Raw genomic sequence first — 126,480 nt, 5'->3', positions numbered from 1 at the left:
ACAGCCCCATTCCAGTAAATTCAACTTGCTTTTTCACACTGGCTTGAAGTTTTTCCATCATCTTAGTAACAACTCTAATCTCCTCACTTGTCCCCTTTTCTTTCTTTTTGGCCTTGTCATGGAGATAATCCTCTTCATCCCAAAGGTCATCAAAGGCCTTCTTTTTACCAGTATCTTCTTCGGGCCTTTTCACTTGAATGTTACTAGGCCCACCCATCTCTAGCTTCTTCTCAAAGTTGGCCGTGATTTTTCCTTCAAGCTCAGCCATCTTGGTATTCAAAGCTTCCTCAAGCATCTGTCTAAACAAGACCTTAGTGTCTTCCATTTTAGCTTGTGCAGGTGTGACTCTTACTAATCTCTTTCCCTCCCTAACCCAAGTGACTTGGTTAGAAGTCTTTCCGATGTGTTCTAAAGCTATGTTTACTACCAGAGAAAAAAAAATACAAGGTTTTAACATCTTATGCTATGTACAAATGCAATGCATGAATGCATGAATATGCACTTTCATTTTTACCTTTTCCTTTACAAAACCAAAATCGAACCGTACTAATAGGACCAAAACTGAACCAAAACCAAACTGTATAAACTGAACTAAGATCGGACCAAAGACTGAATAAAAAACTGAAAAGAATGTCTCCAAAATTGAATCTTTACCCCCTTATACCTTCAACTCTCACGTGTAGGGTAGGAAAATAATCTATCCTAGGCTATGGTACACTAGACACACCAACAAGGGGTGGTCCAGGACGCCCTTTCCTTTATAAACAAATGATTTGTATCCTTAAAGTTTAACCATAAGTAAGCATCCTCTTGCTTAACATGGGTTTTAAAATAGACTTGGGCCTATACACACATTGGGTTTATGCATAGGCCTAGGTTCATCTCAACTACCACTAGAACTTATGCTTTGATCAGTAAGGATACGAATCCAGCACAATAAAAATCTACGGGATACCTAGGGTTGAAATCTATGGCTCATGGGCTTCATTAGGTAGGAAAAGGGTAACCCATGCGAGAGCTTGTCCATTAAGCACAACGGCCGGAGTTGTGGCTCTTTTATATACTCAAAGGTACGGGCATGGGGTGCTAGCATTCACCAATTCGTCATAGCTCGAGTAGAACCATGGTCTCCTTGGCTAGTACTAACGGGGCTAAAAGGGTAAGGGTGATCCGCGTGATGGTGTAGTGCAATGCAAAAAGTTTAACAGAGGAATAATATTAGACTAATAGAAACATGTTGGAGTAACTATCCATTTAGTCCCCAGTGGAGTCGCCAAACTGTAGGAGGGGGGCGGGAGGCGAAATATCATCCATTGGAATTATATAAAATGCACCAGGTAATGCCCAGGAAAGATGGTGGAGTCACATTGGTCTCATTTAAGTACCACCTCCTTAGACAGCATTTCCTAGACATGCACTTCATATAATCCTAATAGAATCAAACCACTGGTAAGTACCGTCTTCCCATAACACTACCACGGTACTAAGGATTTATGCCACGAAGGCATAGATAGACAGGAGTTGCCACCCTGGTAATAACTGGGACATATTCAGTGTTTCTTCCGAGGGTCATGGATGGCAACTTACTCCTTACAGAGTTTTCACAACCGTCATTACCATAGCCCAATGTCTAGGTTCGGGATAGTGGGTACGTAAGGGGAAGGTGTTAGGCACCCCTTACGCCTAGTCTAACCTCATTGATTCGAGTGCCAGTCCTCTACTAATGTTTCTAGAAGTCTTGTTTATTATTCCTTTATAAAACTTTATCCTAAAAAATGCAATTCTAATCCTACACACGCAAGTAATTCACAAAAAGGTTATTGTTTACACACAATTTTCATGCACAAGTAATTCCTATCTGTGGGGTTGGTAATTATTTAAATGATATTTACCAGATGACTAAAATTAATTTATTATTGAGAATTTAATTTACAAACAAATTCAATTTCAAATAATCCTACGTTTCTATTTAACCTAATTAATTAATTTTCACCAAGTTACCCTAAGGATAATTGAACTAAGTTAATTATGTACATGTGCAATTTATTCTGATATCACATAAGGCCCAAACAATCACAACCTAATAAAGATTTCTAACATGCAAATTTATTTTACAATTACCAAGTATTAAATTAAATTTATTTACATGCCAATATTAGTTTAATTTACAAATAAGATTAATTTTAATTTACAAAGTATTTATTTAAATTAATTACATACAAAAGTCAGTTAAATTAAAAACAAAGTTAATTTTAATTTATCAAATAAAAGTTCTATTATTACTACAATTTCATGCCAATGGTTATTCGAGAAGTTAAGAGCTACTTACCTGTTGGTAAATGCAGTTGCCATTGGGGCAAGCTACACTTAAAAAAGGGTCTTCTCTTCTAATATGGCAATGATATCCCTGGCTTACTCCTATTTAGCTGCATATAATCTCCACGCAAATGCCATCTTTGTTACTTACCTTAGAGCTACTTACCAATTTTGTTTGTAATAAAAAATAAAGAAACTAAAGAAAATAAAAGAAATAAAGAAAATATTAATAACAATTTATATTGGATTCTAACTCTAGTCTCATAAAGGGTTAAGATTCCTAATTAGTTACAACTACCTAATGGTCTAAGTCTTCTAACATGATCCAAACACTTCATAACACTTCTTGAATTAAAAGAACATAGAAAAATAGATCAAATATGAATTAAAACTCAAGAAAATACAAGAACATGCATAAATATACAATTTCTAAATTCTGGCAGATTAACGGTAGTAAGAAATCTGATTTTTTAAAAATAGTTATACATGCCTAAAAATCATAAAAAAAATTACAGAAGACAGCCCACATATCATACAAGATCATAAAATTTATAAATCAAACAAAACCCTAGCTGAATAGTCTACATAAATCGTAACTTTTCTAAGTGACAGAATCATACTACTTTTTTGTAAAATTCATAACTCATTAACCACAATAGATATGAATACAAAACCAATTGTAAAAGATTCATAAGATTCTGAAGTTAATTTTACACACTAGATTTACACAAAAATATTAAGGAACAAGGGAGTTATGGGCTCCATAAGTCGGATATCCTGCAAATCAAATTTTACAGGAACCCTAACTTCAAACAGCCATAACTTACAAAATATTAGAGCTTTTTTTGTGATTCTTTAGCCTTAAATTAATGGAATTTTGTGTAGAACATGAATATAATTTTTACAAAATTTTTACAGATTCATAAAATAAAGAAAAATAATAAAAATACGAGAGACAGAAACTAAATATGTGCAGAGTTGTGTATCCCCTCAAATAAAACATGATTACATGATCTATATGAACATATAAAATAAATTAAAGACAAAAAGCATAGAATTAAAATATTGTGTGGCATAGATCTTGAAAAGAAAACAATAAAAACTGACCTTCCAGAAATCTTATATGAAAATCTTCTTGAAGAAAAGAAAAAATAAGGAAGAACTCAAAGAGTCATGAATATCTCTAAATTTCTTATAGCTCTGAATTTTCTCTTTCTCTTTCATCCCATCTCCCTTTCTTCCCTTCTCTAGTAGGGTATTTATAGGGTTTTGGGAGAGAGATGTGATAGGGTTTTGAGTCTTAGGATGATAAAGTTTAGATGACTTAAACAACTACGATTGCAGAATTCGAATAAGACTGGGATATGAGTGAGGTGTTTCAACCAATAGGAAGACAGGAAAAATGGAAGGCACCAATAGGGAGTGAGGAAGAGGTGTGGTAGGGTTTGGAGTTCTAGTGTGATAAAGTTCAAATAACTTAAATGACTAGGATTGATGAATTTGGATGAGACTGGAATATAGGTGAGATGTTCCAATCAATAGAAAGAGAGGGAAAGGGGGTGACACCAATAGGGAGTGAAGAAGAGAGTGGGGCCAAGGAGGAGAGAGATATTTTGTTATTTTAATTTTCAGAAAATAATTAAATGGGTCTCATTTAAAATTCCTAACTAGGCTTTCTTAGGCCCATGGAGCCCAATTAAACTTAATTAGATCCATTTAAAAACTGCCCATATTAAATTTAAACAAAATAAAATTTTGTTTAAATTTAATTAAATTAATTTCCCCAAAACTTTATTATTATTATTATTATTTTTTCAAGATCATACCATGGAATTAATAATTCAGCTCCATGCCTCCAATTATATTTTACAGTCATATAATTTTTCATCATCGGGTTTCCCACGGTCTCAATGCACATACTCATCACAAAATAAGGGTCTATTTCATCCTTGAAGGAAAAGGTGTAAGGGTGAAATAGAACTAAGATTAAAGAAAAAGTACAGCAGGTTGAAAAGATATCAATAATAGCAGAAATAGGAAAATGAAGTGGATAAGATCCAAAGGACAGGAAGAAAGCTCGGTAAAGCTAGTTATAATGATGAGGATAAGAAGGAATAGGCATGCTAAGAGCACACTAAGAGATATTTAAAATAAGTTATTATGAGATGATAGATTAAAGGAGTAGTGGAGCCTTGATCTAAGTGCCAGTGTATCAGAAGTAGGCCACATAATAAGAAGTTTTATGAAGAAGTCAGGATATTCTCATTCCAGAGGAGGAGTGAGAAACGATAAAGTCGCATGGACTGAGTTGTCAGGGAATATAAACACTTTTATCATATAAGAGAAGAGACCCAGTTTGCTTTCCAATGTTGATAAATGGTACACTTGGCCCTCGGATGGAATTCTACTTGACTAGTTACCTAAGATAGACAGAGGTTGGTTTAAGTACCTTAGTGATGACACAAATATATTGGAAATTTTAAGTATCATGAAAATAAGAAGATGCATAGGTGTTGACTATTAAGGTCATAGGACAAGTAAAGATTTTGAACGGAATGCCTATGATGGGTGCTGCAGGAAAACGTCTCATAGGATACCATGGAATAAGGAACATAAGTTATGTAATTGCAGAACAGAGGTTGTTATAATAGAAAAATGGGGACCAAAATCACTAAGAGACATGTTAGGATGCAGTGAAAGAGAGGTAACCACCAAGTTGATTGAAGTTATGAGACATCAAGTCAAGAGCAGTGAGGTATAATGAATACTTGAAATGTCATAAAAATGGTCAATGAATAGTTACAAGATAAGAGCCCTCTAGAAAGAGATGATGACAAATAGGACACTATTGTAGAATCAGAGAGCAGTAGAATGTCATATATAATATACGAGGAGTTTGAAGAATAAATGTTTTACCAATCTCTGCATAGCTGGAGGAGTAATGATTGCACTTGTTCTAATAATCTTCTTTTCCTTGTCTCTTGTTTATTCGAAAATTTGAGGACGAATTTTTCTTAAGGGGGAAGAAAGTAACAACAAAAAAAAATAAAAAATAAAAAATAAATTAAAAATTAAATTAAACATTTAAAATTTAAAAATTTTTCCAGGAATGAATTTGGACAATATGGCTGTCCAGGTTCATTCCCAGAAATTCACAAAAAAAAACAACGCCCCCCCCCCCCCTTCTCTTAAAAAACTCTCTCCCATCACTCTCCCTCCCCCTCCCCTTTTCTTCCGGCCGGCGAGCCTCCAGCGGGCAGCGTCGGCAGTGGCGCAAACGGAGGAGCTTTCCTCATCAACGCGCGCACAGTGGGCAGCAACTTTCCGACGTGATTCTGGCTTCATCCGACGTCCGATCGAGGCGATTCAGGTGGCGTTGGAAAGCTTGTTCCGAGATTTTTCTTTTGATACCAATTTTACAGCAAATGGAGGTCGGATGAGTGAGATATGGAGTAGAGAAGTTTCGGGTTTTTTAAGCTTTTGGGTCAGATATAGGACGATCCGACCGTTGGATTGACGATCCGAGACCACCTATGAACTGAGGGAGAGGAGAGGAACATGATGGTATGATTAGATCCGGCAAATGTCGCCGGCGGCCGGCCACTGTGCGTAGTGGTTCTGGCAGTGGCTCCGGTGAGCTTTGCAAATGATTCAACTTCCAGAAGCTTCCTCATAAATTTTTGAAATTTTTAAGACACAGATAAGCTTCGGGTAAGATTATTTTCATTATTTCTCTGTCTGTGGAGCATAAATGCAGTGTTTCTTAAACAGGAAAAATTAGAGAAAAATTCTAAAAAAAATATATGATAAAAGTAAAATTATTTGGAGATATTCTATGGTGTTTGTTGAATTTTTTAGTGATTGTAGAATATTTTTGAAAAATATAGATGGATTTTAATTAGATTTTTAGCATATAGGCATATAAGATTATTTGAAATTATGCTATTTAAATTTTATATGATTGGTTGAAGCTAGAGGATGGAGGTTTAAATATGTGAATATTGAATTGGGTTGAATTAAGAATATATTAGCTATTGGAAACTTATGGAATTGAGAAATATTCTTGAATAAAATATTCATGGGTAATTAGAAAATTACAATTACTTTTACGATAGCTTTATAACTTTATTAAGGACCGCGGGGCGAAATTTTAAAATTTTTAGAGCTTATTTGAGTGGATTTTTACAAAATGTCAATTATAAGGACTAAAACGTAATTTTTAAGATTTTGAATATTGCTTTGTTTGGAGGGCCCAGGAGGAGCCATATAATGATGATAAGATATGGGTTGAGTTTAGAAGTGCTATTTGAACCATTTTTGGCAGGTTGGGTAGGTTCCAGGTGTAGGGGAAACTCTATCGGATTTCCTACATGAATTAGGCTGTCTGTTGTCTCTTTAGAGTTTTATTTTGACTTAGTACTAATAAATTTATAATATAATTATTTAGGTGATCGATGTCAGCTATCTCCATCCAGCAGCCACAATAGTCCTCGGTGTACTGTGAGTAAAATATTAATTTTTAATTGTAATTTCAATATTATTATATGTTTAAGCATGCCCATGCATCACCTATAAATATATATCTATGTAGCTAAATACTAAACATGATTTATGTTGCATTTTAAACTGATGAAGTATTATGGATATTGTTTGTAGTAATTTGAAGCAGTGTGTGTGCGTGGCGTGTGTGTGGTATGGTATTGGATATGGACAGGACAGGTAGATACGGCATGAGAGACACTCGCTGGGACTTGGTCCTTCGGGGTAGACATGGCTTGAGAGACACTTGCTAGAACCCCGCATTTAGTTTATTAAGAGAAAGTCCAGCTTGAGAGACACTCGCTGGCAAAGGTTGGATTAAGAGAGCTGTATAGGGGATCAGCTCCCATATATGTATTGTTTGATCGTGTTGGGTGTGTGAGTGCTCCAAATTGCCTTTTTGCTGTTATGATATGAATTGTATGAAAATTATGAGAATGTTGCATATCACTCTACATGGTGCATTAGTTTTAGATAGCTATAGAGATTATGATTAAAATTGATATTTTACTCTCTGAGTCCAACGCTCACTCCTGTTCACCTTATTTTTCCAGGATACAGGAGGAGACCTTTTTCAGAATAACCTGTTCCTTTCCTCGCAGGTTATGAAAAAAAAAATAAAATTACTTAACTGTATTATTATTATCTAAATTTGTAATTTAGAACTCCGCATGTATAAGTAGTAGCATTAATCATGTCAGGGAGTGCATGAATTTAAGTTTTTGTATTAACAAATGAAAAATTTTTATGAGTTTTAATAATATTATAAATGATGTAATAGCGTTGAGCTAGACTCCCCTAATTTTAGTTTCTGATAATTACTGGGTTAAACTGGCCCGAAATAAAATTATAACAATTTAATTTAAATTATTTTATATGCATATTAGGCCTAAATTGTGGGCCAGATCATGGGTTTGAGAACAGTAAGGTTTACTAGGGGCCTTGGGAGCTTTATGCCGGCCCAAGACCTAGCGTCGGTCCGGCCCAGGTCCTAGTGTCGGTCCTGCCCATAGGTTGGGTCGTGACAATATATAATTAAAATAAATTTGTGCATTGATTAGAACTCTATTTGAATTAAAATATATTGAAAAGTTATGAAAATCAAAAAAAGAAAAACTTACATATCCAAAAGGAAGTCTTTGTAATTTTTGTAATTTGATGAGTTTCTTAAAGAATTAGATCTTACGATTAATAGGTTTTAGCACAGTGATAATAAAATGATTTTTAAGATTGTGAGATTTTAAATTCAACTTACAGTCAAAGTCATATATATATATATATATATATATATATATATATATATATATATATATTAGAAATGTTTATATTGATTCCTATATTCCCTAGGAAACAATATGATAATTAATATTGATTTACTTATTATTGTATATAAAAATAAATTAACTAATCTAATTCAGAAGTAATTAATAAAGGTGTTTGTCTCAAATTATAAATTGATCAAATTAATTTATAAACTCTAAAAATAGGTTGACTTGTTGTTTATAATAATTTTTTAGCTTATAAGTTGATTTATAAGCTAAAAATAAATAAATTAGAGGAACTCAACTTTTTTATTTTGATATTTATAAACTTATTTAACTAAGTATTTTACTATATTATCTTCAATTAATTTTCAAAATTTCATCGTTAAATTTTATTTAATATTTTTTTTAGTCATTTTAATAATAAATATGCTTATAAGTTATTTTTTACTAAAAACAGTAACTATTTATTAACTACTTATAAATACTTTAACCAAGCGTATAACTGCTTAGAATTTTAAATGATTATAAGTTTATATTAGCTTATAAGTACTTAGTGCATATAAATTAGTTTTTAAAAGTTAAGCCAAATACCCTTCAAATTAAGGTGTACATAAAATTGGCAAAACTGATGAAATCGTACTAATTCAACCTAATTTTTATGGTTTTCTTATGAGTTATATTAGTCATATAGTCTTAAAAATTATCAAATTGATGCAATCCGAACCGATGCTTATTTAAAGTTAATGAAGAAGGGGGAACATAAACACCCTTATTGTAAGTAAATATAATATAGTGTATGAAGGAATTTTGAAAGACTTTTTATCAAGAAATCTAGTTTGAATTGAATGCTTAAATTGTATTTTTTTTTATATTAATAAATGGTAATAATTTTAATTATTCAATTTAAAGTATGCATGAGTAAAAGTTGAGTTAAAAAAACTTTAAAAAGTGTTGCATAAATTCAAAAAATTAAAAAAAAAAACACATAACTCAATTTCTCAAACTGAATACAACCCATTTTATTGTAAAAACAAAAATATTAATTTCTAATTTATTTTGTTGATTTCGATTTTAATACTTTTCAAATCGACTTAATTGGTTTGATTTAGGTAAATTGACTGAACCTGACCCAACTGAATATGCACACCCCTGCCGCTGACTCTGATAATTTATTTTATTGGTAAGTTTAAATTGTAAATCAGTTGGCTTCAAATTTCTCCAGGGCCAGGAAATTTGTAAGGTGGGAGACAAAAGGCAATTCCTTAATGACTGTGTGGTCCAGTTAAGAAAAACCTAATGCATTAATTTCATTGACCTTTTTTTTTTTTTATTTTAAATCCCATTCAATTTTCCTTTTTTAAATCATATGATTCATTAAAAAGATTAAGTCCAGAAAGTTATAAAGCATGGCCAGCCCAGAAGACTAGAATCAGCTAGGCTCCATATTGGTCCAAGACCCAGCCACCTATACTACCCAAATCAAAGCCTCGCCTAGCCAGAGGCAACCATTCAGAGAGAGAGAGAGAGAGAGAGAGAGAGAGAGAGAGAGACTCATATGCACAATCACAAGTTTGATGCGAAGAAGGCTCTATCCCAAGTATCAAAAACCACAAAAATCCATGAAAGCAAAAAACTTGGCATTGAAGAATTTAATCGAAGCAATCCAGTTGAGTTGAAATTAAAATATATATCATCAAATAGCTTAATTATGGTTTTCAATAACAGTAGCAATGTTATATGAACACATCTAATTTCAAGTTGCATTCCTATAAATGTATGATCTAGCAAAATTCAAGTACAAAATGAATCCTGCTGCACTAACCGCTGCAAGTAGCCAATAGAAATAATCAAGATGTGCTCTGTTAAGATTGTTACAGAACCAGCTCTCTTTGCCATCTCTATCTGTTGCTTTGTCAACAACAGACACAATAAAGCTGCTTAGAAAGCTCCCAACACCTATCACACTAAGGTAGAGTGAGAGACCCACACTTCTTAAATCTTTTGGAACTTGATCATAGAAAAATTCTTGAAGCCCAATTAGGATGAACACTTCAGCAACACCAAAGAGCAAGTACTGAGGAACTAGCCACCAAAATGACATTGGAATTGTTGCATTTGGCAGATCAAGCAAATCATATTCTTTAGCAGTTTCAAGTCTTTTCTTCTCAACTAAAGCTGCAATTACCATAGAAAGAACAGACACAAACATTCCGATTCCAATTCTTTGAAGCTTTGAAATGCCGGAGGGATTCCCGGTTAAAGATCTTGCCAGAGGAACAAAAATACGGTCATATATTGGAACAAAGAGAACAATGGTTAAGGCGATAAAAGTTTGAAGTGAAGCAGCTGGAATTTGAAACCCTGGGAAGATTGTTCTATCCATTGTAAATCCTTGCTTTGTGAATAAAGTTGAGGCTTGTGCATACACAATTGCATAAGTCAAGTTTGTAACCCATATTGGAATAAGCCTCAACAATGCCTTGGCTTCTTCCATATCCCTCACATTGCACACCTCTTGATCTTCCATTAAACCATTAGGCTCTAGCAGCTTTTTGTTGAGGAACCTTCCATGACACAAGAATTTCAAAGTTAGAAGACACTAGAGAGAATTCCTCCAACCAATAAGCTTTCACTCAATTGTATTGGAGCCATCTCTACGAATATAAGATTTCGAGTTTGAGTCTCAATTAGAGCTAAAATTGACAAAAAATTAAATCCCTCTACAGTATCTTACTTGATTTGCTCAGAACTTTGATCACACAAGTAAGCTTCCTCCTCTGCAGCAATGCCTGAAGGATTACTTCTCCAATTCCTAGCTGCTCTAAAAATTACACTACCAATTCTTACAAATGGGTTTCTCTCATTTCCCTTGATGCTGTATCTGTAAGTTGTACTTCCAAGCAAGAAAACAACTAGTGCAGCTAACATCACAATGCAGGGGATTCCGAATCCAAGAACCCAATTAAGGTTATCTTGGATGTAAACTACAACTACAAGTGATACCACAATGCCTACAGATAAGCTAAAAGTCCACCAATTGAAAAATGAGCTCTTTGCTATACTTTCCTTTGGATCTTGTCCATCAAATTGATCAGCTCCAAAGGCCTGAACACAAGGTTTGTGGCCACCTTGCCCAACAGCTACTAGATATAGAGAAAAGAAGAACAAGATTACTTGAAACCAAGGAGGAGAAGATGATGTGCCATTTTTGGTGTCCTCAAAATCAGAAGCGTCAACAGAAATTAGGGCGGCTGATAGAGTCAATAAGCCTAGTCCCTGCCATGCAATTTCAATCCAAGATGAAGATTATATCAGCATTGAAACATTGGCAGTTCATGTTACAATCAATGCTTAAATGAACATTTCCATGCAATTTGCTTGATAGATATCTTGAATTAGTTCTTGTAATTTCCTAATTTCATTCAATTAGATCAAAATATTATTTATATCGGTCACTAAAATTTAGAACTCTTTCATCTCCTTAATTTGAGGGAAAATTAATTTACAAAATATTTGAAACTCACTTAAATTTATCAATAAAAGAGATCTGCACCTGTATCCCCCAGATGAAAGATGGGGAACTTGAGCATCCACTTCACAGAGACTAAAACTTGATCAATATGTTCCTGTGTATTCGTAGTCTTGAAAAGCTAAATCAATAATCTGGGTTTTGTTGATGAACTCTATGAATCTGAACATTTTCAGGATTGCATTAAAGCCAGTATAGTAAACCACATCCTTGCCCATATGCTCTCAAGCCCTATAAATAAGCTACTGAACTGACTATAAAAAAGCTCCTCCCATTTTCATTAGTATTCATTGTTTAAGGATCAATCTTTAAAATATTTGTTATAAATATTATTAAAAATTATATTATATAAAATAAAAAAATAAATCCATGTGATAGTTACATGGATTCCATCATTCTCTACCTTTCCTTACAAATTCATAACAGATGATCTGATGAGAATTGCCATGAGAAATTTTTACTTTCTTTGGATTAATTTGTAAGGAAAGGTAAAAATTTCTCATGGCAATTCTCATCAGATCATCTGTTATGAATTTGGAAGCCATGAATCCAAGAATCAAAAGCTTTTCTTTTTTTAATCAAGAAGAAAATGATACTAACCAAGATGTAGACGACAGACGCAGCAATAATTGTACGGTAGCGGCCAAGAAAAGAATCCGCCACAACGGCTCCTAAAAGCGGCAGAAGAGTAGCGGTGCCTGACCAAGTGTTCACATTCTCAGCCGCAGTTGCAGTGGACTGGCCAAGAGAATCCGTTAGGTACGTTATAAGGTTGGAAGATATCCCATAATATGCAAACCTCTCCGCCACTTCCACAGCTACAAAGATTAATAGTTTGAGGTCATATATATATATATATATATGTTTCTTGATTCTTAATATTATGAGTCGAAAGAAAACTTTTGGCCTACCTATGATGAAAGAAGCTGATCTCCATCGGCCAGAGCTTGATCGAAGGACTGGCCGGCCTTTGTAGTCAACGGATCCATCGACTGTGTCTTCCATTAATTGAGTAGTAGTATTAGAGATGGCCATTTTGGCTTTCAGAAATTGAAGTCCACACCCTCTTTGAATATTGTGCAATTTCTATGGTTATGTTGTGGGTCAAATTTTGTCATTTTCCTTAAGATATTAGTAAAGTTTCTGCGATTTTTTGTCCCTTCTAAATCTTGCTGTACTCTGATCAACTGGTTAACTATTTTCATATCCGAGTGAGGTAGGATGGCAACCCTTTTAATATTCTCAACCTCCGAATTCTTAGAAATTCAATTAAAATTTATTTTTAATTATTTAAATTAATTTAATTTCATATTTTTATTAATAATTTATTTAAAAAATATTTTTTATTAATAATTTATATTTTAAAAATATAATAATTTTATATCATATTTAATTTATATTTATATTTATATTAAATAATTTTTATAATAAATACTCAATATATAAAATTTAAATTTAATATAAATATTATTTTTTTAAATCTGAATTCATCTTAAATTTAATTATACATTAAATCAAATATTCATATAAAATTTATAACTCAATAAAAATTTTAATTATATTATATTATATCACGTTGAAAACAACATAAATTTAATTATATATTATGAGATAAATTTAATTAAATTTAAATTTATATTTTAATTTATTAATAAATTTTTATTTAATATAATTATTATATAAATAATAATTTAATTATGATAAAATTTATTATAATTAATAGCTACTATTCATTATATAATTTTTTTTTTCTTATTAAATCTAATAATTTAATTAAGATCAATCTACTAGTTATCATGCGGGTCCAGCCCATGTTCACAGCAGCTGCGAATGCCACCAACTCAGCTTTCTAATAAGGCTGCACATGATTATTGTATAGTGTATATATACCCGAATCTCCAAGATAATCAGCATCTATATTGCTCTTAAATGCAGATAATTTTCTTAATAACTTAAATGTGTATCTAATATAAAATAGACTTCATGTAAGAATAAATTTAATAAATATTAAATTATATTTATATTAAATATGTATAAAATTAATTAAAAAATATATAAATTTAAATATAAATATTTAATTTAATATTTATTAAATTTATTTTCATATAAACTGACGTTCACATCTACATTCAATTATCTTGAATGCTTTTTAATGTAAAGGTCAATTTTTCAATAATTTTTTCTTATTATCTTTTTAATAATATCTATTTATTAAAAAATACAAGACAGATTTTGAAAAATAAATGATATGAACTAATGATATAATAGGCATTGAAAGTGAATGTTAATGGAGCTAATAGCCAGCATTCCTCTTTATTAAATCAACAACATAATAAATGCTACGTAACAAAAATAATTTTAAAATATATTACAAGTAATTTTATATTATTTAAATTAAATTAAAAATTAAAAATTTTATATTATAAATTTAAATTTAAATATTTTAATATTACATTTACCGCTACCTAATTTATAATTTTAATTTATTTAGGTAATGTTAAAATCTGTTTCTCATGGGCTGGGTGTCAATTGTCAATTTTCTTTCAGGAATTTGACTTATTTGTCTTTGTGCCACTATTTATGGGAAAGTATACAAATAATTAAGATAAAATATTTAATTAAAAATAATTGATGTATAATCTCAATTCAATTATTCAATATTTTACTATTTGTTTCTATCATTTACCAATTATAATTCAATTATTGAAAATTTTATTAATTCAAATAAAACCTAAAAAGAAAAATAAATTTTATAGACATAATGTAAGCTTAGATAGGTTTTTTAAGATTAAAATATATGAAATAAAATTTATTTTTTTAAAGGTGTTACATTTTTTTTTATTTAGCTTTCATTTGAGTTTAAATTTAAAATTGAAAATAATTTTAATATTATTAATTTAAAAATTTATTACTAAAGTGGTTTTATTCTATTATTATTTGATGGAATTCTCTCCCTTCTTAGCTATTTTCTTCTTTTTTTTTCCTTTTTTTCTTAATAAATATTTTATCCATTTCAAGAGATTTCCACCTGCATCCTTACCAAGTTTTCCTTCACGGTGGACCATATTTAATTATGTGGCCCCACCAAAAATATCCCCATGGGTGCATAGGGGCTTCGTGCTTGAAAATTTATATCAAAATATTATATATTCAATAAACTTTATATTAAAACTTCATTTGTTTTACATATTAATGAAAACTATTTTTTTTAAAATTATTTTTTATATGATATTAAAAATTATTTAAAAAATAATTAAATTTACCTTTATAATGATTATTGTTCTATGTTTCCTGAATCTTACCCCCTTAAAAATAAAAAAAAAAAGGAAAATGTTAAATATTTATGTTTAAAAAAACATCATTTTTAATGTTTAAAAATAAAAATTTTAGTTAATTAAAATTTTCAAAATTGGAAAGTCTCAATCTCAAATGGAAGTCGATCGTTTAAAAAAAGGAAAAATATGAGGAGATGGTCGTAGAATCAGAACAAAATTTTTAGCCTTTCTTTGCCATCATCCGTCTTCTCGAATTTCCAAAGTAAGTCCACCACAGCTTCTCAAAGTTTCCCCATGTAAACAGAATCAGAACAAGAACAAATCACATTTCCAGATCAAACATCGTCAGATTGAGACTATCAAACTCCAAAAATTCAATCAGATTCTAATTACACTGAGAAAAAACAAAAACCCAGAAATTCAAATTCCAATACAAATTCTAGATGAACAAAAACCCTCAATCATTTACATTTACACAGAATCAAAAACCCAAAAAAATTAAGTCAAAGAAATTAAAAATCAGTAGCAATTAACCCAAAAGAGGAGTTTCTTCCTCTTCTTGACTATCAAATTCATCACCACACTCATACACAGATCCAACAAGCCTTAACTGATCTTCCAAATACCTCTGCAAAAGTCCAATTTCCTTTTCTTCATCCACCATCCGATCGCAATCGCAGAATCCCTCTTCACATCGCCGCAGACGTTCCTCATCGTCCACCTCCTTTTTCCCCCGGCAGAGGCGGCAAGTGTGGATGCAGAGCTCAACAGCACATAGAAGAGGAAAGCAAGCGCAGATAAAAGGGAGAAGAATAGGAGAACAGAGGAGGAGAAAGAGAAAGCGGCTCCAGCGCGTGCGGAGCCACGAAGTGGCGGCTAGCACGACCCGGTGGACCGGCGAGAACATGGAGGAAGGAGGGGTCGTGGGGGAGGAATTGAATTGGGATTCATGGCCGATGGGGTGAGAATTTGGGGGAAGTAGTAGTGAAGGTGGAGTGGGTTTGGGGTTTGAAAGAGAAGGGGCAGCATGTGAGCGGGGATTTTTATACATGAAGGGCATGTGATTGCTTGGTGAAGCTGATGCTGATTTTGATTTTGGGTAACTGATTTTCTGTTGTTTAAATGCTTAGAGTATCTTAATTTTAAAATTTAAAACTCATTTAATGATAATTAAATTTGGGTTTATTTAATAATTAACAGTAATACGCATTATAATAATGCCACTTGTTGCTTTACTCATTATAATAATGAAGTCATTTGCTCTCTATTCCATCTTGGAAAATTATTTCCTAAAATAAAGTATATAAATTAATTTATATATTTAATTAATCAAAAATTTAAAATCTTAATGATGAAAAAATTTAAATTTTTGTAAGTTTTGATGTTTTAATTTATTTTTTTATTTATTAATTTTTTTAAAAAATTAAAATTGAAATTAGAGAATTGTGTTTCTGGTGATGATGTGGTATTATATGTGGCATTTTTATTTTAAATATGTAAATTTTATATGATATATCATAAATAATTAAAAGAAATTTGAATAATTAATTTAAAATTAAAATAATTTAAAATTAAAAAATAAATTTTGGATAAGATTTACCATATTATTATTATTATTTAAAAAAAGATCAAGCCATTTGGAGGAATGGCAAAGTGCCTCTAAATTTAATTTCATTTTTAAATAAAATTTTTCTCAATTTTAAAATTTTAGCCTTATTTTTTTAAGTTATTAGCCATTTAAAATATACTAATTTTATATTAAAATTATAATTGTATATATTTATTTAAAATATCATAATTTTTACATAAAATTAATATTTTTTGGTGAAATAACTGTTTATGAAAAATAAAATATTTTTTAAAGTCTCAACAAACACTGGAAGACAGCACTTCTCAAATTCAGATTCTCAATTATAATCAACAATCAAAGAGGCCCAGCAGCAATCAACAACCCACTAAACACATCCTCTAGGCATAAATAAGCCCTTAAATTTCAGCCTGATAGCTAATTGGGCTCTTGATTTTTTAAAATGATCAATTAGCCCTTAATATTTTTAAAATGAAATTGTGGAGACTTAAAATTGTTGAAAATCAAACATTGACAATTGGGCAATTGGGCTTCTCCAAAGATGAGTTCAACTGGAAAGATGGGGAGAACCACTGGGAGAATTTCCTGAAGTACAAAGATGTTTTTGGGGATGTGGAGCTTGAAGTGAAGAGCAAAATCACTAATGATTTGTTTAAAGATTGTGGGGAAAAAACTCATTCTTGAATTAATGGTATTTTTGTCTGTGTACAAGCATCTTGGTATCACTATTGTTCTTAATCTACATGCAAAGCAATCTTAATTGGGCTCTTGGATTTGGAATCCCATATGCGATGTTTGTTGCACTATTCATCTTCTTACTTAAGAAGTTGGAACTAAGACACATGGAAAGATAAAATTTCCCAGTGCACTGGAAGCACATAAATTTAATGTTTCCTTGCTCACATAAAAATGGGCTTATCGGACTGTATAGGACTTAGGTTTCTCAACAAAGCCCATCTGACACCAAATGGTTTAGTAGAAGATGGAAAGGCATGGAGCCTTAGTGAGGTTGAAAATGCAAGGAAAGTGCTTAGGCTAGTTCTTTCCTTGTGGCATTATAATTCTTCAGAGGTTTGGAACTGGGATGTTTTCATCTGCCCTGTCTATGGCAATTGCTTTTCTAGTAGAGATGAAGGGATTTGAAGTTGCTTAAGAATATGGGCTAATTGAAATTTATGTTTTTCCCCATTTTTAAACTTGTTTTTTACTCTATTGATGCTATAGATTCTGCTCTATTTTGAGAAATTAAAATCAAGCTCTCTTCTTCTCCATAATGCAATAGTGGTGTCAGAGTTTATTGATCATAAATGACATGATTAGACTTTGTTCTTGTTACTAAAGCATGGTAATAGCTACATAACAAACAGCTTATTTTGAATGAAGTTTTTAGAGGTAAGAGATAAGTTTTTAAAGTATCATACTTATTTGGGAGGAAAATTTTTTTAAAGGAGGTAAGATTTTCGGAAGTTTCCAAAACCCTCACTTTTTCAACCCATTAAATTAGTGAATTGGGAAAGTTTTACTATATTACTTTATTTTACTTTATAAATCCTTCCCTCGCTCTATTCAAACACACTGTAAGCAGGCCTATAATAGCTTATAGTAGGAGGTTTACTTTAAGAAGAAAAATTCAGTCAATAATGGTTGGAGATTGAGATAGTACACCAGGAAAAAGGAAAATAATAGTGAGAAGTGCATCAAAAATTAATCATGAAGAGTTGAAAAGAGGTGCTCCATGAAAGAGTTGGAGAGATGTGCTTCACCAAGAACAGAACAAATCAACTAACATGGAGAGAAAGTACTCCACCAAAGCAAAACAAACTTGGCAAATTTGGAGAGATGTGCTGCAAGACAACCAATCAAATCAGAAAATTACATATGCTTGAAGACTTGTTTCAAGTCACAACTTTAGCAAAAATCTAATCAAGCAAGAATTGTGAGAGATTTTCTAAGAAAATGAAGAAGAAAAAGAGAGAAATTAAAATGTATTGATTTTATGCTTTAATTATGTAATGAAATTTATTTTGTCCTCTCCATTTTTAAACTTGTTTTTTTTTGCTATGCTAATGTTTATAGCTTCTGCTTTGTTTTAAGAAAGTAAAATCAAGCTTCCTCCTTATCCATAATCCAACAGGTTCGCTGATAATCTGAATTGGGGTCATCTTGATTACTTCTATCAGCTACTTGCTGCGCTAAGCATAGGATCCATGATACAGATTCCAACACCAGAAGGCCTCGTGGATGTTGAACCTGCGGAATCCATGATACTCCATAATGGCCAGTGCCCTGCAGAATGCAAGCAGGGACTTGATACGTCCCCTTTCCACGTTGGGCAAGTCTTAAACCAATGAACCTGGGTGTACAAACGCACATGCATTTCATTGACCCGTGCTTTACAGACATATTTGACATGAATTAGGCCTTTTGCAGCTAAAGCTGGCCTACATGGGCAACATAAAATTCAAATTGAAATCATTGCCAACATGTAATTAAATACTTCAGTTTGCTTTCATAAAATTGGTTGCACGCCTGAAATTTGAAATGAAAGTTCATCACCCAGTATTCGGTGAAGATTGAGAAGCAAATCACCACTTCTTTTAGTTTACAAGATTTGTTGGCATGTAGCTCTAAACATTCTAGTTTACAAGTTTCTGGCTATGTAGATGCTTTCTAGATTAATCAAGGGACTTGTGTAATAATTAGAGTTTTTTTATGACATTTCTGTTGAATTTTTCTAGTATAAACTCAATTCATCATGAACTCGATGTATAAAATATATGGAATTCATTTATTAAATATATGGGTCTCATATTTTTATATCTTAGATCTATAAGAATTTGATTTAGGTAAGAATTTTTTATATTTCTCAATTCGATTATGATTTAAACTCAAAATTACAACTCTAAATACGTCAATAGCATTGAGCTAAAGCTCAAATTGGGGTTTTCGAACTCAATTAGGGCTTTTTTTTTAATTGCATAATCTTGGAATGAAATAGCCAAAATGTTCACATATAGTTGAAATCCAATTTGGATAATAGGCCCCTAAATGTATTTGCTTTGACAAAAAGTCATGCAAATCAAACAACCAAAATTAAACTGTTGGAAGTTGACAATTGATTGAGAAAAAAGATTACAACTATGTGAGTATGTTAATAGGTCTGAATCCCAGCTGGACCACTCAGAACAAAGAGATTTATGCTTGAGCTTTATATTATTCCAAGAAAAAAATTAAAAAAAAAGGAATAGCATTGTTGGAATTTTTGGGAACTTAGGGTTCCAATAATTTGCCTATCACAAGCATTAGTTGGATCTTAACTGTCAACCAATGCCACCTTGGGCCATTCCTTAATCATTGTCATTTCCAATCTAAATACTTTGGAAATCTACATATCATGCACAATATTTTTCAAAATTTTTTTTTATTCAACTGCAGAAATTAAATAATTTCTAAATATTATTTATTAGACAATAAGAAATTATTTTTACTTTTTTTTAATATTTTAATTGTTTATAATAGCTAATAACTTATAAAAAAATTAAAAAGAGTTACAAAGTTTTTTTTTTTAAATTTAAGTATCATATTTTTTAAAATTTTTCTTCTTTTAGAGTGGACAAATAAGTAATAGAAAAATATGGGATAAATATGACAATAATTTTAAATGGGATTGTTATATTTTTCTTAATAGAGTATATAGTTAAGGGGGTCCATTAATTCTAAGGTGGAAGGGTCATAGTGGGCTTCACATATTAAAGCAAACCTGTATTCTGAAGTAGGTAAAAGAATTGAAAAAAATAGGGATAATTGCAAAAAAAAATTATGTAGTTTTCAAATTTTTGTAATTAATTTTATTTTATATTATGAAAATTATCATCTAAATCTTAAATTTTTAATTCATATCAATTCTATTCTATAATTGAGAAAATTATTATCTCACTAACAAAAACGCTTTATAGAACGCCACGTAAGTATAACCTAATTACCACCAACACAAAAGAGGAAGACATATTTTTAAATGAAAAAAAAAATTATATATATATATTTAATTTAATGCAAGTACTTTATTTTAATATATTTGATAAGTTGTATTTAAACAGTTTTTTTAATATTGAAAAATGAAACAAAGATGCAATATTAAAATATTTGAAAAAAATGAGAATATATAATTTTGAATAAGAACATATTATTTTAATATGTTAATATAAAAAGCATTATATATTATTAAAATTACATTTTTATATGATGCTTACATGATTTTTTTTATTAGTGAAATAACGGTTTGCTTATTTGAAATTGGTAATTGGAATTATACATTTATAGAAATTTAAACTAGGTTATAACATTTCAATAAAATAGACACATTTGAGTAAAGTAGTTTAAAAAAATTATTTTGTTATTTTAATATTTTTATAATTAAAATTTATTAAATTTAATTTTAAATTATTTTTTAATCTATCTAACTAGTACATTTAAAAAAATAAATAATTTTTTCAACAATAATTTTAATAGTAATGCCAAATAGGTCATTAGTCTCTTAAATCGACAAAACTCAAAACAAGAAGTAAAATTGTCACATCCTACCATTTTTTAAATTTTCTCATTTTTTAAAATGTAAAAATGAAATTTCAATTTTAGTTCTCATTTATTATAATTAAAACATAAATTTACTATTGAGTCTATGAAATTTATTATTATTCATTAAGGAGTCTCTTTATTTTAAAAATTACACTAATTAATCTTAATATTCAACAAAAATTATTAATTTTTATTTTTATTTAATTATTATATATAAATACATAATCGATGAAATAATTCACACCTCATATCATGTTTATCCCTTTCTTGGAAATTTCATTAAATAACTTATTTTCTATCTACCTAATCTAAAAATTGATTTTTCCACATAGGACATTAAATAATATTACTTAAAATCAATTAGTTAATAGGTAACGTAACTTGTTAGATAAAAATTCCTTTAAATTATGAATAAATAAAAAATTTCACAAATTTATTAATTTTAAAAGCTCATATAATTAATATATTTAATTTCACCATAGATTATTCTCTTCTCTAAGAATTTTAACCCACCATGATTGAGAAGTATGATGAATAGGATGTTTGGATACTTTATTCTAAGGAATTTAATCTTTGGATTCCAATTTTTTAAGAAAAAAAAATATTATATTTGCTTTAATAATATATTTTTTAACATTTCATAAAAAAATATATATTGATAGGTTCTACTTAAATTTATAATTTATTAATTTTTTATTAATTGAGTGCATATACACTCAAATGCCTACAAGAATTTTTTTAATAATAATAATTTTATGCCTTTTATTTTTATTAATTTGTCTAAAAAATTAAAGTCCTTTCCATACAATAATTCTTAGCCGTTGAATTGGTAACCTTTTTCTATTTCATGATTTAGAAATCACTTATTAATGGGGCCATGGATGAGTTTCTTTCCTCTTTCTTCATTCAATTTCTTCCTATAGTGTTAAATGTTTCCCAAATTTCTTTGCCTAGAAAGAAATCTCATCAACTAATACAACAAATTTTCCAACCCAATATTGAAATTTTGAATGCTATATTTTTCTTTCTTTTATTTTAAAAAAAAATTCATGTGTGTTCATAAACTTTTTTTAATTAATAAATTATTCTCTCTTTTCATTTTTATCTCGCTGTTTAAAGTTTTTAAACAATAATTAAAAATGCAATTAAATCAGTTAAATTACAATAAATATTTTTTAATTTAATTAAATTATCATTTGTCTCACCTAATTAAAATAGAAAAGAAGGTGATAAGATAAGTTTTAGAAAATTGTAGAAATAGTTATTATATTTAGTAGATGTAAGAGTAAAATAAGAAAAAAAATACTCCTTAATTTTCTCAAAACTATAAATAATTTTAAACAAACTAATTTTATAAAAAATGACAGATAAAGTTAACGGAGAGAGTAATAATCAATTATACGTGTATAACTTAAATGATTTTTTCGATCAAATTTAAAAGTACAAGGATGACAATAAAAAAGATATCCACAAAAATTACCTTAATTAAATTTAAATTTAATTAATATTTTAATACTCAAATCCAGCTTAAATTCAATTAAAATTTATTCTAAATCATCAAATTTGTCTCAAATTATTATTATTATTATTACCTAAATAATATTCAAATTCATTTAATTTTATATATTTAATTAATAATCTATATAAAAAGTATTTTTGTTAATATTTTGTATTTTAAATATTCAATAATCTTGTAAAATATTTAAATTTTATTTATTTTAAAATATAATATATTAAAAATCATAAAAATTATTATAAAAATATATTTTTATATTTAATTGATTATTTATATAAACAAATCCAATAATAAATATTCAACATATAAAACTCAAATACAATACAAATTTAACACAGATATTATTTTTAAATGCAAACTCGTTAAAAACTTAATTATACAATATCCCATTTCTTCAAAATAGAGTTCAATCAGATTGATTATCTAAAAGTAACTAACCAATTGCCATCTCTAACTCCATATAATAAGAATTTTGAGCATAATTTGAAATATAATAAATAATATAAAGTCAATATATTTATTACCTGAATTAATTCTAAAATTTATATATTTTATTTTAACTCAGTTTGCAATTTTCAACTTCAGTTGCCATGTAAAGAAAACTAAGCAGCTTGCACATGTCCTAAACACTATTTGCAATCATTTTATCAAAGTTCATATCCAATTTGAACTTGAAAATGATTGTATAAAATTAATTTTTTGAATTTTCTTGGTACCAAATAATTTTCTAGCTAGCCTAGAAATTCACATATTTCTATTGCTCCGTACTGAATACAACTCTTGACAATGAATAGGCTCAAATCATTATGTGGGAAGCGTACAAAAAATAGAGATAATTAATAATTAATTTGGATCATTAATTCTAAAGATGGCTTAATCTAATTTGAGGGCACACGTGTATATATATAAATCCCTTTATCTTATTGGTGTCAAGTCCCTTTTGAAGTGTCCTTGTTGAATGGTCCACATTAATTTCTAAGAGATAATTAGGGTTTATGAATGTAATCCAACCTAATCACCTTTTGATTTTCAAGGACAATGACCCAAATATTAAGTCATCATGTTCTAATCCATGCTTTTTCTTCTATGAGTTTTTATCTCAAGTCTCTTATTAAAGAGAGGCTCAGCTTTCATAACTTTTAGATTTCAATATGCTTTTTAATATTTCTAATTATTCAACATAATTAATTTAGAGAGTTCTTAGTTTAACTTATAAAAATTAGTTTATACGTGTTTATAAACTGATTTTAACTTATAAATATTTAAAATTTTAAATAATTATATATTTAGTTAAAATGATTATAAGTGACTGATAAATAATTAATATATTTTATAAAAATTAACTTATAAGTATATTTATTATTAAAATAACAAAAAAAGAAATTAAATAAGATTTATGATAAAATTTTAAAAATTAAATGAGGATAATATAATAAAATATTTTATCAAACTAGTTTATAAGCATATAACTTATAAGTATTAAAATGAAAAAATGGATCCCTTAACTTTTTTTTTTCAACTTATAAGCTCAACTTATAAAATAAAAAATTATTGTAAACAAAAGGATCAATTTATTTTTAAAATTTATATGATAGTTTGACTAGTTTTAAACCGATACAAACACTCTCTTAATAAATAAAAATTATTTTTCTTTATCAAGTAGAATTTAACTATATTTAAAAGCAATTCATAAATAATAATTTGAAATGCATCAAATCAATATGAAAAATAGGTATTTAAAATTATTGAGGGAGAAGATAGTCTCCAATGTGTATACAACGATTTAAAAATATTCTAATTGTAAATAATAAAAAAAATTAAAATTAAAAATATAGAGTCTAACTTTGATCTTCCTACACTATTAAATATAAATAAACACTTAATCATTATGTTAATAACACAATTAATTTATGAAATTGTTCTCTATCAAGCGATGATCTCTCTAGTTCTTTTTCTTTTGTTTTTAATTTCAATTAATTATCATATCATTTGCCTCTGAATTCAAAGATCTCAAGTTGATATGCATATACTTGATGTGAGAATTCTTTTGGATTTGTCAAACTATATTATTTAGAGAGCCTTGATGACATCTTTTTTATTTTAATTTGAATAGTATAAAAGATAGTTTTCCCTAAAATTGAGTGTGATCTGAATCCAATGTTATTCCAATTGCCAATTGCCATAGAAATTGAATACTCATTCTGTTTATTTTTATTTATTGTTTAAGATTTTTTTTATGGTGATTAAAAAAATAATTAAATCATTTAAATTATAATTAAATATTTTTTAATTTAATTAAATTATCCTTTACTTCGTTTAATTAAAAGAGAGAGGGAGGAAGTTGATAATATGAGTTTTAAAAATTTCTAAAAATAATTATTTTATTTAATAAAAATAAGAGTAAAATAAAAAAAAATTAACATTTTCAATACGATAAGTAATTATGAACAAAATAATTTCCAAAAAAGATAAATAAAAATAGGTGGAGGAGTAAAAAATCTAATGAATCTATAGTTGGTAAGGATAAAGGTTTTATTTTTTATTAATTAGGATTTAACTTTATTAAAGAGCATTTCATAATTATTTTTTTTAAATATATTAGATAAATGTGAGAGAATACATGTTTAAAATCATTAAAAAAACTTAATTTTAATATATATAAATAAATTTAAAATACTTTCAACCGTAAATATAAAAAATAGGCAAAAATTATACTTTAGTATCATGTGACTTACCTGTTTTATTAATAGGAATTTGAAGTTTTTATTTTTCACACTTAAGAGTCTGTGTTATTACACTACTAGGGGCTTGAGGGTTTTTTTTTTTTTTTTTTTTTTGTATTTAAGAACTTTGTTATTACACTGTTAGTATTTAAAGATAAAATTATTAAATGATATCAATATATTGACTTGACAAGTGTTTATGTGCTCTTAAACTGACGTGGTAGGTAAGTCTTGGCTATTTGATTATATATACCAGTTTGCTTATTAATTTCCTCAAAATAAGAGGGTAAATGTCAACATATTATATTTTTTCTCATTCTTTGGATGACATAATTATATTTAATCAAATATGTAAAATTCACTTACAACGCTAATACAAGAATACAGGGAAGTCTTGCCACGTCAATATACATTAATATCATTTAGTAATCTTATCTTTAATACTAATTATATAATAATACAGACCATTAAATAAAAGAAAAAAAAAATTATATCCTTATTAATAAAACACACAAATCACAAAATACTAAAATATACTTTTTTTTTCCCCAATCAATATATAATAAAAGAGCATATAGATGGTAACACAAGTATGCGCAAGCAAGCAGGCCACTATTCATGCTTGCCTCAGCCTCTTATCCTAGGTCATATATTTTATTTAAAATAATTTTATTTGATACACTACAATTTAATTTATACCATCACACATATTGACCTAAACTTGTGTAGAAGTTTATGAATGTGGATATGAAAATAAATTGTCCATATAAGGACAAAACAGACATTGTAGCTTTCTTAAAATTAAAATTCACATAGCACCTAAAGAAAAGTCTAAAAATATCAATTTTCTTCTGCCTATGTGCGTAATATGAAAAAATAAAATATCCATTTTCTAGATTTTCTTTTTTGAAGAATAGAAAGAATTATACTTCTTTTAAATTTTGGAATTGAATTGAAACATAATTTATAAAAATATTATTTAAATGTTTAAAAATGATTTAAAATTTTTATTTTAAAGTTCTTATTATGATTAAAAATATTAAATTTACTATAAAATTAAATTTTAATGATATTTAATTATAAATAATATTTTTTAATAACAAGTCAAACAATAATATTAAAAATATTTTAAATTATTTATTTATAATCAAAATATACATATTTAGTTTAGTAATTAAATATTAGTGATCACCCATTAAAGAATTAAAAATATTTTAGGTTAAATTTAAGAAGTTAAGAAATGCAATTTCACTTCTTTCCATTTTCTTTCTCCTCTTTTCTCTTCTTTATTTGATGTCTAAATAAAAAAAAAATTTAAAAATTATTTTTATTCTTTTCTGTCAATTTCCTGGGACCCAAACAATGGTAAATGAACAAGAATTTTGCTAGAAAACTAACCCTTGGTTGCCAGATATTTCACAATCTGTCTGAGAGAACATTCTTCAAGCACGCTCCCATGCTATGTCTATGAAACAGACAAGAAACTTGTGCCATGTTTGCAAGCAACTGCCTTTGCTCACTTCTATCCCTCATTTCTCTCGATTTGGTCCCTACATTATTTTACCCCACACGAAACCTCTATGCTTTTCTACCTTCTTTTTGAATTTTCTACGAAAGTAATGTGAAAATTATTATTATTTATTTAAAAAATCATTTCATTTTAACAAGACACATTTTAATTTTATTTGATTAATTTATTTTCCTAAACTTTTATTTTTACATTGAGTATGTAATTTTTTTTACATTATATTATTTTTCTAATAAAAAATAATTTCTAATTTTTTTCTATATTATGTAATAAAATTATAAAGATTTAATAGAAATCAAATTATAATAATTATTTTTATACTTAGTTATAAATTTAATTAATTAAATTAACAAGAATCGAATGCAGTGATATTGTAACACTCACTGTATTGTTAAAGTGAGAATTTAATTTTAATTTTTTGAAAAAAATATGATTTAAAAAATAATACAGACTTTAAAGAGATTAATTTTTTATAAATTATATAACTGAGTATAAAAAAATATATTAGTAAATAATAATAAAAAAATTTATTAAATTAAATTAAATTCAAAGGACTCAATAAAATAAAAAATAAAAATTTAAGAATCAAATAATTTATTTTTGTTTCATTTTAAAAAACTCGTGTGAAGAAAACGACAGAAAAGAAAAAACCAGCCAACAGCAAAGAAAAACCAGCCAACGGCTTTTGCCTTTTATCGCTGACGTGGCCTTGTGGGCCCTACCGTCACTCCTTGCGATATCTGTTTCGAGCCGGCTTTTCACAATGACAATAATGTCAAGGGATTATTGATAAATTTCTCTAGTAATATTAAATAAAATTTAACAATTTTTTTTATTTTAATAGTTTTTTTATTTAATTAACGTTTATTTAATTGAACTATTAAAATTATATTTTTTTTAGCTTTTAGATTTCAAAATATTAATTTAAAATATTTAATAATTATAATTTTCAATATTTAAAAGTAAAAATTCATTGTTTTTATATTAATAAAAAAATTTTAATATTTAATTTAAGATAAAGAGAGTGGAATTGTGATCCCATGACAGCTTGTTTACGAGAGAAAGCACGTGTCGCATGAAAAAAAGGAGTGGCATAATTTGGTCCATTTTGAAGGTCAAAGGAATTAGGGGAAGTGGGGGGGGTTCTGTGATATTAAAAAGACTGACAGCTCGGTGATGGTGTACATTTGTTGTATTTTAGATAATAGATTTGGATTTGAAGAATAAAATCTTGGTGTATTATCTGGCTTTTATTTGTTGTATTTTAATTAAGAATAAAATCTTAATTAACACGTAATAAGATATGATGAGATAAATAATTTATATTTATTTTATTATAATTTTAAAAATATTTTTTATTTTAATACAATTCAACTCAACTCAACTAAATTTTTATCTCAAAAATTATGACAGCATTAAATAAATTATCTTTTCTGATTATTTAAAGCAGAGGGTTGTAATTTATTTATATTATAATTATTCATAAAGGTTAATTAAGTACGAGAAGTAGTGTTATTAGCGAGTGGAGAATTAATTTTCTCGAGAAAAAATAATAGCAAGCATAAGACCCTTCAAATTTGATTTAAGTTGTTTCCCGGAAATAAAATAATTTCTCTAATTAATTGTATATTTTCTTAATAATATTCCAATTTTTTCATAAAAAATTTGTAGCATATGAAAATTTCATATCTTTTAAGAGACTCTAATTTATAAATAGTTTTATATTTTACTGGATTGTTGTTTGCAGCTGATTGCAGGCTGAAGAAGATCATTATGATCTGATTGTTTGTTTTATTTGTCTTTTTATTTTGACAAATTTGGAAGGCTAGGAATTTTTATTCTTTTGAACAGAAGTTTATGGCTTTTCAAGATGTTATTTCAACGGCAATTAGGCATAAAGAGAAGTTTGATAGAGCCCATCATCCAAGCATTCAAGTTCAAGCTGTTCTCCATCATCTCCAGGGATCTTTTCTCTCCGCTCAAGGGGTTGCGTCAAACTCAACTTTGATGCTACCGTTAATGTCAAAGAGGCAGAAGGTAGCATAGCAGCCATCGCTAAGGATTGTAATGGCAGTTTTTGTGAATGGACTTTCAGGAAGGTTAAAGGCATAGTGGATCCGTCGATTTTGAAATCTTTGGCTTGCCGAGAAGTAGCTTTTTTGACCATAGTAGAAGGTTTTTAAAATATTATTGTTGAAGGAGATTCTCAAATTGTTGTTAACAGCTTTCATGGTGATGGTGGTACTCAGCCTAATTGATTCAGCGCATCGGTGTGTAAACGGTTAGTTCGGTTCCGATTTGAACCGAATTAATAAAATCAAAAATCGAAAATTAAAAATTAAAAATTATGAAAATTGAATCGAATCAAATTAATAAAAATCGGTTCGATTTGATTTTAAAAAACCGATTAAATCGAATTTTGTAATATTTCATATTTTCAACATTACAATTCAATAACAAAAACATAAAATAAACTTAGAAATCAGAATTAAAAAATCTTAGGGTTTCCTTGATATATATATATATATATATATATTAGTAATTTCGGTTCAATCCATTTTTTTTTTATGAAAATAACCAAACCGAATCGATTAACTGAAATTATCAAAATTTATAAATCGAATTAAACCGATTGAATTTTAAAATTGAATCGATTGAACTGAATTAACTCAGTTTAGTTCGATTTTTCAATTCAGACCGAAATCTACTCACTCCAATCCTTCAGGGCATCAAGACAGTTACTAGTTTACTTTTTTTTTTTGTATCTTTTATTTTGATTAAATGTTATTTCAAACAAGTTGCTCATCAACTAGCTTCTTTAATGCTTAAGGATGGTTGATTTCTATATAATCCGATGAACAACTCCATATATATATATATATATTCGATTTTGGCCCTTTAGTGCCTTTGATGCATTTTTCTTAAAAAAAAAGGTCCTTTTTATCTTGATTTCGAAGCACTTATTCTTATGGTCTCAATCGACTATACCATGTAGGAATCCTCCAACTCCAATCAGTACAATGATACTCTAGAATTCTCTAGCGGCCTCATATACGTATCATTCTATCAATTTATTGTATGGATTATCTAAGTCAGTCTAACCATTATTAATTAGGATTCATCACTTATTATCATATAATTCATGTAATCGGAATGAAATCTTCTTAAGATCCTTGTGAATTTATCTTTCACTAGTCTTCTCTTTTCTATTTTACCATTAAAGTAGGTTCCTAAAAAGCTAGACATTCTCTTCTAAAATCTTTTTTTATAATTGCAAGTAACTATCGATCTCACAACACTAAAAATAAAAAATACTCTTAAATATAAATTTTTCAATTTTCATTTTTAAGATAACATATTTGTTTGGCAACTTAAAAAGGTTCAATTGGAACTTGATATGGGGTTGTTGTCTAACATTAGTTTATGATAAGTTGTTTAAGCTATATATAAAATTTGAAGAAGTTTCTTCCTTTTAAGAAAATTTTTGGGTGTAGTTGAGCCTACTTCATATTTTTCACATAATATTAGAATTTACTTTAATTTAATATTTAGTCACCTATAGATATATTTTTCTGTAAATTTTACGTTTTAAATATTCATGTTTGGACGTCAGAAGAGTGTATTGTCACACATTAATTTATAATAAAGTATTTAAACTATATATATAAGATTTAAGTAAACCTCCTCCATTTATTCTACCCCTTTTCTCTATATGGCTTACTTGAATTTTTTGAATTTTTATTTAAATGTTATAGGGGAGTATTTTCAATGAATTTGATTCAAACATGGTAGGTGGTAATACATAATGTTAGGAGCAAGAAAATTGTATTGAATTAAATTATTGTACTTAAACATCATTAATCATTGTCCCTTTAGCTCTTACATGAAGAGCACGAACCTCTATTTTAGTTTCAAAATCCAATTTTATATTAAATGAATCCGAGTGGGATGTCATCATTATTGAGTACTTTCACTTGTAGTATTAAGAGAATTCAGTCTTGCTTGAATTATACAAATTTATAATTATATATAAAAATTAAAATAATATAAATTTACATGTAATATTCGTATCGTGTCAATGTAGAAATATTTCAAAATTACATGATAACATGTGTTATAATATCATCCATTTAATTTTATATTAAATTTTAAATATATGCTGATACAATTTATTTAAAATAATATAACATTAATAATTAAATCAATATAATTATAAAAATTAAAATTAAATATATCGACATGGCACGATAAAAATGTGAGGTAGAAAAGAAATGAGTGATGAGCTGAAAAAAAAAAGTATATTGTAAAAATGAAGCAGCAAAAAATGCATAGCGGTTAAGAAGGGGTCCACTAAACAAAGTGGCGAAGTAGCTGGCAAACCGGTCTCGACAGACTGGTTTCTACCCTCATGTACATCAAGCCTTGCCTCCGTCAAATTCTTTTTTAAGCCCTACCCTTCCCTCTCAACTCTTCTGTTCTCTCTCTCTCTCTCTCAAATCACCCTTCTCTGTAAACACTGGTTCCTTTTTTCTTGATCTATCCAAAGCAAATCGTCATCATCATCATCATCGGCCATGGCTGAGGTGACCCAGAAGCCGGCAGCACCTGCAGCGGAGGCTCCTTCTAGTGAGGAAGTGGTAGTGGAGAAGCCCGTTACTGAGAAGGATCCTCCAGCTACTCTTGAATCAGAACCTCAGGCACCGGGAAAGCCTGCACCTGTGGTTGAAGAGGAGGTCGTCGCTGTTGAAGCTGAGAAACCTAAGGAAACTGGGGAAGTGAAAATTGCCCAATCCGTTTCTTTTAAGGAAGAGACTAATGTTGTTGGGGAACTCCCTGAGTCTCAAAAGAAAGCCCTTGATGAGTTAAAACAGCTCATCCAAGAAGCACTTAATAAACATGAGTTCACTACCCCGCCCCCGCCACCTGTGAAAGAGGAGGAGAAGCCGGCTGAGCCCGAGAAAACTGAGGAGAAGGTGGAGGAGAAAGTTGAAGTGAAGGAGGAGGAAAAGGTTGAAGTCAAGGAGAAACAGAAAACTCCAGATGCTCCTTCTACTAGTGAAGAGCCCAAAACTGAAGAACCTAAAACCACCGAGGCTGAGACTGTAACTCCACCACCCCCACCGCCAGTGGAAGTGAAAGAGGAAGAGAAGGTTGAAGTGAAAGAAGAGGAGAAGGTGGAAGTGAAGGAAGAAAAGAAGGGTGAACCACCGGCAGAAGCTGTTGTGGTCGCTGAAGTAGTGGTGGCGAAGGTGACTACTGTAGATGAGGATGGAGCCAAGACAGTAGAGGCAATTGAGGAGACCGTAGTAGCGGTTTCTTCGACTCCTCCTGCTGCAGAGGAGCCAGCCCCTGCTAAAGAAGTCGACGCAGCTCCAACAGAGGAAACCAAAACAGAGGAAACTCCTGCTCCTCCACCACCACCGGAGGAAGTTTTCATCTGGGGAATTCCACTAGTTGGAGATGAGAAGAGCGATGTGATCCTCTTGAAATTCCTGAGAGCCAGGGATTTCAAGGTGAAGGATGCCTTCATTATGATCAAGAACACAGTGCGCTGGAGAAAGGAGTTTGGAATTGATGCTCTGCTTGAAGAAGACCTTGGAAATGAATTGGAAAAGGCTGTGTTTATGCACGGATTTGACAAAGAAGGTCATCCTGTGTGCTATAATGTTTTTGGTGCTTTTCAGGACAAGGAGCTGTATCAGAATTGCTTTGCTAATGAGGAGAAGCGTGTGAAATTTCTGCAGTGGAGGATTCAGTTCTTGGAGAGGAGCATTAGGAAGCTTGATTTCAGTCCCAATGGTATCTGCACTATTGTCCAGGTCAACGATCTCAAGAATTCTCCGGGGCCTGCTAAGAGGGAGCTTAGGCAGGCCACCAATCAAGCCGTTGCTTTGCTTCAAGATAACTATCCTGAATTTGTTGCGAAACAGGTGAATGATCATAGCCTATATAATCTATTGAGGATTGATTGTTCAAGTTTCATTTACTTTTTCTTTGTTTGAATTTAATTTGATATGGTTTTTGGTCTTTGTAGGTCTTCATCAACGTTCCATGGTGGTACCTTGCTTTCAATAGGATGATTAGTCCTTTCCTGACACAGAGGACCAAGAGCAAGTTTGTTTTCGCTGGTCCATCCAAATCTGCTGAGACCCTTTTCAGGTAAGTGAAAAAAAAAATTCCTTTACCCGATTTTCCTTTTCTTGGTTGATCATTACTGAATCTCTAGGAATATTTTTTATTTTTTCACTGTTGTTTGATCATCATTAATGGTGATGAATAGTCCCCGACTTCATTTCCTCTTTATTGCTCAACGGGTCTTCCTTTAAAATACCTTTTGTTCTTTCCTTTATAATGGATTGCCCATTAATCTCCCTCCCTCTCTCTCTGATAAGCAGATACATAGCTCCTGAACAAGTGCCAGTTCAGTATGGTGGACTAAGCAGGGAAGGTGAACAGGAATTCACCGTTGCTGATTCTGCCACAGAGGTTATAATTAAGCCAACCACCAAACATACCGTTGAATTCTCATTTTCTGAGGTGGGCCTCTGTATTTATCAAATCCATCTTGAATCTAAAATGTGCAGGAAGATTAATACTTTTTGATAAATTTAGCATTTGATGACAATACTAAATTTGATTCCTGAATTTGCAGAGGTGCCTTCTGGTTTGGGAACTCCGAGTAGTGGGTTGGGATGTGAGCTATGGAGCTGAGTTCGTGCCTAGTGCAGAGGATGGTTACACTGTTATTGTATCAAAAACCAGGAAGGTTAGCCCAACTGATGAGCCTATAATCTGTGACTCCTTCAAGATTAGTGAATCCGGGAAGGTAGTACTCACTATTGATAACCAAACCTCCAAGAAGAAGAAGCTCCTCTATAGGTCCAAGACTAAACCCCTGTCTGATTGAGCTTCAACAATCCAATGCCATTGTGGGGTTTCAATTTCGAATCAATTAGAAGACATGAAATGGAGTTGCAGAAATAAGAAATCTTTTGTCATTTAAAACAGGTTTTTTTTTTTTAATCTTCTTTTAAAGTTAATTTTTGTTCTAGAGTCTGGGGCATTTATTTATATTTTTTATTAGTTTTGTTGGGGGGATTTTGTTAGTTGGTGTTGGATTTGATACTTATTACTGATAAAAAAACAATCTGGGTTTGGGTTGGATAGACACACTTGAGGTTTTATGTATTGTGGAATATAAATGTTTGCAGTCTCCAATGTGGACAGTATCTCTGTTATCATTCTTGATACTCTTGCCTGTAAAATTTGTGTAAATTTGATGTGGAAAACTTCTCTTCTATTTGATCATCCGTTGCAGATTAATTTTGTCTTTTTTTTTTCTGGGATTTTTTTTTCCAATTGGTAGAATGTATACATTTAATACTTATATGATAATTTTATCAAGACTCTTTGTTCTATATAAGTGTTACACAAACATATGAATGTCTAGTTCTTTGCATTTCAATTATATCAATTTAGATGAGATTCCAATGCTAATAGCTGCACTTTGACAAAAAGAAAATATCTGCAAATTCTGGGTTGCCTATTGGGAAGGCAAACACCCACAACAGTGAAGCATAACAGCTATTCAGAATTTTGTTTTTACCAGTTTAGACAGACTTTTCTGAAAGTGATTTTATCCTTTGGAGATTCCTAAAATTGTTTTATTTATTTTTTTTTGTCCCAAGACGAAAATGGAATTGGTATGATGCAGCTTCTCTCCTCGGAAACTCTTGTCCTTTTTTAACCTTCCTGAAAGTGCATCCAAAGACAATTGAAACAATGTTGGCAGCTTTTGTATGCTTTTGTTCTCTGTGAACTCATGCTATTTTTCTGCATGATTAACACATCTACCTGGGACTTTTTTCCCACCATAAAATTTGTACAAGTTGAAGATAATGAACAAATTTGGGTATTTAACTTCATTATTTATTATTTATTTTTAATTTAAAAATATATTATTTTTAATTTATAAATTAATTTAAAAATATGTAATTATTTATTTAATAAAACTATTTAAACTTTTAAGTAATTTAAGTATTTAGTTAAAAGATGTTTAAGAGCAATTTAATTTGTTAAAATGATAAAAAAAAAAAGATATATAATTGAGTATTATGGTAGTTAAAATGAAGTTAATATTAATATTTTTAAAAATTATTAGAATACTATAATTTTTCATTTTATCAAAGAATAATTTTAAAAATAATTAAAAAAATCATAAAGATGATAAATAAATTAACTTATGAGTTAAATTAAATACTCATTTTTACACATCATAAGTAATAATTTTATTTTATCGATAAGTGTTGGGTGCAGTAGTAAGGTCTACTGTACTCTAAGAGAGAGAAATCAAGTTCATTTGTTGAAAAAAATATTGTTAAAAAGGATAGTCATAAATTCTAAATTAATTTAAATAACTTAAGAAACAATGAGTCAAGTTGTAATTGATGGGCAAACAATAGAAAGTAACTATTTTCTTTTTTCATTATAAAATGAATAATATTAGAGAGATTTATCTTACTTGGTCAAATTAATTTATAAACTCTAAAAATAGACTAATCTATTTATATATAATACTAGTTTGATTAAATTTTTACTATATTATCCTCAATTAATTTTTAAAATTTTATTATAAATTTTATTTAATATTTTTTAATTATTTTAATAGTAAATAAACTTATAAACTTTTTTTATATTTTAAATATTTATAAATTTAAACTAACTTATAATATTTATAAATTAAATAAATAACTCTTGGAATCGGTAGATGAAGACACCTGAAACCTTACACTTTAAAAACTAAGAAAGACTAAGGCCTAACTTTGTGGTTGGTATGATATTCCATGGAGAAAAGTGAATGGATTAGTATAATTTATTGGTAACTTTATTCATAAATTAACTATGGAAATTATAGCTTTAGCTTAAAATAAAGGAGGCCGCAGTAAATCTGTGAAAAACTTTACAGAAAGGAAATAAAAAGCACTAAAACATGGTAAAACATTCTGTCAGTGTCTGTTGATTACTTTCCTTGATAAAATAGAAATCCAAGCTTTGGCCTCTAATCATTTTCTCCACCCACCTCTTTAAACAAAATCAAAGATAGTGATTTGTTTATTTCTCTTAATTCATATCAATGAACAATGACAAAACCTCCATTTTCAGGCTTAATTATAATTATTATTTTTATTATCATAAAGTCCATGAATAATATTTTTTTATTAATAATCATCAAAATATATTTTAGATTTTTACGTGCAAAAAAAGAAAAAAAAAACCTCAGATTTTTATTAATAAAATGGATAAATTACAGATTACAAAAATGTAATTATTTCTATATTTTATATATAATACAAATAAAAGGAGATATAAACTATTAAGATAATGTAGTTATATGTAATTGTATAGCATCAAATAGTTCAATAAATATTAAAATTTATTTGTAGTTTATATGTACGTATAATTGTTTTATTCTTTTCCCAGTCGTGATCTCAAATCTCAATGTCGTTTTCAAGTGGAGCCTAATCAGGGCTTAAAATAAAGAAAAAATGGTTGTCAAGTGCATGGGGCAAACGTCTAGAGAGATGCTCAGAAAGATCATAGCCGTTCTTATCTAGAATAATAATGATAATAATAATTGTAATAGTATTAATATCTAGAAGATTTACTGGTTCTATGTTTCTTGATTTGTTATTTTTCACAAGAAATTGATGGGTAATTTGTACAAAACTGCAATCGGGTAGCACCTTGATTTCCTTTGAAGATTAGTAATTCAAATATTAAGAAAAGTATATTTTAATAAAATTATCATAATTTCATAATTTTATTAGAATATATATATTTTTTATTTTATATGTGTGTATATATTTTTAATTAATTAAAAAAATAAATTTAAAACTGTTTCATAGGATGTCTATATACTTTTAAGTGATGGGGTTAATTTTTTAAAATTTTATATGATGGTGAATAACATATATATATATATATATATATATATATATATATATATATATATATATATATACGCGCTCGCGCAAAGATAGGGATGGTTAGATATTTGCAATGGCTAGGCAGAAAATGCAAAAAGTACAAACTGAGAAAATGTGAGAGGATGACGATGATGGTGACAACATCAAGTGCAAAGAGTACAAGTTCCCTACTTGCCTGCCGGCCTTATCCTGCATTGAGACCAATATATATATATATATATTTTCAAAATTTTCCACCGCATAAAATCCTGATGGAGACCCTCAATACTTATTTACCACTATGTATATTTCATTATATTTTACAAAAATATATTATTAATTGTATGTTGTCATCATAAATTTTTTACACTAATTATTTATTTAAATATATAAATCAAAATAAAAAATTTCTTAATATTAATTTTTTTATTGTGTTGAATTAAAAGAGAAGGCATGCGGCCCCCTAATTGGAGTGTGTATACTTAAGGTGTATTCGTAGAAAATTAAAAAATTAAGAATATAATATTATTTTTGTAAATTTTATATTTTAAAAAGATAATTATTAATTTAGATATTTCAGAATTAATATTTAATATCTTAAGAAGATATAAATATTAATGAGATAAAAAATTAATTTAATTTTTTATCTCATTAATATTTAAATAATATTAATAAAATAAAAAATTAAAATATAATAATTATTCTTTATTGATCTTGTGCTAGATACTCCCTAAAGCTAAGGCTTATTGCTCATCAATCTCTACATGTTATCTGAAAATACACGGAGAAGGAAATGTTGCGCGAAAAGATTGAAAGTGCTGTTAAATCTCTGTTTTACTTTGCTCATCATCCCGTTGTTTTTTTTATAGGATTTCATGTAAAATTAATTAACCTTGCTGTCTTATGATAATTTATTCTTAATTTGCTCTTTAAGGAGGATTGCATTCTCTTTAAATTATTTGTATTGCCAAAATTTATTAAATAAAATTTTTTATATATTTATAAAAAAAAGGGTATGTTGCTTATCTTTCCTGACTCTGATACCCAATAAATGCCAAGGCCGCGGAGCGTGTAATTGGCGGCAGTCACAGTTGCAGGGAACAAACACCAGCGGGCTTGGCCGCTGTTTTGTCTTGTATAAAAATACAATAACTTTGTTGTTACTTGTGTTTGTTGGATTCTCCGCATATATAAAGATAAATTAAAAAAAAAAATATATATATATATAAATTATTATATTCCGCATATATAAAGATAATTTTTAAAAAAATTATATATAAATTATTATTTATTCTTTAATATTAAATTATAATCAACTAATCTAACGTAATTTAATGATTAAAAATATATCATTTATTCATTAAATATTAAATTTAACTCTTATTTTTTGATTTTTTATTTAAAAAATTAAATTATAATTATTGGCGAATCTTATTTTAAAATTAAATTGACTAATTTATATAGTTATTTATATTACAATTTAATTTTTAATATTTTTAGGCTCCAATTAATTAATGGGTCTGGAATATTAAGTTAAATTGTCAATTTAATATGATCAAGTGCATAACTCAAGCTGTCAGAATACTAATAGTCAGTGGATATTAATTATGTAGAGCTAAAATTATTAATAATTATTCGTACAAGTGGATATTATTTATTCAGTATTTAAAAATATCTACTAAAACAAGCATGGAAGTGGAGTAGTGGGCAAGTGAAGAAAGTAATATAGTGGGTGGTTATAAGAGTTGTGGATGATTACAGGTGTTTATTTATAAGAGTTGTGGATGGTTACGGGTGTTTATTGAAAGTTGTGAAAGTGGGTTAGTAGGGAGAGAAAGGTCGAAGTGGTAGAGAAAGTGGTAACCGCCTAACTTTGCCACAAAGCAAGCTTTTCCTAATAAATTGACATGCTAGGCAAAAACAAAAGAGATACCGCCAATTAATCAATACTTGATAGACACAATGTCTTAACTCAAATTTTCTCTAATTTAGTAATCTTTACATTTGCAAGTAGTCTTTTGTTTTTCAACCAAGCAATCAATCTTTTATTTTCAATTTAAGCGATCGGTTTACTTTATCCCTACATATATTTCAATTCATAAGCAATCTTTTTAATTTTCAATCTTTCATGTTTGTATTTGCTCATTTAATTTCCAATGAACAATTTACTTTCCCAGCAATGATTTAATTTTCTCAAAGCGATCAATTTACATTTTCAATACACTAATTTACTTTTCCAAACGATTAATTTACTTTTCCTATAAAGCTATCAAATTACTTTTCCAATGCATATATTTAATTTTTAGTCACGCACTCAATTTACTTTTTCGATGCAACCTTTACATTTTTTCACAATGATTAATTTATTTTTCAAGCACACTTTTACTTTTCAATGCACAAGCTTCCTGTTAAGTTTTCTTAAGCGATCAAGTTTTCTTCTATTTTCACAAAATTGAACGAGTAAAGATCCTAATGAAACGCATCCTAGTAGAGTTAGGGAATCGAAGGGAGGATTAGATCCTTTCTTTCCTATCAATCGCTCTGTTTAGAAGCCAGACTAGTGCATATTTATTTCACATTGGGATCATACGCATCCCTGGCACGCCTGCAATTCAGTTCACATGTTAGGAAGGCCATATATGTTTTTGACACATGTAAATTTAGTAAAAATAATTTCACAAGAAAACAACGATTTGGCCAGCTCGGTGGGACCCATCCTACTTTATTCTCATTCTCATTCAAAGATCACAATTTGCACACAAGTGTTTTGGTCATCATGCCCAAAACAAAAAGTTTTTATGAAAAAAAAGCCATAGGGGGTTCGACCCTGAAAGAGTAGCTGATAAAGCTGATCTCAATCTCAATGAGAACGAACAACAAGATCCTGATAATGAGTCACCCCTAGCATAAGAGATGACGCCAATTACATTCGACATAGCTAGCATTAGCACTTAAATTGTTCAACAAGTCATTGATCAAATTGGAGCCAGTATTAAGGCTGCTTTTGAGAGTAGTTTTGAATCTTTGTCTGTTCAATTGGAATAGATTAGCGAAGGGTCTAAGAGAAATTCACCTAAAGCTAGACCACTTGGGAAGCAGACATCAGCTTCGGCTATCCAATCATTAGCTAACAAAACTAAGTCCAATGAGGTGCAAACAACTTTAAACCAGGAGGAACCACACTACCAGCCACCTCATACGAGAGAAGCAACACTAATGTCTACACCTACTCAAGTAGTGAGGTTATTCATTAGTCGTTAAGGAGATAATTTGTCAGCTAACACTAATCCTAACACTCACCCTCACGTATATAATGCTGCACATGCAAATACTATCCTGAACAATGCAGCCAATAATGTAGAGAATGTTAGGATTAATCATTTAGCACCATCACCACCTATGCATGCACCCATAGTTCATCACCCAAAAACTCATGTTGACCGTGAAGCCCTTAAGATTATAGTCTAGGAGTTGTATGGACTTGGCCTCTAACAGGTAGGCCATCTTGAGTTTCACAAACCCTATCCTACTTGGGTGGATAGGAATAATCCCTACCCTAGGGGTTATAAAAATACCTGAGTTTACTTTATTGTCAAGAGATGGGATACAATCGATATTAGAACATATTGGTAGGTTTACTATTCAATGTGGTGAGCTTGCCAATTATGACTATTTTGACATGTTTAAGTTAAGATTATTTCCCAATTCCTTAACTGCAGTGGCTTTTTCTTCGTATGCCTCATTACTTAAAGAATCTGTGCACACTTGGCAAGACATGGAGCACCTATTTCACATACAGTTTTACAAAATTAAATATGAAGTGTTTATTGCCAAGTTGTCTAAGATTTACCAAAGGCAAGGAGAATCTGTAGACTCATACATTGCTAGGTTCAAGAATATGTGCAATAGGTGCAAAATATTTTTACCTAAATGTGAGTTTGTCAAGTTGGCCCAAGGTGGTTTGGATGTTGAACTCAGAAAGAAGTTTCAAGGCATAAAATTCAGGGATATCTTTGAGCTTGTTGCGAAAGTAATAGGCTATGAAGAACTACTTAAGGAAAAAAAAACTAAAAAAGGAAAACCTCCATGGGCACATATTTTCAAGAGACATTTCATAATATAGGCATTGCTGATTTCTTTAATATGGGAAGTTGTGTCCACCCTATTTTATCTAAACTGGCAAAACCTTTAGAACCATGGGGAAAAGCCTCTTCTAACCCTCTGCTACTGCAACAATAGTATTCTTTTGATATAACAAGGGTGGAGGAGATTTCTAATTTTCTTTTGCAGAAAAAGTTTTTTATTGTTCCACAGAGACACAAGACGCCATCCAAAGGAGAGGTGAAGGGCAAAGACTACTGCAAATACCATGATGTTTAGACTCATCATACCAACTACTATTGGGCATTCAAAAATTTGGTCCAGGACAAGATTAATAAGGGTGTTCTCAAATTTCCAGGGAAAAGTGAAAACTCAATATTGATACCAGTGGCAATGGTCAATATCAATAATATTAATCTGGAGGCACTTTTGGGGATTAGGAAATCTGGAAATTGAACACAAAAGGATTATGGAAAAAAGTTGAAGGTGGCCTGGGTTTCTAAACAACAGATCTATAAGGTTCTTGATAGATAGCAGATGAGATCAATAAGGAAGGTTGCACCTATGGGACAGACCACAGGACCTGGGCACTAGAAGCCAAAAGCAATAGAAGGAAAGGTTTAGTTCATAGTACTATCTTGAGACACAACTATTGGCAAATGGAATTTGGTTTGGCACAAGAAGTTTCCTAAGCTGCTAACTAGGACACAGAAGAGAAGGTTATAGTAGTTGAGGGCCAAATAGTGCCATAAGGACTTGGGTACCAAGAACCACACCGAAAATTAGAATCAAGATGAAGAACAATCTCACTTATCATCAGTTAAGGAGTGAGATTTGCTTGGTCAACCGTCGTACAAGTTTGACTTCTACATCAAATACTCCAAACCACCCTCAGCTGATTTACCAATTGAATCAATCCAACCTATAGGATGGGGTGATGATGATGATCCATCTGATATTCAGCCAGATCAAGAAATGCAAGTATAAGATTATTTCATGGTTGGTTGGATCCCAGTACCATTTGGCTATGTAACTGCTTTAATTATGTGCCCACATCATTTCAAATACCCAAGAGGAACAATTTAAAAGCTCAAGGGGCAGAAAATAGATAGGCAGAGTCAGTTAGAGAGATAGTTAAAGACAAGCTAGATAGGTGTTTGAGCTCAGTTATTATTCAAAACATGGGAGGAGGTAACCCAAACAGAGTTATTCTGCGGAAGCCGAATGCATAATTAACTAAACATCTGAGGCCATTATACGTCAAGGCTCATGTTAATGGCAAATCAGTGTCAAGGATTCTAGTGGACAACTATTTTGTGGTGAATGTGATGCCATTAGCGATGCTTTAGGCACTGGATAAGTCAGAAGAAGATGTGGTGCACACAGAATTTACAATGTCTGGTTTCACAAGAGAGATAGCTACGGCAATTGAAGTCATCTCGATGGAGGTCACAGTCAACAACAAGACTAGCCTTGCTACTTTCTTCATTGTGAATTTTAAGGCAAACTTTCATCTGTTGCTAGGAAGATATTGGATCTATTCTACTCTTTATCTCCCCTCTTTCTTACATTAAATGGTATTATTCTGGAATGGAGATGATGTGAATATAGTCTGGGCAGACCATAGACTATTTGTAATCTCCAGCGACAAAGGGGAATCCAGATATTATGACATAGATTTTATCTCAATTTAGATCTTGAACTAGGTTAAGGGCCGCAAAGGTTTCAACAAGGATGTTATCAAGGACCAACAAGAGTTCCTTAAGAGGAAAGCTTCAGAACTTTTAAAAGCCAATGCTATCATGCTATATAGGTCGATAACCATTCTAATCATTGAAGAGATCCATGACTAAGCTTTTTAAAGAAGAGGAGGCAGCTGTGGCTACCGCCATTGCCAAGTTTCAATTGGAAGCAATGTCTGACAAGCTAATATCAAAGGAAACAGATGTCTTTCGTTCAAAAATGATTTATGATGATGAATGCTCTGAGGAGGAGTCAGAATCAGAATAGGAGCTACAAGTAGAAGATCTTCAGGAAGTACCACCTAAGTTAGACAATGGAAGGGCTGAGGTTCAGGATCCCTTGGAAGAAGTAAATTTGGGTACTATAAAGGACTCGAGGCCCACCTACATTAGTGCCTCTTTAGATGAAGTCCTAAAGATGCAATTAATTGTGCTTCTAAAGGAATCTAGGGATTGTTTTGCTTAGATCTACGATGAGATGCCTAGACTAAGAAGGGAGGTCATTGAGCATAGGTTGCAAAAGAGGGGATAGAGAAATTATTCAAAGTAGGCTTCATCAGGACTACAAGATATGCAGAGTAACTTTCCAATATTGTTCCTACGATGAAGAGGAATGGGAAGTTGTGTGTCTATGTGGACTTCAAAGACATTAATGTCGCCACTCTAAAAGATGTGTATGCAATGTTAGTGGCTGACATGCTAATAGATGAAACAATTGGACATGGGCTACTATCATTCATTGATAAGTTCTCCAGTTACAACTAGATTTCGATTGCAAAGTAAGATGTTTCAAAAATAGCATTCAGGTGCCCCGAGGGCATTGGCACTTTCGAATGGTTGGTGATGCCCTTTGGATTGAAGAATGCAAAAGTTACTTACCAACGGGCAATGAATACCATCTTCCATGATATGGTTGGTCACTGGATGGAAGTGTACATGGTTGATGTGGTGGTCAAATCAAATAAGGTAGCAAATCATCTGGGCTACCTAAGAAAGGTCTTGGAAATAATGAAATTGTTTGAGCTAAAAATGAATCCATTGAAATGTGCCTTTGGGGTGAAAGCAAGGAATTTTCTTGGATTTTTGGTATACCAAAGAGGCCTGGAGGTGGTTCATAATATAGCTAGAGCTATCATTGAAGCCAAGCCACCAACAAACAAAAAGGAGCTATAACGGTTCCTTGGACAAGTGAACTATCTCAGAAGGTTCATCTCAAACCTGGCAAGCAAGGTGAAAGAGTTCAAAGACCTATTAAAATTGAAAAAGGAGGATAAGTTTGTTTGGCTAGCTAAACATCAATCTGCCTTTGAGAGAATTAAGTAATATCTCACCAAGCCTCCTGTGCTTATACCTCTAGTTGAAGGCATTCTGCTCAAGCTCTACATTTCAGTCGCAAAAGAGTTAATTGGTTGTTTCCTAGCCTAAGACAATGGTCAGGGTTTGAGCGAGCGGTGTACTACCTTAGCAGGGTTCTTTCAGTAACTGAGCCTAGATATTCAGCAATTGAGAAAATGTGTCTAGCTCTCTACTTTACTTGTACCAAGTTGAGGCATTACTTGATCAAACACAGAGTGTTTGTGATGTCCCAGACAAATCTGATCAAGCATATGTTATCAAGGCCACTCATCACTAGAAGAGTTGGGAAGTAGGCCTTAGCACTTATGGAATTTTCTTTGGCTTACTGCCCTCATAAGGCAGTCAAAGGTCAGGCATTAGTAAATTTCTTATCAGACTACCCTTGTTTGGATGTGATAAGGATTGAATGTGGTTTAAAAGTGAATTAGATCGAGATCAGTCCGTGGGTTCTAAAATTTGATGGTTCAAGCACATAGACATTAGTCGAAGCTGGAATTCTTATTAAATCTCTTATAGGAACCATGACAACATTGTATTTTATTTTAGATTTTGAATGCACAAATAATCAGGTGGAGTATGAAACTTTACTGATTGGCTTGGAGATCTTATTGGAGTTGGGAGCAAAGCGAGTTAGAGTTATGGGAGATTCTCAATTGGTACTCAGACAACTATCAGGGGAATACAAATGTAATAGTATTACCCTGGCACCTTATTTTGTAGCTGCTATTCAGTTATTGAAAAGTTTCATGGAGACGGAGTTTGAATGCCTACCTCAGAAAAGTAATTGGGAGGCAAATAAGTTAGCTCAAGCTGCCTCTTGTCTGAGGATTTTAGAAGATCTAGCCTATTAGGTGCTAGTAATTCAAAAAAAGGCGACATCCATCTATTCATGAAAGAGGGATATTGGCAGAAGTACTCACAAATGAAGAGCTAGATGATTAGAGGGTACCTTTCATTAAATACCTCAGTGAGGCTAACTTCAAGGGTTTCGGCAAACTGAAGGTATAAGCTTTGCATTATCTACTCTTAGAGGGTGAATTGTTCAAGAAATGCTTTGATGGGTTATTGTTAAGGTGTATGGGAATTGGGGAGTGATGAGCACTCCTAGGATGCCAAGAAACACAACATCTAAAGATTGGAACCAAGATCTTTAATCATCCAAACAAGGCAGAATTTCAGATTGAAAACCCAAGTGTCAATACACAAATACTAACAAGCTAAAGCATATTGATCATCAAAATAAGACTAGCAAGGGGTTCATGCTGCTAGAATCCAAGTTCTTTCAAGAAACATGGAAGAAACAAAGAAGAAACTCAAGCTCCAGCAATGGAGTTCTCTCCCTAATGCTCACACTAAAACTAGAAAAATGAAGGCTACCAAATACAATCTGAATATCTTGTGTTATATATAACATCTCTAAAACCCTAAAAGTGTGCCAAAACCCTAAAAGTGTGCCAACATGGCTAAAAAGACAAAAATACAAGGCTCCTTAATCAGATGGGGCGTCTCCATAGGGGGGGGACCATTTGGGACCACTTGCTTTATGGCAGCCCTTTATGTAGTGGGGGCCATAAGGTGGCAGCAACACTTTAGGTGGTAGCAGCCTTTTTTTAATGTAGTGGGGACCAATAAAAAGTGTCAACACATGGCAAATCCAAATAAGCATAAGAAGCTCCTCCAATCCATTTGGCCGAATGGTCTTGTGCCAAGTCATGCTGATGTGGCGAAGTCACGCTGATGTGGCACCACTTGTCAAGTCTCCCATGCCAACTTGTGTGAGAATGATCCACCTAGATTCCAACAATATGCAAGAAAGTCCAACATGGCAATTTTGATCCCCCTTGTGTTCACAATGCTCCAACACCAATGCTTGCAGCTCTCTAGCTTTGGCTCTGGTGATGGGTCCTCTAAATAATGGCATAGGCACTGGTGCTTCTTCATCATCCCCTCCTCCTTTGAAAGAATTCGTCCTCGAATTTGGTCCTGCATCAATGCAAGGGGAAAGATCAGTAATGTTAAAAGAATTGCTAACACCATACTCACTAGGTAAATCAATCTTGTATGCATTGTTGTTGATCCTTTCTAGCACTTTGAATGGACCATCACACCTTAGCTGTAATTTTGACTTTCTTAGGTTTGGAAACCACTATTTCCTTAAATGCACCCAAACAAAGTCACCTGGTTCAAACACAAGAGACATTCGGCCTTTATTAGCATGAGTAGCATATTGTGCATTTTTCTTTTCAATTTGTAACCTAGCTTGCTCATGCAATTTCCTAACCAAATCTGCTTTCTTTTTACCATCAAGACTATTAATATGATCAACAGGTAAAGGCAACAAGTCTAATGGTGTCAATGGATTAAATCCATACACAATCTGAAATGGTGAAAATCCGGTAGAAGAATGCACTACTCTGTTATAAGCAAACTCAACAAAAGGAATGCAATCTTCCCAAGATTTCAAGTTTTGTTTAACCATCACACGCAATAAAGTAGTTAAGTTTCTATTCACTACTTCTATTTGTCCATCAGTCTGGGGATGACAAGTAGTTGAGAACAACAGTTAAGTACCTAACTTACCCCACAACACCCTCCAAAAGTGACTTAGGAACTTAACATCTCTATCACTCACTATAGTCCTAGGTATACCATGTAACCTGACTATCTCCTTAAAGAACAAATTAGCTATGTATGTGGCATCATCTGTTTTGTGACACGGTATGAAGTGTGCCATCTTAGAAAGTCTATCAACAACCATAAATATAGAATCATGACCTCTCCTAGACCTAGGCAAACCCAAAATAAAATCCATAGAAATATTAGTCCAAGGTTCCTTAGGAACAGGCAAGGGTGTGTAAAGACCATTTGGCATTACTCTAGACTTTGCTTTCTTACATTCAACACACCTAGAACACATTCGATCAACATCTTTCCTCATATGTGGCCAAAAGAACTGTTCTTGCAATATGTTTAAAGTCTTAGCAACACCAAAATGTCCCATCAAACCACCACTATGTGACTCCAAAACAAGTAAGTCTCGCATAGAGCATTTAGGCACACACAATTTATTCTCCTTAAATAAGTATCCATCATGCCTATAAAATTTCTGAAATGCACTTTTCTCACAAGCAGCATATACATTACAACAATCAGCATCATCAACATACAATTCTTTCATGAACTCAAAACCAAGCAATTTAGCATCAAGTGTAGACAAAAGTGCATGTCTCCTAGAAAGTGCATCAGCTACAACATTCTCTTTTCCTTGCTTGTATTTAATCACATATGGAAATGACTCCAAAAATTCAATCCATTTAGCATGCCTTCTACTCAACTTATTTTGACTCTTAATATGCTTCAATGATTCATGATCTGAATGTATGACAAACTCTTTAGGCCACAAATAATGTTGCCAAGTTTCCAAGGCCCTAACTAATGCATACATCTCCTTATCATAAGTAGAGTAATTCAAGGTAGCTCCATGCAATTTCTCACTAAAATATGCTATTGGTCGTTTCTCTTGCATGAGAACTGCACTAATTCCTACACCACTTGCGTCACATTCAATCTCAAAAGTCTTATCAAAATCTGGCAAACTCAACAAGGGTGCAGAACACAATCTATCTTTAAGTTCAGAAAATGCATATTCATGTTTCTTTTTCCACTCAAATGCAACATTCTTTTTCACCAATTCATTTAAAGGAGCAGCAATTGTACTAAAATTAGGCACAAATCGCCTATAGAAACTAGCCAATCCATGGAAACTCCTAACCTCAGACACATTCTTAGGAATTGGCCAATCTCTAATGGCTTTGATTTTCTCTTCATCAACCTGTACACCTTTACTATTTACAACAAAACCAAGAAAAACAACCTTATCCAAGCAAAATGAACACTTTTTCGCATTTGCATGCAATTTCTCATTTCTCAACACATCAAAAACAAGTCTCAAGTGATGCAAATGCTCATCTATGTTACTGCTGTAAATCAAAATGTCATCAAAATATACAACAACAAATTTTCCAATGAAATTCCTCAACACATGATTCATCAAACGCATAAAAGTACTAGGAGCATTTGTGAGCCCAAATGGCATCACCATCCATTCATACAACCCATATTTAGTTTTGAAAGCAGTTTTCCACTCATCACCAATTTTCATTCTTATTTGGTGGTAACCACTTTTCAAATCTATCTTAGAAAACACACTTGCACCATGCAACTCATCAAGCATATCATCAAGGCGAGGGATGGGGTGTCTATACTTTACAGTGATTTTATTGATGGCCCTGCAATCCACACACATGCGATAACTCCCATCCTTCTTAGGCACTAGCAACACAGGTACAGCACATGTAACACCCCATTGCATAGCCTGGTAGATTTCGCTGTTTCGGTGACCGGTGTCGGTCCGGACAATTAAGGGGATTAGAACCATACTTAAGACAACTTGAGAAGCCAAAAACACAAATAATTAGTAATGTTTAATTAGTTAAGTATAAACAAGAAAAACAGAACATAAGAGGTTAAATGAGCCGAGAGTCACAACGATGAGTGACCTCCTCGGGAACGACTGCGAAGTCATTTTAAACTCAAATTTCGAACCGTAAAAAGTGACGCTGCGGTCCTTAGGACCCTTATGGACACAGTGGAAAAGAGAAAATCACAAAAAAGAACTGTTAAGTCAGTCAAATAATTAGGTCAGGGAATCGAAAGAAATATGAAATTATTTGCAAACCGGGATGAACCGGCGAGGGGCAATTTAGTCAATTGACCTCGAGAGCTGACTCCTGACCTAACTGTCAAATAAAATCGGAGAAAAGAAAATTTCGAAATCGAGAATTAAATTAAAGAACTAATAGAAAAAAAAAAAGAAAAAAAAAAGAAGAAGAAGATAGAAAAGTTAAAGATGATGACATCATGAATGATGTCAATAAGAAATTAATTAAGTTATTTATTAAATGGGATTTTGTGGTCTTCCATCAACTAAAATAAATTAAGAAAAGAAAAAAATTAACAACAAAAAGTCATCTCCATCTTCTCAAAAACGTCACTCTCTTCTCTCCCTCACAAAACCACCATGAAAGCTCATTTTTGAGCTTGAAAAACTAAAATCCAACCATACAAAATTGTCCTACCATAAGTAGACCTTGTTTGGGCAACTAAGAAAGAAGATTCAAGGAAAAGAAAGAAGAAAAATTTGAAGAAAAGGAGGAAGAAAATTCTGCTCAAGGTATAGTACTATAAACTTCAATTTTTATTGTTTAATTAGTGTTAGTGTGGCATCAAGAGCTTGTAAATAAACTTGAAATGAAATAAAATCATGGGAGAAGGACTAAACTGAAATTTTGGCTTGGTTGATGGGAGTATGATTGGTATGGTTTGATGTGTTTAAAGGGAATTAAAGATGTTAATAAACTTACATTAGTATGGTGTTAAGATGGAAATGCACCAATTGTGATTGAATGAGTGAGTTAGGGTTTCAATGCTAGGGTTTGTGAACCAAAATTTGGAGAAATGCATAAATGGCATGTTTAACCTATTGTGAAATGAAATAATGGTCAATTATGACCAAATAAGTTGTGTGGGAATGGTAAGAAATTAAACCAAATTCGTAGGTCAATGGTCATGCTGCTGGCAGCATGACCAAACCCACTTTGAAGGACCAAAACTCAAATTTTACAAGCCTAATGGATATGCCACCAATTGGAGATGAAAATAGACATAAAAGAGCACAATTTTCATTAAGGAACCATGGCCAAAAACTGACCAAAACTTGGTGAAACAATTGACCAAAGTGAAATGATAGCAAGCTGCCACTGCACTAAACTGACCAAATGAACAGTAACTGTTCATTTGGTCATAACTCGAGTTAGACAGGTCAAATTGACCTGAAATTTGGCCAGGGGTTAGAGGGCATATAGATCTAAAACTTTCATGAAGAACATCACCCCAAATTATGCCATTAACCCATTCAAATTATTGAGCAAAGTTGAGTTATCAAACCTGCAACTCTGCAGATTTTCATTTGGGCAGTAATGTTTGGATAGCTATAACTCTCTCTAGAAAACTCGGATTTAGGCAATTCTTGAACCGATGGAAACCTAAGACATAGTAGAACATTTCATATGAAGAAAGTGAGACCAAATTATGAGCTTAACTTGATCAAATTACTGACCAAATTTGGATCAAAATCTGCCAGAACCCAAAATCTCAGCATGAACAGTGCACGTGAACAGTAAACTTATTTTGGCCATAACTTGAGCTACAAAACTCCGATTGAGGTGATCCAAAAATGAGAATACACTTAAGACAATAAGGAACATTTTCTATGAAGGAAGTTTTGTTAAATTCCAACAGTAGATCGACCAATGAAATAGTGCAAATTCGGAGAACCAAAACCGAAAATTGGCAATTTTGCCAAAATGACCTAAGCTTTAAACAAATGACCAAAACCAACAAGTTTGGTGACCAAAATGTGGTATGTGGGTGAAGTTGGAGTTCCCATACCTATTAAGCCTTAGAAAGTCAATAATTTAACTTGAATAGTGCAGTGAATAGTAACCCGAAACACAAAATTTCGAGAACGTCGAATTTAACACGTTAGAGCTAGGTAAATGTGAAGTTAAGTTTATTTTGGATTTATTTTAAGTTTTAGTACTGAAACATTGGAAAATTTCGTGTTTCAGTGGAAAAGAATACCGGGACAGAACCCGAGGAGTCGAGTCAAGGCCAACAGGCACTCGTTTGAGGTTTGTGCACAACATATACTTTTATAATCATCTTTTGCATATCGTTTTGAATAATGTGAAATATTGGATTATGGCATTCTTATGATGTTTGATCTAAATCGTTGAAAGTTATTATGTATATTTGAAAAGACAATGTTTAGCAAATTGTTAAGATAAGTTTTGAAACCACAGTGTCATGACCATATATTTGAACACCTCACTAGCATGACTAGTGGGGGTAATTAGTTTCGAATTTTGATTCCTTCTCTGGAGAAGTGTTGAGGTGTGCCAGTAGAAGAGGATGTGAATGGATATCCATATATTTGAGCTAGCTAGCCTTGTGATATGATTTCTCTTTAGCCTCTGGCTATTGAGATTCATGTGATTTCTCTTTAGCCTCTGGCTATTGAGATTCTATTTGTTTCGAATGGCGTGATCTAACTGTGGGTTTTATGAAATGTGTTTTGATACTTCGAAATGAACTTGGTTTGCATTAAAACCTCATGATTCATGTTTTCTGTTTAATGCTCATGTTTAGTCAAATTTTGAATAACTGTGATTTATATTTTGCATAAAGATTATTTAGTATGTTGTGCACCACTGAGTCCTAGTACTCAGCGATAGCTTTATTCTTTGTCATGAGATACAGAGATTAGAGGAGCAGCAGACTGAGCTGCTGAGGTGTGTGAAGTCATCAGCTTGAAGTCTTCGGGTATAATTTATACCCTAACTGTAAATACTTCTTTTGATGTATATATTGCACATAAATGTATGGACATGTAAAAATGGGTCTTGAGCAGCTTGTACACAAATTTGTATGAAGTTTGTAATAAAGTTTAGTTTGTGTTTCTTTTGATATAAAATTGTAAGGATGTGTATAAATTGTTTTGTTTTTAATGAAATATGAATGATATTGATTGACAGTATTTTGAGAATTATTGAACTTGTGAATTTTGAGAAATTGGTTGAGATTGAGTATGAATTTGAAGCAGTGGTTAGAAAACTATTGGAAGTGCTTTTATTTCAGGTATTTGAAGAACTGGTTTCTCAAAATACAGAGGAAACTCTGTCAAAATTTTTATAAAGTTTGCGTAAAAATAAAATGGACCAAAAATATTAACTAAATGTTTTAAACACTTATTAGAAAATGCTCACCACTTATCAAAAATAAGAAAATTGTTTTAAAATCCCTTGTAGGGTACTTAATGAGTTATCGGTAGGCGAAGTGCGGTAGTTCATTAGGTATTCTACGGGATCATGTTATGCCTTACAAAGGTGTAAGATGTGACAGCACATGGGCTCATGCTCTCCCTAACATAGCCCTTCTCCATAAGCTCCTCCACTTGCCTTTGTAACTCCTTTGTTTCTTTAGGATTTGTTCTACATGCTGGTCTATTCAGTATTGTGCTCCAGGTACTAAGTCAATCTGGTGCTCAATCCCTCTGATAGGTGGCAATCCTGGTGGCAACTCATTCGGGAAGACATCTTGATATTCCTGTATAAGAGACAAAGCATCACTAGGCAAATGTGAATCAAGGTCAGTAACACATAAATTAACCTCCTTGTACATAAGTACACAAAGAGGTCTTCCTGAATGTAAAGCCTCTCTAACTTCTCTTTCCTTCACATACAAACTCATTCTTTTCTCTCCACTCTCCTTTTGCCCCGAGCTTTCCTTTTTCTCATTTGCTCTCATTTTCTTTTCTTTTGTTTCTCTTTTTTTCTCTTTTTCTTCTCTCTTCTCTTTCTTTTCACTCTCATCCAGCTCGGCCTCTCTAAGTTTTTCTCTCCAAGTTTCTTTCTTTTCTTCAATAGATCTAAGAATCCTCATTTGATCTTCATGCACTCGACCTGGTGTCATAGGAAGCAATGAGTATGTTCGACCTTCCTTAGTGACCGTGTACTTGTTCTTCCTACCATCATGCACAACACTTCTGTCATACTGCCATGGACGGCCCAACAAAAGATTCGTAACAACCATAGGCACAACATCACAAAGTACCTCATCATGATACTTGCCAATGGTGAATGGCACCACCACCTGTTTTGTAACCCTCAACTTCCCACAATCATTCAACCATTGCAAGCCATATGGTTTTGGATGTGTAGTAGTAAGCAAACCCAACTTGTCCACCAAGAGTGAACTAGCCACATTACAACAGCTCCCACCATCTACAATCACACTACACAACTTGTCATTCATCAAGCACCTAGTATGGAAGATGTTCTCCCTTTGCATTTCATCACCACACTCCATACTCACTTGTGCACTAAGTGTGCGCATGGTAACAAGGATATTGCCATCCATAGGTGGCTGATCTCCCTCATCGTAGCAATCATCCTCATGCTCATCAACATTATGAGATTCTTCCTTCCTTTCCTCTTCACTTTCTAACTCTCCATTTTCCCTAACAACCATCACTCTTTTATTTGGACATTGTGAGGCATAATGTCCATTTCCTAAACACTTAAAACACTTCAATTCTCTAGTCCTAGTAGGAACTCCTTTGTTATTCTCCTCTACATTCTCCTTTCCTTTCCATTCTTTTTTCTTGAATTTGGGAACTTCTTTCTCCACCCTTGAAGGAGCAGACCAATTCGACTTCCAATTACTCCTAGGAGCTGAATGGTTGGCTGGTGCATATCTAGCCACATTCTTCCTTTTTAGTTGCTTCTCCACTTTAAGTGCCATTTGTAGCATATCCTCCACCTCCACTCAAGGTTGCAGCTCCACAATATTAGCAATTTCAGGATTTAACCCATTCAAAAAGTGAACCATTGTAGCTTCCCGATCCTCCTTAACATTAGCTCTAATCAAAGCTATCTCCATGGCCTTGTAGTATTCTTCGACACTTTTAGTACCTTGAGTGAGTTTTTGTAACCTTTGAAGCAACTCTCTGTGGTAGCAAGGTGGCACAAACCTGTTTCTCAAGATTCCCTTCATTTCGTCCCATGTCTCCATGGTTCGTTGCCCATTTCTCCTCCTTCTACACAACAACTGATCCCACCATATAATTGCATACTCTTTGAATTCTACAGCTGCTAACTTCACTTTCTTCTCTTCAGAATAATGGTGGCACTCAAAAATTAACTCCACCTGTCTCTCCCACTCCAAATAAACATCTGGATTATCCTTCCCATGAAAAGGTGGAATTTGCATTTTTATACTAGCTAAATTCCCATCAACTCTCTCCTCATTCCCATCTCTATCCCAATGATCACCGAACCTAAAATTTCTGCCACCCCTTCTTCCCCTAGGCCCTCTACCCCTAGGTGGTCTATACCCTCTTCCACCATAATGGTAGTTGCCATAGTCATAAGCTTCATTATACTCATCATCAGTCCATTCAGCTTCTTCATACCCTTCATTCCTATGTTCTGCCCGAAATCTACCTTCATTTCTATTTTGATTCCCCACATTTGCTCCCCCATCATTCCTCCTATTTCTATCTTCTCTGTCCCTTCTCATCTCTTCCATAAACCTGGTCATTTCATTTCTCATTCCCCTCAATACATCCAATTCATCTCTAAAGTCATTCATTTGTAAATTCATCCTTTCAAAGCTTTGTGCTACGGATTCTTTAAAAACTCGATCATCAGGAAACTCCCTTTTTTCTTTATTACCTCCACTACTACCACTTGTCCCTTGGAATTGAGACATGATTTGGCTGCAAGAAAATGAAGTTAGTAGAAATGGCTCACCCTCTCAAGTGTTTAGCTCAAGTGTTTTCGCACAAATTTCAGGCTCTTGCCCTCTTTTGGCACTCACACTCTTGCCTTTTACCACTCAAGAGTTTGCTTCCCTTATTCCTTTGGGAACTAAAATTCACAAACAAGCACAAATACTTGCTAATTTTATCAAAAATAATCAACAAACGAAACTGGAAGAAACGAAATTGTAATAACCAGAGAGTGTGACACTAGAGCCAAAGAAATGGAAGACACCAAAAGTAGAAGCAAATGTGAACTAAATGGTATGATTTTTGAAAACTGTATGAGAGACAACCCAATAGAATGATATCAAGCTCAAACTTCCAATTTCATAGCCAACTTTGCACAAATACCAGCAGTTCACACAATTAACCAAAAATATGCGACAATTTTGGTTCACCACACAAACGAATATATTTTGATCTAAAATTTGGTAGACATAGGCAGCCCAATACTGACTAACTACTGGTAAAATTTCAGGAGTTTCTGGATGGGTTTACGAGGTGAACAAAATTTGATTAGGTCTGCTGCAAAATTTTGGTTCGGTAGGCAAATAACGTCACAAAACCCCAAAAATTGACACAAAAACTACTGAAATGAAGTATAATCAGCTTGTAAAGTTTCAGAGTTTTCTGGGTTGGTTTGGTGTATTAACTAAATTTGATCAGGTCTGCCGCAAAATTTGGTTCAATATGCAAACAGTGGAATTTTCACATAATATGGCATGTGAGGTGTCTAGTAATACCCAAAGATGTTGGTAGATTATCAGGCTCAAATTCAATGTTTTACTTCACAATTCACAATTTCATCACTTATGTCAGCTTGCCAATTTTTCAGCACAACACAACTCAGCAATATATTCATGAGCTAATTCAAGGATTTTCATTTACAATCCAATCTCCTTTTTTTTTTTTTTCCTTTTATACTGATGCAAAGGATAAAAATTGCAGAATCAACTACTGATACCACTCAAGTACTTTGGCAAGGCAAATCAAGCTCTACCCACTAGCACACAGGCACATCCCAAGCATTAATTACCCAATTTAACATACTCAGACTTGATATCATACAACTCAAGAGGCAAATAGCTTGTGTCAAAGATAGGTTTCAGCTTGATTAATTCTAATCCTACAGACAAACTCAAGGAAAACAAGATGAACAAGAGATTTAATCTAAGATTAAGCAAAATCCTATACTATAATTAACACTGCCAAGTTTCAGCCAGCAAGAGTTCAAATAAAAAAAAAGAAGAAAAATCAGTACCCTAAAATGCAAATTTGATTTGGCTACAAAGAATAAGATACCAGATGAAGAAACTAATAGATATCTAAAGGTCCTATAATGGCTGACTATTATAGTTAACCAAACAGAAAAGAAAAAGTAGTTTTAATGGATAAATACCTTGTTAGATGCCAAGGCTCTGATACCAAAATGATGAGCACTCCTAGGATGCCAAGAAACACAACATCTAAAGATTGGAACCAAGATCTTTAATCATCCAAACAAGGCAGAATTTTAGATTGAAAACCCAAGTGTCAATACACAAATAGTAACAAGCTAAAGAATATTGATCATCAAAATAAGACTAGCAAGGGGTTCATGCTGCTAGAATCCAAGTTCTTTCAAGAAAAATGGAAGAAACATAGAAGAAACTCAAGCTCCAGCAATGGAGTTCTCTCCCTAATGCTCACACTAAAACTAGAAAAATGAAGACTACCAAATACAATCTGAATATCTTGGGTTATATATAATATCTCTAAAACCCTAAAAGTGTGCCAAAACCCTAAAAGTGTGCCAACATGGCTAAAAAGATAAAAATACAAGGCTCCTCAATCAGATGGGGCGTCTCCATAGGGGGGGGACCATTTGGGACCACTTGCTTTATGGTAGCCCTTTATGTAGTGGGGACTATAAGGTGGCAGCAACACTTTAGGTGGTAGCAGCTTTTTTTTAATGTAGTGGGGACTAATAAAAAGTGTCAGCACATGACAAATCCAAATAAGCATAAGAAGCTCCTCCAATCCACTTGGCCGAATGGTCTTGTGCCAAGTCATGCTGATGTGGCGCCACTTGTCAAGTCTCCCATGCCAACTTGTGTGAGAATGATCCACCTAGATTCCAACAATATGCAAAAAAGTCCAACATGGCAATTTTGATCCCCCTTGTGTTCACAATGCTCCAACACTAATGCTTGCAGCTCTCTAGCTTTGGCTCTAGTGATGGGTCCTCTAAATAATGGCATAGGCACTGGTGCTTCTTCATCAGGGAGTCCATCAGAGCACTTGCCCAAGTTCATGAAGGTGTTTGTGGAGCTCATCAGGCTAGGATTAAGATGAGGTGACTAATCAGAAGACACAGTTACTTTTGGCCATCTATCTTAAAAGACTGTATTAGTTATGCTAGAGGATGCTAAGCTTGCCAGAAATATGGAGCTTTTCAAAGAGTCCCAATATTAGACTTTCATCCTATTATGAAGCCATGGCCATTCGAAGGATGGGCTATTGATCTCATTAGCAAGATTCATCCAGCTTCATCAAAGAGACACAGTTGGATTCTAGTGGTTACGGACTATTTTTCAGAGTGGGTAGAAGTAGTTCCTTTGGATAAGGTAGATCAGATAGATGTTATCAAATTTATCAAAGAAAACTTGATCCATTGCTTCTGAATTCCTAAGACAATCACTACAGATCATGGAACTATGTTTACTAGAAGCATGGTCAGGGATTTTACAAAATATTATGGGATCAAGATGTTGCAATCTTTACCATACTACACTCAAGCTAATGGGCAGGCTGAGTTATCTAATAAGATCATTATTGGCATTTTGGAGCGGATGTTGGAAAAAAATCTTAGAGATTAGCACCATATTCTTTCAGAGACTTTATGGGCTTATAAGACATCTAAGAGGTTAAGCACTAGAGTGAGTCTTTTTTTCTTTGATTTATGGTCATTCTGCTATGTGGCCTATGGAGGTAGTAGTGTTGTCCCTGAGGATGGTGTGGCAGCATGGTTTGACTCTAGATGAGTATAATGAAGCTATGGCTATGGAGCTGGAGGATTTGGATGAGGCTAGAATGGAGGCTTTCAATAGAATGGTGGCCTAGAAGAAAAAAGTGGCTCATGCTTACAATAAAAGGGTGAAGAAGAAAAGCTTTATGAAAGGTGAGTTGGTGTGGAAGTTCATCTTGCCTCCAAAGATAAAAGACAGAAAATGGGGCAAATGGTCACCCAACTGGGAGGGACCATTCAAGGTGCACACAATTTTGAAACATGACGCATATCGGATGCTATTTCAAGTGCATCAATGGATGCTATTTCAAGAGGTACTACACTAGTCTCTTAGAGATGGCACAATCTAAAGCTCTAGAAAAAATGATATAAGGCCATTAAGTTGGCCAACATGGGGCTAGCCTTAAGGCCACCAAGTCTGTGGAATCATAAAAGTCAAGACAATAGTACAGTGCAGGAGTTTTCAGGAAGCAATTCTCCTATTCCTATCATGCACAGACAAATAAGACAAAGCATGTAGAAGGGCTTTACAGCCTATTGAGTACCTATTAGAAAGCAATTCATATATAGTGAAGTGGGTGACAGTGGCACATTAAAGGCCTCAGCCTTAGTCAACAATCAGTAATCTCAAGCAAAGGGTTTGGCCCTACTTAATAGTTCACAATAAAATAAATAGGGCTCAGCCCATCCATCAACAAAATCAAGTCAAAATCCAAAAGCTGATTGCATGGCTGTACAAGTTTGCAAAAAGATAGAAAAATAGAAAAGCATGGCAAAAGGTGGACCTCAAATCAATCACAGGAAGCTAACATTCAAAGAAGTTCGGAGGTGATCCCAACTCTTAGTGTGTTCTCTCCTCTGCCTAGCTGGATGTTGCCTCCGTGAGTGTCACTCCTTAACTTACTTACAATTGGAACTCAAAGATACTGCTAAGTCTAGAGATAAGTTTTTGTGACACCCTTTACCTGTCTACAGTATAGCCGAGCAAAGCATGTTACACTCGGTGCTGAAGCATTTAACTTATCTCATTACATTTTCCAGATCATAATTTATTTATTAAAAGCTTTCATATGAAGTTTATGCCATTTATTGAAATGTTGAATTAATTTGAGATCCTGAAAAATTTTTTTTTTTAGAAAATCCAGCAGAATGCCGGCTAAAAATTGAGAAAATAGTTATTCAAAAACCTATTAAAAACACTTCCAATATACATATTATATCCGCAACTCCAATAAATCTCAACACAATTTCATCCTATCTCAATATTTCAAACTCAAATTCACAATTTTCATTCATACAAAACCAATAAAATTGGTACTCATTCATAAATAAAATACTAAATGTCAACATTAAGGCTCAATTACTATTCGGGTGTCAAATGGTCAACTTGTCTAAGTGCAGGAATTTCCAGATTAGGAAGTCCTGACTTCTCCTAGCAATTTCCCTAAGTTGCATTCATTTCTGGATTTTAGTCGAAACATCAAAATTATAGTTCTAGGTCTTATAAAGATTTTGGCTTTGGTTTCACTTCATTTGCAGTGTTGTAGACTAAGTTATGACATTTTTGCCAAAGCTGGTCAGGCTGGTCAATGTCCAGAATTTTCTGGTCAGTTTGGTTCTGGTAGTTTTGTTAGACTAATTTTGGTTAACAATTTGATTAGGTTAGGGTATGAAATGAGCTCTGAGTTCTTCATAGGAAATGTTCTCCTATGTCTAAGCTTTCCAATGGTTCAAAAATTAGGTCATTCTGACCTTCCTAGAGTGAGTTATGGCCATTTGAACATTTACTGTTCATATGGTCATGTTTTCAGGTCCAGCATATGCTTGCCCGGATTCAAGCCAATTTTTGTTCACTTTGGGCTTGGTTTATGGATATGGTTTCTTCATGAAAAATGTGGCAAATTGTCCTAGGTTTCATCTCCAATTAGCCTCACACCAATTGGAGCAACCTAACTCTACTTATAGTTGTCTAACCTTGTTGGACTCATAAGTCAAGAAATCCTGCAATGAAGCAACACTCCCAATTTTCAATTCCATCCAACTTCCAAACTTCAATTCACATTCATAGCACTTCAAATAGTAAAAAATAATCCTCAACATCATCAATTTTAGGTCACAACACAAAATTCCCAAATTGAGGTCACAACCCTAACTTCAAATTCCTAGTTCATGCATAATACCATACAATTCAACTTCTACCACATTCAAACTCATCAATAACACCACAAATCAAATTAATTCCATCAAAAGCATAAATTTCTCACATGTTCTCATGGCTTCCGAAATTCTACTCTTTCAATTCCTCATCATATTCTTTCAATTCCATGTGATTTCAACTTAGTTTGGCATGCTTATAACACTTAGAAAAGAAAAAGAACTTGGATAGTGCACTAACCTTGTGAGCAGAATTTTCTCTCACTCAATCTTAAATTTTCCTTCACTTTCTTGGTAGCCAAACACTTCCTCAAGGTGTGGTATCAATTTTTAATGAAGACAACTATGGGTTTTATGGTAGGTTGCAAGCAAATCTCAAGCTCTCATGAACAAAAATGGTGGAGAGCTTAAGTTATGGGTTTCGACCATGGCTTGAATGGAAGAAGAAAATAATTTTTATTGGTTTAATTTATCCCATTTGGCTATTATACTTGTGTTTTTCTAATGATGATTGGCTAGGAAATTTTAATTACCTCATGCTTATGTAATATTTAGGATAAATTTTCATTTTATTTTGTTTTTCTTTCCTTTCTCTTTTACTTATTTTTAATTAGTTTTTCATTAATATTTATTCATATTTTATGTTATAATCCTCACTTACTCGAATGAACAAGTTGGTAAAAAATCATTTCTGAAAGTGAAATGACAAAAATGCCCTTCATTTTGCTTAATGAGCTAAAATTGTCTGTACCTATTGTTTTAATTTTTCTTGTATTTTCTTAGCAATCTATTGTCATCAAAACCTCAATAATTCTTCACTGGAGTTTCAGAAATTATTTCACAGGGTTTTCCATGGGTCTAGGGTTGTTAACTGCCTTTACAGCCGCTTCCTGTTAGGGTCACTCATCGCTGTAGCTTCGGCTCATTTAACTTCTTTACATTTCATCTCTTAAATTTTCCTAGCATTTTTCTTGTTATTATTTAGGTTATTTATGACTTCTCCCTCTAGTTTAAATATAGTTCCAGATATTCTGACTATCCAGACAGACATTGGTCTCCGGAATAGTAGAATGTACGAACTATTTAAAGTGAGGATATCACATTAATAATCTCTGATAAGTTGCATAATCCTAGAGGCGGATGCCCTATAATGCAGAGAGATTGCTGGAGAGGTGTGGGTAGCCTTAGCAGAACTCTCTGGCATATTTTATTGATCTTAAATAGAGTAATAGTTAGCTTTGCTTTTTTTAGAGGTGGAGAGTTCAATACATGCATTGTAAGGAGATGGTAGTACATAGTACCTAAAAATAAGCTATAAACAGAAAGTTTTGAGCTATACTTGAGCAAGGGATGAGGAAGGTTTTTGCTCAAATCTTCCACCATTTAGAGAACTCAAGAATACAGCCAATACCCCTAGTAGGCATATCACGAGCAAAAAAGTGCTTAAGTGATCTCTGGATCTCATTGATTGCATGACGGATGTCATCTATTGAAGTCCATCTCATTTTATTAGCGAAGGCTGGCCCACCATATAGCGAAATGAGAAGGTTAGGTAAGCCTGAAGTTGACGTGCAAACAAGTAGAGAAGATATAGCTAGTAGCCACAAAGAGAAGTACAAGGCCAGCTGATGGAAACTCTAACTTGCAATCGCCGACTAATAGCAAATCTGGCCCATACCTGAGCAACAGTGTTAACAACTAAACCAGAAGTAGCCCTTATGGCATCTAGATCTAGATAGCATGGAACCCAATCAAGATGGTCAGTAAAAAGGTAAAACTGCTGTGTTCGACAGTCTGGGTCTAAGGACTAAAAGAAGTGAATCAAGTCTAAAAGTATGAGTGCAGTTCAGTAGTTGGCTACAGCTATACTATATGAGGAGCAGTGTAGCGAGACAGTGTAAGAGGATGGCCTAAGATTAGGAAAATAGTGAAAAGCCTAGAGTTGAAGTAGCCACAAGATGCCATGTCCACCACCAAAAGTAGTATTAACTCTGACTAATGAGCCTAGAGAGGAGTACAGATGGCCCAACAACATCTCACCAAGGTTCAAAGGTTTGCCATCAGCTAATGCCTTAGCTATGGTTAGCAACTCCAAGGATGGTCTATTTGAAAGTGGGTAGAAAATGAAGTTGCTGATGAGACTCCACAAGAAGAAGACATGATCTTTATCGGTGATGTCACCTTCCCAGCATTAAGTGAGATGAAATTAACAAAAGATGTCCCAAATTTTCCAGCAGGCTGAGTGGATACCAAATCAGCAGCTAGAGCTAGTGAAGTCTCTCTATGAATAGGTAGACTAGTAAGAGTCATTACATCTCTCAAAGTTACAGACATGGGTCCTAATGGAAGTATGAAACAGTTGCAATGTCGAGACTAGAATGGCAACAGAGCAATCAATAATGGTTCATCATAGACATTATCAACCAAGCTCAAGTCTATCAGCCTCATCAGGTACAAATCTTGCCAAGTTTGCTCATATTTGGGGTGAAAATGTTCAACCCATTCCGTCCAACCATCATGTAGTCGGGGCCAAGATTTCATGAAACTAAGGTCCCGGAAAGTAGTCTGTGTTCCCAAAAGAATTTCATATGAGCCAAACAGTGGATAGGGTAGGACACAATGAAAGAGAAAGAATTGAGAGGTAGAGAGAGAGATGGCAAGAGGTAATGAGAGGGAGAGAGAGATCGACAATGAGAGAGAGGTGTGTAAGGAAATTGAATTTTTGTCAATTTGTGTAACATCTCTAATTTTTAAATTTATTATTTTGTGGGTAAATATTAATATTTTATTTTATTTAAATTTTAGGAAATTATTTGAAATTTTTCAGATTTTAGAAATCGAGTTCGATTTTCTGAAAATATAAAATTTTGATGATTTTAAAAAATTAATTTAAAGATCACGTGGCAAAACTAAAAATATATTTGGACTCTATGAATTTTTTTTAGTTTTTTGAAATTTTTTCTGAATTTTTTGACCTCATTTTCGGTCACAAGGCAGAGTAAAAATTTAAAATTTTGTATTTTGAATCGGACCAGTCGAATAGAATCGGACCGAGTCAAAGCGGTCGAATCGGACCGGTCCTCTTTCCCTTCTCTTTTTCTTCCCTGCGCGCCCTGACACCCCCACTTCTTTTCCCTTTTTCTCTCTCCTCCCTCCACCCCTCGCCAGCCAGCCACCTCCCCAGCCTCCCCCACACACCGGCGCACCTCCAGGCCACCTCCCCTCCGCCGGCCGAATCTCCAGGCGGCCGGAAAAGTCGCGCGAAGTCCCCCCTGTGCGCGCGCGTTGTTTCGTCTTCCCAGGCCGATTCCGGCCTATCCTACCACCGATCGGATCGGGTCTTGTGTCAAAATCCATCTACACCTCGAGAGCTTTCCATAGACACCAAGAACACCAAAATCTATTAAGCGGTTTGTCCAATTTTTGTCCGGAAAGTTTTAGTCCATTTTGACTTTCGGGCTAGATTTCTCGAAAACCGTAAACCTCACAAAAAATTTGAGAGTACCAGAGTGCTCCACTCATCGAGAGCTTCGTGACAATACCCATTTCAAATTTTTTCAATACCGTTTTTTGTGCGTCCTATAAGACTTCATAGTATTTTTCTGAACATTAAATGAGCTTAGAAAATTTCATAAAAATTATATACTAACCCCGGTGTTGTGGGCTTCGTGTAGGTACCTTCAATTCGCGAAAATTCAACAGTTACTCGGGTTTGTAATTTCGGGCTGAGCAGACAGGCTACCGAAAAAGTCTCTGAATTTGGTCGAGGTTATAGGCTATCCCACCATTTTCAGACGTCTCGGATGCGTCTCCAGGGTCAGAATTGGCATAGGTAAACCTGAACTTTACTTTTTCTTAATTATCTTGTGCTTAAATTCGATTAAAAATCTATAAAATATTCGTGGTAGCTTAGAAAATTATAATTCCTTTTGCATTAGCTTAGTAATATTGCTAAGGACCGCGGGACAAAGTTTTAGAATTTTTAGAGCTCATATGGGTAGTTTTTGCAAAAGGGGTTAATTATAAGGACTAAACTGTAATTTTTTACATTGTGATTGTTGATTGTTTGGATGGGCCCAGGAGGGGCCATGTGATGTGATTTAGTTATGGATGTGAGATTTGTGGATATAGAAGTGTATTTTGAATATTTTTGCAGGTTGGGTAGGTCCTAGGTATAGGGGAGACTATGTCGGATTTTTGGCACGACTTAGGACATCTTTAGTCTTTTCTTAGTTTGTATTGAGTCAAATGTATTAAATAATTGTAATAAAATTGTTAAGTGAGTCGGAACAGCCTTCCTCCTCTGCCCAGCCGCTACAATGACCTCAATTTAAGTCTGTGACTAAAATATTAATTTTAATTGTAATTTCGATATTATTATATGTTCAAGCATACCCATGCTTCACTTATAAATATGTATCTATGTAGTTAAATACTAGGCACATTTTATATTGCATTCATAATTATTGAAGTGCCATGGATGTTGTTTGTGGTAATTTGGAGCAGTGTGTGTGCGTGGCGTGCATGTGGTATGGTATTGGATATGGACAGAACGGGTAAACACAGCTTGAGAGACACTCACTCGGACCCAGTCCTTCAAGGTAGACACGGCTTGAGAGACACTCACTAGGACCCCACATTTAGTTTATTAAGCAAAAGTCCGACTTGAGAGACACTCGCTGGCAGAGGTTGGATTAAGAGGCTTGTATATGGGATCAACTCCCATATATGTATTGCTTAACAGTGTTGGGTATTGTTAGTAGTATGCCCTAGAGCATATCATTTAGTATGTATCTTGTACATGTTTTTATTAATAAAAGGCAATTCCACTTTTCCGTTTACATAATATTTTTATGTGTAATAGAAAAGGTCCATTGATATTTTGTTAGAAATTCTATTCTTAAGTTGTTAAGAATATGAGTGACAGTATTTCTAGTACAAAGCATCATAAATAGGTTCACAATCGAGGATACTTCATAATAAGGACATGACTTATCCAGAAAGATTGTATTCATGTTTGTTCCCAAGTTATTTATATGAGATATAAATAGGATGGAATGGTGAGTCTCATACCATATGACAAACATGATAGGCACTTATAAATGATAAGTAGGCTAAACCAGTGACACTTATGACAAGCACATGGAGTTTACTCTTGTCAATGCATTGTCATAAATCATATCAGTGCATACAATCTTTAGACCTGAGATAGCACAGTTATCTTGTATATAGGTGGTTTAAGTTTGATACTGCTTTCATACTTGTACTGTATATGGGTATATGGGCATGTGTTGGCTCCTACTAGTTATATATGGAGGTAGGAGTTGATCAAGATGGAATCTGTTCCTCTAAGTAAATAGAGATAAAATCCTATGTTCATTTAATTGTTCTCAATGTTTCAAGTTCCTGGCCAGGACAGATAGATTTATTCAGAAAATAGTTTCTTATGAGAAAATCTTTTAATCAAGAACTGGAATTAAAAGAGAACATAATATTCATAGCAAATGGAGTTTGACATAAACCATGACTCCAGCTTGAGTTGGGATTTTGTAACAGAGATATTCTAGTACATGGTAACATATGATTATAAGTTCATTTAAGGTAAACCTTATTACTGATTGGGTGGCCATGGCATGCTATGCTAAGTGTTAACCATGGTCTATGAGGTGCATAAAATGATTTAGAGAAATCATTTATGGTAAGAAAGAGTTCTGATGATATTAAGAGTTGATATCATATCTCATTGCCAATTAGTGATGAGCCTAGTAAGTCACACACATACACAAGTTATCAACTAATTAAATATGATTTAATTAATTAATTAAAGATTTTAATTGATTAATTAAATAGGTTTGGTTTGCAATTAGATTGCAAAGTCCTTAGCATGACTTGAAACCAAATCTAGATTATTGGATGTACAGTATAAGTTAAATTTATATTTAAAGTGTTTAAATATGAATTTAATTAATGAGAAATTAATTAATAAAGATTAATTAATTTATTTATATTTGATATAAATTGATTAGAAGAAGAGAAATAATTATTTTGGGTTGAGAACTCAAAATTAAGACACAACACAGGGGCATTTTGGTCATTTCACAGGGTGACATGTGGCACCATGAGATGGTGACACATAGCATTACACATAAGCTTGCCAAATGTCTTTTAATCATGTAAGATGATTAAAATTAAGATTAAATATAGATTCAACACTTGGCACAATGTGATTGGGTTAATTAAACCTAGAACCAATCAAAGGGTGACATGTGGCAAGGGTTTAATGTGTTAACCTAGCTATATAAGTGTTGTTATGAAGAGAAAAAATACAACCAGCAGATCCTCATCCTTGGTGCCGCCACCCAAGAGTCTCCCTTCTCTTCTTCTTCATCTCTTATCTATTCCAAGAGATTAGCAAATAATCTCTTGAATTAAAAATACTAGAAATCGTTTTTAGTATCCTGTTTACATCTTTAATCTCTTAAAAGGCAGAACTTGATTTTCTAGTTAATAGAAAAAGCTTTAGAACCTGTTCAAGGGCTGCCATAGGTGTTCTTGGTGTGGACAAGCTAGAGGGACAACATCTGGTGTCCTGAAGACAAATCTCAAAGGCGCAAATACACTGCAGTGCATCAAGAGGTTAGTGTGTTTGTTCTTGATTTAATCTAGGGTTCTAAAATTAATCTGATTAATTCTAAAATCTTAAATAGCAAATACAGATCCAAAAATATATTAAAAGAGTTTTAATATGTTATTTATCATTGAAATCAAATAGATAAAAATAAATCTTGCATGATGCATGTGACCCTAGGTGAAAAATTTTGAATTCAATGGTATAAACTTGTGTTTTTCACGCTTCCGTTCTTTCAATTGGTATCAGAGCCACTATATTTGCCATTTAGATTGTTGATTATATGATTTAATTGTGTGTTTGATCATGAGATGATTTATCCATTGCTGGTTGCAATGGATATGTGGCGGCTTACTTAAAGAACACCAACATGGTGCGCATTGTTGGGCTTCATGGGTGGTGCATGGTTTGGTTTTTTAATTTGCAATTGTTGTATGATCTAAAAGCTCATCATATGTCTAATTAAATTGCTTAATTAGAATTTCAATCAGACAATTAAATTTTGATTCAAATCAGAATTTTAAAAATTGTTTCAATGTGATTCAAATCTGAATTTTAAAAGTTGTTTGAATGTGATTCAAATCTGAATTTTTAAAGTTGTTTGAATCATATTTAAATCTGATTTTTTATAGTTGTTTGAATAATATTCAGATTTGAATTTTTAAAAATTGTTTGAATATGATTCAAATCTGATTTTTTAAAAATTGTTTGAATGTGATTCAAATCTGAATTTTTAAATTTGTTTGAATGAGATTCAAATCTGAATTTTTAAATTTATTTGAATTATATTCAAATTTGGATTTTTAAGTTGAATATGAGATATTCAATTTAATTTAAGTATGTATGTTTTATTTAATTATTAAATAGTAATATGCATGATGGATGATCATGGACTATAAAAGACCAATGTGATTGGATTTATTTCTTTTATGTTTCTTTGGGATTGTAAATTAATTAATTTATTTTAATTTATTTTGGGCATGTATTATTAAGTTTGTAATAATTTTTGGGTTGTAATTTCATTTATTTAAGTTCTTGTAAATTTGCCTTGGTATTCCAAGGATTTCTATGTAATATTAGATTGCAAGAAATTCAAGGAGGTCGAGAGCATTGGTGGGACCAGTGGGAGGAATTCAAGATCAAGTGTTGATTATGTACTCCTTCAGCAACTCTTGTTAAATGAATGAATGAAATGCACCTAGGAATGCCCTGATTCAATTCTTAGTGGCTCAGAATTGAATCCCTTAGAAAGTTCATGATCATACTATATTTACTGCTTATCCATGAATGCATGAGATGTATGGAAATGTATGCAATTATATGATATATGCATGCTAAATGGATAATGTGCAAAGTGAGACCTTAATAGTAATTAGGATGACCATAAAATCTTCCAAACAAATGATTAAGTTGAAAATGCTATAATTAAAGTAATTATAACATAGGCCCTCCATTGAGGCAATTATTTTAAAAAATTTTAAATAGTTGCATAAGATGCAATTAATTTAAGAGATTTTCTTAAGAATAATTGTTAAGCATGAGATGTTGTAAATATGTAAATAGTTTGGTGGCCAATATTGGATGTACCTGAGGACATTAAAATTATTTGCGTAATTACTGGCTCAATGGGATCAACTTAACTAATGCAAGATAAGTCAATAATGGATGTACCTGAGAATTTGAGCATTAGGGGCTAGGTAAAGGATTGAACCTCACATGAGATGTGATGGGCAAGGAGTTGCTCACTTATAGTTTATTGTAATTCCAATAATGGATATACCTGAGGATGATCAATAGAATTATAAGAATTCAATCACCCACTAGAAATCCATCCAACTAGGATTTCCGTTTTCTACTTTGGAAGTGTAGGATTCGCTAAGTTAGTGGAAGGACCAATTTGATTAAAAGACCATAATCATTTTGGTTAATTACATGATACATTTACTAATTAATCTGGTTATTTTCTACAGTTAATTTTATGATAATAATGAGCACAGAACAACCACCACCATCCAATATCCTTGTAAGCATACTTGATCGCAATAGGTTGACAGGGCCTAATCTGTCTGATTGGCTAAGAAATTTGAAACATGTCCTGAACCTTGAACATATAGGATATGTTCTAGACTCAAATGTTCTTGGTCCCTTACCTCCAGAGGCCACTCAAGAGGAACATGAAACTTTGGACAAGTGGAAGGAGCATGATATGAGAGCTAAGTGTTACATGCTTGCTTCCATGAGTAATGAGTTACAGAAGCAGCATGAGAACATGCAGAGTGCGAGTGAGATCCTCCTTCACCTACAAGAGTTGTATGGTGAGCACAGCAGGAATGCTAGGTATGAGATATCTAGGCAGTTGTTCCGCATGAGGATGTCTGAGGGACAGAATGTTGGGGATCATGTCCACAAGATGATTCGGCTGATTGAGCAGTTGGAACATCTTGACTTCAACATGGATTTTCAACTACAAACGGATTTGATCCTTCAGTCCCTTCCTGAGTCTTTTGGGAATTTTGTGACAAATTTCCATATGACTAAACTGGAATGCACCTTAGCCGGTTTACTCAACATGCTGGTTATGGCCCAAAAGAATATGCCGGGCAATAAAGGAAAAGAAGTAGCTTTGATTGTATCTTCTTCTACTGGAAAGTCCAACAAGAAGAAGGGTAATAAGAAAAAGAAATCTCAGATTCCTGGTCCTTTTAAGAAAATAGCTAAACAGAAAGGGAAGACTAAAGCTGATGGAGGCAAAGGAAAGTGTTTCTACTGCCAGAAGGATAGGCACTGGAAAAGGAACTGCCCAGAGTATAGCAATCTAAAAGAATGCAATGCCATGGTGAAAACCAACTCAAGTTCAAAATTTATTTGGCACTTAAGGTTATGTCATATTGCAGAAGATAGGATTGCAAAATTAGAGAAAATGGGGATTCTATCCTCATTGGGCTTTGAGCCTACTCCAACTTGTGAATCTTGGCTTCAGGGCAAAATGACTAGATCACCCTTTGTTGGACAAGGGCTAAGAGCTGAAAATATTTTGGAGCTAATACATAGTGATGTATGTTGTCCATTTAAAGAAATGGCTAGAGGCGATTTTCATTACTTTATTACCTTTACTGATGATAAATCAAGGTTTGGGTATTTGTATTTGATGAAATACAAACATGAATCTTTTGAAAAGTTCAAAGAATTTAGATCTGAAGTAGAAAATCAAACAGGAAAGAGTATTAAAGCTCTTCGATTAGATCGTGGAGGTGAATATTTGAGTACTGAATTTGATGAATACTTGAGTGAGCACGGCATTGTTTCCCAGCTGACTCCTCCAGGAACGCCACAACTAAATGGTGTATCTGAAAGAAGAAATCGTACCCTATTGGATATGGTACGTAGTATGATGAGCTATACAGATATGCCAATCTCCTTTTGGGGATTTGCATTAGAATCAGCTTTGTATATTCTAAATAGGATTCCATCAAAATCAGTTTCTTCCACACCTTATGAGATATGGCATGGAAGAAAACCAAGTCTTAAGCATGTTAAGATTTGGGGTTCTCCAGGTTATATCAAAAAGCTGAACACTGATAAATTGGAAACCAGATCAGAAAAGGGTTGATTTGTTGGATATCCAAAAGATAGTTTTGGATATTATTTTTATTTCCCTACGTCACAAAAGGTTGTGGTGAGTAGAGATGCCACATTTCTTAAACAAAAGTTTGTTCAAGAAGGAGGCAAAGGAAGGCAAATAGAGTTGGAATTGGAGAATTCTGACCAACCAATAGATCAGATGGATATAGATTCATCTAGTCAACCTACACCCGTTGATGAAACATCTACAGCTGTTCCTCATAGAACAACCAGGGTATCTCACCCACCAGAGAGATATGGTTTCCTTCATGAAGAAGAACAAGAGTTGTCTACTCATGAAGAAGTAGATCATGGAGATGATCCACTTACCTATGAAGAAGCTATATCAGATAAAGACTCTTCAAAATGGATTGATGCTATGAAATCTGAAATTGATTCCATGTATAAGAATCAAGTTTGGGATCTTGTTGACCCACCTGAAGGTATTGTACCTATAGGGAACAAATGGGTTTTCAAGAAGAAAATTGGTTATAATAGAAAGGTAGAGACCTATAAGGCAAGGCTAGTAGCGAAAGGGTTTCACCAAAGGCAAGGAATCGACTATGAGGAGACTTTCTCGCTTGTTGCCATGCTTAAATCAATTAGGATTCTATTAGCAATAGCTGCATACTATGATTATGAGATTTGGCAGATGGATGTCAAAATAGCTTTTCTCAATGGATACATTGAAGAAAACATTTTCATGGAACAACCTAGGGGTTTTGAATCCCAAGATGGTTCCAAGGTATGCAAGCTAAAGTGATCCATTTATGGGTTGAAGCAAGCTTCGAGGAGTTGGAACATCCGTTTTGATGAAGCCATTAAATCCTTTGATTTTATCAAAAATGAGGATGAGCCATGTGTATATAAGAAGGTTAGTGACAGTGCTATCACTTTTCTTGTCTTATATATGGATGACATACTGTTGATGGGTATTGACACAGGTATGTTGATAACTGTAAAGGTATGGTTGTCAAATACAATCTCCATGAAAGACTTAGGGGAGGCAACCTATATTCTTGGGATTCGCATCTATAGAGATAGAGCGAAAAGAATAATTGGTTTTTCCCAAAGTCTATACTTGAAAAAGGTGTTAAAGAGGTTTAACATGCTTGATTCCAAGAGAGGATTGTTACCAGTGAGACATGGTATCCATCTTTAAAGAGATGTCTCCAAAGACACTTGAAGAAAGAGATAAGATGGCCAGGATTCCATATGTTTCGGCTATTAGAAGTTTAATGTATGCAATGTTGTATACTAGGCCGGATATCGCATATGCTGTTAGTTTGACTAACAGGTATCAATCTAATCTAGGTTTGGAACACTAGATAGCTGTCAAGAATATCCTTAAGTACTTGAGAAGAACTAAGGATTTATTCTTGATCTATAGAGGTGGAGACTTGCAATTGGATGGTTATACTGATTCTGATTTCCAATCAGATATCGATGATAGAAAGTCTACCTCTAGATATGTGTTCATTTGTAATGGAGGTGCAGTCAGTTGGAAGAGTTCCAAAGCGAGCACTGCAGATTCCACTACCGAGGCTAAGTATATTCTTTGCATCGAGATCTTGCAAAAGAAGTCATTTGGATAAAGAAGTTCGTAACAGAACTTGCAGTAGTTCCTTCCATTGAGTCAGTAGTTCCACTACACTGTGACAACAATGGAGCAGTCATACAGGCCAAGGAACCCAGGTCTCAGCAGAAATCCAAACACATTGAAAGGCGCTATCATATTATCAGAGAAATAGTTAGGCGAGGCGATGTAGCCATACAGAAAATAGCATCAGCTGAAAATCCAGCTGATCCATTCACTAAGGCTATGTCACAGACTCAGCTAGATCGACATCTTGAGAAGATAGGTCTAAGATATTGTAATGAATGGCTCTAGTGCGAGTGGGAGATTGTTAGTAGTATGCCCTAGAGCATATCATTTAGTATGTATCTTGTACATGTTTTTATTAATAAAAGGCAATTCCACTTTTCCGTTTACATAATATTTTTATGTGTAATAGAAAAGGTCCATTAATATTTTGTTAGAAATTCTATTCTTAAGTTGTTAAGAATATGAGTGACAGTATTTCTAGTACAAAGTATCATAAATAGGTTCACAATCGAGGATACTTCATAATAAGGACATGACTTATCCAGAAAGATTGTATTCATGTTTGTTCCCAAGTTATTTATGTGAGATATAAATAAGATGGAATGGTGAGTCTCATGCCATATGACAAACATGATAGGCACTTACAAATGATAAGTAGGCTGAACTAGTGACACTTATGACAAGCACATGGAGTTTACTCTTATCAATGCATTGTCATAAATCATATCAGTGCATATAATCTTTAGACCTGAGATAGCACAGTTATCTTGTATATAGGTGGTTTGAGTTTAATATTGCTTTCATATTTGTACTGTGTATGGGTATATGGGCATGTGTTGGCTCCTACTAGTTATATATGGAGGTAGGTGTTGATCAAGATGGAATCTGTTCCTCTAAGTAAATAGAGATAAAATCCTATGTTCATTTAATTGTTCTTAATGTTTCAAGTTCCTGGCCAGGACAGATAGATTTATTCAGAAAAAAGTTTTTGATGAGAAAATCTTTTAATCAAGAACTGGAATTAAAAGAGAACATAATATTCATAGCAAATGGAGTTTGACATAAACCATGACTCCAGCTTGAGTTGGGATTTTGTAACAGAGAGATTCTAGTGCATGGTAACATATGATTATAGGTTCATTTAAGGTAAACCTTATTACTGATTGGGTGGCCATGGCATGCTATGCTAGGTGTTAACCATGGTCTATGAGGTGCATAAAATGATTTAGAGAAATCATTTATGGTAAGAAAGACTTCTGATGATATTAAGAGTTGATATCATATCTCATTGCCAATTAGTGATGAGCCTAGTAAGTCACACACATACACAAGTTATCACCTAATTAAATATGATTTAATTAATTAATTAAAGATTTTAATTGATTAATTAAATAGGTTTGGTTTGCAATTAGATTGCAAAGTCCCTAGCATGACTTGAAACCAAATCTAGATTATTAGATGTACAGTATAAGTTAAATTTATATTTAAAGTGTTTAAATATGAATTTAATTAATGAGAAATTAATTAATAAAGATTAATTAATTAATTTATATTTGATATAAATTGATTAGAAGAAAAGAAATAATTATTTTAGGTTGAGAACTCAAAATTAAAACACAGGGGCATTTTGGTCATTTCACAGGGTGACATGTGGCACCATGAGATGGTGACACATGGCATTACACATAAGCTTGCCAAATGTCTTTTAATCATGTAAGATGATTAAAATTAAGATTAAATATATGTTTGACACTTGGCACAATGTGATTAGGTCAATTAAACCTAGAACTAATCAAAGGGTGACATGTGGCAAGGGTTTAATGTGTTAACCTAGCTATATAAGTGTTGTTATGAAGAAAAAAAATACAACCAGCAGCTCCTCATCCTTGGTGCCGCCACCCAAGAGTCTCCCTTCTTTTCTTCTTCATCTCTCATCTATTCCAAGAGATTAGCAAACAATCTCTTGAATTAAAAATACTAGAAATCGTGTCTAGTGTCCTATTTACATCTTTAATCTCTTAAAAGACAGAACTTGATTTTCTAGTTAATAGAAAAAGCTTTAGAACCTGTTCAAGGGCTGCCATAGGTGTTCTTGGTGTGGACAAGCTAGAGGAACAACATCTGGTGTCCTGAAGACGAATCTCAAAGGCGCAAATACACTGCAGTACATCAAGAGGTTAGTGTGTTTGTTCTTGATTTAATCTAAGGTTCTAAAATTAATCTGATTAATTCTAAAATCTTAAATGACAAATACAGATCAAAAAATATATTAAAAGAGTTTTAATATGTTGTTTATCATTGAAATCAAATAGATAAAAATAAATATTGCATTATGCATGTGACCCTAGGTGAAAAATTTTGAATTCAATGGTATAAACTTGTGTTTTTCATGCTTTCGCTCCTTCAGTGTGAGTGCTCCAAATTTACCTTTTTGCTATTATGATATGATTTGTATGAAAATTATGAGGATGTTGCATATCACTCCACAGGGTGCATTAGCTTTAGATAGATATAGAGATTATGATTAAAATTAGTATTTTACTCTCTGAGTTGAACGCTCACTCCTGTTCATCTATTTTTCTAGGCTACAGGAGGATTATTTATTGTGGCTAACCTGCTCTTCTTCTCCGCAGGTTCATTAATAGTATTTAATGTACTCTGTATAATTGAGTTAAATTTTAGACTCCGCATGTGTTAGAAGTATTTATTTTTATTTTGGACCTGTATTATAAAAGTTATGTTGGACCAATAAAATTATTAACTGTATACATGATGAGATTGGATGGGGGAGCTGAGCTCCCATTTGAGTTATGACATTTTAATTATGTGGAGGGTGAGCTGAGCTCCCCAATTTATTATATATTGTGTTTACATGTTGAGCAAGTAAAAAACTCTCCGTTGAATGGTCTATTTTATGGCTGGACTCTGTCCAGTTGAATTCTTGAAATTAGGCTCAAATGGGCCTTAGAGTTGGGTTGAGGAATAGTTAGGCTTACTACGGGCCTCGGGGGCTTTAGGCTGGCCCAGGTCCTAGTGCCAGTCCGGCCTATAGGTTGGGTCGTGACAGTTTGAGTTATCTATGAGGTTTGGGTGCTTATATGAGCTAATGAGCTTGTATTTGGGTATGCTAAAATTGTGATTTTAAGCCCATTAGTGAGAGTGATGTGAGTTTGGATATGGTTCATTTGAAAAACTATTTGGGCCCAGTGTCTTTGGGTAACATAATTGAGAGAATGAGCTTGATATTGTTAAAGGGTTAATGGGTTTGTGAGAGATGTGAATCAAGCCTATCTTGAGAAAGCTAAAGTCCATTATGTGTGAGTAAGGAAATTGTGAGACTGAGTTATCATCTATGGGTAAGAGAGTTGATGGGTCCATTGTAATTGGGTGAGAGAAAAATAAATTGTGAATGAGTCTCTGAAAATTAAAATACCATATTATTCTAATTTTTAAGGTCTATTTGGATTGTGAGAAAATTGATCCATGAGTTGTGAGAATAAAAAAAATAGTGGTGTATACATAAAAAATAGAGAAAAACAAGAAAAATAATAAAAAGTTAATAGAAAAATGTGAGCTTAGTCAAAGAAAAATTTTACTAAATAAATTTTGGCTGGCACACCACTAGTTAAATTTTATTTAATAGAATTAAAATATTCTCTTATTTAATTTATTGGGTAAAATTTTGGCTCTACTAATATTGCCAATTTTTATTTAATAAATTAAATAATTCAAGAATTTCTCTATGGAAGCAAGACAATAAGAGTAACACATAAGCTATAGAATTTCGAATCCAGTTCAAGACAGCCAAGTAACAACCGAGATGACATTCAACTTATTCTTTACATGTGTACAGCCTAAGTCCTCAAGCTATATACATGGTGGCATCTATTTATACCATAATTTTATTTTAATATTTTTGAGTCCTAGTTAATTAATGGGTCTGAAATATTAAATTAAATTACTAATTTAATGTGATCAAGCCCATAGCTCATCTGTCAGAAAATCAACAGTCAGTGGATATTAATTATGTGGAGTCGAACCAATTAAATAATTACTCGTACAAGTGGGTGTTATTTATTCAATGTCTAAAAATATCTACTACAGATAAACATAGAAGTGGAGTAATGGGCAAGTGGAGAAAGTGGTGTAGTGGGTGGTTATGGGAGTTATGATTGAAAATGGGCTAGTGGAGAGAGAGGTGAAAGTGGTAGAAAAGGTGGTAACCATCAAACTTGGCCTCTATACAAGCTTTTCCCTATAAATTGGCATGTTGGGCATAAGCAAAAGAGACACAATTGATTAATCAATACCTGACAAACACAATGTCTTAGCTCAATTTTTCTCTATTTCAGTAATCTTGACATTTTCAAGCAATCTTTTATTTTTCAGCCAAGCAATCAGCTTTTATTTTCAATTCAAGCAATCAGTTTACATTATCCCTGCACATATTTCAATTCCTGTAAGTGATCTTTTCAATTTTTAATGCAATCTACAGATTTCATTACCGTATTTCTTTTCAAGCAATCTACTTATTTAATTTTCAATGTATAATTTACTTTCCTAGTAATGATTTAACTTTCTCAAAGCGATCAATTTACATTTTCAATGCATAGATTTACTTTTCCAAGTAATCAATTTACTTTTTCTGCAAAGCGATCAAATTACTTTTCCAATGTACAGATTAAATTTTCAGTTAAGCGCTCAATTTATTTTCCAATGCAACCTTTACATTTTTCGCAATGATCATTTTTTTTTTCCAAGCACACTTTTACTTTTCAATGCACAAGCCTCTTGTTAAGTTTTCCCAAGCAATTGAAGTCCTCTTCTATTTTCACAAAATTGAATTAGTAGAGATCCTTACGAAATGCATCCTAGTGAAGTTAGAGAACTCAAGGGAGATTAAGCCCTTTTTTCCCTATCAATTGCTCTGTTCAGAAGTCAAACTGGTGCACATTTATTTCATATTGAGATCATACGCGCCCCTGGTATGCTTACAATCCAATTCATATGTGAGGAAAGACCATACATGTTTTTGACAAGTGTAAATTGAGTAAAATCAATTTCATGAGAAAATAATAATTTACTTTTTTTTAATTGATTAAGAACACATGCCCGCACATGGAACAATGAAAGACACATACCCTTTAACAAAATCTTAACAATTTTGTTAAAATATGCTAAATTTTATATCACACACGCTATCCACAACTAATTTGAGATCTGAACGATTATTTGAATTTTGTAACATCAATTATATTAATAAAATGAACTAGTCCAAAAAAATAATAAAATCAATCTATAAAACTTAAATAATGTGAGCCACTAATAATTATAATTCAATCTCAATCGATAAATAGTAAATAATATCAAATCAAAATTAGAGGATTTGTACATCATTCATTTGGGAGACTAAAAAAAATTATGATAATAAAATTTTAATCAATAAAATGTGAAGAAAATATGGGACTTACTAATTAAACTAATGTTGAGGTTACATTTATGTTTTGTACATTTGCTTGATGAAGATGTGAGTTACTACCGACACATCAAGATTACTACAATAAAACAAGAACAAAGTTTAATACAAATTCATTGATTTATGTCTGATTTTGGGATGAAAGTACCAATCCATTACTTTACCTTAAATTATATGGACTTCCTTATTAAGACAACATGAAAATTTTTTTATTTGGAAACAAGACAAGATGAATTTCTTTTAATACACAATTATTGATTAATGGGAATTCCAGCTAATGAAAATAGACAGGTTGAAAATGACTATCTACCCAACTAAATGTTTATATATATATATATATATATATATATATATATATATATATATATATTCTAAAATAGGAATTTTAACAAATAGAGTACTTACAAAATCACTCTACTCTTATTTGAATTGGGTAATTTTTTAAAACTTGAAGCCATCTTAAATCCGATTAAAATTTATTCTCAATTATCCGAACTCATCTCAAACTCAATTATTATTATCCGAAAAATACTTGAACCAATTTAATTTTATATATTTTAATTAATACATAAAAAAATATTTTTATTCATTATTTTTTTTAAAATTTAATAATTTAATAATTATTTAAATTCTATTTTATTTAAAATAAATAAATAAAATTTATAAATATTATTGTAAAAAATATATATATTATATTTATTTAATTATTTATATAAACGGGTTCGGGTAATGAATACGTAACACGCAAAACTTGAACTAGTCATAAGTATTATTTTTTAAACTTGAACCCATCTGCACACTATTTAAAACCGTCCTATTAGGGTTTGGTCGAATCGGATATTTACAAAAATCCGACTCGTTACCATCTCTATTCTAAAACTCAAACTCGAAATCTTACAATCTCAACACGATTCTAGTATTACTAAACTAAAACTTATCGGTAATTAAATGGTTTCTTTTACTTGCTCTTTGCCTCCTAACATTATGATTTTTGAACCTTGGAAACAAACAACTATATATATATATATATTAAATAAATTATTTATAAGAAAAAAATTTAATTAAATTCTTACATTATTATATTTGATTTTTATTTTTTTAAATTAATTTTTTTAAATTAAAAAAATTAAATTTTTTTATTTTAAATATAAGAATTAATATAAAAAATTAATTAAATTAAATTCTTATAAAATTTTAATTTCTGACCAAGAGTCAAGTGAGATTATGGAATCCAACAACAAGACTGTTGGATTTTTTTTTCTTTTTCAAGAAAAGAGAATATGGACAATTTGATCAAAGAAATTAAAAAAAAAAAAAAAAACAACATAATTTATGGGCTACTTTTAGACAATGAATAATAATAATAATAATAAGGTGGCCCAAGAACTGTCCCTTCCCATGAACATGATTTATACATAAATAGGCCCACTAATTAGTCCAATCAAACGATCTATTTTCATTTCAACCAAAGATTGTTGCATTACAGCACTACTTATTGGAACACAACCATGTTTCCAACTAGATGAAAGACACAAGCGCTTGTTTAATTTCATGGTTGGAGCCCATTTTCAGCTTTTAGGTCTACATTGCCAACTTGAATTTTGATAAATTTAAACTTTATTTGTTTTATAAAAAATAATTTATATAAATATTTTTTAAAAAATTATTTTTATATTAATTATAATTTAAATTAATGATATATATTTATTTTATATATATGTATAAATATGTTTATATTTTAACAAAATTATTAAAATTTAAAAATAAAAATAAATTTTTTAAAAAAAACAAAAAATATTTTTCTTAAAAATAAATATAAAAAATATTTTTTTGGTGAAACAAATAAAATCTTATTTTTTAAATTAATTTTTTTAAAGTTTTTTTTTTTGAAAAATTTAATAATTTATTGTTTGAATTATAAATATATCACTAAGAATTAAAAATTTTAATCGTTAATTTATTACTTGAAATTGATTATAATCATTGAATTAAATATATCCTATTTTTTCCCCTAACAATAGAAAAAAATGATTATTTCACACTTAATAAATTGGAAACATTCGTACATATACATATATATATATATATATATATATATATATATATATATATATATATATATATATACACACCAAGGAATTGTAAATGATCGTTGTGATTAAACCCAAGGAAGAGAAATTAAGGGCTGTATATTTCTTAAAAAAGTTTTTGATTTTTAATTTTTTATTTTCTAAGAGTACTTTAATTTTTATTTTCTAAATGAAATTAAAAAAATATAAAAAAATATGTTCTCTTTATAAATTAAAAAAAATTAATTTTCTAGTTAAAAATAAAAAAATTATTCATATCTTTCATAACTAAAATAATATATTATTGTATATTTAAAAATATATTTTTCTTTTAAATTTATTAATATGAGCTATTCATTTATTTTATAATAATATAATTAGTTTTTTTATCATTATAAATAAATATTTTATAAATAATTATTTAATTTTAATTATAAAAAATTATAGTATAATTTTAATTATAAATGTTTTTAAACAACTTAAAACTATTTTTCAAAACTTAGTTAATCTTGAGAAACTAGCATATATAAATATAAAACTTATTTTTTAATTTTCTTAGAAAATTTTCTCAAAAGATTATCCCAATTTTCCACTAGTGAGCAATGACCTAAAATTGGCTCATGAGGAGAAAGGGCAAAACCTTCATTCAATATGAAAGAGGCTTTAGATGTCTTAAAAATATAACGAAACACTCAATAAAATTAGTTTAGTTGATAAGAATGAAAAATTTTCTTTATTAATTAAGATTTGGTTTTATTAAAAAGTTTTTAAAATTATTTATCATTAATACATCTTATAGATGGGGAAGAATAAACCCTTAAAATCGATGAAAAAGAAGACTTAATTTGCTAGATATACATAAATAAAGAATGTTTATTGACATAAGGTTCTTCAAATATTATTCTTTTTTTATTTTCACATATTTTATTATATTTTCGATTTTCATATTAAGTAGAAAAATTCCTAATTGGTGAAGCCACGTTATGAAGATGGGGCAATTGCCTCCTTTTTTTTTTGGCTAACTTCAAAAATTAGCACTCTTTTTGAAAAATTAAGGTAGCTAAATAAAGTTTAAAGTTTACCTTATTTTGCATGAAAATTTAGAAATATTTATTTTAAAAAATAAAAAAATTCACATTTTTCAAAAGCTAAATAAAATATTTAATTAAGAAAAAAAATATTTTTTATAATCTGCATATTATTGAGTGAGCTAAATCATTAATTTAATAATTATATCTTTTATCTTTTATTAATAATTTAATTATTTTCAATATTCAAATTAGCTTATCTTTTATTAATAATTTAATTATTTTCAATATTCAAATTAGCTTATCTTTTATTAATAATTTAATTATCTTCAATATTCAAATTAGCTTATCTTTTATTAATAATTTAATTATCTTCAATATTCAAATTAGCTATTTTCTTATAGCAAAATTGCTCAAATAATATTATTAGTTTTTATGATTTTAGTATGAGCAAATTTAATTTGAACAATATATAAATATTTGAGTTTTTTTTTTTATATTGTATTGAATATTGATAAAATTTTTATAGAATTAATTATAAAAGAAATTTAATAATTTAAGATTATCATATTAAAGATTTAAAGAATTTCATACGTCAACATAATTTTATTTTTCATATATTCTCAATTTTTTTATTTAAAAAATTAGTTTAAAGTTTTTGGTCTTTATAGATATAATAAAATTTAATTTGATATGTAAAAATTTTTTATTGTTATATAAAAATTATTTAAAAAAATAAATTAAGAATTAATTAAATCACATTAAACATGTCTATCAATTTATTTTGTACACTTAATATTTAAATTTTGATATTCAAAATTATTTTTTTAGTAAATTAATTTTGTAATTAATAAAAATTGAGAAGATTTTTTTTTTAATTAATGAACGTAATTGACTGTATTGAAATTGTATTTAATTAGTTCTTTCTTATGTAATAATAATAATAATAGAAGCAAACAAATATTATTAAATTTGAGAAGTAGTGACTCCTAATGATGCTTCCCATGTGAGGCATCCACAAAACTCCAAAGGCATTTGCTGTCTTCACCAACGCTGTTACATTGGCATTAATGTTCAGAGGATTCCAGCATGCAACTGGGATTTCATCATTCTTGGTTTATAAATATATATTTTATGAATATATAAATTAAATGTAAATATAATAATCCATGTATCTACATATTATATAAATACTTTAAACTACTCAATGAAAGAAAATAGCATGCAAATTTAAAGGCATGTTTGGTTGATGACATCCCACAATAAAATAATTTATAAATATAAATTTCATATTTAATTTACAATTAAATACTACATTTAACAATTAAATTTATTGTTGAAATCTATGTTATATTTTAAGAAAATGTGAGAAATATGCTCAGCACTATTGAAATTATCTCAGAATTATAATATTTTGAGTTAAAATTTTAATCGAAACTTAATAATATTTGAATTATTTTTAGAATTGTGATGTCTCAAATTTGAGTTCCCATCGAAGTATTTGATGTTTGAGAATTGTGTGAGCATATAAACAATCCAAGAATGATTGTGATGCAAATAGGTCCTAAAGTATTGAGTTTGGTCACGCCTGTGAAGAAAAGCACAGTTAGTGAAAGAAAAGGTGAAGCCACTCACCTAACATAATCAACCTAAAAATTGAAAGCCCAACAAATTAATTCCATTCAATGAATGCTTGCTGGGGTTGTTAATTTCTAGACCTAAGCTCAGTAATCATAACCAAAACCAACAATTTTTAAATTCTTAATCATATGCCAACCAAATAAAGCATCTTAAAGCTGCACTTTTAATTTGAAATTGAGGGTTCAATTTGAGTCCTATTTTAAATGAAAAATGGAAGTAATTTTTTTTAGTAAAAAGATTAGAAGAGTGAAGACTCGAACTTAACTATATTAGATGAGTAATTTATCTTTTAATTATTGAATTAAGCTAGGTTAAACTGGAGAATGGAAGTTAATAAACATAAGAGAAAGGTGAGGGAAATGCCAACAATAAAATCAAACACTATTTGGTTTCACAAGCTTCTTTGCCTACGCTCATAGTTTTACTCTGATCCCACTTAGTAACGTGTGTAAAATATGCCAACATAGTGAAAGTGATTAAGTTTGACGGTTTATTGGGGATTTTAGCCTAACTTCACAAATAGCATGAATTTCCATCAATGAAGGCTTTATTTTGTCTCCCTTAGTGAAAGCACCATTATCACTTATATTTGAGTGTTCAAAGTTTTGATCAAAATGACTATGTTTGAATTCTTACACTAAAGAATAGACGATTAACCGACAAACAAGTGTTGAGTACATTGATAAGATATAAAAAATCGACTAATAAGTGTTGAGTATAATGATAAAGTCTACGGAGAAAATTCAAGTTCAATCCAATTCATAGACAACATTATTGGAAGAGCAATTTAGCTTTCTGTGATCGTCAAAGGATTTACAAATTTTGAAAATTGATACAGATTTAATGTCTAATAGAGTTAAATCACAAAAACAAATCCATATATTTCTATTTAAAATAGTTTTGATATTCTATTTGATCATGACCATATTCGATGCTTATTTCTCTTCCAGAGTATGAATTTGATAGAGAGATTAATCCAGTTTTAAGATGAGCAAGAAATGACAGTGGAAAGGGTTTTTTTTTTTTTTTTTTTTTTTTTTTTGGTTGGGTGGGGGGGGAGAGGGGGAGATTCTTTTTTCAGTGGAATAGAAGCTGTATTATCTGCAAAAAGTTTTTTGTGAGATGCAGGCACTATAGAATAAATCCAGACTAATGATAACAGAAATATCAGTGGTTTTTGAAAGCAATGATAATTGATGGCCTCTATTAAACTCCTGTGGTCCAAGAAGCATATGAATCTGGAAAAATCATGCAAAAATAAACATATACTTTCAAAGAAAATGACAATCATATACAAGAAAAAAAATAATTATCATAAAGAATCATCATAATTTGTTGGCATTTTCCAACCATAAAATTTAGTCAGTTGCAATCCATATCATGTCAAAATTAAGAAATTTACACACATAATAAATATTTGAGAAATAATCTAGAAATTAAACTCATGATCAATAGTTCTTTTATCCATGGCTGTAATGAGAGTTTTCTTCGCATGAAGTTATGATGCAATGATCAAAGACCTGGTCCAAGCACCTTCAGTTTGGTGAATTCTTTGCAGTAAATCCCACAGAAGCCATAACAATTTGACACAGGAGTAGACGACAACAGACGATGCAACAAGCAAGGCACATGCATCTGCTGATCAATTGTCCTCTCATTTTCTGCTACCAAACTACTTTGACCTTCCCATCCATAACATGTTTTCTTCATGAAACATATCCCTTCCAAGGACAAATTCAACCTTTTTTTTTTTTAATTTTTCCCAGTTTTCTGCTTTCTTTTCCAAATGAACAAACTGGGTTTTGATGCTGACAATGTTTACTTGACCCAAACAACCATCAAACATGCAAGTGCAGCCAGAGACCGGTGAGATAGATGAACTATACTAAAGATGGATAATTGGAATGCTGAAAATAAGGGATACCATTGGTTTCAGAAATCGATGAGCTGCTAAGTTAGTATTACCACATTCAAAGAAGATCCATTGCAGGAGCATGAAGATTTAATTATGTCAATCAATGATATAATCGTTTAGTGTACATTACTAAAATGATCCAAAAATATAGACATCCACATACAAGTAAATGTACACTGCAAAACATCTCATTAAGTTCTACAACAATATTTCTCTTCATTTACTCTCATAAGTGCTTGTTTGCCCAAAATTATTGACAGAAAGGAACCATGGCCAAACCCATTTTGCTATTCAGCACCAGTACCAGTATGCCACTCACCATGAAGAACCGAAGCCAAGAAACAGAAATAGGGGAAAGTAAAATATCACCCAGAAACTAGAGAAAAATTAATTCAATTTCCACATCCAACTATCTGAAACTTAAGGCATTGAATATAGTGAAATCCTCAATCTGAGAAGGGTTTGATCTTGAACCTGTAGAGAAGTTTCTTCTTTTTTGAGGTTGAATTGTCCACTGTGAGCAAGATTTTACCCAGTTCACCAACTTTGAAGCTGCTAGTCACCACTGGTTCATCGGTTGGGGCCAATTTTGTCGGTTTCTGTATGATGACTGTATATGCATCTTTAGCATCAGGCACAAACTCAGCACCGTAGCTCACCTCCCACCCCACAACTCGGATTTCCCAGACAATTATACATTTCTGCAATGCACCAATTTGAAATTACTAAATACAGAGAAAAAATTCCATCAACAAATAAAAATGATCACTACCATAGCCAGAATTAAAAATAAAGTTCATTATAAAGAATGAATATACCAAGAAGAATGTAGCAATTGCAAGAACTAACAAATAAAGAAGAAACTCAATTGCACCTCATAAATTATAATTTCCACAGTTTGCTTGGTTGCTGGTTTCACAGTTATCTCAGTTGCAGGATCGGCAACAGTAAATTCAGGGTTGCAATCACAGTAATCCACACTCAAGCCACCATACTGAATAGGCACTTGCTCAGGTGATATATATCTGTTTTAACCACAAAAAATTTAGTGCTCAAATTAACCACAAAAAGAAAGCTAAGAACTTCAAGAAACCAATATTGAATGCCAATTTAGCAAAATTAAATAAACAGAGAATCGACCAACTTGAAAAGGGTCTCAGCAGATTTTGATGGGCCTGCAAATACAAATTTGCTTTTGGTCCTCTGGGTCATGAATGGACTGATCATTGTATAGAAAGCAAGATACCACCAAGGGACGTTGATGAACACCTATAGAAATGCAAACCCAAAATAATTTACAAACCAAAAATATACTATCCAATTGCACTTCAATCATAATCGAATCAAGATTGTAAAATCATGAGCAAAACAATACCTGTTTAGCTACAAACTCAGGATAATTGTCCTGAAGCAATTGAAGAGCCTGGCTGGTGGCCAACCTAAGCTCCCGTTTTCCAGGTCCTGGAGAATTCTTGAGATCATTAACCTGAAAGATAGTAGAAATACCACCAGGACTAAAATCAAGCTTCCTTATACTCCTCTCTAAGAACTGAATCCGAAACCGCAGAAACTTCATTCTCTTCTCCTCGTCAGCAAATGTCTTCTGATACAATTCTTTATTCTGAAACTCCCCATACACATTATAGCACACAGGATGCCCCTCCCTGTCATGACCATGCATAAACACAACTTTATCCAAATCATCGCCTAGATCTTCATCAAGAAGTTCATCGATTTTAAATTCCTTCCTCCATCGGATTGTGCTCTTGATCATGATAAATGCATCTTTTACTTTGAACTCCCTGGCCCTCAAGAACTTCAAGAGTATCACATCACTTCTATCATCCTTGAGAAGAGGAATCCCCCATATGGAGACTTCCTCTGGAGGAGATGCAAGCTTTGGCTCTTCTTTTTTAGCTTCTTCTTGGGATTCTTTGGATTGGGTTCCTTCTTCAACTTTTGATTCTTGGGGTGGTGGTGGTTTAATCTCTGTACTGACATCAGATTCTGACAAGGGTGCTTCAGCTTTTGAAGGAGTATCCAAGGTCGGTTCAGATGACAAAGCAGGAATTTCTTGGGTATTTTGTCCTTGTGGAGTAACACTCTGTCCCTCTTCTTCTTTTGGTGGTGGTGGTGGAAAGCTAAATTGGTCTGTATTGAGAGCTTCCTGAACCAACTGCTTCAGTTCTTCCAAAGCTTTCCTCTCAAAATCAGAGAGATCAGCCACTATGTTACTCTCCTCCTTGAACGAAGCCAAAGTCTGAGGAATCTTTTGCTCTTCAATTTGCTTCTCTTTCCCAGCCTCAACCACAACAACCTCTTCTTTACTAACTACAGACTCGGCCATTTCCTCACCTGTCTCCTCCGCAGCCGCAGACGGCAGAGGAGAAAAGAAAGACTCATCTTTCTCCATCATAGCCGCCAGTGATTTAGACTCTTGCGGCGGTGTAGTTGGCCGTGGTGGCTCTTCTTTCTCTATAATGACCGGCGATTCAGACTCTTCCACAACTGAAGGTGGAGCAGGCAGAGAGGCTTCTATTTCCTTCTTTTCAGCCACAGGTGCAGGTGACGGAGCCTGGACTTCTGGCGGTGGGGCAGTAGAAACAGAAGAATCTTCGGCCATGTTTGGAAGCGGAGACAGAGATAAGCAAGTGTTTGGCGTGCGAAGAAAAAGAGGGGAGGGAGTGAGAGTGCGAGGGAAGAGAGAGAAGAGAAAAAGAGTAAAGTGAAGTGTAAATGCTGAGGAAATGAGTCACGCGGGTCTGAGTTGTGAGTTATGAGTTCTGACTGCATTTTTTTTTTTAACGTAAGATTGAAAAAACAGACAATTGTTTGAGAGAGTAAGGGAAATCTGGAATCCTATGCTATTAGTCTATTTATTATTTTTTCATGTAAATATAATTTTTTGTTTGTTTATATTTCATCTTCTTCGTCTCTTTGGATTTTCTTAAATTTTAATTCAATTGTCGTTACGATTTTTAATAGTATTAATTTGATAATAAGTATCTATTATTTTACTCTCTCTCTCTGCACATATGTTAAATTTAATATTAAATATTGATTTTTTCATACTTTTGCTAGTTGAATATTCTACTTAAAAAATAAGTAATGGATTTAGAAAAAAAATAAATAATGGATAGAGTCGGTGTTCATGAAAGCCAAAGGAAACTTGCAGCTAGTTATATCCACCGTCCTGTTTTGGTTATCATTTAGAGATATCATCCACTAAATTTCAATAGTACCAGTTTGAATAATATGATAAATTTAAAATAGGTTTGGATTTGAAAGCCTCTGTTTAATAATAATTTTTAAGATATAATTTAATGTTTTAATTTTATATTATTAGATTATATAATATTTATAATAATATTTAAATATTAAAAAAATAATTTATGAAAAAGTTACCTTTTTAAATTTTTAAAAATTAAGCAAATATTTTAATTAGAATCAATAATATAATATTATTATTTTTATATTTAATAATCAATTTAGTGATTATTTTTATTAAATATTTTTATTTTAAATTATAATATAAATAATTAATAGTTAACCAATATTAATATAGTTAATAACTATTGAATAACTAATATTATCAAAAAAAGTGTGAAAAAATAATCACGAATGCAAATTAGGGATAATGTTGTATATGTTCTTTGAGTGAAGATTGTGAAATATTTGTGCAAGGTGGAATATTGTTTTGACTCATGCAATTAAATAATGACTTAATTACAATTTTTTAAAAGTTTTGGGATATTTAATTTCTTAGGGGTGAATATGTAATTAACTAATTTAAAGAGTTATAAAAACCCTACATAAAAAGTTTTTCTTTTTTGATAAACTAGTTATTAGTAGCCACTGTAGAAGGAAAGAGATATTTTCCACTCTCTCTAATGTATATGCTCTAAATTATAATTAATTATATTTTTTTTTCATTTAAACACGATTGAGTAAGGAATTAAAATTTTAAATTTATGATTTTAGCTACGTGTATAATCTATCAAATTTCCAATAAAGGGAGACCTTGTGATCTAGTCATAGTCCTTCAAAATTGCTGAACTAGATTTGCATGTTTTGGTGCGAACCACAACCACCTCCAAACAGTGTTTGGTCCATTTCACCTAGGCACGAACATTGCTACAAACGAGAAAGGCATTTTTAGCCATCAAGCTGGCTACGTAATTATTATCTCTCCTAATTAGGGGTGGCCACGGTTCAGGAATCGCCGGTTACGATTCTTGAACCGTCGGTTCAGGTTCAATAAAATTATGAACCTGAACCAAATCGTCATGGGACGGTTTGAAAGACGGTTCTTGAACCGCCGGTTTCGGTTTCGGTTTCGGTTCAAGCCCCGGTTTAAAACAGTTTAAAGAACAGTTCGAAAAATGACAGTTTAAGACAGTTTGAAGTACGGTTTGAAAGCGGTTTATGGGAGGTTTAAGAGCGACTTAAGGAAAACTTCAATTAGATAAGTAGAGCATATTAGGTTAGAAGATAAAAAGAAAAGAATAGATAGACCTAAATTGACTTGGAGGAGAATAGTACAACATGACCTAGAAGCATTACACATTTCCGAGGATTTAACCCAAAATCGTTTAGAGTAGAGAAAGAAAATCCATATAGCCAATCCCAATAAATTTTTGGGATAAAAGCTTAATTGAGTTGAGTTGAATTGAGTATTACTTGTCTCTTTTTTAAAAAATTATATGATAATTGATAATTAAAAAAATATAAAAGAAAAAAAAATCAAAATAGAGAGTATTAAAAAATTTTATTGAAGATATAAAATAATAATAGAGTAATTGAGATAGTATTAAAAATTTTAGTGAGCATATAAAATAATAAAGTAGGAGAATTGTGAAAGTACTAAGAATTAAAAGGAGTGTAGAAAATAATTATTTAAAAAATTTGAGAGAAATTGAAAGAGTATTAAGAATTAAAGAGAGTGTAGAGAATAATTGTGAAGAGAATTAATGATATATATATATATATATATATATATATATATATATATATATATATATATGAATTAGGAGTGGAGTGAGATATTTATTAAATTTTTTTGTATTTAAATTACCAGTTTGGTCTGATTCGAAACTGTCGATTCAATTCGATTCGATTCGAAACCGCCGGTTCATGATTTCTAAAAAATATGAATATGAACTAAACCGTAGAAGGACGATTTCGACCCGTTTCAAAGTCGATTTCAGTTTCAACTGAATCGATTTCGGCTCGATTCCGATTCGAAACTGGACTGTGGGCACCCTTACCCCAACAATAAAGAATGAAGAAGCTACCTAAGAGATCTGAGCTTAAAATATGAATATCAGAGGAGACATGCATGCGTTAGTTATAAGGCTGCCTTAATGTGCCCCATCACCAGCTCTTGCCTAAACAGGGTGCATCTCGAAAAGGTTGTAGTTACTTTTTTTATTTTTTTTGAGAGGAAAGCTTGTATTTTGATGATGCAAGCCTTTCTCGTTTCTTACTTTTATTGAGCATCCATAACCCTAAATACAAATCTAAGCCCACAATGCTAATTATTGAAGTCTACACTGCATTTGCATAAGCCCAGCCCAATGTTGAGAGGAAAAGTCCTACACGAAAAGAAAAATATAATAATAAAAATGTCTAAACAGAAAAAAAAAAATTTGCTTTTTTTTAAAAAAAAATCTTATTGCGCACTTTTGATTTTAAAAATTAAATGATTTAATTTTTGAATTTATATAATTTTATGATGATCATATATTCCTATCAAATTAAGTACCAAAAAACTTATAAAAGAAAACAATTAAAAAAAAATAAATTTGTCAAGAAAAAGAAAAAGAAAATTTTCTTTGTACTATTTTTGGATTTTTTTTAGGTAGCCAATCAGAGTAGAATAGAGAGAAAAAAAAAACATCCCAATTTCATCAAATGGTTTTTCGATTACTAAATAATAAAAAAATATATCAAAAACTCAAGCAAAAGTAACAAAGTAGAAGAGAGGGAATATGCTCTTTATGAATTTTTGAGGGTAATTTTTATAATTTATCCCTAAATCTTATATCGTGTATTTTATTTTTATCACTTAATTGTAATTTATTATTAAACAAATCTTAAAACTTTAATTTTATTTTATAAAAAAATTCTTTTAACATGTAATAACAGGTCTTTAGATTAAAAAAATCTCCTTAAGTTATAATATGATATCTACAATAAAAGATCGGTACGATAATATTAGTATTTTTATGATAAATCTAGATAGCGATTGGGATAGTTGATTTTTTATTTTTATAGTTTAAGAAGAAATGAAGTAAAAATGTAATTTTATTTTTTTTTTTAACTTAAAAATTTGTAAAATTTTTGTAAAATAAATTTGAAATTGAAGAATTTTTTAATAATAAATTAAAGTTAATGAAAATCAATGTTTAGAAATGGACTATAAAATTACATGAATAGTGAGCTTTTTAATGAAAATCTTCAATTAAAATTAAGAAAAAATAATAAAAGAAAAACTAATGTGAAGAGAAAATTGGGCAAATCCCAAAGTTAGGGCCAAGAGACACCCCAAAGTCCTTTAAAATCAAACTTAACATAAGAAACTTAATCAAACAAGCGATAGTTATATCCACATCGTACGAAAATCCCAAATTAAATATCAACAGACAGCAGGTTCCAAGAGCAGCAGCACATCAAGGACAGCAAAGCAAACCCAAAGAAACAGCAAACTCCAAATAACAAAGGAGCAAGAAGACACCAACAGCAGCAAGATCAAAAAGACCACCAAATCAAAGAATTGGAAGCCCAAAGAAACAACAAACGCGTCCAAGGAAACCAACGCAACAGCAAGGATCCAGCAGCCCCAGAGTTCTAAATCTCCTGCAAAAAACAACAAAGATAAGCACAACTTAGCTACACAATCGTGAGATCAAGCTAATATACAAAATTCCAATTAAAGGTTGTTAGGACTAAGAATTAGTCATGTTTGGTTTAGTAGTATATTCTGATCCATTTTGTGAATTCTGTAGATATCATATTGTGTAGCATAAAATAACGAATGTGGAAGATTATGCTACAAATACCTTAAGAATTGAATGCCATTTTGCTCTTCTGCCTGAAATTTGATATCATCAAGGATTTAAAGTTGCCTAACATCAGATACACCATCTACTTCGTGCCTGGAAGAATCAGACTCATCATCTACTTCATCCACTTCATGCTTGGAAGAATCAGACTCATCATCTACTTCATCTACTTCATACTCCGGAGAATCAGATTCATCATTAGCAACAACTTCCTGTATAGCGAATAAATGAGGTTATGTAATGAGTTTTGCCAATTATATTTATATTATTTATCATATTCAAATTTGAGGATATAAAGCATATAATGAATACAAATATATTTCTAAAGTGATGTTCTAATAAAGCATTTAGCTAGCTCTATGTTATAAAAAAAAAAGGTGAAAAATTAGACCATACATATGACAAAGCTTAGGTTGAGGAAGGGTAAAAGCTATTAGGAAATGGATCATACCTTGAACAAGTGACTCATTGTTGAATTAAGATCTGGAGATCCCATTAATTGATGGTTCTCATAATTTATTTCAAGTTCCTTTAACTTTGGCATACTTAATGATCCATAAGAGAATGTCTTCATCCCATTACATTTCCGAAAGTTCAGACTTTCTAATAATGGAAATTCAAGGGCATAAATCCCATTGCAGAAACTCTTGAGACTGGGTAGCAATTCAAATGTCAGAGACTTTAGTTTAGGGAACACAATTATGTCCTTGCTTGCTTCTTCTTCTTTTTCATCCTCTTTTGGAACAATTATTTCCTCCAACATATAGCAACTCCCTATGTCTAGTTCTTGGAGTTGTACTAGACACTTAGCCACAGCAACTGATAATATATTTCTCAAACTGTTGCAATCATAGACATCTAGCTTTCTCAGCTTCTGAAAGCCAATGACATTTTTTGGAATTTTGTTGAATATGTGCACAAGTTTTGGTAGATGACATAGCCAGACTTCTTCAAAGTGAGAGAGTGTTACAACATTTCCATCATCAGCATTCACTCCTTCAAAATCGAATATCTCCATCAATGAATCGCAGTAGCGCACAGAAAGCTTTTCCAACTTTTGAAGACATTCTATCAAAATGTAGGGAATGAAATTCACCCAGTCTTGACAGTTTTCAACATCCAAAACACGTACATTACTTAAATCACCATCTGATGGTTGGCCACCCTCTATCCTTCTCAAAGTATTCTTGCGACGGATGAGTAATCTTGTCAACACCTGTAGTGCTCATCATATCATAACCACCAAATAAACAATTAAACACAAAAATTCATTACTATAATTGGAGAATGTGAACTGTTACATACGTATATGTGAACTTGATTGCACAAAATTATAACTTGCAGAAAAGGTCTTTGGCCTAGTGGTAAGTAGTGTGGAGACTCCCCTTATTTTACTTACGAGAATTTTATATAGTATTGTGTGAAAATTAGCTCTTAATTATCTCTAGATGTAGCCTACTAGAACTACATTCTAAAATACTTACTATGGGAAAAGCCAATGTGATTTTTCAGCAATCAATTCTAATAATTGATAAAAAGGGAGTTGACAACTTTTAATGAGACTAGAATTATAATTATTTAATTAAGAGAGTGTTATAGAGTAAAATTATTAAGAAACAAAACATACCGATTCATTCACAGTGCATTTCTCACCAAATATTGTTAGTTTCTGTATCTTTGGCAATTCAAGAGCATAAATCCCACTGTAGAAACCCTTGAAGTTGGGTAAATTCCCAAAAGTCAGAGAGTTTAGTTGAGGGAACACAATTTTTTGCATGCTTTCCTCTTGTTTTTCTTCATCCTCTTTTCCAATAATTTCCTCCATCATCTTGCAGTTAGTAATCTCTATTTGTTGTAGCTTCACTAGAGGTTTGGCCAAGCCAGGTGAGAAAAGGTTTATTAAATTGTCACAAGATTCTACTTCCAACTTTTGTAGCTTTTGGAAGGCTTTGATTTCTGGTGGAATCTTAAAGCATACGTGCTTCAAATTTGATAACCTGTGGAAACGCATCTCTTCCATAGAATTGAGTACTCCAGTAGTAGCATGGCATTCCTTGGGAATCAGCCCCTCAAATGAAAATATCACTTCCATTGAATCACAATCAGATATTTTAAGATTTTTCAAATTTTGCAATCTTTCAATCAAATCAATATGGCTAACAGATGGATCCTCCTGATTCTTGATTAATGAAACCTTCCAACACAACATATATATTGTATTAAAATACAAAACATTATTTGATAACAAATTTCAATAATATGGTTTTGCTTTTATAAATAAATCGATAATTAGATTGATAATTTTTTATTTGATGTAAATATTTATAGCATTTAAAATAACATGAACTGATCAATTCAATAACTCTTTATGATTTAATAAAAAGTTAATTCTTTTGAGTTTGATTATTTTGACAATTAAATAAATAATTTATTTTTAAACTATTTTTTTTTATAATTAACATTTTGAACTAAAGTAAACAATTCATAAATTGATCTAGAATTATTTGTATATAGTATCTTAATAATGATTTCATTCAACTTAATCAAAGCGATTTGCCATCTAACCTCTACTATAAATGGGTAAATAACTGTCAAACTAGTTATAAACTTATAATGTTATTCAAAAAATGTTATTTTTTTTTATTTATAAAAATAGTATAACTAATTTTCAACGTTAATACATTTCTGTTAGACATTTATAGTAAAGACAATTATATGAAAAAACAATATATATATATATATATATATATATATATATATATATATATATATATATATATGATTAATTAATGTTATAAATAAAAATGATTATTAGTTAATGAAATTTAGGTTTAAAATTTAATGCAGCTATTAGTTAATGAATTTTTATTTTTATTTTTTTATAATTGATTATGACTAAAATTTGAACTTAAGGTTTGACTGTTTTGGAGATTACTAAAAAAAAAAAAAAAAAAAAAAAATCTTGTGATTCTTAAGCTGTGATTCGAATATTGTGACAATTTTTTTTCTTTTTAAATATTGTGACAATTAGGTAATAATTCGAATTAGTTTTTGCGTAATTATATTATTAACATTTAATAAACATTTATAATACAGTGAGGATTAGTTTTAGATATTATTGACTAAATGCCATTAAGATTTAATCTTTAAAAAAAATATAAAAATCATTTCCGCTGGTTCGTTACTTAGATTGAAATAATGCCAAATTAATAAAAACAGTTGAATAATAGTTGATATAATTAATTCATCATGATGCTTTTCTTTTTTTATGGAATAATTCATTCATTTCTATTGTCAGTGTAAGGCTTCTAACTCTATATAGAATCATCTTCATGACATAACAATAAGAAATTCAATTAAAACAACTATATATATACAAATTAATTCAATCCAATAAAATTTTAGAATTTCATTCTTTCAAATTAATATACATTAAAATTAAAAATTATATTAATAATGATATAATTTTATAAAAATTTAATTGATTTAGTGGAGGGCAGTGTTACAATTAAACTAAAGATACTCTTACATATAAATAAGAATAACTAAAGAAAGTAAAAGGGTTTAAATACTTTTCAATTAACAGACTCTGTTACTCTAATATATATAATAAATAATAATTTAAATTATTTCAAATTAATAATAATATTTAGTCCAAATGCTCATCTATCAAATAATTAATAATCCATAATTAAAAATTTAAGCACATACCTCTTTGTTGGAAACATTTTTTTGCTTTCCTCCTCTTCTTACTAACCCTCGAATAATTGAGCTTGGACACATGACTTTCTTGCCACTGAGGTCACTTTGATTAAAACTTTTCTTCAATGTAGATGAGTCTGAAATTGTAGAACAAAGAATCTTCATTTTGGGACAATCACCCAATGAAAATTCTTTTAATGAGAGCCAGTCAAAAGAAATATGGCTGTCAGCACAGAGAGCCATCAGCTTTGGTAGCCCATCAAGATTAAGCTCAATTAGGTTAGGAAACACTTTTTGGCTTATTCTCTTGTTTTTTACTTCTTGTACTTCTGCAACAATATATTCCACCTTAGGACAACGCCATATCCTTAAATATTTAAGCTGCTCCAATTGCTGAGGTACAGAGAGAGGAAAAACCACTTTTACGAAACCACATTCATCCAAACTAAGCTTTTGCAAATTTGATGGTAGCCAAAGGGATGGAAATAATATAGAAATAATTTCTACTGGTCCAGTTGTAAATTGAAGTTGGGCATGCTCAATTTCTGCCTTATTATTCATTCGAGATGTGTTCTGCTGTTTAATATCCTGTCAAACAAAATATATATGTTATTACACAGTTGAATAATAATAAATCCAATTCATGCATAAAGTTTATGTAGGCATTTCTCATGAGTGGGATCTTAGAATTCATTTTTTTTTTTTAATTATGAAAGCAATTATTAACAAAATAGAAATTATTTAATTTATTTAATGAAAATAACTATAGAAAAACTAAACAACCCTAAACCGTTTAGCAATAAAATTAATGACGGAAAATTTAGAAGCACTGTCACCAATTCCATTGCTAACTATGGTGGCAATTTGTGCTCCATTTGGGAACATAATTATCAACTAAATATTCTCTAGTGCAAATTAAATTTGGCAGCAATTTTGCACATCATTTAACGATAAAATTAGTGATGAAAAATTCTTAAATATAAAAATTCCGTCCCTAATAAATTTAACGACAATGTAAAAATTAAATTATTTTAGAATTCATAAAATTTGTGATTAATCTATCATTAAATTAATTTAATATTTATATTATAATTAATAAAATCCATCTTTAAATTACTTTTCAATTATTTTAAATAATGATATTGAAACAGACTCTATTACTTCAATATATATATAATAAATAACTACTTAAATTATTTCAATTGAATTTAGTGGAATTGATTTGAATTCTAATACAAAATTATAGCAAATGGAAACAATGATCTATTTTTCCTTTGTTTAAGTAAATTCAAATTAATTCTAAACCTTTAACAAGGATCATATACATGTGTAAATGAAGAGCGAATCGTGATTTTTTTAAGTGTTCATTTAAATATGTATTTTATTTTTATAAATGTAAATTTTACTTCGAAATAAAACATTTGAAAATATCAAACTCAAATCCTTTTATATATATATATATTCTAAATAATTAATAATTAAAAATTTAAGAACATACCTCTTTGTTGGAAACATCTTTTTGCTTTCTTCCTCTTCTTACTAACCGTTGAATAACTGAGCTTGTTGGATGCATGACTTCCTTGCCACTGAGACCACTTTGATCAAAACTATTCTTCAATGTAGATGAGTCTGGAATTGCAGAACAAAGTTTCTCCATTTTAGGACAATCATCCAATGTAAACCTTTCTAATGAGGGCCAATCAAAAGAAATATGATTGTCTGCACAAAAAGCCATCAGCTTTGGTAGCCTAGAAAGTTCAAGCAAAATTAGGTTGGGAAACACAATTTTGCTTATTCTCTTGTCTTTTTCTTCTTGTTGTGTTTCTGCAACAATATATTCTATCTCAAGACAATCAATGACAGTTAACTCTTCAAGCCGCACCAATTGTCGAGCTACAGAGGGAGGGAAAGCCACTTTTAACAAACCACAATTACTCAAGTAAAGCTTTTGTAAATTTGATAGTCGTTGGCAAAGGGATGGAAATAATATAGAAATCATTTCTACTGGTCCAGCCATAGATTGAAGTTGGGCATGCTCAATTTCTGTACTATTGTTCCTTTGAGATGTGCTCGGTTGGTCTATATCCTGTAAAACAAAATATATATATTATTGACACATGCAGTTGAATAATAATGGATCCAAATCATGCATGAATTTTGTTTAGCCATTTCCTATTCATGGAATATTAGAATTCATTTTTTTTTCTAATTAATTATGAAATCAATTATTAACAAAATAGAAATTATGCTAGCCAAAAGTAACATAATTTTATAAAGATTTAATTTATTTAATGAAAATAACTATAGAAAGTTGAAGAACCATATAATTTTAAAACCATTTAGCGATTAAATTAATGACTGAAAATTTCCCTAATACAAAAGTACTATCACCATTTCCATTGCTAATTATGGTGATAATTTTGTGCTCCATTTGGCAACACTACAAAATTATGACTAAATATTCTCGAGTGCCAATTTAATTCCACGGCGATTTCGCATATCATTCAATTATGAAATTAGTGATAAAAAATTCTTTAATATAAAACTTTTATTCCTATATTTAACGGCAATATATAAATTAAATTATTTTATAATTAATAAAATTAGTGATTAATCTAGCAATTTAGGTAAGAGCTTAGCCTAGCCTCACAATGGAAATTGGTATTCAATTTTATGTTATGAAATTGTATAAAATTAATTACCAATAGATTCCATCGGTTGCAATGAACCTCATTGATAACCTCAATTACTAAGATTTTGAAATTTGTTGGTAAATCGGTAGAAAATTTAAAAAACTAAAAATATCAAATATTACAATCCATTGGCAAATTTACCATTGGATTTTAAAAAAAAAGTTGGTAATTTTAAAAAATTTTAAAAATATATTTTTCAATTAAAATAATAAAATTTTTATTATTTTTAAGATTAATTATTTTTCTTATTTTATTATTATAATTGTGTTTTGATTTTATGACTAATAATTATTATAAATACATTATAATGAGAGGAAAAAGTGCTATTTAAAAAAGACAAAAAATAGATATTAGGAAAGAAATGAGGAAAAATTATATTAATATTGAAAATGGAAAATATAAGGCAAAAAATTAAAAGAGAGAAGAAAAAAATTAAAAATACGTGGAAGAAAAGAGACAGAGACTGAGGCCTGATATTTAATCATTTATATGGTTTAGTTGGTGAAGTGGGAAGTTAGCTTAACTATTGCTGAGATTTAAAGAATAATGAAGTATTTTTCTAGTTACTGAAATTATTTATTAAAAAGTTAAAATATATCAAGTGCAATTATAAAAGTTTCACTAAATTTCAAATATATTTTTTTCCTTTAATTATAAATAAAGATAATTTGTAAATGAGATTTACCTTGCCAATATTTGGAGTCAATTGTAGAATCGTGAAATCTTGAGTTTGAACCTAATAAAATCAAATAAAAAAAATTTAATAAATTTTGGTTCACCGTTCAGAGTTTTGCTTTTTTTTTTTTCTGTATGAATAATTTAATGAAGAGCTATTGATTTCTTGTAATCGATATTTCTTTTTAATATATTTGAAAAGATAAAAGCTTACCTTCCAGGACAAGGATTTGTTGATGATAAAACCACGGAAGTTTGGTAGGTCCCTCAGCTCCAAATCTGTAAGTTCGGGAAACTCAACCTCGTCGTCCACTTCGCTGTTGTTGAAAATTCCCTCCATCTCTTTGCAGATCTCTACAGATATTTTATGAAGTTGTCTCAATCCTTTAGCCATGGATAGTGGAATGAAGTACTTCAACTCATGACATGAATCTATATTTAATTCTCTCAATTTCCCAAAGTATGGAAGCTGAATTTCTGGTAACCGTGGAATCCCCTGTAGTGCATCAACTAAGTAGCCCTGTTCAACACATTCATCAGTTGATATTACCTCCTTCATATTTATCACTTTTATCAAATTCAAGACTTCAGCTTTCCCCATCAAGACTTTCATCCCAGTTTCTTTAATATCACTTGCATCATCTCTAAGTTGCAACACTTTCGCATAATTTCTGTCAGCTACAATTTCATTTGTGCAGCCTACACAAATTTTAAATCTTTCTAAGTTTCTAAAGACTGAAACTTCAGGCAAAATGGAGGCTTTTGGTACAGAAATTTCTAATGCAGTCATATGATGAGTGTCTAGCTCGCTGAGGCTTGCATTGGTTTTCCTTCCGTCTTCCATGGGTTCCCAATTCCCAAAGCGATATGGCAAATACAACTCTTCTAGTTTAGACAGCGCTAACAATACGCCTGATGGAATGTATTCAAGGCGATCGACCCTCCTCAAGTCCAGCAACCTTAGATTTTTTAGTTGTCCTATTTCTCCAGGCAACCTTAAGCATCTACCACGAATTTCGAGTATTTCTAGTTTGACAAGAGCTCCAATGGCGCGTCCCCAATATTCGTTAAATACCACAAGACGTAAGGTTCGAAGATTCCTCAGGACATCAAGTGATTGTAGCAGTGAAGGGAAACTCGAAGACAAAGCTAGAACTTTGAGTTCTTTCATCCCTGCATAAACGATGTTTGGATGGCCTGGTGACCGACGATGTGCCCCAATTTGCAAGAGTTCAAGCTTCGGATACTCCAAATCATTAAGCTGGTCACTGATTTTTTCATACAAAAGTGAAATTGCAATGCAATGTTTGTACCCATCTTCCTCTCGCCACTCTTTCATTTTAGCCTCACTTTGTAACGTGTGCCATTGCTTATCTCTTGAGGCAATTGATATGGCTACATCGCGGACAATATCATGCATTTTGACATAGTCATGCCCATCACCTTCAAGCAATAAAAATGATTCTTTAAGTTCATCAATAAGATTATAGACCCTAGTTCTTGCATGATGCACTTTATCAACATTTTTAAACAACCGTAGGCCCATTCCATATCTAACCAAATCTTCAACCCGAATATCGAAATCTTCAGGGAACAAACTACAAAGCAGAAAGCATGACTTGGCCTCTTCGGCTTCCAAAAGCTTGTAACTTAATTCAATTCTGGAAAACACATCTCTTGATACGCCTTGCAGGTTAGAATTCTTTAGCTGTTGGAGCGTATCATCCCATGTGTTTCTCCCTCTGTTTTTTAATCCCTTTGCAATAGTTACAATAGCAAGAGGTAAGCCTCCACATTCATCTGCAATCTCAGTTGCCGTGTGACGCAAATCCTGGTCAATGGAAATGCCTGCCATCTCTCTAAAAAGATCCCAAGCTTCATCCTTTGTTAAAACATCCACAGGGAAATTCTTTTCACTTCCCATTTTATTGCATTCATAAATGTTACGTGAAGTCAACATAATTTTGTGTCCCTTTCTCTCTCCCCTTGAAGGAAGTCCTATTTTTTCAAAATCCAACTCGCGCCAAACATCATCCAATACTATGAGGATCCTCTTACCATGGTTTATAAGCCCCTGACGAAGCTCGCCTGCTCTTTTTAACTCATTCTCATCGTCCAATTTCAATTTCAGCCAAGATGCAATGTCACCTTGTATCTTTTTTATATTAGGATTTTCGGACACTACTGCCATTCCAACGACATCAAACAAATTCTCTCTTTCAACTCTTTGCACAAGCTGTTTTACCATCGTGGTTTTACCCACACCACCAGCTCCACATATACTGATCCTGCTAAGGTTGTCATCGTTCAAGGCCTCCCAGACTTTATTTTTAATTGATTCCCTTGATGTAAAATCCATAATGCCTTTAGTAATGAAAGCTGATCCTAGGTTGATACCGAACTCTTCAGTCTTTTTGAGCAGATCAAGCACCGTCTCTGTCATCTCTTTAGCTTTCTTGCTCAAGGAATAACGTGACATTGGATCTGGACAGTTCGTGTTAAAACACTTGTTTTCATTTTGAAAAAATTCATCGCCCTTCTTAATGATGTCATCCACTTGCTTTTGCCATTGAATTATTGAATAAGGAGTGTGGCCAGCGTCCACGACAGTTTTCTTATTTTTCAGTTTCTGAAGCTCCTCTTTCAGATTCTTGATGTTAAGTTCGTAGCCAGTTAGGTAACCAATATGTCGCCTGATAGGGGCCACCAAGGGTTTAATAATTTCAACAGCAACACTTGCAACAGGAATGAGAATATCGACTACCAAGGGTTTAATAATTTCAACAGCAACACTTGCAACAGCAATGAGAATATTGACTGCCATTTCCAGAATAACCAAGACCTGAAACACAAATGCCAACAAGAACAGTAAAACACGAATTCAAATATTAAAAAAAAAAAAAAAAAAAAACTAAAGGAAGGCATATATATGTGTATATAAAACTACAGATACAAAATCCAAGGATAGATTACTGACAAACGGAAAACACCGATAAACAAAGTTAGTTTTTGTATATTGAGCATACACAAAACTGCAAGAATCAAAATTTTACTTCATTCATTTTGAACAATAAAACTAACAAAATAAACAATAGAATAAAAATTAATTAAACAATAAAATAGATTATATAATAATATCACTGATTTTGAAATTTAATAACCACCAAATGTAATTAATCCTAGAAAAAAATATAAACTAAAATATAAATTAAATTGAAATAAATATTATATAATATATTAAAATGAAATGAAATAAAATAAATCACCCTTTTTTTAATAGTATATTACAAGTCAATTTTCTCATTCTTACTTGATTACTGCTATGAATTTCAAGCATATTTTTTATATTTTGATTGAATCATTAGTATATTTATTTTAAATTTAAAAAATAATATTTATTTATAATTAATTATGATTTTGAGAATTTAACTATATTAAATATATATATTAAATTTATCAAAAATACCCTTCATTTTTCAAATTAATTACAATTATATTTTTACTATTTAAGTTAATTTTAAAGTTTTTATAAATTTAAAATTTTTAGTTCTACTTAACTTAAATTAAATTTAAAATTTTATAAGAAGCAATTAACTAAAATAAGAAAGTAATCAGTGAAAATAAAAATTATTATTAATCTATAATCTATAATAACTTAGTGATGAAAATTTGTCATTAATTACCTTTAATGGCAATATATCCATTAATAATACTTCAGCAATAAGAAGTTTTTCTTTACAAAGTCGTACACGCTTTATCTATCACTAATACTTTCAATAGAAGAAACAATTTCATATACATTTGTCACTAATAATTGTACTTCAATTAAAAATCCTATTATAATTCTATATTCTTAATTCTATAAGAATTATTAATTTTAAAAAAATATTTAGTTTATTAAAATGAAATTAATAAACAAAATTCAATACCCAATCTTACTTATGCCAATTTATTTATTTATTTCTATTATTTTAATCTATTATATTTCTATTAAATTCAAAAACTTATTACAGAAATAAAAAATCAAGTGTTTTTAATATAACAATATTATATATATGTATATATATATAGTCTTTAAATCATGTGCAATAAATTTTATAATACATTTGTGCTAAGCCCCTTATTTGTTATGGATAAGGGTTAAGCTAGGCTCCACCATATGTGTGTGTGGGTTGTATGATTCTTCCTTGTATCTAGCATCAATTTTATCCCTTATGTAGCATACAAATGCATCTGTCTAGTGTTTCGATAATCATCGGATAAAGGACATGATGAGATTTAGGTAAGCAAACATGCTAAGGTCTGCCATGGATGTATGTACCCCATAGGATGACATATTTGAATTAACTGTGATAGGCTATGATAGTGTGTCTACCTAGTAAGAGGCACAAAGGCTTAGAGAGGGGTTATACCAGCATAGCCACACTATATGTGGTGGGCATAAGCGCCACTTTTAGCAGGTTGATGGGCAAATGTCTCTTGAAGTTGCATTTTTCCATAAGAGTTCTATAGAGAATAAGAGGTTAAAAATCATAGTTTATTTGAAGGGATTGTTTAACCTATCTAATGTTCTCACTGTTAATTTTATAAGCCACAAATTACAATACCAACATATGATTATTGTATAAACCTGCATACATCCTAATGGTGCCCTATAAGAATATTTTGCTAATAATTTTCTCCTTGGGGGATCCACTGTGTTTAGATAGGGTTTTGTATTTTTAGAGGAATTAGAAACTCCTAGTGAGGGTTTATGACCCTTAAGATAAAGAGTTGAAGCTATTAAGCGGGTGGTAGCTTGGGGAAAAGATTTTTTTGAATAGGAGTAAGCATTCGATTCAGTAAGTTTAGATGTTGATTACAGATACAATTTCTACAACTACCTAAAGTTAATATAATTCTATCATGAAATACACATCCAATACACATTATAAATAATTTACCTAATATTCTCACAAGAAAATAATTTTAAGCTATTTACACACTCAGTGTATCATATCAATACATAAATATGAGAGTTGATCCCTTGTACAGCTCTCTTAATTCAAATCCCGCTAGTGAGATACCTCTTTAGTGGAATTTTCGCTTAAAATCCAAGTGTAGAGGCTAGCAAAATACCTCTCAAAGCCATGCCTCACCTCGACTTTACCATACTCATAAGGATCAATTTTTTACGAGACTAGCTCAAGGCGTGACTATATATATATATATATATATATATATATATATATATATATATATATATATATATATATATATATAGTGGATGAAGTAAAAATTTTTATTTTTTCTATATAATAATTATAATTTAATAAAATAAATAAATTATATAATAACCCATTGAAATAATAATATATATTTTATTGTATTAAAATGGCAAAAGCAAAGCATGGATTACATGATCATTGTGACACGAGTTTCATCAGTGGTGCCAGGAATGAATCAGGCTCCCTCATATTTATTTTTTCTGTTAAGGTGCAATGGTCCGATTCATTGGAATAGGTTTAGTTCATTCGAATATTAAAGAGGTTTAACATCTAAATCAGACCAAATTAGATATGGATTCCTAATTAAACTGGTTTTACTAACCGGTCCAATCTGGACCTAGTTTGACAACACAGGTAGGTGGACCACTTCTATAGAAATGTCAACAGCATACCTAAGGGGTAGGTCAAGCACCATACTACAAAATAGTTATAAATAGAATGGATCCTAGCTATACTGCAAAAATAATCCACTTCTCCATGACACAACATTCTTAAAATTCAACTTTTTCTAATATATATAATTACTAGAATAACTTAACTATTGAAGGCTTCATTTCTAAAATCTCTCCTATGATAACTTTCTTTTCATTCTACAGAGGTTCTATAGAGGTTTCAATGTCCAACATTGGAAGAGACACAGAACCTCACATCATCTCTAGATAAAGTCACAAATCCCTCAACAACGAGAAATTATATGACGAATCAGTTATTCCATGTGAGTAATTATATATGAAATGACAAGCTAATTATATAGTACTAATTAAGTTACAATAAATTCCATATAATTCAGTTTTATTCCTGTATTAAAAATAATTTTTTTCTTTAAATTATAATTATCTTTTTATGTTTAACTGTTATTTCATTATTAATTTATTATTTCATGTCAAATACTGATACAAAATCACGATTGTACTATATAATTTCTCCTCAGTGATAAGCTCTATGTGGCGAGAAACCCTGGCCCATATTTATTGACAGTATGATGTTGAATCTTGAAATCTATAAGTTGCATTAAAAATACTTGATCTACAAAATATTTAAGTATCAAATAAAATTGATACCAAAAATTAAAAAGCAAGTATATTTATGGATGACTTACCCAGAAAAAAAATCTACCAAAGACTTCAAAATTCAACCTATGGTACATAGAAAGGCAAGAATATCAATTATAGTGAGACTGTATGAATGAAAGAAAAATAAAGATGATCAACTCTTTGACAGGGAAAGCAATTTCACCAGTAACTGTACTTGCAATAGCAATAAGAATCTCCAAGTAGGATAGAGTTTTGTCTCTTAAATCTGCAAAAGAATACAACTATATTTCAGAATCAGCCAATCATAAAAATAGCAAGAAAAAGTCATTTCTACCAAAAAGATTCTAGTTAGTGGCAAGACTCAAAATTTCATTTATTTTTTGAAAGTTTTAACCAATAATTAGCTGCAGATGTGTTAAAATTAATAACTAAAGTTCTTATTATTAAAATGTTTTGAATGATTGTAATTTTGGTTGTTTTCTTTATAATACAATTTAATTTAAAAGTTATTTTATCGATTAAGATTAATTTTATTATCTAAAATAAAATAATAATAATAATAATAATAATAATAATAATAATAATAATAAAAAGAAGGCAAGCACGCCAAGGCTCCAAGGTTAAGTAACTAGGCCTGGGTTCACCCATGATGGTCAAAACCCAGGCTCATGTCTTGCTAGCCCAGGCTTCCGTAGAAGAAGCTTTTGTGGTTTTGCTAGCTGCTATAAATTTGAAGCTTTTTCCCAATAGGTAACGGCAGGAAATGGACTGATTTCCTCATGTAATAAGTATATTATAACGCCAAATTTATGGGAGGGTAAGGCAGAAAGTTGGTTTTGGTTTCATTCTTGGCAAGTAAGGAGGATTTTGGGTTCTTTTCTGTGCTTGGTTTTCCCTCAGAAGCTGCAAGACTCTTTGCCTAGGAAGCCTTGGATTAATATTCCAACACTATCTTTCGAATACAAAGAGAGTGGGGGCCCTTTCAAAACTGTGTGTGTCTGCTTAATTAGAATAAACCTACATCTGAAACATGAATTTATCTTGTAAATTGAAAAAAAAAAAAAGAAAAAAGCAACCAAACTAAACTTACAAATGGAGTCCGTTGGAGCAGCAATTTTCAAGAGAAACAAAAATCAGCAGGCCTGAGCGTGAGATGAGCAGCTAACAAGCAAGAACAGTTCCATCTCTTTACACACAGCAAGAGGATCAGTGAGTTCAGAAAGCTCAAACAAACATAGAAAGCCAAGAATCAAAGAAAATAGCTGAGTAGCTAGGAGGAGATCTGTATCAGTGCATATGTATAAAAACATACAACTGTCAATAAAAACATAAGATAAATAATTTAGCAATATTAATTTTATTAATATTATTTTAGCTAAATTTCAACGTTTCAGATTTTATTTCAGTGATTATTTTAAAACTTTATTATTATTATTGAAGGACCTACTTATAGAACTCTTGAAAGTTTACGGGTTAAATCGTAATATTTTATAAAAAATAAATTGGCCAATCAAGATGTGAACAGCCCCCCACGAGTTATCCTATCAACCCCCTTTTTGGTAAGCCTAAACCTAGCGCTAGCAAGCTCTTGTCGGTGACAACAACTTCGGTGGCCCATAAACGATGGCAACACAGGTGTTTTCTAATGAGAAACTAAAGGAGAGAACGAATTCATAGCCAACAACTTCCATTGATGCTTTCGACAATCCATGCATCAAATGGTTGTGATTCAGTTGGCAATGATTTTCCCTCAACCTACTTCATTTCTCGACCAATATATGGTGGCCGTTTTCATGGCTGTTTCCGGCAAGGAAAGGAGGCTGATTCTTTTTGGTCAAATCTCGACCAAACAATGTCCCATTCAGATAATTAGATCCAAGGATCATGACCTCTGTGCCTCAACCTTCATTTTGATGCCTTGATCATATATCAGATGACGAAGATGACTCAGAGTAAATTAGCCAATCTATAACAATTGGAGAGGAGTTTTGACAAATGGACTTCGGGTCATGACTAATGGACTCTAGGCATCTCGTATGTGCATTCGGATTGGCAATATCTCACTAGCACTCGGGATCGAGTTTATAGCCAGACCGAGGCTCTCGGTAGACTATCTCTAAGGATAGTCAATCTTATAGTTGACCCTATGCATTCAAAATGCATTTTAGGTCACAGAATTAGCAAAGGTAAATTCACAATCAAGTTGCTCTCTTTAACCAATAATCTAAGGTAGTTTGAGACCAAATTAAATATTAATGGCTTAATGAAAATAAACAAAATTAAATTTAAATAGTTAAAGGACGATGAAATGAACCCCTTTGAATATTTTCATAATTTTTGAAACTTTGAACATAATTAATTAGACTATACTAAAGTTTGGTGCATGAGTTGGAGATTTGACATCAGAATTAGGCTAAGATGTTTTCGTAGGCCCCGAATAGGTAGTGTGATGAGAGTTGTGGGCTTAAGCTATTTGTGAGGTTGTCACCCTTTCATATCTATGTTTGCCTTGTAGTTGGTTAAGTCCTAGATATAAAAGAGACTCTGTAAAATACTAACAAAACTTAGATTGCTATTACTCTTACTTTTGTAATTATTTAATTATTTTTTCATCAATGTCTAATAGATATTAATGTGTTTGTATAGGTGACTTGAGCTAATTGTCCTTTTATTCGCAGTCAAACCAGTAGTAGTCGAGTCAATCAGTCTATAATATTAAATATTTTTATATTTTTAATATTATTACATTTTTAGCATGCCCATGAATTTACTTATACTAGGTATTTAATGATTATATTAGAAGCATCCTTTATTTATTGCTTTATTATTTACATTTTGCTACCCTGGGGATAAATTGGAGCTTCTATGTGTGTGTTGTAACGCCCTCACCATAGTTAGTCCGTACATTTTACTGTTCCGACGACTCATGTCTATTCGGACAGTCAAAATGTCTGGAACTACACCTAAACTATAGTGAGAAGGCATAAATTGAAGAAATAAATGTTAAAAAAATATAGGAAAAATGTAGAAAAAAAAATAAAGTAAAATTTAGAGAATTTATCAATTGGTACAAAAATAATAAAAATAACCCGATATGCACCATGAAGGGCATTTTGGTCATTTCAACCCCAGAGGTGAATTTTGACCTAAATGTCAAAATTTAAAATTTAGAAAATGGAATAATTAACATAAATTAAGATTACAAGTTTATGAATTTGAATTAGGAAAAAGAAGAAGAGAAAAGAAAAGAGAAAGAAAAGAAAATAAAGAGCTTATGACAATTTAAAAAAATTTAAAGTACAAATATATATATATGAGATAAGAGACAAAATCCCACCAACCCCAAGCCTCCATCTTCTTCTTCCCTCTTCTCTCTCTCTCCCTCTCTTGGAACCGTCCACCATGGGAGCTCTCTCCTTCCATTTTTGTTCTTCTTAAAGCTTGATTTTCCAAGCTTTCTCTTCCCCAAAACCCATAGTCCCCTTCATTAAAAAGTTAGCCCACTCCATAAGGAAGCCATTGATAGTGAAAAGAAGAAGAAAAGTTGAAGTTTAACAAGTTACCCAAGAGGTTAGTGCCTAATCTTCCTTTCTTTCTTTATTAATCCTTGAGTTAAGGTTAAAATGAAGTGAAATTTGTAAGAAACTAAAAGAAATAGGTGAGTTATGAGGGGAGTGAATTTTTGGTACCCATGGTGAGTGATGGTTTTTGATGACTATGATGTATATAAAGTCATTTAATGATGTTGGTTGATGCATTTATAAGTATTATAAGTTGATTTACATTGAGATTTTATGAGGTTGAAATTGTGAGTTAGGGTTTGGCCTAACTTTGGTATTTTTGTATTATGCCATGCAATTGGGATTGTTGAGATGTGTTGATGATATTTAGAAGTGCCTTGAATGTCAAATTGAAGCAAGGAAGTTGGAGGAGAAATGAATTATTGGAAGTGCTATTTTCTGCAGGTTGTGTTTGTTGAGGGCAGTGTACATTTTATGCCATAAATGAAATTATGTGACCCCAATTGGTATGAGGCCAATTGGAGGTGAAACTAGACCCAAAATAGCCCATATTCTATGAAGAAACTATGCCCAAATTCTGTCCAAAACTTGACCTAAATACTGTCTAAATCCGGATTACCCTGCAACCCAACCCAGAAAATGACCAAATGAACACCTGTTCATTTGGTCATAACTCTCTCTATACTAGTCCAAATGACCTAAAATTTCACCAATGGGAAGTTTAGACATAGGGCTACATTTTTTATGAAGACCACTTAACCCAGTTTTGCCTTTAACCAATTCAAATTGTTAGCAAAAGTTGGGTCACTGAAACTGCCAACCCAGAAAATGACCAAATGAACAGTACGTCATAACTCTCTCTATACTGGTCCAAATGACCTAAAATTTCACCCATGGAAAGTTTAGACATAGGGATACACTTTTTATGAAGACCACTTAACCTAGTTTTGCCATTAACCAATTCAAATTGTTAGCATAAGTTGGGTCACTGAAACTGCCAACCCAGAAAATGACCAAATGAACAGTACATATTCATTTGGTCATAACTCTCTCTATACTGGTCCAAATAACCTAAAATTTCACCCATGGAAAATTTAGACATAGGGATACACTTTTCATGAAGACCACTTAACCCAGTTTTGCCTTTAACCAATTCAAATTGTTAGCATAAATTGGGTCACTGAAACTGCCAACCCAGAAAATGACCAAATGAACAGTACATATTCATTTGGTCATAACTCTCTCTATATTGGTCCAAATGACCTAAAATTTCACCCATGGAAAGTTTAGACATAGGGCTACACTTTTCATGAGGACCACTTAACCCAGTTTTGCCTTTAACCAATTCACATTATTAGCACAAGTTGGGCCACTGAAACTGACAACCCAGAAAATGTCCCAAAATACTATTCCTTTGGTATTTTAACCATAACTTGAGTTCTATAACCCCAAACTCAGTATTCAAAAACTGAAATTCAAGTTTAAACATAGAGGAGCAATTGTTATGAAGGAATTGTGACTAAATAGACATCCCAACCTAGTCAAATTCCTAGATAAATATAACACATCAACATGAACCTAAAGAAAGGTTCATGGGAAAAATGCTATATATGATAATTAAAATACTCATAAGGAGAATTAAATATTAAAAATGATAAGAATATGTAAATTGGGACTAATGTCCTATTAATATGAAATTAATGGTACCAATGAACAGTACTAGAAAATAGTAATAGTGAACAGTGCTAAATTAATTAAAAATATTTAATTGCCCATAGTATACCTAGACTTATTTATTTAGTTTGGATAAATTGGTATATCAATTAGGGACTACAGATAGCAGTACTGCCTACTGAGAAAATCATGAACTGACAATATATGTCTGGTATGATTGTTCTACAGGCTATATGCCTACTTACGGGCCATTGTGCCTACTTTATTTCTGGCTTTACAAGCCTGACAGCGGGTCTCGTGCTCGACAGCTGGCCTCGTGCCTGACAGACGTATACTGGATAGACATATGGCTGTCTAACCAGTACACACTTGTACATCTAGCTTTTATAATTTGTTATAGGTTTTCTTGGGCACTGATAAAAAAAAATTAATTAAGACTTAAAATACAATAAGTAATCATAAAAGATCCCGATAATTTAATTATTTCCAAAGAGCAATAAAATGTAAAAGACCCAGAAATTATGAGTTGCATATATTGTTTCAAATTATTCAATTATTGTTATTATAAATTATGCACCACTAAGCGTTATGCTTAGCGCGTTGGTTTTCCATCGCGTAGGTACGGGAGATCAGCCGCATCGCCCCAAAGTGCAAAGAAGAAGATCGATAGTGCAGCGTAACTCGATCAGATCTGCCATTGTCCAGAGTCACCTCACCAATCTTTTGTATTTTGGTAGGGCCCATGTATAGACTAGTATTTTGGTTCATTATGTTTAGTCATGATGTAATTACTAGTTTATGATGTATTTCATTTTGGACTTGAAATGAAAACTTATAATTTATTATCTATGAATTTCCATATGAATGCAATAGATGACACTTCATTTTGAGATCTCATAAATAGTTGTGAATGATATGATAAAAGAGAATATGATATGGAAATATGCGAGATGACTATGAATATGTTAACAGGTGATAGTGGAACCCGCCAGATGCTAATAAAACAGAGGAAGATCTGTCCGAGTCTCCACAAAAATAGATATAAAAAAAAAAATTCTACACATAAATTGCCTGATTTAAATGACATTAAAATTTACAATAGACATGACAAGACAAGATAGGGTGCTCCGGCACCGAATGTGGCACTTCTTGCTCGACTATACAATAGACGGGTAAGGGGCGTCACATTTAGTGGTATCAGAGCAGAGGTTTAGACGGTTCCAAACCTAAATAGTTAGAAATAGATAGAGTGCATCACATGCATGGGCCTTTAAATAGAGTCGAGGTGACACTAATACAGATCTATTTCTTTGTCTGTTTTATAGGATCGATGACATCTGATCCTTCAGAGCACGGACCTCCGAGACCGATAGAGGAGGAAGTAGAGAGTCACGCACCTGCTCCTAGTCGGGGGAGAAGTGGTAGTAGAGCAGAGTCATCTCGAGGTACTGTGAGTAGGGCACAGCAGGCCTTCTATGAACAGATGACACAGCTGTTCCGTCAGATCGCCGGAGCTATTCCCCAGCCACAACCACCTTCACCTCCACAGCCACAGCCACAGCCACCTCCACCTCCACCTCCACAGCCACAGCCACCACCACCACCATCACCTGTACAGCCACCTCCACCCCTACAGCTGCAACCTATGCACAGATCTCCACTAGAGAGACTGCGAAAGTATGGGGCAATTGACTTCAGAGGTAAGAGGGATAATGATCCAGCCACAGCAGAGTATTGGCTGGAGAGGACAGAGAGGGTATTGCAGCAGTTGCACTGCACCCCAGAGCAGCAGTTGGAGTGTGCTCTATCACTGCTACAAAAGGATGCATATAGATGGTGGGTGACAGTATCTAGAGTAGTACAGCCTGGACAGATCACCTGGGAGTTCTTTCTAGCTGAATTCAGAAAGAAATACATCAGTCATGTGTACTTGGAGGCCAGAAGGAGAGAATTCCTGGCACTGAGATAGAGGCAGCTGACAGTCTCCGAATATGAGCAAGAATTCGTGAGACTTAGCGAATATGCATTGGAGTTGATGCCGACAGAGATTGATAAATGCAGAAGATTCGAGGATGGACTGAATGACAACATCAGGTTGATAGTGACATCTGACCACTTCACAGATTTCTCTCTGTTGATAGCATCAGCCCTTGATGTGGAGAGTCAGAAATGAAGAGCAGTCCAGAAAGGATAGGCAACGCAAGAGGGGTTCTGGTGCAGTCGGTCAGTTCGATGAACACGGGCGATAAAAGACCCAAGGAGTCTCAGGGTCAGACTCAATGTCGGGGCAAGAAACAGAAGTCTCGGTTTGCTCCAAGGAGAGGAGGAGGACAATCTGGTGCATCAGTGGGTAGTTCACAGTGCGGCTACACGAGATCAGCCCACCACCTGCTTGTGTACATTGTGGTAGACCCACAGAGGAGGGTGCAGATTGTTGACAGGTGGATGTTTCAGATGTGGGTCTACGGATCACTTCCTGAAGGATTGTCCACGGAGGAACACTAGTGCTCCCACTGCTCCATCTCAGATGGAGAGGTCTGCCCCAGCAGCACATAGGGGTAGAAGACCTGCGAGGCCTGATACAGCTGGTACATCACAGAGGCCTACTGCAGAGATAGTGCAGAGGCAGGAGACTAGGGTAGCACCACGTGCTTATGCTATGAGAGCTCGAGATGAGCCAGAACCAGCTGATGTTATTAGAGGTACATTTTCTTTTTATGACCTGCTAGTATGTGCATTGATTGATCCGGGTTCCACACATTCATATGTGTGTATCACACCACCAATTGATAGAGGGGTACAAGTAGAGGAGCTAGAGGAGGACATACAAGTCACAAACCCTTTAGGCCATACTGTCATGGTGAAAAAAGTCTACAAGGGTTGTCCTCTGAAAATACAAGGGTATGAGTTTTTAGCTGACTTGATTGAGCTACCATTCCATGAGTTCGATGTGATATTGGGTATGGACTGGTTATCACGTCATCAGGCGATGGTAGATTGTCGGCTAAAGAGGATGTCACTACAGACAGTAGATGGGGATGTGATTACAGTTGTGGGTGAAGGAACGGGTTGTCTTTCCACCATCATATCAGCCACAACAGCCAGCAGATTGATAAGAAAGGGCTATGAGGCTTTCTTAGCACATGTGGTTGACACCAGGAAGACTAGCCCAAGCATGCAGGAGATCCCCACTGTATGTGATTTTTTGGATGTGTTTCCGGAAGAGTTGCTAGGTTTGCCACCTAATAGAGAAGTGGAGTTTGCTATAGAGGTTATGCCGGGTACTGCACCAATGTCCATTGCTCCATATAGGATGGCACCTACTGAACTGAGAGAGTTGAAAGTTCAGTTACAGGAGCTACTAGACAAGGGCTTCATACGCCCTAGTGTGTCACCCTGGGGAGCACCAGCGCTATTTGTGAAGAAGAAGAACGGTACCCTTCGGCTATGTATAGACTACCTGCAGCTGAATAAGGTGACTGTGAAAAACAAATACCCTTTACCTAGGGTAGATGACCTGTTTGATCAGTTGAGGGGAGCTAGAGTACTCTCCAAGATAGATCTCAGATCAGGCTATCACCAGTTGAGAGTGAAGGAGACAGATGTTCCTAAAACTGCTTTCAGGACCCGGTATGGACACTATAAGTTTCTAGTGATGCCATTTGGGCTAACAAATGCACCAGCAGCTTTCATGGACCTAATGAACCGCATCTTTCATCCCTACTTGGATCGGTTTGTTGTGGTCTTTATAGATGATATCTTGGTGTATTCTAGGAACTCGGAAGAGCATGATGAACACCTGAGAGTAGTACTACAGACACTGCCGGAAAAACAGTTGTATGCCAAGTTATCCAAGTGTGACTTCTGGTTGGATGAGATATCCTTTCTTAGACACATTGTGTCAGCAGATGGAATCAGGGTAGATCCAAGGAAGATTGAAGCAATAGTTGAATGGAAGCCTCCCAAAAATGTAACAGAAGTTAGAAGCTTTTTGGGGTTAGCTGGATATTACAGGAGATTTGTGAAGGGATTTTCCCTTATAACAGCCCCACTGACTAAGTTACTGCATAAGAATGCAAAGTTTGACTGGAATGAAAAATGTCAAACCAACTTTGAGAAGCTGAAGGCTATGCTTATAGAAGCTCCAGTGTTAACACAGCCAGAGTCAGAGAAAGACTATGTGATCTACAGTGATGCCTCTCACAATGGGCTTGGGTGTGTTCTAATGCAGGAAGGAAAAGTAGTTGTCTATGCTTCTAGACAGCTAAGGCCACATGAAAAGAAATACCCAACTCATGATCTGGAATTGGCGGCAATAATATTTGCATTGAAGATATGGAGGCATTACCTATATGGTGAGAAGTGTTACATCTACACTGATCACAAGAGTCTAAAGTACTTGCCAACTCAGAAGGAACTCAATCTGAGACAAAGGAGATGGATTGAATTCCTTAAAGACTATGACTGTGTGATCGACTACCATCCTGGGAAAGCAAATATAGTGGCTGACGCCCTAAGTAGGAAGTCCATGATGGCTTTGAGAGCATTGAATGCTCGGTTGTCTTTAGCACAGGATGAGGTACTTTTAGCTAAGTTGTGTGTAAAGCCAAGTTTGTTACAGCAAATACAAGAAGCACAGTTAAGGGATGAAAAGTTGCTAACTGTTATGGGCAAAACTCAAGAGGGGAAGGAGTCTGATTATGAGTTGAAAGGAGATGGGTGCCTGTACTATAAAGGCAGAATATGTGTACCAAGAGATGAGGAATTGAAGAAGAATATCTTGAAAGAGGCGCACAGTAGCTTCCATGCTATGCACCCAGGAAGTACGAAGATGTACCAAGACCTGAAAACTCATTATTGGTGGCCTGGAATGAAGAAAGAGATTGGTGATTTTGTGACTAGATGTTTGACATGCCAGCAGGTTAAGGCTGAGCATCAGGTTCCATCAGGGTTGTTGCAATCTATATTCATACTAGAATGGAAATGTGACCGCATTACCATGGATTTTGTGACTGGGCTACCATTGACACAGAGGAAGCATGATACTATATGGGTGATTGTGGATAGATTGACTAAGTCAGCTCATTTCCTACCAGTTAGAACCAACTACTCATTAGAGAGATTAGCAGAAATTTACATAGATGAGATAGTCCGACGACATGGAGTGCCAACATCGATCATATCTGACCGAGACCCGAGATTTACTTCGAGGTTTTGCAAGAGGCTACAGGAGTCTTTAGGCACTCGACTACACTTCAGTACGGCTTTTCATCCACAGACAGATGGACAGTCAAAACGAGTGATTCAGGTATTGGAGGATATGTTGAGAAGCTGCATCATTAATTTTGAAGGAAGTTGGGAGAAGTATCTTCCTTTGGTAGAGTTTGCTTACAACAACAGCTACCAAGCCAGTATAAAAATGGCTCCATATGAAGCGTTGTATGGGAGGAGATGTAGAACTCCCTTATGCTGTACAGAAATGGGTGAGGAGAAAATAGTGGGCCCAGATTTAGTGAGACAGACAGAGGAAAAAGTGAAACTCATCAGAGACAATTTGAAAGTCGCCTCGGACAGACATAAGTCATATGCCGACCTGAGGAGAAAGGATATAGAGTATGAGGTTGGCGAGAAGGTGTTTCTTAAGGTATCACCTTGGAAGAAAGTGCTAAGATTTGGTAAAAAGGGTAAGTTGAGCCCTAGGTTTATTGGTCCATACGATGTCATTGAGCGTGTGGGTCTAGTAGCCTACAGGCTAGCTTTACCACCTGAGCTGGACAAGATCCATAGTGTATTTCATGTGTCGATGCTCAGAAGATACAGATCAGATCCTTCACATGTCATTTCAGCAGAGGAGATAATTGTGCAACCTGATTTGACATATGAAGAAGAACCAGTCAGAATCTTGGCACGGGAAGTGAAAGAACTCAGAAACAAGAGGATCCCACTAGTGAAAGTCTTATGGAGACACCACAACACTGAAGAAGCGACATGGGAGAGCGAGGAGACGATGAGGCAGCAGTTCCCTCAGCTCTTCACATTAGGTAAATTTCGAGGACGAAATTTCTATTAGAGGGGAAGAATTGTAACGCCCTCACCATAGGTAGTCCGTATATTTTACTGTTCCAACGACTCATGTCTGTTCGGACAGTCAAAATGTTTGAAACTACACCTAAACTATAGTGAGGAGGCATAAATTGAAGAAATAAATGTTAAAAAAATATAGGAAAAATGTAGAAAAAAAAATAAAGTAAAATTTAGAGAATTTATTAATTGGTACAAAAATAATAAAAATAACCCGATATGCACCATGAAGGGCATGTTGGTCATTTCACCCCCCAGAGGTGAATTTTGACCTAAATGTCAAAATTTAAAATTTAGAAAATGGAATAATTAACATAAATTAAGATTACAAGTTTATGAATTTGAATTAGGAAAAAGAAGAAGAGAAAAGAAAAGGGAAAGAAAAGAAAATAAAGAGCTTATGACAATTTAAAAAAATTTAAAGTACAAATATATATATATAAATATGAGATAAGAGACAAAATCCCACCAACCCCAAGCCTCCATCTTCTTCTTCCCTCTTCTCTCTCTCTCCCTCTCTTGGAACCGTCCACCATGGGAGCTCTCTCCCTCCATTTTTGTTCTTCTTAAAGCTTGATTTTCCAAGCTTTCTCCTCCCCAAAACCCATAGTCCCCTTCATTAAAAAGTTAGCCCACTCCATAAGGAAGCCATTGATAGTGAAAAGAAGAAGAAAAGTTGAAGTTTAACAAGTTACCCAAGAGGTTAGTGCCTAATCTTCCTTTCTTCCTTTATTAATCCTCGAGTTAAGGTTAAAATGAAGTGAAATTTGTAAGAAACTAAAAGAAATAGGTGAGTTATGAGGGGAGTGAATTTTTGGTACCCATGGTGAGTGATGGTTTTTTATGACTATTATGTACATAAAGTGATTTAATGATATTGGTTGATGCATTTATAAGTATTATAAGTTGATTTAAATTGTGAGTTAGGGTTTGGCCTAACTTTGGTATTTTTGTATTATGCCATGCAATTGGGATTGTTGAGATGTGTTGATGAAATTTAGAAGTGCCTTGAATGTCAAATTGAAGCAAGGGAGTTGGAGAAGAAATGAATTGTTGGAAGTGCTATTTTCTGCAGGTTGTGTTTGTTTAGGGCAGTGTACATTTTAGGCCATAAATGAAATTGTGTGACCCCAATTGATATGAGGCCAATTGGAGGTGAAACTAGACCCAAAATAGCCCATATTCTATGAAGAAACCATGCCCAAATTCTGTCAAAACTTGACCTAAATACTGCCTAAATCCGGATTACCCTGCAACCCAACCCAGAAAATGACCAAATGAACAGTACGTGTTCATTTGGTCATAACTCTCTCTATACTGGTCCAAATGACCTAAAATTTCACCCATGGAAAGTTTAGACATAGGGCTACACTTTTCATGAAGACCACTTAACCCAGTTTTGCCTTTAACCAATTCACATTGTTAGCAAAAGTTGGGCCACTGAAACTGACAACCCAGAAAATGTCCCAAAATACTATTCCTTTGGTATTTTAACCATAACTTGAGTTTTATAACCCCAAACTCAGTGATTCAAAAACTAAAATTCAAGTTTAAACATAGAGGAGCAATTGTTATGAAGGAATTGTGACTAAATAGACATCCCAATCTAGTCAAATTCCTAGATAAAGATAACACATCAACATGAACCTAAAGAAAGGTTCATGGGAAAAATGCTATATATGATAATTAAAATACTCATAAGGAGAATTAAATATTAAAAATGATAAGAATATGTAAATTGGGACTAATGTCCTATTAATATGAAATTAATGGTACCAATGAACAGTACTAGAAAATAGTAATAGTGAACAGTGCTAAATTAATTAAAAATATTTAATTGCCCATAGTATACCTAGACTTATTTATTTAGTTTGGATAAATTGGTATACCAATTAGGGACTACAGATAGCAGTACTGCCTACCGAGAAAATCATGAACTGACAATATATGTCTAGTATGATTGTTCTACAGGCTATATGCCTACTTACGGGCCATTGTGCCTACTTTATTTCTGGTTTTACAAGCCTGACAGCGGGTCTCGTGCCTGACAGACGTATACTGGATAGACATATGGCTGTCTAACCAGTACACACCCGTACATCCAGCTTTTATAATTTGTTATAGGTTTTCTTGGGCACTGATAAAAAAAAAATTAATTAAGACTTAAAATACAATAAGTAATCATAAAATATTCCGATAATGTTAATTATTTCCAAAGAGCAATAAAAATATAAAAGACCCAGAAATTATGAGTTGCATATATTGTTTCAAATTATTCAATTATTGTTATTATAAATTATGCACCACTTGGTTTTCCATCGCGTAGGTACTGGAGATCAGCCACAGCAGCAGCAGCAGTAGTGCACTGATAGAACTCTGATCAGATCTGCCATTGTCCAGAGTCACCTCACCAGTCTTTTGTATTTTGGTAGGGCCCATGTATAAACTAGTATTTTGGTTCATTATGTTTAGTCATGATGTAATTACTAGTTTATGATGTATTTCATTTTGGACTTGAAATGAAAACTTATAATTTATTATCTATGAATTTCCATATGAATGCAATAGATGACACTTCATTTTGAGATCTCATAAATAGTTGTGAATGATATGATAAAAGAGAATATGATATGGAAATATGTGAGATGACTATGAATATGTTAACAGGTAATAGTGGAACCCGCCAGATGCTAACAAAACAGAGGAGGATCTGTCCGGGTCTCCACAGAAATAGATATATATAAAAAAAAAAAAAAAATTCTACACATAAATTATCTGATTTAAATGACATTAAAATCTACAATAGACATGACAAGACAAGACAAGATAGGGTGCTGCGGCACCGAATGTGACACTTCTTGCTCGGCTATACAATAGACGGGTAAGGGGCGTCACATGTGTGTAGATAGGTTATGGTTGTAGCGTTACTTCTTGACCAGGATATATAGATTGGGTTTTGGTGGTAACTTTACTCTTATGGCTACTTTGGATTTAAGAGACTCATGTAGTTTTGCTCATTCGGCCACAACTATTCTTAAGTCGTTGAATAAAGAATCAATTCCCATATAGTAATATATGCGTACATATGTATATTGGTATGTGTGAGTGTGCATGTATATGGATATGTTGTGGTTATAGCTTTGCTCCCCAACCAAGATTTATGAATCGGGTTTTAATAGTAGCTTTACTCCCATGCTCGTTTTTGGACTTGAGAGATCAAACTTGTAGGTTTGCTTCTTCGATCATAGTTTGACTTAAAGTGGCTGAGAAATGGGATCAACTCCCATGTTATATTTGTTTGTATTTATATATAATGTGTGTGTGTGTGTGAGCGAGAGAGAGCGTTTAATTAGTGTGTATCACAAAATAAAGATGTCCTCCTTTTTATTAGTGGATTAGGCTAGGCCCCTCACTTATTATGGTTGCAGAGTAGAGCTATGCTCTTTTGTATTAGTGGGCTATGTTAGGCCCTTCACTTTTTATGGATTAGGGTTGAGTTGGGTTCCCTTAGACGTATATGGATATGGATTAGGATTAAGGCAGCCTCCCTTAGATGTATTTATGTTTATAGATTTCATGGTAGAGCTAGGCTCCCCTAAACGAGTGGACTAGGCTCCTTTATGCTTGTGTGTGTGGGATGCGTGCGATACTCTATATGTGTGTGTATAATTGTGTGATGTGTGTAATTCCAAATTATTTTCGTGTGCAAAGATTTGATGATACATGTGCTTTATGTGCTTGGTATTGAATTATCTAAGTTAGGGTTGTATTAGTACTTGGTAGTTATAAAAATTATAACTATATTTAATACATGTACTCAATGAGTCAAGCGCTCATTTCTGTTCAATATTTTTCTCCAAATGACAAGAAAAGCACTTTCATTTTAGATTGTAACATGCATATTCCTCATAAGGTAATTTTCTGTTTAGTTAGTTTATTTATATTTTTTTATTTACTTTTATTCTTAGAACTTACATTGATATGTATAATGAATAATTAGGCTTTCTTAATTCCTACGCAGTGTATTGAGTTGAGTTGAACTCCATAAATTATGTTATTTTATTTATTTTTTTATATTACATATGTTGGGTTTGGTTATATTTTTTTAGAATAGTGTGTTACTATAGCTTTAGAGGCCTTATGATGATTCAAATCCTAGTTTCAATTCGATCTATGTGACTAGGTCATGACAAAAATTTCCACCTCTAATTAAACCTAAGTAAATTGATATTAAAATTTTATATAAAAATAATCAATTAACTAATACAATATTACTTTTAATAGGAGACGCTTATTAATAAAGGAAAAGAAAAAAAAAAACTTTTTCATAGACTTCTATTTTAAATAATTAATTGATTAATGAAGAAAAAATTTTATTAATTTGTTTAAAAAAATTATTTTTAAATGGCATCTAAATAATTTTTTAATTGCTTTTCAAAATACGTTAGTTATGGAATACTGAAAAAAGCAAAATAAAAGGCAAAATTTTGAAAAATAATTTAATTTTAAGTCTAGGGTGTTTTAGTAACTTTTTCATTTTTAATTAAATTAATTAAAGTATTATTTTAAAATAATTTATAATATATTTTAAAATATTTAACTACTATAATTTTATTTTGATAATCAATAATAATTGTTGATAAAATATATATATATATATATATATATATATATATATATATATATATATATATATATATATATAATATTCTTATTCATTTTTCATTTATCCTCCATTATATTTTTACTTTCTTTCTCTCACTCTTTCAATGATAATTAGTGGTGTAATCAAGTTGCTCCTACTTCACTTAATATAATATCAAGTTCAAGCTCGACTCGGTTGTAAAACTCAAAACTTAGAAAACTCAACTTGTAACATCCATGTCTTTTTTTTTTTTTTTTTTTCCTGCTGTCCTTGTTTATCGTCGTTGTAGGCTCTCGGGAGTTGCTGGTGTGTGCTTCACCGTTAGGAAAGCCTTACCGATCGCTAGGTTGGATATTGCCAGAGAAGAAAGCAGTGGTAGAATTTGATCATATTATTTAGGAGGTGCCGAACATAATTATAAAATAATTCATTAACTATTTGTATTCTCTCAAAAAAAAAAAAATATATATATATATATATATATATATAGCAAAAATAAGTAAAATTAAAAATTTTATTTTAACTTAAAAATAATCGATAAATAAAAAATATTACTAATTAAATCAATATGAGATAATAAGTAATACTTAAGTATCGTTTATAATTATTAATTGGATTCATAATTACTAATAAATAGGTTTTTATATATTATAAAAATATTTATATTTTAAATACAAATTTAAATTTTTTGATTAAAAAATATAGAAGTGATTGGGGCTATGGGCTTGGAGGGCCATGCCCACTCTAGTCCCCATGTATTTCAGCCCTGGAAGAAAGGGAGAGAGGAGGTCAGAAATGGGTTTTGGTTTTTTGCCTTTTTTGCTCTTTTTTTTTTTCAAATAATATTAAATTAATATAATACTATTTAATTAAAATAAAATCTAAAATATTAATAAAAATAAATTTAAATAAGCTTTAATAATATAAATAAAATCAGGAATAATAATAATAAAATAATTTTTTAGAAATTAAGATTGCTACGCATCATTACTCCAACCTCACTTTCACTTCCTAGAATTCTAGATAATAAAATTTTTAAATCTACCCTGTCATTCAACTAATATATTATTAAAAAATATTATAAGATTAGTAATAATTAATAATTTTATAAGTAATTATAAAAATAAATTTAGTTAAATTTTAATATCTAAATAATTGTAGAAAATAATTAAAATTAACTAAAATTTTATAATAGAAAATATTAAAATTATATGACAGAAAATATTTTATATACTTTCATTATATAAAAGATAATAAAATAGAAAAATAATTTAATAATTTAATTTAACATACTAATAAAATAAATTACTAATATTATTAATTAATTAAATTATAAGTAGATGAAGTTAATAATTTTTATTTTTTCTATATAATAATTATAATTTAATATATATATATATATATATATATATATATATATATATATATATATATATATATATATATATATATATATATATTAAAATGGCAGAAGCCAGTGCGACGCAAATTTCATTAAGTGGTGCCAGGGACTGAATCCTGGCTCTCTCTCATATTTATTTTTTGTAGTTGAGGTTCAATGGTCTGATTTATTGGAATAGATTCAATTCATTGGAATAGTAATGAGGTTTAATATCTAAATCAGACTAAATTAGGTATAAATTTCTGATTGAATTGATCTAACTAACCGGTCTAATTCCCTTTATACTGGAAAAATATTTCATTTCTCCATAACACAACATTCTCAAAATTCAACTTTTCCTAATATTTATAATTACTAGACTAACTTAACTATTGAAGGCTCCATTTCTGAAATCTCTCCGATAATGGCATTCTCTTCATTCTGTAGAGGTTTCGATGTTATAACATTAAAGAAGTAATACAATCAACGTTCTAATATTAAAGAAGTAATACAATCTCACCTCATCTCTAGATAAAATTATGATTCCCTTAATATGAATCGGTTATTCCATATGGGTAATCATATATGAAATGCCAAACTAATTATACAGTAACAATTAAGTTATAACAGATCCATAAAATTTGATTTTATCGATGTGTTAAATTTTTTTTTTTTAATTATAACTATCTCTTTATACTTAATTATCCTTTTATAACTGATTTGTTATTACGTGTCAAATGCTGATATAGAATCACAGTTATACCATATAATTTCTCCTCAACAATAAGCTCTACATTGCTAGTCACCATGGCCCATATTTACTAATAGTATGATGATCAATCTTGAAATCTATAAGTTGCAGTAAATATATTTGATCTACAAAATATTTAGGCATCAAATAAATTCATAACAAACAAAAAATTAAAAATCAAGTATATTTATGGATGACTTACCCAGAAAAAAAAATCAAGCAAACACTTCCAAATTCAACCTATAGTACATAGAAAGGCAAGAATATTAATTATAGTGAGACTGTATGAATGGAAGAAAAATAAGGATGATCAACTGTTTGACAGGGAAAGCAATTTCACCAGTAACTGTACTTGCAATGGCAATGAGAATCTCCAAATAGGATTGAGTTTTGTCTCTTAAATCTGCAAAAGAATACAACTATTTTTCAGAATCAGCCAATCATAAAAATAGCAAGAAAATCATTGCTACTAAAAAAATTCAAGCTTTTTGCCAATAGGTAACGGCAGGAAATGGATTGATTTCCTCATGTAATAAGTAGATTATAACGCCAAATTTATGGGAGGGTAAGGCAGAAAGTTGGTTTTCGTTTCATTCTTGAAAAGTAAGAAGGGTTTTAGGCTCTTTTCTGTGCTTGGTTTTCCCTCAGAAGCTGTAAGTCTCCTTGTCTAGGAAGCCTTGGATTAATATTTTAACGCTACCTTTCGAATACAAAGAGAGTGGCAGGTTCTTTCAAAACTTTGTGTGTCTGCTTAATTAGAATAAACCTACATCTGAAACATGAATGTTTCCAGCGAAAATTGTAAATTAAAAAAAAAAAAAAAAAAGAAAAGCAAAAGCAAGCAAATTAAACTTACAAATAGAGCCCGTTGGAGCAGTAATTTTCAAGAGAAACAAAAATCAGCAGGCGTGAGTATGAGATGAGTAGCTAACAAGCAAGAACAGTTTCATCTCTTCACACACAGCAAGAGGATCAGTGAGATGAGTAGCTAAAAAGCAACTAATTATTTTTTTTGTCTGATCCCAACGCCAATCACGAACAGCTTTCACACATACAGCAAAGCATGTGTCTTCTCCTGTTTTTTACAATGGAAGCAATACGGTTTATATTTGCATATTTAATTTCAATAAACACTACCCTAGTTAATTTGATGGATAATTGCAAAATCATTAATAATTTATTTATTACTATTAAATTTAGTGTTTCTTGATGTCAAGTTAGTCTACAAATTTTTATTTTATTTTTTTTTCTTTAGCTCCCTGTATCCAAGAGTCCACTTCGACTAATCAGGTTCAAGTACTGTACGGTGCATATAGGGCGCAACTCTCTCAAAGTAGCATTTTTCCATCCCCAAGGCTCAAATCTGAAGCCTCTGGTTAGGAGAGAAGAGTCCCAACCACTCCATGTCATGATACGTTGATATTAATTTTTAATTTTTAATATATGAGAAATAATATAATTATCTGTATTAAAAATAATTATTTCTAATTCATTAATTATTTTTATGCTTATGATTAACTAAGTTAAGCCTTGTAGAATTAATTTAATTATTTTTGTTATATTAATTTAATTAAGAGATTTGAATGATATTTATTAATTATTTTTGGAAAACTATTATTGAAAGTTAATAATTAATTAATGAAAGTTATAAAGAGTTGCCTGCTAGTTAGAAGTTATTAAAATTGTCAGCGAGTGGAAAGTTATCTGCTATTGGGGAAGCTAATAGAGTAATGGATAACAATTACTGTAACTGCTAGACGTGTAGGACATGAAAATGTGCTAGCTCTAAATACCTTTAGGTTCAATCAGGTGCAGCTATAAATAGTTTTTGCTATGCAATGGAAAGACTCGGCCAACCAAACAATCAACTCAATCAAACAATCAATAATAATTCAAAAACTCTAGCAATCCAATCATTTCAAAACTCTAGTAGTCATTCTCAATTTTTAAGTATTGTCCATTTTAATTTCTATTACAATTTCAATTTCCAATCATTATATTTACTTTAATCAACCAATACAATTTCTTCTCCAATTTCATTTCCAGTTATCAGTTTATTTTGAATCAAAGGCAAATTTACATTCAGTGTAACTAATTCCTATAATCATTTGATTTAGAAGTTAGAAATGCATATTAGTTGATACACTCAGTATTTAGCATGCTCAAATTTTTAAACTGTATCTCAACTAAATTATTTTTATACCAAACAATTCTTTGACATGCCTAGGAGGACAAATTCTATATAATTTCACATTAACTTTCTGCACTATACGCCATTGTTCTTAACCAAACATTGCAAACAATTTTAGGTACACTGGGTGGGACGAAGATCAACTCCTGCTATTTCAACACAAATTTCTAATGTTCTTAACAAAAAATTTTTGGCACAAATCTCACTTTTTGTTCGGCATTTGGTCTTTAAAGGGTTTTCAATGCCTCCAAAAATAAGAAACCTACTAGGCAAAGGCATTACCATGTTTCAGAACATAGAGGGACTCAATGTTCGAGTTCCCCAAACGGTAGACTAGTTTGAAAAAGAACTAGCTCCCCAAGGAGAAGTGGTTTAGAATTTCGGGCCAACAATGACTCCATATACCTTAGTCACTGATCCAAAATAGAGACTAGATAAGTTAGTTTCTGTTGCTATTATTGAAGAAACCAATAGACCATCCATCGTTGAGGTTTTGAAGAAAGACTTAAATAAGCGAATAGATAAAAGTGATCAAATATTGAACAAACTTGCTAATGCAATTCAACTTTTAATTGAAAAGTTAAAATTTTCAATACTTACATTTCCGATGGCTAGTTCACTAGGCCATAGGACTTTGATTCTCTATTGAAAAGCCCTATAAAGCTCAAGGGGCAACCTCAACCAAGAACTCTCTAGGGTGGAACAAGTGGAACCCGTGCTCAGAATGAAAAACAGTATTAGCTACCTCACAAAAGAGATGAACAAGTGACTAACTAGTATAGAGCATTAGTACAAACCAACCGCCCCAGAGACAGAACCATTGCTGATACCCAAATTCTTAATAATACTAACCTTGTAACTCACCCGGATATTTCTGATCCAAAGGCAAATACAAGTCCTCAAGTGGTACCAATGCCCTAGCAAATGTAGATGCCTTCGGTGACTTTCGGTTAGGGGATAGCAGTTAGAGAGGAATTAGCATCTCCAAGATGTAGGTACCTCAATCGATCGCACTAGTACCTCAAGTACCATCACCTGTGGCTTAGATACCTGTGCCACCACAAGCTCCTCAAGTGACTATGGAAAGTAGTAAAAGATATTATTCAGAAGCTTTATGGGCTTGGTTTAAGGCAGATTGTGCACCTAGAGTTCCACAAACCTTATTTAAATGCGATTGACAGGGAGAATCCATATCCAATGAGATACCATATTATTGACTTTACTGTATTTTCAGGTGAAGATGAGCAGTCTACCACTCCTGTTAAGCTTATGGGGAAGGAAGACGTCAAGGATATGCCATTTTTTTTCAAGAGGTTGGACTAGAAAAAATTTTCATCAGAATCATTAGGAAAATTTTCAAAATAAATGAAAGTGAAACAGGATTTAGGTAAGGGAAGAAGAGAAGGAAGAGAGTTTTTGTGTATTTGCTTTGTTTCTTTATAATTTATATGCTTATGTAGTACATAACAAATAATACTTGCTTTTTAGTTTTTTTTTTTTTTTAATATGCCGTAGCATTGCAGAATCAAACAGAAGCCTCTCGAGCATCATTACATACAATAGGAATAAGCTCACAGGGTAAATAGAACAACCAGTTATAAAGAAGAGAGCCCATGGAGCATTGCTTAGCAATACAATCAGCAGCTTTATTTGCGTCTCTCTTAACATGAACAAAAGCTATTGGAGGAACACAAACTGCAATGCTTTTAATAGCCAAAATAATAGATTTAATTTCCTAGGGGGGATTAGCACCATCTTCATTTATAGCTGAAATCACTACTTTTGAGTCAGATTCCACAATGAAGGACTAAGCACTTATCTCTTTCGCTAGCTTCATTGCTTCCAATACAGCAAAAGCTTCACCTACTGAAGGCGAGTCACACCTGAATTGCTTGGCCCTGCCATGTGTGAACCTTCCATGACAGTTCCTTACCACTATAGCTATTGCAGCAAGTTTTTATTTGCTTGCCAAGCAATATCTGTATTAAACTTCAAGACTCCTTTGGGGGGGGGAGACGGACCCAACTTACTTGATTTTGAATCTACTACTCACTTTGAGTAGTAACTTGACTTCCTTCCTACAGCTAGAAATTCTCATTCAGAAAAATTGCAATATGCTTGCTAGCTTGCAAAGGATCAGGTTGACAGTGATCAAAAATAACCTTATTACATTATTTACAAATGACCCAACAAA

At 32.1% G+C, this 126,480-nt stretch overlaps 5 protein-coding genes across 5 annotated transcripts; 1 reads left to right on the top strand and 4 right to left on the bottom strand.

Annotated features, from left to right (window-relative positions):
- Nucleotides 1–9,787: 9,787 nt before the first annotated feature.
- On the bottom strand, nt 9,788–12,746 carry LOC110648595 (protein NRT1/ PTR FAMILY 5.10). Its single transcript, XM_021802879.2, has 4 exons — nt 12,561–12,746; nt 12,250–12,467; nt 10,855–11,396; nt 9,788–10,684 (listed from the first exon to the last, which is right to left on the bottom strand). Exons 1-4 carry the CDS (start codon nt 12,682–12,684, stop codon nt 9,874–9,876), a joined length of 1,695 nt encoding a protein of 564 aa, XP_021658571.2. The 5' UTR covers nt 12,685–12,746; the 3' UTR covers nt 9,788–9,873.
- An 18,558-nt stretch (nt 12,747–31,304) lies between these two features.
- On the top strand, nt 31,305–34,177 carry LOC110646058 (patellin-3). The gene is made up of 4 exons (XM_021799374.2): nt 31,305–32,784; nt 32,889–33,013; nt 33,250–33,391; nt 33,507–34,177. The coding sequence occupies exons 1-4, from the start codon at nt 31,429–31,431 to the stop codon at nt 33,759–33,761; spliced, it is 1,878 nt and encodes a 625-aa protein (XP_021655066.2). The 5' UTR covers nt 31,305–31,428; the 3' UTR covers nt 33,762–34,177.
- Nucleotides 34,178–83,676: 49,499 nt separating this feature from the next.
- LOC110636759 (patellin-3) lies at nt 83,677–86,384 on the bottom strand. The gene is made up of 4 exons (XM_021786592.2): nt 84,983–86,384; nt 84,752–84,876; nt 84,482–84,632; nt 83,677–84,308 (listed from the first exon to the last, which is right to left on the bottom strand). The coding sequence occupies exons 1-4, from the start codon at nt 86,228–86,230 to the stop codon at nt 84,054–84,056; spliced, it is 1,779 nt and encodes a 592-aa protein (XP_021642284.2). The 5' UTR covers nt 86,231–86,384; the 3' UTR covers nt 83,677–84,053.
- Nucleotides 86,385–90,135: 3,751 nt separating this feature from the next.
- Nucleotides 90,136–92,811, bottom strand: LOC131174770 (uncharacterized). The gene is made up of 4 exons (XM_058138696.1): nt 92,299–92,811; nt 91,123–91,887; nt 90,669–90,883; nt 90,136–90,465 (listed from the first exon to the last, which is right to left on the bottom strand). The coding sequence occupies exons 1-3, from the start codon at nt 92,761–92,763 to the stop codon at nt 90,725–90,727; spliced, it is 1,389 nt and encodes a 462-aa protein (XP_057994679.1). The 5' UTR covers nt 92,764–92,811; the 3' UTR covers nt 90,136–90,465; nt 90,669–90,724.
- A 1,559-nt stretch (nt 92,812–94,370) lies between these two features.
- LOC131174623 (probable disease resistance protein At4g27220) lies at nt 94,371–126,206 on the bottom strand. Its single transcript, XM_058138377.1, has 12 exons — nt 126,170–126,206; nt 125,845–125,981; nt 125,286–125,363; nt 125,139–125,229; nt 122,411–122,498; nt 105,235–105,356; nt 104,220–104,307; nt 102,154–102,247; nt 97,956–100,583; nt 97,752–97,802; nt 95,872–96,459; nt 94,371–94,961 (listed from the first exon to the last, which is right to left on the bottom strand). The coding sequence occupies exons 1-12, from the start codon at nt 126,204–126,206 to the stop codon at nt 94,371–94,373; spliced, it is 4,593 nt and encodes a 1,530-aa protein (XP_057994360.1).
- Nucleotides 126,207–126,480: the final 274 nt, after the last annotated feature.

The sequence above is a fragment of the Hevea brasiliensis genome, chromosome 16, assembly GCF_030052815.1.
Source record: "Hevea brasiliensis isolate MT/VB/25A 57/8 chromosome 16, ASM3005281v1, whole genome shotgun sequence".
NCBI classification, from domain to species: domain Eukaryota; kingdom Viridiplantae; phylum Streptophyta; class Magnoliopsida; order Malpighiales; family Euphorbiaceae; genus Hevea; species Hevea brasiliensis.
This window is presented reverse-complemented; position numbering and strand designations above follow the sequence as displayed.

What these genes read in the sequence shown, in the direction of transcription:
- LOC110648595 (XM_021802879.2), bottom strand. Translation starts at nt 12,684, where the DNA reads ATGGCCATCTCTAATACTACTACTCAATTAATGGAAGACACAGTCGAT. An exon ending in CGTCTGTCGTCTACATCTTG is followed by an intron (nt 11,397 to 12,249) that starts GTTAGTATCATT and finishes ATTGCATGGCAG; the next exon opens with GGACTAGGCTTATTGACTCT. An exon ending in CAAAGTTCTGAGCAAATCAA is followed by an intron (nt 10,685 to 10,854) that starts GTAAGATACTGT and finishes GTGTCATGGAAG; the next exon opens with GTTCCTCAACAAAAAGCTGC.
- LOC110646058 (XM_021799374.2), top strand. Translation starts at nt 31,429, where the DNA reads ATGGCTGAGGTGACCCAGAAGCCGGCAGCACCTGCAGCGGAGGCTCCT. An exon ending in TCTGCTGAGACCCTTTTCAG is followed by an intron (nt 33,014 to 33,249) that starts GTAAGTGAAAAA and finishes TCTGATAAGCAG; the next exon opens with ATACATAGCTCCTGAACAAG. An exon ending in TTGAATTCTCATTTTCTGAG is followed by an intron (nt 33,392 to 33,506) that starts GTGGGCCTCTGT and finishes CTGAATTTGCAG; the next exon opens with AGGTGCCTTCTGGTTTGGGA.
- LOC110636759 (XM_021786592.2), bottom strand. Translation starts at nt 86,230, where the DNA reads ATGGCCGAAGATTCTTCTGTTTCTACTGCCCCACCGCCAGAAGTCCAG. An exon ending in CTGAGTTTGTAGCTAAACAG is followed by an intron (nt 84,877 to 84,982) that starts GTATTGTTTTGC and finishes GCATTTCTATAG; the next exon opens with GTGTTCATCAACGTCCCTTG. An exon ending in TCTGCTGAGACCCTTTTCAA is followed by an intron (nt 84,633 to 84,751) that starts GTTGGTCGATTC and finishes TGGTTAAAACAG; the next exon opens with ATATATATCACCTGAGCAAG.
- LOC131174770 (XM_058138696.1), bottom strand. Translation starts at nt 92,763, where the DNA reads ATGGAAGTGATATTTTCATTTGAGGGGCTGATTCCCAAGGAATGCCAT. An exon ending in AATGCACTGTGAATGAATCG is followed by an intron (nt 91,888 to 92,298) that starts GTATGTTTTGTT and finishes TGAGCACTACAG; the next exon opens with GTGTTGACAAGATTACTCAT. An exon ending in CAATGAGTCACTTGTTCAAG is followed by an intron (nt 90,884 to 91,122) that starts GTATGATCCATT and finishes TTCGCTATACAG; the next exon opens with GAAGTTGTTGCTAATGATGA.
- LOC131174623 (XM_058138377.1), bottom strand. Translation starts at nt 126,206, where the DNA reads ATGGAAGGTTCACACATGGCAGGGCCAAGCAATTCAG. An exon ending in TACTAGTGCGATCGATTGAG is followed by an intron (nt 125,230 to 125,285) that starts GTACCTACATCT and finishes CCTAACCGAAAG; the next exon opens with TCACCGAAGGCATCTACATT. An exon ending in AAGATGTTTCCAACAAAGAG is followed by an intron (nt 94,962 to 95,871) that starts GTATGTTCTTAA and finishes TTTGTTTGACAG; the next exon opens with GATATTAAACAGCAGAACAC.